This window comes from Phragmites australis, chromosome 3 (assembly GCF_958298935.1).
Source record: "Phragmites australis chromosome 3, lpPhrAust1.1, whole genome shotgun sequence".
Lineage (NCBI taxonomy): Eukaryota > Viridiplantae > Streptophyta > Magnoliopsida > Poales > Poaceae > Phragmites > Phragmites australis.
Genome location: NC_084923.1, coordinates 2,634,681 through 2,771,710, shown reverse-complemented (window position 1 = coordinate 2,771,710; position 137,030 = coordinate 2,634,681). Strand labels below are relative to the sequence as shown.

The 137,030-nt window shown below is 44.6% G+C and overlaps 15 protein-coding genes and 2 non-coding genes across 27 annotated transcripts; 8 read left to right on the top strand and 9 right to left on the bottom strand.

Annotated features, from left to right (window-relative positions):
• Positions 1-6,757: 6,757 nt before the first annotated feature.
• LOC133911556 (pentatricopeptide repeat-containing protein At2g03880, mitochondrial-like) lies at positions 6,758-9,382 on the top strand. The gene has a single exon (XM_062353848.1). The coding sequence runs from the start codon at positions 6,892-6,894 to the stop codon at positions 8,575-8,577; it is 1,686 nt and encodes a 561-aa protein (XP_062209832.1). The 5' UTR covers positions 6,758-6,891; the 3' UTR covers positions 8,578-9,382.
• Positions 9,383-16,015: 6,633 nt separating this feature from the next.
• Positions 16,016-18,991, top strand: LOC133910875 (plasmodesmata-located protein 3-like). The gene is made up of 3 exons (XM_062353114.1): positions 16,016-16,954; positions 18,016-18,123; positions 18,266-18,991. Exons 1-3 carry the CDS (start codon positions 16,201-16,203, stop codon positions 18,271-18,273), a joined length of 870 nt encoding a protein of 289 aa, XP_062209098.1. The 5' UTR covers positions 16,016-16,200; the 3' UTR covers positions 18,274-18,991.
• Positions 18,992-25,335: 6,344 nt separating this feature from the next.
• On the bottom strand, positions 25,336-27,422 carry LOC133911555 (noroxomaritidine synthase-like). The gene has a single exon (XM_062353847.1). It carries the CDS (start codon positions 27,413-27,415, stop codon positions 25,769-25,771), a length of 1,647 nt encoding a protein of 548 aa, XP_062209831.1. The 5' UTR covers positions 27,416-27,422; the 3' UTR covers positions 25,336-25,768.
• A 3,210-nt stretch (positions 27,423-30,632) lies between these two features.
• LOC133910874 (noroxomaritidine synthase 1-like) lies at positions 30,633-110,958 on the bottom strand. The gene is given in 4 exon segments (XM_062353113.1): positions 30,633-31,066; positions 31,068-31,417; positions 31,849-32,107; positions 110,508-110,958. Coding segments are annotated over 4 exon segments (1,287 nt in total). The 5' UTR covers positions 110,925-110,958; the 3' UTR covers positions 30,633-30,805.
• Positions 47,110-50,962, top strand: LOC133911553 (uncharacterized). 2 transcript variants are annotated; one of them, XM_062353845.1, is made up of 5 exons: positions 47,110-47,282; positions 49,064-49,765; positions 49,905-50,093; positions 50,178-50,300; positions 50,672-50,962. In XM_062353845.1, exons 1-5 carry the CDS (start codon positions 47,226-47,228, stop codon positions 50,780-50,782), a joined length of 1,182 nt encoding a protein of 393 aa, XP_062209829.1. In that variant the 5' UTR covers positions 47,110-47,225; the 3' UTR covers positions 50,783-50,962. The 2 variants fall into 2 exon arrangements, with proteins under 2 accessions (XP_062209829.1, XP_062209828.1); XM_062353844.1 differs by having other exon boundaries at positions 50,178-50,312.
• Positions 51,811-52,887, bottom strand: LOC133911554 (uncharacterized). Its single transcript, XM_062353846.1, has one exon. It carries the CDS (start codon positions 52,785-52,787, stop codon positions 52,020-52,022), a length of 768 nt encoding a protein of 255 aa, XP_062209830.1. The 5' UTR covers positions 52,788-52,887; the 3' UTR covers positions 51,811-52,019.
• On the top strand, positions 62,195-66,837 carry LOC133911552 (uncharacterized). Of its 3 annotated transcripts, XM_062353843.1 has the most exons (4): positions 63,268-63,690; positions 63,774-64,224; positions 64,677-66,315; positions 66,466-66,837. In XM_062353843.1, the coding sequence occupies exons 3-4, from the start codon at positions 64,732-64,734 to the stop codon at positions 66,616-66,618; spliced, it is 1,737 nt and encodes a 578-aa protein (XP_062209827.1). In that variant the 5' UTR covers positions 63,268-63,690; positions 63,774-64,224; positions 64,677-64,731; the 3' UTR covers positions 66,619-66,837. The 3 variants fall into 3 exon arrangements, with proteins under 3 accessions (XP_062209826.1, XP_062209825.1, XP_062209827.1); XM_062353842.1 differs by lacking the exons at positions 63,268-63,690; positions 63,774-64,224 and adding an exon at positions 62,195-62,559; XM_062353841.1 differs by lacking the exons at positions 63,268-63,690; positions 63,774-64,224 and adding an exon at positions 62,195-63,241.
• Positions 67,396-69,746, bottom strand: LOC133911551 (large ribosomal subunit protein uL14). Of its 2 annotated transcripts, XM_062353840.1 has the most exons (4): positions 69,617-69,745; positions 69,190-69,474; positions 67,712-67,753; positions 67,396-67,635 (listed from the first exon to the last, which is right to left on the bottom strand). In XM_062353840.1, exons 1-4 carry the CDS (start codon positions 69,627-69,629, stop codon positions 67,553-67,555), a joined length of 423 nt encoding a protein of 140 aa, XP_062209824.1. In that variant the 5' UTR covers positions 69,630-69,745; the 3' UTR covers positions 67,396-67,552. The 2 variants fall into 2 exon arrangements, with proteins under 2 accessions (XP_062209824.1, XP_062209823.1); XM_062353839.1 differs by lacking the exons at positions 67,396-67,635; positions 67,712-67,753 and adding an exon at positions 67,957-68,548 and having other exon boundaries at positions 69,617-69,746.
• Positions 74,450-74,646, top strand: LOC133913892 (U2 spliceosomal RNA). Its single transcript, XR_009909129.1, has one exon. It is a non-coding gene; the product is annotated as a U2 spliceosomal RNA (small nuclear RNA).
• LOC133911550 (uncharacterized) lies at positions 74,837-76,104 on the bottom strand. The gene has a single exon (XM_062353838.1). It carries the CDS (start codon positions 76,015-76,017, stop codon positions 75,067-75,069), a length of 951 nt encoding a protein of 316 aa, XP_062209822.1. The 5' UTR covers positions 76,018-76,104; the 3' UTR covers positions 74,837-75,066.
• Positions 76,747-76,817, bottom strand: TRNAG-GCC (transfer RNA glycine (anticodon GCC)). Its single transcript has one exon. It is a non-coding gene; the product is annotated as a tRNA-Gly (tRNA).
• LOC133911547 (protein NRT1/ PTR FAMILY 5.2-like) lies at positions 81,057-86,338 on the top strand. Its single transcript, XM_062353828.1, has 3 exons — positions 81,057-81,274; positions 81,383-81,600; positions 84,601-86,338. The coding sequence occupies exons 1-3, from the start codon at positions 81,130-81,132 to the stop codon at positions 86,041-86,043; spliced, it is 1,806 nt and encodes a 601-aa protein (XP_062209812.1). The 5' UTR covers positions 81,057-81,129; the 3' UTR covers positions 86,044-86,338.
• Positions 88,979-92,971, top strand: LOC133911546 (protein unc-13 homolog). Of its 2 annotated transcripts, XM_062353827.1 has the most exons (6): positions 88,979-89,660; positions 89,779-90,690; positions 90,782-91,243; positions 91,358-91,544; positions 91,640-92,665; positions 92,861-92,971. In XM_062353827.1, the coding sequence occupies exons 1-5, from the start codon at positions 89,076-89,078 to the stop codon at positions 92,626-92,628; spliced, it is 3,135 nt and encodes a 1,044-aa protein (XP_062209811.1). In that variant the 5' UTR covers positions 88,979-89,075; the 3' UTR covers positions 92,629-92,665; positions 92,861-92,971. The 2 variants fall into 2 exon arrangements, with proteins under 2 accessions (XP_062209811.1, XP_062209810.1); XM_062353826.1 differs by lacking the exon at positions 92,861-92,971 and having other exon boundaries at positions 91,640-92,761.
• LOC133911548 (uncharacterized) lies at positions 92,962-95,034 on the bottom strand. 2 transcript variants are annotated; one of them, XM_062353829.1, is made up of 4 exons: positions 94,613-95,034; positions 94,418-94,509; positions 93,300-94,323; positions 92,962-93,200 (listed from the first exon to the last, which is right to left on the bottom strand). In XM_062353829.1, exons 1-4 carry the CDS (start codon positions 94,706-94,708, stop codon positions 93,177-93,179), a joined length of 1,236 nt encoding a protein of 411 aa, XP_062209813.1. In that variant the 5' UTR covers positions 94,709-95,034; the 3' UTR covers positions 92,962-93,176. The 2 variants fall into 2 exon arrangements, with proteins under 2 accessions (XP_062209813.1, XP_062209814.1); XM_062353830.1 differs by having other exon boundaries at positions 92,962-93,210; positions 94,613-95,032.
• On the bottom strand, positions 95,762-100,652 carry LOC133911549 (uncharacterized). Of its 5 annotated transcripts, none has more exons than XM_062353834.1 (4): positions 100,343-100,652; positions 99,841-100,247; positions 96,235-96,288; positions 95,762-96,099 (listed from the first exon to the last, which is right to left on the bottom strand). In XM_062353834.1, the coding sequence occupies exons 2-4, from the start codon at positions 100,104-100,106 to the stop codon at positions 95,976-95,978; spliced, it is 444 nt and encodes a 147-aa protein (XP_062209818.1). In that variant the 5' UTR covers positions 100,107-100,247; positions 100,343-100,652; the 3' UTR covers positions 95,762-95,975. The 5 variants fall into 5 exon arrangements, with proteins under 5 accessions (XP_062209818.1, XP_062209815.1, XP_062209821.1 ...); XM_062353831.1 differs by having other exon boundaries at positions 100,386-100,650; XM_062353837.1 differs by having other exon boundaries at positions 95,762-96,484; positions 100,386-100,650.
• Positions 110,959-119,612: 8,654 nt separating the features above from the next.
• On the top strand, positions 119,613-129,443 carry LOC133911545 (splicing factor U2af large subunit B-like). The gene is made up of 10 exons (XM_062353825.1): positions 119,613-119,815; positions 120,641-122,297; positions 122,386-122,523; positions 126,768-126,839; positions 127,355-127,396; positions 127,521-127,610; positions 127,686-127,793; positions 127,878-127,970; positions 128,283-128,362; positions 128,442-129,443. Exons 2-10 carry the CDS (start codon positions 120,747-120,749, stop codon positions 129,136-129,138), a joined length of 2,871 nt encoding a protein of 956 aa, XP_062209809.1. The 5' UTR covers positions 119,613-119,815; positions 120,641-120,746; the 3' UTR covers positions 129,139-129,443.
• Positions 129,444-129,982: 539 nt separating this feature from the next.
• Positions 129,983-134,407, bottom strand: LOC133911544 (protein NPGR2-like). The gene is made up of 6 exons (XM_062353823.1): positions 133,979-134,407; positions 133,038-133,314; positions 132,645-132,894; positions 131,320-132,536; positions 130,858-131,008; positions 129,983-130,710 (listed from the first exon to the last, which is right to left on the bottom strand). Exons 2-6 carry the CDS (start codon positions 133,284-133,286, stop codon positions 130,394-130,396), a joined length of 2,184 nt encoding a protein of 727 aa, XP_062209807.1. The 5' UTR covers positions 133,287-133,314; positions 133,979-134,407; the 3' UTR covers positions 129,983-130,393.
• Positions 134,408-137,030: the final 2,623 nt, after the last annotated feature.

Sequence of the window (137,030 nt, the reverse complement as noted above, 5' to 3'; positions counted from 1 at the left end):
AAACTACTTATGTGTTAACTGCTCTTACAACACGTGTGTTTATGTAGTAACTGCTCTTATAATACGTGTTTTTATGTGATAACTGTTATTACATATTTTTACAGTGTGTGCTTATACGATAACTGCTCATATATAGAGCAGAGATGTAACCGTTTGAAAGTCATTTAGAAAAACTAGCTGTGAAATAAAATAGCAATTGAAATAAAGTATTAGGCAAAACTACAGTACACCACTAGGAGTATCGTATATGCCATTGTACGGTCGGTCGACGTGTTTATTATGATTGTTATAGAATGATCGTGGTACGAGTGTATGGTCCGAATAGAACTAGAAAATAAAAACACGGTGCATAAAAGATATTATGACAATAACAATATCATAGTAGTATGAAGAAAATAGCATTACACTGGTACTACCATAGTACTATAACACTAATAATAACATAAGACCATTAAACTTACAACAACCTAGTACCATATAGGTTACGTCCCCTCTTGGGGACGACCCTCTGGTCGCATCTACTCTCGGGACCTTGCGCCTCTACGCTCTCACCTGGTCAACTGAGTACGTCAGCGGGTTAGGTGACATGATAGTCTGTGTAGGCCGTCCAGTGGTGTTGGTGTAGTCGTCCTGGGAGGATTGTGTCCCTATAAGTGGCATGCCAGGTAGCTACGACACACTGAGCTCGTTACTCTCTCCAAAGATGTATGAGTACCCAGGGACCTAAGTACACTCCTTGGTGAGCAACTCCATGTAGCTACCCTACATGTCTACGCCCCGTAGATCATCGATCTCTACACATGAAACAACGAAGATAATATGTTAGCTCTAATAAAGTGTTACATACGTAACAATTGATTAGCCATGAAGCAAGTATCGTACCCGAGCCGAGGACACGAGAAATCGAAGGACCTAGGTTTGCGCCGGAAGGCTATGTGGACTTGCTGCCAGCGTAGAAGTAGTCACCGGCACCGGTGAAGGCTAGCCTGGATATTGTGACACTGTAGCGGGGGTCATCAGCCCTGGAGAAAGAATATCTAGCCTAGGCACCACTATAGTGCGAGTCAGTGGCCTCAGAGAAGGACTGCTTAGTCAAACTGCCACCGTGGTATTGCTGAGAAGTCGGCATGAAAGACAGCCTCGACGGCTCGGCGGTGAAGGTCAAACATACCGATGGGTTCAGCAGCTCGGCGAACATCGTGGATTGGCGTGCCGGGAGAGGAGCGAACTGTCGTGCTCCTGTCTCAACGTCTGAGGACGACCTGCAGTTGAGCACCGTAAACACCTTGTTCCCCTGCCAGATAATCCGACCTAACACTGCACTCACCTCATCCCTGGGGACCTTGCGGCCATTGTCGATCCGAAGCTTGGTCATCCGTGCCTCGACATTAATCTGGTGCAAAATGTCCCTTTGCAAATAAAAGTTTTATTTGATTAATCAATTTTTTAGCAACAGGTGTAGTAAATGAGGAATTTTCTTAGTATTGTACATACCTCAAGCGAACGTGTCTAGTCCCTGTGCGTCGGATACGTGTCACGAACATTGGGGATGTGCCTCGGAAGCTCGATCGATGTGTACATGACCTGGGAGTGCATCCGAGCCATTAACTAGGACAAGTACTCCGTGTATGCCTCCTCAGAGTGCAGCTGATCCTCGTCGATGATGTTCTCGACAACATAGTCCCATCTGTCAACCCACGTATGCACACGAGTTGCAAACGTGCTCGTGCTATGAACCCCCCTACGCGTCAACCTAGAAAACATAAACATATCAGTAAACGCGTTGCAGTGTGTACAATAAAAAGGTAAGTATATTGTTACACACTTGTGTATGTTCGTAGGCGCGATCCTAGTCATCGGGAGCGGGAGCGGCTAGAACTTCTTGAACTGCCGCATCACGCGATGCGGTGAGTACTCCTCAACATAGATGTCGTAGACAAGGGCACACCGCATGAGCCAGTACTCCCGGTCCCGTAAGCACAATACCGAAAGTCCAAGTGGAGTGTGTCGATCTACTTCCTCCTCCGTGTACGGCCTCCAGCGGACATCATTCACTGTGAGCTCATCGAACTGGTGAACGAAGTCAGGATACATGCGGTGTGTTTGCACACTGGACCAAGACGGTTGTGCAACTAAACTAAGTTAGACAAACAAAGAAAGTAAGTAAGTAACAAGTACGTGCAAAGTTCAGAGCTATTACCCTCCGTCTGCACCACAGCGACCCTATGGTCGGGTCGTCGACGCCATCCGCACCGAACCAGTACATGCTATGGTCCACAATGAGCTTGTCAATGGCCATGCGCTCGTGGGACCACATCTGAAGCAGCATGGGACACTCAATGAGGATCACGTTGTTGTCGGTCTTCGCGCATGCATCACACAGGCTGCAGTACATCACAGCCAGTACAATAGAACCCCATCTGTACTGCGGGACCTCTCCCTTATCAGCGTTCGCAATCTCTCTGTTATAAGGGATCATACTCCTCGAGACCATGTGTGCCATGGGTCTTGGTGAACATGATCCACCCAAACAACCACACGAGGTACGCCTCCAGGTGACGGAACATGTCCTCGTCGCCTGCCAGTGAGTGGATGGTGTCTACTTGTAAAAAAGGAATAATTACAAATATCTTCATCCGCTAGTAACATAATGCATATGATAAAATAGTACAAGACATACGTACCACAAACTGAACAGGAAAGGTATTTGTTAGGCCGTGCTTCTCGATCCATGGAAAAGCCCCGAATGAGGCTAGGTCATCCCTCTGTTGTACGACGGAGAAGCGTCCAAGCATTTCGGCGCGCTAGTAGAGGTGTTGTGGGTATAATAGGTTTGTAAAGGAAACATCATAAATGTGTTGTGGGCATAATAGGCTTGTAGATTTATATAGTTTGCTCAAGAAATAATTCTAGTTACCTCCGCATCTTTAGGCATAACTATAGTGCTCTGGGAGTAGCCCTAGTGTACATCCGCACTTATAGGTGTATGTTCAAATGGTCAGGGTTCAATTGGAAAAGGTTGACACGGGTACCCCCTTGTGTGCACTTTAGCGGGTGGCATAAGCCGAATGGTCCTCGTGTTATGTGGGTAAAGATATACCCCACCTACAAGGTGTAGGATCAACTTGAATTGTCATGATCTTGGTTATGAGCATATTTCTGTCCATTTACATCAATCATAGAGTTTTGTTATTGAGATATTGTGATAGAATGTTGGGACATAGTTGGTGCTGCTGATGAAGAGTTGATATAGTACAAGTTACAGTTAAGTTATGTTGATGATCTCAGGATACAAGAGTGTTTGGTTATGTGTTACACTTGAGTCTAAATCGTTTTTGCATATGAAGTTACTTAACCTTTGTGGTCGAATCCTTGCTAATTACCCATATGCGTTTTTCTTGTAGTCGGGCTATTTGTAAGTATCTATTATGGATTATGTCGGTGTATCAGGAACCGGGGGTCCCCGAATCTCGAGGCTGGGCCAGCCATCCGCCACATGGCACCATCCCGCAAGGTCTCTCCTGAAGGATGAGAAAAGCTCAAGTCCCGGGAGAAGGTGCTCGGGGTCATAGTCAGTGGTCCCCGGGCACCCCAGTTCCCCGATGGTCCACGGAGTCTAAGTACCGGGAAGAAAGTGCTCGGGCCGGTGCCCGGTCACCCCCGAGCACCCTAGTCCCCCGATGATCAGAAGAGCTGAGTTCCGGGAGAGAGTGCTCGGGGCTGCGAGCAGCGGCCCCCCCCCGAGCACTTGGTTCCCCAGGTTCCACACAAAGAGTGCTCGGGAGAGAGTGCTCGGGGCTGCACGTGGCGGCCCCCAAGCACTCGGTTCCCCGAGGGTTCGTGCAAGAGTGCTCGGGAGGAAAGTGCTCGGGGAGGTGAACAGTACCCCCGAGCACCCGGTACCCCGAGGATAAGGATAGGCATTCTCGGGAGAGAGTGCTCGGGGACGTGAACAGTACCCCCGAGCACTCGGTGCCCCGACGACCCAGAAAGGCCCCCGAAGGGCCCACCGATGAGGTGTCCACTAGTCAGAGGTCCGAGGCCACATTTAATGAGCGTGCGTGGCCTGACACATCCAACTGCTCCCGCCGCAGCGTCAGTTCTTGCCATGTTTTGGCAGAGAGGCGTGGGGCCATTAATTGCACGGGTCCCATCCTGCACCATCCGTCTTGCCTCAGGATAACATCGCAAGGATCAAGGCATTCCGTCTGCCGCCCTGCTGTGGCAGAGGAACAAGACAGGGTGGGCACGCCAGGTTGCTCTGCGGCTGCCCGGTGGGCCCTCTGCACGGCGTCCGTTGCCAGGGCGTTTATGGTGATAGGTGACCGGGCGTGCGACGCATTTTTCACCCCCCGTCACTTCACCCAGAAGAAATGATGGCGCCTTTCCCAGTCATGGCGTCTTGGAACTTGTGCCCCCTCCTTCCCGTTCGGGGCATGTCTCGACCGGTGGATACTTAAAATAGCCGGCAACACATGAGGCAATCGAAGAGAGAGAGCTCTGGGCTGGACGCAAAACTCACTCACAAAGAAGACCAACCCCACAACGAACCAAGCCCAAGAGGAACGAGAGACACTGTGAGCTAGGTTGAGTACAGTTCCAACCGAAGAACAAGGAGCCTCAAACTCTTAGTTAGGCCAATATTCTTGTAACCAGCAACATCCTTGAGGGACTTCTTCAGGACAGTTATTGCATCCATACAGGAGTAGGGTATTACGCCCCCGTGCGGCCCGAATCTGTCTAAATTCCGGTGCATTTACTTCTTCTTGCACTAGGTCATCACCCCACCACCGGTCGTTGCATTCATTCCCATTTATTTCTCCGACGAACTTATTCAGGATCATCCCCCCGGCCGAATCTCTAAAAAGGGGTCTCTCGGGATCCCTGCGACAGGAGTTAATCCTCCGACAGATTAAGTCTTGCAAGTACCTTCATACTCACATGCTTTATTTACTTTTTAGGTAAGGAAGACTTAGTTTTTGGCTACTTTACACCCGCCGATGTTGACGTCGGGCAGGAGTAGTGCATTTCTACTCGTGTGTTGTTATTTTAGGATGGCGCCTTAGGGAAAATGGTGCTACCCATCTTTTATCGTCATGTAACTTATTCCGCTGCATAAATACTCTAACAAATGTTCGGGTTATGTATTTCGTTGTAAAGTTTAATCTACTTAAATACTTATAATTTAATTTAAGTACTCGCTCTTTATTATATCTTGTGATGATGTGCTTGCTGTAAAGACGTTTGTTCCGATCCTGGAAGTAAACACATGTCAGGACTACCGGGATGGTATTCCAATTAATTATTGTGGGCGTGATTATAGAAAATGATCGTTCTAATGATTAGCTCGAATACCATTTAGACGGTTTCCCACACTTAGCACCCTCGATCATCTCATTTTGCATATAGTCTCAGGTTATTCGATTATCCTCATTCACTACAAGGTTATTGAAGTTATGATTGTTCCAGTCTGTGGAACCCAGAGCATCGTCCTCATCATCCGATATGTCATGCTCAGGGGATTCGTCAGCATTAAGATCATCTTGCTCTATCTGTTTAATTAGAGAAGGGATTCGTTCCTCCTCGTTTGCCTCACCGGTCGATTCAGTTGGATAATCCGATAAATGTGTAACATCTGAATCGATATCCTCATCATACTCTTCATTATCACCCTCTGCGTACCCTACCCTGCATCTCCTCAACTGCCTCCTTATTCTTCCTTTGCACAAGTAACGTAGGAGGTCAACCTTCATGCACAATATCATACAAGTACATCTTCCACAATTTATCTTTCATAAGCGGGCACACCTCCCAGTACACATAATCTCTCAGACGGTTGCCCATAATTCTAATGTTCATCTCTTGAACCTTAAGGTCTATTTTAAAACCCCGCATCAACGATGCGTACAAGTATCCGACACTTTTATGCATAGGTTTGGAGATATCATTGTCCATTGACTGAAATACGAACAATACTATCTCTTTCGGACCATACAATATTTCATTGTCCCTATAAAAAATCCTAAATTACCACTGATCCGACATACCTGATAACTATCAATAAAAATTCTAACATTATTGTAACAGAACATAAATAATTATGTAAAACTACATCTACAATGAAAAATTCATTACAAACATGACAACTATATTGCAACATAATATTAGCATATCGCTGCATCAAACACTTCCAAATCTTACATCTACTACCTCACTTATACCTATTATGTCTAAAGACTACATCTAATACCTAATATATGTCTAAATACTATATCTAATTACTAAAATATACGTACAAACATGATCTAGTTGCTAAACTATATCTAACTCTAATTTTTAATCTAGATCTACATTCTAATTCATATCTAATGATTATCCTACCAGATTTGTAAAAAATTTCTATATCTAACATTTAATCTATGTCAAAATCTAGCACCAGTGATTATCCTAACAGATTTGTAAAAAAAATATATACCTCTTTACTTCGAAACTTCATCGCATTTTTTCCCTTCCCTCCCTCTTAGCTGAGTTCGAAGCAAATGGGACTATATATATATATACACACAAACCCTGCTAAAATGCTCATATCGGCCCGGCCCTAAAACACAGTTTTTTATTTTATGTTTTTTAAATTCAAAAATTACAAATATATGTAATTTTTAAAACGAACATATATATATATATTTGTAATTTTCGAATTAAAAATATAAAAATAAAAAAGTCCCAAAACACGTCAGGGTATGTTGAGCCAGGTCCGTCCAGACCGACGCCTGAAATCCAAGCCCCGCACCTCCCCGGCTTTCCCGCCACTCCAAAAGTCTGCCCGAAACCGCCGTTCCGCCGCCCCCACCAGGCCATCACAGCCCGCCGTGGTCGCAGCACGCGTCGCCCATGCGCGCCGCGGTCGCGTCCCTCACAGCTGCGGCCTCCGCAGCGGCCACGGCGGGCGGTGAACCGGCCGCCCTCCACGCGGTTCTCATCAAGACCGCCTCCACCTCCCGCGCCGCCTACAACCTCCTTCTCTCCCGCTACCCGCCGTCGCTGTCGCTGCCCCTCCTATCCCGCCTCCCCTTCCACCCCACCGCCGCCTCGCTCACCTCCTCGCTCTCCTCCGTCTCCGCTTCCTCCCCGTCGTCCGCGCTCCCGCTCCTCCGCCGCGTCCTCGGCATGTCTCCGGCCCTCCTCGTCGACGGCCCGCTCTCCTCCCTTCTCCGCTCTATGTCGCCCTCCCTCGCGCCACACGTGCACGCCCTCGCCTTCAAGCTCGCTCTCTCCTCGTCCCCCTTCTCCGCCTCCTGCCTTATCACTCTCTACTCCCGATCCCGCTCCCCTGAGGCCGCCCGCCACCTGTTCGACGAAATCCCCGTTGCTAACCGAGACCCTGTCTGCTACTCCTCCACAATTGTTGGGCTCGCGCAGAACGAACGATACGAGGAATCTCTGTCCGTGTTCGTCGGTATGCGCTCCAATGCTGTTGATTCAACCATGTACGCACTGTCTGGTGCTCTGCGTGCGGCAGCGGGGCTTGCTGCTCTGGAACAGACTTGCGGGATTCATGCGCATGCCGTGGTGGTTGGGCTTGATGGGAATGTGGCTGTCGGAACCGCGCTGGTGGATGCTTATGGGAAAGCCGGAGTTATGGATGATGCAGCGAATGTGTTTGAGGGATTGGGTGGTGACCGGAACTTGATCACGTGGAATGCAGTGTTGTCTGCTCACGCACAGCAGGGAGATGTGCAAGCGGTTGTTGGGCTGTTTAATCAGATGTTGGAGCTAGGATTTGCACCTGATGGGCTCACGTTCCTTGCTGTGCTCACAGCATGTAGTAATGCTGGAGCAGCCACTGAGGCTGAGTTTTGGTTGGAAGCAATGCAGTCAAAGTACAATGTGAAGCCTAGCCTTGAGCATTATACTTGTGTGGTGGGTGCAATGGCACGGGTGGGGCGTCTGCAGGATGCAGAGAGGGTTGCTTGTACAATGCCATGCAAGCCAGATGCAGCGGTGTGGCGGACACTTCTAATGGGTTGTGTGGTTCACCGCAAGGTTGACATGGCAGAAGCCATGGGGAAGCAGCTATTGGAGATTGATCCCAAGGATGACTCAGCCTATGTCATGCTTGCCAATGTCTACACGGCAGCTGGGAGAAAGGATGAGGTGGCTGAGGCATGGACTGCAATGAGGGACCAGGGAGTCAGGAAGGAAGGTGGTCGGAGTTGGATTGAGGTTAGAGGGCAGGTACATGTGTTTGTCGCAAATGAAAGAAGGCACGAACAGTTACTAGAGATATACAACAAGTTGAATGAATTGATTCTAGAGGTAGCGAAGTTAGGGTACAAGGAGGCCGACGAGGGGTTCTGGCATCATAGCGAAAGGTTGGCCCTGGCATATGGGTTAATCAGTGGTGCTGTACCATCAGGAAAGGTGTTGAGAATAGTTAAGAACTTGAGGATATGTGCTTATTGTCATGAATTCTTCAAGTATGCTAGCATGGTGATCGACAGAGTAATTGTAGTAAGGGATGTCAACAGATACCACACGATCAAGAAAGGTGCTTGCAGCTGCAGAGACTACTGGTGAAATACTTAATCCTGAGGATAAACTATGATGGAAGAAATATTTGTTTTATCACCCGGACACAGCATGATAATATAATTGTGACTCTGGAAGAAATTACTGCAGCATGTTATTGGGAAAATTGCTTCTGCTGGTTACCATAGGGCTGAATCCCTTACAGTACACGATTGAGATTTTGAAGGAACTGTGGTTTTATGGTGTTGCATATACACGTCTACATCTTGTGACCCATGAAGCATGTTAGGATGCTCTTTAAGAGCAATCACTATGGGGAGCTGTTTAAGCTGTGGAAGTTTGGAGCTGGGGTCTTTCAGCTGCCCCAGTTCATTTGGGTTCAATAGTTGCTACACGTTCTTGTCTTGGGGCTGGTATTGCATAGCTCCTCAGACCCAAGCAACTCAATTGCTGAGAGGAAGTACCCTTCCTGAGTTGCTTTAGAGGATCCCATTTGATGACACTTAAAAGCAATGAACTCCACAGCAGAAGACTTGTGGCTTTGCGGGACTGAGTGTAATACAACAAATGCACTATTGAAACCTGTGTGGCAATATTCTCTCCATTTATATATTACATTGTTTGGCTTTTGTACTCTACTGAATTCCTTGACAGTAATCCTGCTGTGGAATTTGGAATATGCCTAGACAGACTAATTATCAGGGCAAACTACATATGTTTGTGCTCATCACCAGTTGATTAGGCTAAACATCTTCTAGATAGGGTCCATATTCAGCTCAACCTTGAATATTTGATGTAGTTAGTTTTCTATTTATCATTAATCACCTTAATTTGGTCTATATATTAATTGCGAAGGTAATTACCTCATGCAATGTTTTCTAATTAAATGCAATGTTCTTAATTATTCATTCAATTTCTGTCTCTTTCTATTTGTTGAAACTAGCGATTGGTTAATTCTCAGTGTGCTTGCTGTTTTCAATTCAAGCTGGTGTCCCTGCATTGTCCTCTTGAACTTGTAGAGGTGCACGGCAGTGCAAAGTTCAATGGGAGACAGAGAATTATATTTATGGTATTGTTTGTCCTATGCATTTTAAAAAAAATAAATTTCATAAAATTATAACTATTTGCACCTAACTATCATAAAACTACAATATCTGGAACAAGTTTTATAAAACTAACACAAGACTATATTTTTTGCACAAAACTATATAATTTTGTGTTACTAGGGGCATAAGTACTTGTAGTTGTGAATCTCGTTCCAAAAGTTATAGTTTTATGATAGTTATATGTAAATAGTGTAGTTTTGTGAAATTTACTCTTTTAAAAACTAAGCGCTGTCTTTCCAGGGTAGTTATTATGGTGCGTAGTTTCCATTTTATCAGGAGAAAGCACCAGTGCTCAGACTTAGATGTTGCTATTTGAGTGAGAAGTTGCATTATTCAGAGAAGTTTAATAGTTTTGGTCTTGCAAAGTAGTGTTACTGTTATCCAGTTCTGTATTATCTTTGTGACATTAGGTGTTGTTTGTTTTGGAGAAAATGCATGCCTTTTTTTTAAAAAGTTATTGCTAGCTTGATCTGCCATGCTTCAGTCTGGCTTAATGTGTTGCAACTTGCACGTGCATGTTGATTTATCATGTCTGCTGGAGTCTGAAAGCTTTGGTTCTTTACCGTACATTTGTTTTACTTCTGTCAAACTGTCACCGAGAATAGGAAGAGATGGTGGTATAGAATTTAATATTTTGCACATATGATCGTTGTCTCATTGCGAGGGACGGACAGAGATCAAGTGCAGTTCCTCCTCCATTGCGAGCGTGCTGTCGTTAGCAAAGATTCTTGTCCGCAATAAAGAATTCAAGAGAATTTCTACCGATGGTTCCTTTTCTGTGCATGTGTGGGTGAGCAGGACAAGAGGACTATTATTTAAGACCCGAAAATCGTTCCCCGATGCCAAAACTTGTGTGGTTTGATCTCAAGAACTGCACTGTAGCTGCTCTGGGTCCTGAAGTCACTATTCATTCAAGCTGCAAAGGGAAACGGTAGTTTTTTAGGACTAAAGGAAACAAGAGTTAAAGAATGAATCTACAGATAAAACATTGCCCCGAGCATGAGGGTTCCAGGTACGATCTTATCGAACTTTGTCTAGAAATGACTAGACGGTCAGGTCTTGTTTCAAATTCAAATGATAGCGGCACCAGTTACATTGGATCACAAACACTTGCATCAGAAGTTGAACAAGACAAATAGAAGGGTCCAGTTAGCATGCTAAGCTCATAATTTATAAATCAAAGTGGAGGAGCAGGGCAGACGTTGGGCAGCGTGTGCGTTTTTCATCCTCCTAGTATTATAATTTAGTAGTCTCATGCACCTGTTATGCATGTATGAAACTTAGAGATTCTTTATTTAGCAGCATTCTACTTGAAAGTTGACTGTTCTGGTCTTCTCCCCTCTTTCAGACTAGAGCACTTGTTGCAAGCTGGGGGAGGATCACTTGGGGCAACCTGGCCTGGTATTCGGCATTTGCAAACCAGTGGCTTCAGTGGGCAACAGAAGTGCAGAACGAATCTTTGATCAGATCAAGCCCCATTGCAACTGCCCTGCAAAAGCAGTCCTACACATCTGCCATGGTTGCCGTGAGCGGCGCTCCGAAGTCTGAAACTCTGAATCGCATTGAAAGGGACCAATGCACTGTTGAACGGAGAAAGGAGTGATCAGAATACGGGTCTTGTCAAAGCATCAACACACTCCCCTCTTCTTCCTCTCCAGTGGCAAACTGGCAAAGCATGGCGCGCGGATGGATCTTTTACCCGAGGAGGCTTCAATGTGCAATGCAGTAGCAGGCCAGAAGAGTAATGCTAAGCCCGCCGGCCTCTCCTCGCTTTTCACCTACTCGTTCAATGTTTCAGTGATGAGCGAATCCTGAAACCTCCCAGGCGCGCTTGTGGTGTGGGTCATGCCTGAGAGTTGCTCAACTAATCATTACTACCACCCTGCAGTTCCACTCCGCCGTTGCCCACTTTGTGGTCCATGGACTGTGAGCTGCTCGTCTCGCTCAGGTTCTCGCCGTCGATGTCCAGGTAATTTCTGCAACCTTCATGCTACAGTAGACCATAGAATGCTGCCCCTACTATCGCTATCCATCTAGGCAGCGCGACCCAGTTACTTAAACACCTTAATTTGGTCTTGCTGCAGTGTCCGGAGACACTATCTTAGTTGAAATCATTAGCACTTGTAGCTCCGATTGTTATGTTGGTTATGGTCCATGCATGTGTCTCCGACAGCCATGCACATACACATTTTCCCCCGGGGACCTGGAATTATGTGGGAGCGTTTTGTCCCATTTTGTCCCACTAGGGTGGTGGCACCATTGCACTCATCTAGGCAAAGGAGAGACCGCAAAGTACAATGATAATGGCGAGTGGGAACAAAGGTACACCTATAAATGTGCATCGCAAGTTACCACTCGGCCATGAAGTTCCATGGACAAAAGCGAGCCCCAAATGCCGTAGATGAACCAGGCACGCCAACTGACCTGCTGGTGCCCACACTTTGTATCTTAACAGTTAACACGTTAACTTGCTTGGTACTAGTAGTACCGAGTGATATAAAAAGGAAGCAGAAGCGATTAGCCAAGGAAGAAAAGATGACATGGTACATTTGGAGGTAGATCTATGTATGGGGGTGTATACTGGTCGAAAGTGAAAAGACCTTGCACCTGGTGAGAAGTAATCATGGAAAGAGGAAAGGCGATCAAAATGAGGGGAAGTTTCGTGCTTTGATGGCTGTTTTTTCACTTTACTCAAAGGATGCAAGTAGTGAAAGAAACGCAGGGATCCACTGGAAAACTGCTTTTGCGGAGTACAAATTGTGACCAAGACCGACTGAGCAAGTTATTCCGTAGGGTGAAATACTGAAAGTCACTGTGCAACTTTCAGGTATTTGCATATCTGGAGCTCAATGGAAGTTATGGACCAACTAAACAAACATTCTGGCTCCAGCAAGGTATGCTTCCGCTGGTTTGCTTCAACTATGCTCTACTTGGTACCTAACATATGAATTTCAATTGCCACAAGCATTTTATGTCAAATCTCTTGAACTGCTCTATGTGTCGATTAAGCCGTATCAGTCACTTATCACAGCCATTGTACAGACGGTGTCTCTGCAATTGTAGCAATGCTCTGCGCTCACTTGTCTAAACAGCACAGCAGACGGCAGTAATTTTACTCACCGCAACACACCAAACATCCGAGCCGTCCCTCTGCTCCAAACCTGATTCCATCTCTCTCATGGGACCTCACGGCCTCACCCGCAGCTCGTGCTGGCGCTGGTGCTCACTCTCCCTGCAAGTTAGAAGCCAACAACCGCTAAATTCTGAAGGCACATGCACCATGGCAGCGACACATACAGTCTGCATATGCAGCATGCATTTGCAAGTTGGCTGTAGAGTCAAGGCTCCTCATTAGCAGGTCAAAGAAAGAGAGAAGCAAAGGATCTTTGATGTTCTTATTCCTCCGTGCCGCAAGTAATCTACTGACGCATCCAAGCCTTAGCTCGGTTGGTAGTGACGGAGGGAGCAAGGAGCTCTCCTCCCGAGCCATCCACGTTCGAGCAACGGAGGCTGCGCGGGATGCACGCCCCGTCAAAGGCTCGAAAGAAGCCTCTGGAAAATAGACCCGACGTTAAAAAAAACCAAAAAAATAAATAAAGTAATCTAGTGACACTTGACTTGTAAAGTATAGGAGTATCTCTGGTTCGGCTCTTCACAGCGAGATCTTTGGTGGGGAAAACAAATGTTGAGGTTAAATGACACTAGTGCTTCTATATGATATACACATATGAAATCAATAATATTATGATATGAGTAAAAAAAAATATAGGAAAAAACTAGTTAAAAACAAAAAGATGAGGATGCATTGATTCTAGTTATTGGATAAAGATGTAAGAAAATAATAATATATTGATATTTTTTAATGCTGATAACGTCTATTAATTGGAAGTTTCTAAATTGATGACAGGTTTCCAAACCATTGAGAGAGTTGTAGACATGGGATAAAGAAGACCTAACCACGTATTCGAGTACTGAAATAAGCTCTATGGGTTACTCCACATTCTCTCCAAGCAACAACATATCATGGATCATCTACAGCTGACTGTAGTAATGCCAATAGATAAGTAAGTCACTGTCAACCATAAAAAAATCATACAATTTTTAATTAAAAATCAATCATCTTTCTCATGCTACATCAGTAACTATTTACGTATAACTATCCCGTTGTCGATACTAGGAGCCAAAGCAAAAGAAGTCAGGGGTATGCTTGAAGTATCATTTTTGTTTGAGGATTTTCTTAGCTTGCATACCATATTGTCGATCCGAGCGTGATATAAGATTTGTTTCGATAAAGTCGCTCTCTTATCCGAGAATGATAGAATTATTCAAATAATCTCCACTACGAACCTCTAGCCTATAAAAAAAGCTTAGAGGTCGCTTACTAGACAACAACATTTAGCATTTCTCCTTCATTTTTGCGTCATCCAAATATTTATCTGCAGACATGTTGCTTTCGAAACCATAATCCTTGTTAGCCCTTTTGGAACCAAAGCTGATGAGTGATATCAGCTGAAGACCTGAAGGGTGCAGTGCAGTGCATCTATGTGAATGCAACAATTTCCCTCCCCTGCACCCAGTCCCTCTTCACGCTAGCAATGCGTGCTTTCCCGTTTCCTTTCCCCATCAACTCCGTCATTAACACAGCTAAAAACGGGAGATTTGATCATTTGACATCTAAAATATCAGAGTGTCAGTTAAATTGACATTGAATCCACTCGTATAGATTTAGGATGGCCCATGTATCATCCTCAACGGGCAATTGTCACATGTTTTAGGTGTCAAATGATCAATTTTCTCAGTCAAAAGAAGTCTTGCAAAAAACCAAGCTGGCTGATAGACTAGTAGTGGGAACATTGGTGTTCGCTTCCACCCACATGTGTTCGATCCTCGAGATAGATCTAGTGCCCTCCAATAATAATCTTTTGGACATTCTCGAACACCCGTGGATCACAATAGGAGGGTGGTGTGCTCATCATTTGCGAAGTCTGAGATTTCGTGAATCTCTTCAGTATACGTATGCGTATGTAAGGTGTAATGTGCGTTTGGATATATGTTCAGATACTACAGTTTATACATAGTGTCAAGGCTTAAAAAAAAGCAAATTGCATAAAATCACGAACTTTGGGGCAAACGTGGCGCAAAACCACCACTTAAAAAAAATACACTTAACCACAACTATTCGACTAGTTGTTTAAAAAGCCATGACTCCATTCGTTACCTGACAGGTGGGACCTACTTGTCAATCACACTAGCAGATGGGGCCCACCTACCAACGCTTTTCTTTCTTTCTCCCCCTCCTTTCCTTTTTCTTCTTGGAGTGCAACTCACTTCTCCACCCTTCTCACCTCTTTGGCATGCCTCTCCCTCAGCCTCTGCACACCGAACGAGAGAGAGGAGCACATGCGACGGCGGAAGGAAGCCGAGGGGAGCGGGGTAGGGAGGTGTGCCGGTGACCAGCGGCGACGCAGTTGATGGGGCAAGCGGCAGGGCAACGCAACAGAGGCCTACGGCGGAGGTGGAAGAAAGGGCACGACGCGGGGGTTCGGCTCGGTGGCGTGAGCCGGCAGCACAGAGGGGCTCGAGCGGCCAGCGTCCCATGGCGGCTTCGACACGAAGGGCCCGAATCTGAGTGGTTTTGGGCCGATCTGAAGAGCAGCAGCCGCACTTGCGACACCGCAAACATGCATTGCAAAGGCACAAAGGCGGTCGTCGGTGTGAAAGAGCACGTCGCGGTCGGTGTCGGCGCTAGTGATCCGGACCTTGGGTGGAGCCAACGATGGGGTCTGTGTGGTCAACGATGTCCTATAAGAGCGATAGCCACGGCACACCATGCGCTCGGCGGAGGTGCTCGGTAAGGAAGGTAAGGGCGGTGGCGCGATGTTCCTATCAAGGTCGTAGTGGGGAGGCAGCAGAGGGGGAGAGAGGGAATAGAGAAAACAGAAATGAGGGAGAGCGAAGGAATCAGGGTGGTTGTGCTTTGACGAGATGGCACAATGGCGCTCTGGGCCTCTTCTAGAGAGCAGAGGTGGAGGGAGAGGCGGGCCAAAGAGGTGAGAGCGGCGGAGAAGAGAGGTGCACAACGAGAAGAAAAAGAAAAGAAGTATAGGGAGAAAGAAAAAATAGCTAACAAGTGAGGTCCATCTATTAATGTGACAGATAAGTGAGTCCCATGTGTTAAGTAATGTTTTTCAGATGGATTGTGGTTTTTTTAATAACTGTTTAAATAGTTATAGTTAAGTTTTTTTTTTTGAAACATAGTTATGGTTAAGTGCAAAATTTTTTTAAAAGCGGTGGTTTTACCCTGCGTTTGCCCAAAAGTCCATGAATGTGTCCAATTTGCTCTTAAAAAAAGTCTTGCAAGAAACCGAGGGAAAAAAACAAAGCATTGGACGGTGGTGGGCGGGAGCGGGGGCAACCAAGCAGGCAAGCGAAGCAATCCAGTACACTCCACGGCACCGCCACGACAAGAGGTGGGCGAAGTGAGAGTGGGGGGACGGGGACGAGGACGGGGACGAGGGCGGCGAGGCGAGGCGACGCCGAGAGATCCCAAGGACCCGGCGGAGAGATGGGCATTCGCAGAGCTCGCCGGTTTCTCCTACTCCTCGCCACGGTTGTCCTCCTCCTCCTCCACGCGCCGCCGCTGGTGTCGTGCGCCGACCTGTACGCGCTCATCTACAAGGGCTGCGCCAACCAGACCTTCCCCGGCGGGGGCCTGCCCCCCACCATCGCCGCCCTCTCCTCCGCGCTCTCCGCGAAGTCCACCTCCACTAAGTTCTACAAGACCTCCTCCTCGTCGGCGTCGGCGCCCTCCACCTCCGTCTTCGGCCTCTTCCAGTGCCGCGGGGACCTCTCAGGCTCCGACTGTGCCGCCTGCGTCTCCCGGGCCATGTCCTCCTGGCCCGACGTCTGCGGCGCCTCCGTCGCCGCACGGGTCCAGCTCGCCGGCTGCCTCGCGCTGTACGAGGTGTCCGGGTTCCCCCAGGTCCCCGGCATCCAGATGCTCTTTAAGACCTGCGGCACGGGGGGCGGCGTCGGGGGTGACTTCGAGATGCGCAGGGATACCGCTTTCGCGCAGCTCGAGGGCGGCGTCGCCGCCAGCACCGGCGGGTTCGTCGCCACCAGCTACCAGGCCGTGTACGCCATGGCGCAGTGCGAGGGCGACCTCTCCACAGGGGACTGCAGCCAGTGCGTCACACAGGCCGTGCAGCACGTCGAGGTCGAGTGCGGCGGCGCGCCCTCCGGACAGGTGTACCTCGACAAGTGCTACATTAGCTACAGCTACTACCCACACGGCGTGCCCCATGGCGGAGGCATGGGAGGTCAGTGCCCTCTCGTGGCTTAGCTAGTTACAAGTTCAATCCAACAAATTGGTGCCTTTGTTGTGCTTGCAAATTTCATTGCATATACCATTCTGATTCGACTGCTTGTTGATGCCTTGATGGATAGCGATTCAATAGAGTTGGGTCTATATGTTGATCACTTGATCGGGTTGAGGAATTGCGCTAATGCGGCATTGTTCTAGTGTAACCAGGATTCGTGTGGGTGTTCAGTTTATGGTTGTGAAAGCTTTGTCGGTGTTCCCTCGAAAAAAAGTTTTGTTGGTGGATTTGTTTGTATGTGTGTTGGTGAGATCTTGCTACAGCTGTTTGTTTAGTTGTGCTTGAGAATTGATTGATAGCGATTGTGGGGTGCCTTTTGATTGTTTCTTTGGTGGATTTTGGTCGTTTTGGGCAAATTTGTGTAGATTAGTCCCCTCTCAGGTGCACATTGTTTATATTACAACCTTAGTGTGGTCCAGAGTTATAGGTAGGTTGGATTTGTGTGGGTATCATTCATTCTTTCAAATGTTGAAGTCGAAGTTTGATTGAGATATGGCATGATCATGTTCCTAAATTGTTTTGTTAGCTTGCGAATCGACAGACATTGATGCGCTTGTTTGTCATGCTAGGTTCTCCTTCTTTTGTGGATTTTGCTTGTTTCTTATACTAATTAGTCCAGCTTAGGAGATGTGCATCACTGAAACCTCCATGAACCCCATTGCTCGCTGGCCATGCCAGGTTCTCCCTCTTTCTTTTGTGGATTCTGCTTGTTTCTTATATTAATTAGTCCAGCTTAGAAGATGTACATTACTGAAACCTCCATTGACCTTATTGTTAGCTGAGGCGTTGTATGGGTACTATATAGCAGTAGGTCAGTGCAGTTCCATTTTGCCTGGTTGTTTATGCATCTGTCTATTCATGCTTTGGAAAAGTTGGTGTTCAGTGCCGTTTGCCTTTCTTTCTGGATTTATTGGAGATATGCATCTATGATTGTTCGCATGATTAGACATGGTATCCCTAGTTTGATCTATCGATTTGCCTCTTCTCGTTGTGCTTCTCAGGGCAGCAGACAGCAAAGACTGTAGCCATCGTGCTCGGGGGAGCGGTAGGTCTGGGTTTCCTGGTCATCTGCTTGCTTTTCGCCAGGAGCTTGGTCAAGAAGAAGGACGGTGAGTTAGTGGAAACACAAGCACGAGCAGCACCATCGCTTTCTTGAGCTACCACTGAATTTGCACCTGCCACTGCTTGTTTTGCCATCTGCCCACTGTTCTTCTTACCAAACCTGTGTGCATTTCGTCCTGTGCTTTGCAGATCACTGATGGTAAAGCACTGAGCATCTGGACAAAGGCGTCGGGGCATGGTATGCATTTTGATAGGGGTGTGGATGTTTGTTTCTTCAAGGTGGTGAGTGGAATACAGAGGGGATTGTTTTTTGGCTCTTCTTCCTCTGGCTATGTGAGGGTGCCATCCCCCATGATGAGAGAGGAAAAGGGTTGGCGACCCGTTCAGGCAAGAAACTGTTCTGGGAGCTATTTTGGCTTCACGATTAATTGGTAGATGATCTCTGGGTCTGGGCTGTCACCTGTGCCTCTCCTGCTTAGGGCTCTAGGAGTACATTGATTCTCTTGTATTCTTTCCCCCAAAGGAAAATACGTGTAGATCTAGGCAGAACGCATTTAGTCTTTTTATTTTACGGTTTGCAGGAGCAGGTTGAGTGTCACTTGGTTTTGCTATGGAGAATTTTCCATGTGTTCTAGAACCAGATTTTACTCTAGGTTTGGTAATAGCTGTTGATACCACTGGTTAATTTGTCTCTAGCCTTGCAGATATGGACATTGCTGACCTTAAAACCAGTCAGCTGTGCCTTTTTGACTTACTAAAGCTTTCCGTCGTATATTTCTGAATGTTTGATTGAAAAAAGTTGCTGCCATAGAAGCGTCTAACAAGGGCATGTCAAATTTGTGATGTTGCGACATGTCGCACTGTTATTGGTAGAAAAATGTCCTGACATCAGAATGAGATAAGAGTTGAGTAGTTGACAGAGGCATAGACGCAGTGAGTCAAAGATGTGTTGATCGTATTGGCAGGAACAATGGTCTGGCCTGCAAAGGATAGTTCTGTTACTTAAATTTGTCGATGCAACTGGCGCATCTAGGTAAACCGTCAAGTATAATTCTTTGTTTACTTTGCCGCAGAGGTAAATTCCTATTATGTGTTTCCTTAAAATAGATAAATTTTACGATGTTCTCAGAGTAATTTAAACTATCTATTTTTTAAATTAGATGGTCCAGATTAGTTAGAATATTTCCTATTGTCTAGCAGTAGTATATGTAGTATATGAGAGTAGTATAGGGAGTATAAGGGTATTTTTTTTTAAAAAAAGAATGGCATGTATGAGAGTTCGTATGCCATCGGGCATGAACAGGCTATTGCATTGGGTGGCCCAAAACTAGCTACATTTCTGACGGGCCTCCAAAATAAACTTGTGTAGAGTTCCCTTTCTTTACTGGGTTTGTCGTGTATTCTTAAGAAAGAAGATTCAGATCAATTGGGTTTGCGTCTTAAGCCGACGGCACCCAGGGCCAATTATCTATTGTTCGCTGACGGTAGCTTGTTATTTTTTATGGCGCAGCCAGATGCTGCTGAAAAGATCACAAGTTTACTAACATCTTATTGCAATGCATCAGGCTAGTTTGTCAATCGTTCAAAGTCCTCAATCTTTTCCGGTAAAGGTTGCAGCGGGGAGTTGCGAGAGAATATTAAAAGGTCGTTTGGTAGAGCTCTCTAAACTTCTGATTGTGTGGTGGAAGTGATTCTGTGGTAGAAGTAGATTCTACGGTGAAAGTGATTTTGTTTGTGAAATCGTTTGGTATGTTAGTGATGGAAGTGATTTCTGAGAGAAGATTGTATTGAAATTGAGGAGAATCAGTCGGAAATCGGTGGAAGCTAGATTTTCCAGTTCCCAACTTGCAATACAAAACGTAGAAGTGATTCTTTTTTATTCTGGTGCGGAATTGATTCACCGACAGGACATTTGTTAGCGCTCCCGCCGATTCTGGAGCGAAATCAGTTCCCAGAGCGCTACCAAACGAGCCCTAAGAACATTGTCCGTGTGCCTAATGAATCTTTGTATGAGAAATACTCCAGTTGGGACTCCCTACTGATGTCGGCAGATCGAAGTCCGAAGTGTTTTAGGTATCTTATAGACCGAGTGTGGAAAAGAGTGCAAGGGTGGTTGGAACGGATCATGATCGTCTGACTTCAGCTTGGCTGAAATCATCGTGATTTCAGTTTCATCTCAGACGTGCGTGGGATCTAACGCCTGAGGAAAGGATGAACTTATCGTGGCAATTGCCCAAACAATACCGACTTACTCGATGGGGGTGTTACGAGGGCTTTGCCAACGCTTAAACTGGTTAATCAGGAAGTTCTGGTGGGGTACAAAAATGGTAAAAGACATGCTGGGTGTCTTGGGAAAATATGACACTGTCTAAGAGTATGTTTAGTTGGCATATAACTTTGTCACAATGAGATCTATTTCAAGATCTTCTTTGGAGGTAGATTCATACGACAGGGGAACTCGAACCCCTGATCGGCTCGCTCTCTCCCTAGGACTTCGCCACCGGGCTCATGCTAGGTAAAATGTGGCTGCTATAAAAATTTGTAAAACTAGGTGTGAACAGTTATAGTTGAAAAAGTTATAATTTTTTTATTTTTTAAATGGACATCTAGTTTTGTATTTTTTTTATTTTCGAAATATAAATATAAAAAAAGCTCGTCCCCTCTCAACACGGGCCCAGGATTCGCAGCGAAAAGCTGTTGGGCTGCCTCGTGGCCTCTATGTACTTGAGAGATCTGCTCGGCTCTCACTACGAAATATTCTCTCACCAAGCTTAATAGTCCTCTAAAAAAATATCTGGGATTAACATAAGCATCGCTCCAGATTTCAGATTATGTTGACAATAGTTTTTTTTTCTGATTGTAAACAGTGTGTCCCTGCTTGTTTGCTTTTTTTTAGAACGGGATCTCCCCGAATTTTATTATCAGGAAGCAACGAAATTACACATAATTTTCTCCGATGAAGCAAAACAAAGACTGAAAGCTAAAAGGAATACACAGCTGTAGAAACCTCCAACGCAGCACCAAGGACCGCCCCAAGCAAACGCCCATACAGCTGCCCAGATATGTACATAGAGGAGTCAGCGTGAACTACCAGCATCAACCATGGTGCTAGAAGCAAAAGAAAGCAAAAGCCAACAGCACGACATACAGCACAGAAACGGATCAGAAGGCCGGTTTGCAAGAAGCAGCACAACCTTGAATTCTTTCCTAGGAGACTTTGACAATGGCTGTATCGGATTCACCAGCTTCATCTTGAATCTTCGCGATCATCTCAGCCTCGTTCTTGTGTTTCTTGGAATGGAGCTGGAGGGCCGTCTCCTGAAGGATGTGTACGCCCTTCAGCAGCATATCCTGGCACTGATCAGTTTGGAGACCTGCCCAATAGCGCATAAAGGAACAAGCAAGGCAGATAAACTCAGTTGGAGAGCGCACAAACTTTTTATCAAAGATCACCCTATTTCTTAATCTCTATATTGCCCAGACAACTACAATTAATCCCATCATGTGAAATTTTTCACCACCAGGAAGATGGTGCCTGACCCAAATACTATACTGCTCGATGTTTGATGGCCGGCACTTAGCACCAATAACCCACCCGATTAGGCTCCAGCCGTATTTGGCCATGAGGCAATCAAAGAACAGATGAGAAATGGATTCATGGTCAGAGCAGAAGACACATCTAGGATCACCCGTCCAATTTCTTCTGATCAAATTACCCGTCCCTGCTTGTTTGCTACAAAGGATATATAGCTTTCAGTTGATACGATTCTACCGAGCAAATCGCTATAAGCAAAAGCTAGATCACTGATCACATTGACGTGGAGATAGTTAGCATGTTCGATCAGAAAATCTCAGGATGAAGTCCCAAACAACATACGAAAAGAAGCACGTTAAATCTGTCCTGCTAGCCCAGCTCCGAACCGCAGCCAAAGGGTGGAGAGACTCCTCCGGCCCTATCAATCTATCCACGACTCGATCACATGCACAAATGGCCGTAACAATTGTCGGTGCAGGCAGCAAGCACGGCAAGCAGACCAGACAACCTGTTCCAATGCAGAAGACCATCTCTAGCGCCCTTTTTCCCGGTGCTACAGTAATTTGCCGATCGATCTCGCGTGCAACTGGCGTCCAGCAGATACTGCATCAGTTTCTACAGGGATGCGGCACGGAGTCAGACATGGGAGAGGAACGGCAAATTTGCAGACTGAATAGAAGTTAGAATATATAATAGTTGTTAAAGATATAGAAAAAATAGATAGTACTGTAATAATATTAAAAGATACTATAATAATATTATAAGGAACGAATTTTTAGTATCTATTAGAGATGATGTAACAAACAGAGCTTAAGCTTGTTTGTTCGGTTAGACTCGAGATCGACAAATCACCAAGTCAAGCTCGAGCGAGGCTACGTGGCTGAGCTTGAAGATGGATCTGAGCTCAACTCGATTGAAGCTCAAGTTTGGCTCACGAATTTTGGTCCAGACTCGAGTTTAACTATTTTTAAGATTAAATCTAAAACTAGTCGAATTTGAGTAGTTTATGAGTTTCGAGTTTATTTTTACGGCCCTACCCACGTAGCACTGTCTCCTCACCATTTTTTGTTTGGAATTGTATGACCGAGGCGATCAAGCTCCGCTGTTTCATGCGACGACGAGACGACGCTACCCTGTCGCGGCTCCCGACCAATCAATTGACTAATGCTGCCTCGTCCCGCTGCTAAGCTTTCCCCTTCACCCCCCCCCCCCACACACACGCACTCCTCTTCCTTCAAGGTCCTCCCCGTCCGCCATGGCTTCTAGCAGCAAGAAGCCAAGAACACGGATGTGAGTTCATCATGCGTTCTTCTCAATGTCCATAGTTCATCTGGTTCCTCTTCTTATCCTTTCCTAAACGCACGTCCCCGTGGATCTCATTGCTTCGCACCCACATGCGGGGTTAGAAGATCTCAGCATGAGGCACCCAAACCGCAGTGTACTTGTGGCCTTCCTGCTCTTCAGTTAACGGCCAGAACGAGCGCAATTCAGTTAACTTGTCAATAAAAGATGCCTAAGCAGTGCCTGACAATGGATGCGAAAGGGGCCTACTCTGAATGGGTGAGGGAATGCGAAGTTTTCCCGTATGTTTTATCATAACTACTTATTTGTATCGAGACTCGTATTAAAAAGATAAATAAAAAAATTATAGAAAAAATAAAAAAATCAATATATAAATAAATATTAAATGTGATAGATAAACGATTAAGATAAACTATGAGTTCACCACTACACGGTGACTTGTATTTTCCATGGGTGAGGGCTTGAGCATAAAAACCAGGTGACCGATTTTTCACACCCCACACAAAACTGGTATAGTGTCTTCCGCATTGCTACAGTAATTCACGCGGAAGGTATAATGTCTGGGCAGTTTTCACTGTAGCATGGATACTACCGCGAAAGCAATGTATCGGGGGTACTGTAGCGCACTAAGTCGTGTTACTGTAGCATTTTGACTTTGTTGAGGATATGGGGGCGGATCGACTAGGGGCTCGGAGTCCTTTAATTTTTAGGTACGTAAAACAAAGAAAAAAAAAAGAAGAGAAGGAAAAGAGAGAAAAAAAACCCTATTTATTGGGCTGGATCCGCCAGCGACGTACACCCATCTACTCCGCCTGTTCGCGTTTCGCTTTCGATGTCATTTTCACGATCCAGAGGAACGGATCGAGCGCTGTAGTAGGAGGAAGCTGCAGAGGCCATCGGACGCGCGCTCTCCCTCACCGGCCAGCGGCCAGCTCGCTAAGCAATCGATCCTCTTGCAGATGCAGCCGTGGCCGCGCACGAGGTACACACCGGAGATCAGCACTCCATTAATGGATCGGCTGCCCATCACGCACGTTCCGCTGTGCATGCACAGCCGCCGGCCACACCGTACAAACACTGATGCCGTGATGCGCATGGTCCGGCGCCTGCCACAGCTTTACAAACTCCGCCGTGAAGTTGCTGTGTCACCTTTGTACTCCGCGCTTGGCTCGAGAGGTCCTCCATATAATTTGCTTCCTGTGCTGTTTCTGAAGTTGAGCAAACCTTTGTACTCGCTGTTTTTCTGCTGGTACCTTGTACTTGTGTTTTTGTTTGTGTTCGTTGTTTACTCTTATTCATGTTGACCGTGTAGTTGTTTTGCTGCTGTGGATGTAATTGTAGTGTTCTGTGTCCCTCCATGATTTGTTTGCGGGATTTGAGAGTTATTAGACCCTCTTTCTTTTAATATAACATAACATTTCTCTTGCCGTCGTTTTTTTTAAAGTTGCTGTGTCACCGACTCGGGGTGCAGGTGCAACCTATAACTACTGTACGTTCATTAGGAGTATCTGCGATTACAAGTTATAGGGACTGATGCGTTTGCAGGGGGGTTGCAAGGTAGTAAGCTTACTTCCCTCATCAAATGACACTTGACTCCGTGTGTATAGGTCGTTTTCGATATGAACATGGTCTGAAAAAGTTTGTGTTTAATGTATGATCACTTTCTCTCTGTTACTTTTTGCAAAATCTAATAGGTATATTAATTATTATCACAAGGAAGTACTTTCAGATATACTCCGTATCTTGTTAACCTAGACCACTCTCATACAATCTATTGCATAGTAAAATGTGATGATTGGTTCTACATGTTTGCTAAGAAAAAAAACAATAATAAGCAAGAGAATCTAAAAAACGAAACATCTAAACTTAAGTGATGCTCAATATGGATGCAAACATTGTGCCCATTTACCGACAATAAACTTAAGCAAAGTCCCGAAACACGTCGACGGACGGTCCATAGAACCCATCTACCAGCAGCCAACCCAAGTAAGGGCTCAAAAGGCAGGTCTAGCAAGATTCGTAAAGATCATTTTCTAGAGTTACAAAAATATAAACAAGCACACACTTTAATGGAGATGTAAAGAAAGTAAATACTCCCTCAAGTCATTTCTGATGCGGCGTTGAATATTTCGGTAGAACGGAAAAGCGGAACCAAAATATATCGGTAATAATTATGGTTTGGTTTTTCATTTTCCCATGGTTAAATCAGTTTCCTGTTTTCAAACACGGAAATTTTCAAACGATACAACTTAAACGTAATAACCATACTAGTATCTACAAACTTAAATGTCGGCTTATACTCCAGCAAGCAACCCAGCGTTTAACACTCCTCCAGGAAATGATATGCTTGTTAAACGAAAGATTCCTAGAAGGATAAAAGAAAGCAAGCATGCATGGGAACTCCGACAGATGTACACAGGTATAATCACGGCATAGGATGATATGATTGAAACATATATCACAAGTTCACAAGCTACGCTAAGACTCCCGCGGTATATACCAGTCAGAAGACTATACGCTCTTACTGAACTGATCCGATTCGAGTCCTAGCACCTCCATAAGATAAATCGTGGGGCTGTCTGCCCGGCCCTGCGATCTTTTATTTCTATATCGCAACCTACATATGCACATATATGCTGGTGTGCATGCATGAATGGCACTTTTTTTTTTTTTGGCTACTATAAAACACCAAATTAACAAGCGCACGTCGATGCCGTTGCCGGCCACATGCACGGATATACGTAGTGATACGGGTCACGCTATACGTGTAGCTACGTCCGGCCAGCCGTATAACAGAGTAACACGCCGTGGAGCAGTAGTGCAGTACGTTGTTCAGTCAGGAACTCAGGAGCTTGCTAGCAGTGACACGGGTTCCTTCTCCTGACCCTGACGGCGAGCCCATTCTTCATGTGAAGTATGATGGACAGCTTGGGCTCCACGACGTGCCCCGGCACGACCTCGACGGCGAAGTTCCAAAGCACGGCCGCCGCCGCGGTCTTCATCTGCACGAAGGCCATCTCCTTGCCGAGGCACGTCCGGGGCCCGGCGTTGAACGAGATGAACTTGTAAGACGGCTCGTACCGCAGCTTCCCTTCGTGGGTGACCCACCTCTCGGGCCGGAACTCCATGCAGTCCTTGCCCCACACGCCTTCCATCCTGCCCATGGAGTAGTTGAACACCAGTATCTTGTCGCCCGCCTTCATCTCCTGCCCGCTCGGCAGCACGTCGTCGGCTACCACCGCCTTGTGCTCGAACGGGACGGACGGGTACAGCCTCAAGCACTCGCACAGGGCTGCGTGCAGGTACACCAGGCTGCCGAGCTCGCTCGCATCGAACGTTACCACGCCGCTGGGTCCAGCGGCGCCGTCGACGACCTTCTTTGAGGCGATGGGCGCGAGCTCGTCCAGTAGTTTCTGCTCCACGCTTGGGTTCTTGGAGAGGAGGTAGAAGAACCACGACAGCGCCGCGCCCGTCGTGTCGCGCCCGGCGAGCAAGAGGTTCACCGTCGTGTCCCGCAAGAACACGTCATCTCTGTCACTGGTGTCTTCTTGACAGATGAAGGAAGACAGCAAGTCGGCCGAGTTACTGATGCCTTCCTTGAGTTTGCGGGCCCTGCGTTTTTCGATGGTGGCGGCGACGAAACTGTCGATCGTCCTTCGAGCAGCGGCCATCTTCTTCTCCTGCCCTACTTCCAGCCTGTTCATCAGCTTCCAGCAGGCCATCGGGGTGATGTGCCGGAGGAAAAGTGTCTCCAACGCATCGTCCATCGCACGCGCGAAGGGAACCACCGGCAAGCCGATCGCCAGACACCCAGGATCGACGCCGAAGATGAGGTTGCAGGTCAGGTCGAACATTAGCCTCAGGAACACGTCGTGCAGATCACACGGCCCTCCTTCATCAGCAGCGTGGGCGAGGAAAGGCACGAGGCTGTTCTCCACCTTGTCGAGGCTGCATCGTGCCGAGAAGGCGCGAAACTGAGGACCGGTCATGAGCATCTGGGCCTTCACCCGCTGGCGCCGCCACGACTCCCCATCGGCGTTGAAGATGCCGTCGCCAAGAACGTCGAAGATCACGGCGAACTCGTCACCTTTGGGGTAGTTGGCGAAGTTGGACGTGAAGATGTGGCGCACGTTGGAGGGGTCGCAGGTGATGAAATACCGCAGGCCAGTGCGCCCACCGCGAGCTTCGAAGTTGTAGCCCGCGCCGGTGAGGACGCCGGTGGCCCAGTCGTGGAAGTGGTGGATGTTGGCGACCAAGCCGGGGAGTTGCCCCACTACTGGCCATTCGGTCGGCTCCAAAGAACTAGTTTTCTTAGATTGCAGGTGGTAGTAGTACAGGATGAGGAAGCAGAGGACTGGGAACAGCTCTATGAACAGGAACAACGCATCCATTTTGCCTGCGGAAAGATAGATGGAAGATTGTGGCGCAACATGGCCTTTTGTAAGCGATGCTAGAGACTGCATGAGCCATGATCTGTTACAGGTAGTTGAGATGTCTGCCATCGATTTTTCTGTGAGTAATAAGTATGATGCATGCATGATTGGGCCTATTGTTTCCCTCAGATGTCTTCCATCAATTCCGCTGTGGGTAACAGTATGATGCGTGCGTGATTGGGGCTTCTCGTTTCGATGTGTAAGTCACACTTTATTAGCTTTTTAGTGCACACATCATATACTTAATTTTTTTAACTAACTTTATCACATTTATAACTAAGAGTTTTTTTAACCACATTTTTTTTAGAAACCACACTTGACTAATCTTAGATGTGATAAATTTAAATCCGAACCAAACATGTCCTAAGTAGTAGATACGGTGAGCTCCAAATACTCTTGATTCATCCTAGTGAAATCAAATGTGAACAGTGATTTATGGATGGTAAACAGTAGTATGACGGCAAATACTATAGGAATGGTGATATATCGATTTACTGTTCATGAATAAATGTAGCATCAAATCGTACTATGTTAATCAGCCGGTGGCATCCTGCACTGCAGGATGAGTAGGCGGGTACTGCCACTGCTACTAAGGTTAGCTAGGGAGAAGATGGGAAGATCTGGGCCATTGATTGGATCCTCCAACAGATCGGAGAAAAGCGAATGATTTTGTGTCAAAAAATTAGCCACGTGATAACTGATCCTCTTTTATGTTGTTTTTGTTTCTTTGAAATGTTATGGTATGACATGAACTTTTTTAGATAAAGGAATGCATGCCTTTATTCTGGACCTCTGATGATATGAACGTCTTACCACGCTAGCTTGTTGTTCTGTTATAAAAGAAAGCTATCCTAATATTACAAGTACACATATATTCTCAGGAAAAAATGGGAGAAAGAAGAGAACTCATATCTTGAATAATATGGTTCAGGGAAATTAAAAAGGGATGCTAGTTTTAGGTGTACAGATTTTTTATTCAAATCAGGCAAGAAGGAAATGTGGTTCATTATTCGTGAAGCTAACTCAAGAGAAGAAATTACGCATCAGCCGATTAAATGGCCGAAGGGCCTTGTTAAAATAAAGACCCAGTAGTGGAGGAGAATAAAATACAGCACGGAGTTAAACTAAGGCCAGCAAGACAATAGAAATATTATTTAGATGAAGCAAATAGTTGATGGAATCACTTTCCATTTCGAAAAAAAAAGACAATAGCAATATTATTTGCTAGCTTGCACCATTTAATTCACGTGTCGGCCAAATACATATTGTTCCGTGGACCCGATTTGCTAGTGACAAAATAAAGGGACCATGTATTTTATGGTGTAAACCAACCCGAGATCTGCTCACGTGGAGGCAACAAATCCATAGCTCTAACTCCAAAAAGCTTAGCGAACTGCGGATGCACGGCGTATCTATCTACAGGACGCGAAATCCAGGTCCCCTTGTGATGTTTTTGGAACCGGACTGTTGCATTGGTAGCGAGGCTGTGAGCGACAGTGACGCCGCACCGCTTGGCGAGGCCTCGTGCATGGCCGAGCCAAAAGCACGGTGTCCCGGCCGGCCGGCCGGGAGAGAAAGACCCACGCCGCCTAACTCGCCACACGCTAGAGAACAAGGAAAACGTTTGGCTCATCTCGCGAGCGAGCGATTCGCGCCGCTCGACACTAGCTGCCGTCGGCGACGCTACCGTTCGTGTGCCGACTGCCCAGCCGCGGGCGGCTGCGCGCGTCTGCTCGGCACGGGAGCGCCGTGCGATCGATCGATACGCCCCAACCGCTCACGGTTAATCCTGCGCCGCTGTGTCCGCTGGTGTTCCACCAGCTCATACGGATCTATCATTTATTTATATTAAGATTTCTATTAGAAAGATATAAAAAATTATAAATAAGTGAAAAAAATAAATAGATAGTAAGTATCAGAAAGGGATGGATGGCCGAAGTATAACTTGCGTGCGTAAGGTGATGTGTCCGTGCTGCGTGTGTGTTCAGTGAGTGCGCGACGTTACGGTTCTCGTCTCGCACGTACGAACACGTGCGACGTGCCGATCTCTTTCACGGACCTGGCTAGGCACGTAGCTGCTGTTTTCTTTATCAGTGTGTTTGCACTCGCCTTTCCTTCAGGGCCCCATGAGTCCCTGTGTAGTCTTAACATTACAACTTGCACCGCGTCGTCGTCGTTGAGGCAAAAACTTGAGGGTCCAAATCTTCTCAAAAAGTAGATTGAGATGGGAGCACGTAGACGTCGTATTTTTTTTTTTTTCAAAACGGCGACAAGAGTTCTTCCGTTGTTATTAGAGAAAAAGTAAAGGTAGCGTGCAGAAAAAAAAATACATACAAAAAAACAACCGGGTGTTATACGAAAAATTATCACGCCAAACATACTGAGCACCTCGTGTGCAATATCCGACGAGCAGCATCCAGTATGCCATGGTAGTGGCATTGCATTGTCTGACCTTCGTCGTCATCCACGTTTAGGAGGGATCCCGTCGAAGTGTAGGTGATCGGTGACTTATCTTTGATCGTCGAGATCAAGAACGAGAATCAATATAGATGGGAAAAAAGAACAAGACTACAAAAGCTAGGTAAAAAACAAAAGATATTGTAAATTGTGTTTAATCGATTGATTGATGTCCTCAATCAGCCATGATCCTCTCATATTTAAAAGGCAGCAGATCTTAGTCGTAAGAGATCAGGATTCCTAATTCAAACCGAACAAGACTTACAGATATGATTCGGCTACATCCACCTGATCTCCAAACATAGATTTTCTATTTGAACACGTAAAACTCTCATATATCTACCCAAATACGCTTTAATGTAGTTCGACCTTTTTAGATTCGGCCAACTATTCCATCTGTCCGGAGACCAATTGCAAGAACAAACCATGATCACTGGTCGCCTGGTCATTGGTCATGACTACTGATCATGTTTACTGGTCTGAAATCACTATTCACTGGTCGGAAGTTATTGTTCACTGGCCGCAGTATTGGTCATCTGATCGTAGTACTATTCATCTGGTCATGGTACTGTTTATATGGTCACGGTACTGTTTATCTGAACGCTCATTAAGCCAATCGTTACTACAATAGCCACTATAAATATCAAATCTTGTCATCGGTCTCAGCAACTTTTGATCCATGACATGGACAACTTGATCCGTATACACATCTGCTACTTGCATTTAGTCTCGATTTCGAAATTAGCGACTTCAGCAAAAAAGACCGTACCCACACTAAATTTCGATAGTTAGATTCAGAATAAGAGGTTTCCTAACGAAGGATTAGAAATAGTACAATGCAATCAGCACTCTGGCTTTTAGATAAGTGAAGAAGCAAAGATCGACCGAGCGTACACGTACGCAAACACGAGTACGTGCATGCACCTTCTAGTATACATACATGTCAGCTAACGTACCGGCTGGTCAAGCGCTAGCTACTGACCATTATACTAACACACGTGCTTAATTATTGTTCCCCTTTTCCGACAGCCATCGATCGATCATGTGAAGAATGATGGATAGCTTGGGCTCCACGACGTGCCCCGGCACCGCCTCGATCTCGAAGTTCTTCACAACGGCCGCCGCGGCGGCCTTGAGCTGCACAAACGCCATGTCCTTGCCGAGGCAGCTCCGGGGCCCGGAGTTGAAGGACATGAACTTGTACGACGGCACGTACCTCACCCTGCCGTCCTCCGCGATCCACCGCTCCGGCCTGAACTCCCTTGCAGTCCCTGCCCCACAAGTCCTCCATCCTCCCCATCGCGTACAGCGACACCAGGACCCTGTCCCCGGGCCGCACCTCGTGCCCGCTAGGCAGCACGTCGGCTGCGACCGCTTCCTTGAGCTCCTGCGGCACGGGCGGGTACAGCCTGAGGGACTCGCACAACGCGGCGTGCAGGTACGCGAGCCGGCCGAGCTCGTCCGGGTCGAAGGTCACCATGCCGTCCGGGGTGGCGGCGGTGCTTTTGACGGACTCGAGTTCCTGCAGTATCTTGGCCACCACGCGCGGGTTCCTGGTGAGGAGGTAGAAGAACCAGGACAGCGCCGAACCCGTCCTGTCGCGGCCGGCGAGCATTAGCACTACTATAAAAATTATTTTTCAAAACATCCAGTGTATTTTTACTTGACTTGTGACTTCTACAGGCGGTCCGCTTAAGAAATTTCACGATCGTGGGGGTGCATGATCGGTTAAAAAAATTGTTTTTTTCAAATAAAAAAATATCGATTCGGGGACCAATTATTACAGGCGGTCCACTTAAGGAACCGTCTGTGAAAATTGATTTCTACAGGCGGTTACAGGCGGTCCGTTTATGGAACCGTCTATAAAAATCTATTTTCACATGCGGTTTTTTAAGTCATCTACCTGTGGTAATAGATTTTCACAGACGGCTCTTTTACACATGTGCAAATCGTCCATTTTTACAGACCTTTGATTACAAGCGGATGTGCTAGATGTCTGTAAAAATGAGTTATCAATCGTCTCTAAAAATAGTTTTTTAAGTAGTGGAGGTTGATGGTAGTGTCATGCAGGAACGTGTCGAGGGTGTCTGAGTCTTCCTCATAGTCGTTGATGTAGGACGAGAGCAAGTATGTTGAGTCCTTGATGCAGCCTATCGCTTTCTGCGCACGATGCTTCGCGATCGTGTCGGCAATGAACTGGTCGATGGTGCGCCAGGCCACCACCATCTTTCGCTCGTACCCGATCCTCAGCCTCCTCGCCAGCTTCCACCATGTCTGCGGCACAACGTGGCGGAGGAGGAGCACGTTCATCGCATCGTCCATGGCGCACGCGAAGGGCACCTCAGGCAACCCGACCGCCAGGCACCCTGGATCAACACTGAACACCAGAGTCGTGGTCGTGTCAGCCTCAGGAACACGTCCTGCAAGTTGAACACCTCCCCGGTTCCAGCAAGGTGGGTGAGCAGCGGGAGCAGGGCGTTCTCAACCTTGTCGCGGCTGCATTGGGACACGAAGGCCCGGAACGAGGGGCTGGACATGAGAAGCTACGCCTCGGCGTGCCGACGGCGCCATGACTCACCGTCGGCGTTGAAGATGCCGTTACCGAAGATGTCGAAGATCTCCACGTACTCGGGGCCCTTGGGGTAGTTGGCGAAGTTGGAGGTGAAGACGTGGCAGACGTTGGCCGGGTCGTCAGAGCTGACAAAGAACTGCATGCTGGTGAAAGGGAATGTTGGAGCTAGAGTTCGTCTTACCCTAGCAAGTACGCCGAGAGTTTCTTCTAAGGAAGGGACTCAAGCTTGTAGACGAAGTTTGAGAGGGGAAACACCATAATTGTATTTATAGTAAAAATATGGACTGTGTTAGGACGGGTATCATAGGAAGGCTTTGTGATTATGCTCCTCCATGCCGTATCAAGCGGGCTCTTTCTGACCTCTCTCTTCCAGGTAACCACAACCCCTATTTATAAGGTAGTACGTAGCTTAGTATACAAGTTATCATGATGTACAAATATCTAGGATTTGGCCGAATTACTGGATTTTATCCTAAATAACTACATTTTACCTTACGTAGAAGATAAATATCTATCGTGGTAATTATTTTGGTGCATGCCCCCTGAGGCTGCGTCTTTAGGCTTCGAAAGGCCGTATGGGCACCGGAGGGGCGGCCCGAAGGGGTTCGTAACCTCCGAGGATAAGGCCTCCTGCTCAGTTTGGAGTCCGAAGACTCTGGAGGGATTTGAGTCTTCGAAGGGCCACGTACGTGCCGGAGAGGTGGCTCGAAGGGGTCCGCAGCCTCTGGGGTAAGGCCTCCTGCTGAGTCTGGAGTCCGAAGGCTCTGGAGGGACCTTTGATAGCGATCGTCAACTATTATCTTCAGGTTGGTCTATTTTCCCCCAATAGTACCCCCTCATTCTCGGACCTTGATGTTTGGAGGGGTGAGAGGATGTAGAGGAAAACCAACTCCAGCCTGTGTTTGTAACAGGAATGCCCGTAGGCCATTCCCTGTCCCTGGGGAGTATTTCGGCGAGAACTGCAGCATTGATGGTGAGGCTCACTACTGACGGTGCATTGATGATGGCGGCGCACCCTGGGGTTATGTTGTGGTCGGAGGTGCAGCTGGCGTCGAAGTCGGAGTCGAAGATCGAAGACGTACCAGCAGAGGAGGTACGTTCCGGAGCCTGTTGGAGTTGGAGTATGCGGTATCGGGACTTGAGGCCGGAGGGCCGTTGGTGTAGGTGATGCGCTCCAGGGTCCGTGCCGAGGCCGATTTAGATTCTATGGACATTTTTGGTGATGAGTCTTTTCGTAATTTGAGTTTGTCAGAGTGGGGGATTACGTGTGGAATCGAAGAATCCCCACGTTTGCCAGTTTGAGGATGGTAGGATGAGATGTGTCACTGGCATGTTTCTGACTGGATAGTGCGTGGGTTCATCTAGGGTCTTGTGCCCACGCCTCTGGCAGGCGCCGAAAGGAGTCTATGTCATTAATGTGATGGGACGTTCATGCAAGAAAATGAGGTGTTGCCGTGGGATGTCGCCATGTGTCGGTGGAATGACTGGGATATGACCACGGGCCCCCATAGATTAATGAGAGATGTCCTGGAGCGACGCTGCGTTGGTTCCGCTTATTTTCCTGCACGTACGTGGCTGCTCGGCTCGGGTATAAAGCGGGGATCATCCGGCTGGATCTATCACCGTCCCCACTAGCGAGCACTTAACTTGACTTTTAATATGGCATCATCCTCCTCCCCATCCTCTTCGGAAACATCGATGATCTCGACTGCTTCTACTGGAGCTGGGCTGTTTCGGCCACCGGTGGTGGCGCCGGTGGTCGTTCGGCTTCCGTCCCTGTGGGGTGGATAGTTGCCTGTTGCCCCTGCCCAACTCTCAGTTTTGGAGACCATGCCTGTCGAGATTATCGATATTTTCGACGATGATGCGAAGATCGATTGGGATCTCCTGCAGAGGGAGAGTGACGAGGAGGAGTGAACTTCAGCGGCGAGGGCTGGGAAGAAGCGCGAGGAGGACCCAACAGTGGCCCCTTTGGTTTCTTTTTCGTCTTCTGACAGCTCGTGGTTGGCTACTGCATCTGCTTCCATGGCGGCAGGCCGCGAATGAGGTGCATACGTCGCTCCATGCGCGGCCCCTGCCGGGATTCATAGGAGGCGAAGGTGGCCTTCAAGGGATTCGTGGGAAGAACAGGAAGGGAGAAGGGAGCAAGGAGGTTCACCGGAACGAGCGACGCGTGGGTGGCATGGCACGGCTTACTACAACCTTGGCCGGGCGGCTGGCGGTGCGTTGGCTTGAGGCATGTCGGGACGAGACACAGCCCGGCACGACGGGGTTTGGCCCAGCGGCGAGGGAGAAAGACGACACCGATGGGGAGGCTGGACTGGCCCGAGTGAGCGACGAAGAGCGCGACAGTGCTACTGACATTGGTTGCAGCAGCGCGGATGGCAGCACGCACACGGCGAGGAAGAGCAGGGACGCGGCGAGGAGCATAAGACCGGCGTCAGTGCTGCTGATGCATTTGTGATTGCTGTGCGTGTGTGCTCGTGTGTACGTATGCTTGGGTGTGGTGGCTTGCAGGTGAAGCATGGGAGAGGAGGAGGCAAAATGGCTTTTGCCATTCGGTGAAAACAGAGAGGCATGGGGAAGGGGATGGCCGGCTGTGGTGTGGGTGAGAGAGATGTGAGAGGGTGAGAGGACTTTTGGTGCCATGGTAAACACACACACACACAGAGAGAGAGAGAGAGAGAGAGAGAGAGAGTGTGTGTGTGTGTGTGCTCAGAGGGAGGGAAGAAGGGAGAAGCAATTTTGCTTGCTGCTCTGGGTGACAATATCAGAGGAGGGAGAGAGGAGAAAGCAGATGGGTGGTTGATCTTTTGGCCGGTGCAGATGAGAGAGAGAGCAGGTCATGGGAGCACGGTGTGGTGAGAAGATGGCCAGTGGTTTGGTCGGTGCTGCGTGATGACTGAGAGAGAGTGACCAGAGAGTGAGAGAGATTAGAGAGAGTAGGTTGTTGTGTGATGGCCGGTGTTGGTGTATGCCTTTGTTTGTGTGAGAGATGACAGAGCTTAGAGAGATGAGTTGTGAGATATTTGTGTAACCAATTGATGTATTTGAGTTTGTAATGATTCAATTTGAATAGGTTAAATTGAATCAAATTGGCATAATTCAAATGAGTTTGAATTAGAAATTGAAATGACTTGAATTGAATTGGATTGGCAATTCAATCTGGATTTGAATTGGAAACGGATTTATAGAAATTCAATTTGAATGATTTGAATTGAATTGATTTGTGTAAATCACTAAATGACTTGGATTCGAATTGATTTAGACGAAAGGGATTGAATTGGCGAAGTGATTGAACTGGAAATGAAATGAATATAACTCGAATGATTTGAATTGCATTCGAGTACAAATTCGATGATGATTTGATTGAATCTGGATTTGAGATATTTGGGATTAAATTCAATTAGGAGTATTTTAATTTAGTTTGATTCAAAAAGGAATATTTGAGTTGGATTGGAAGATAGACGATTGTCACCGATTGATTTGGATTGGGGAATTGCCGAGAAAACTAAAATGGATTCGAATTTGAGAGAACTTCAAATTTGAATCACCACACAAAGAACCACAAGAACAAACAAACCAAAATGCATATGCTCAATTTATTGCACGGATATTTGGAATACTTAGCCAAATAGTATATTTGAATACACACATACAAGTATATACATATTCAAATATATATTTTCTTGATTTTATACTGGTTTAATAATTAGAATTTTTTTTATTTGGAGCGAATTTTGCTATATTTTTATATGCTAAAACTCAGGGTGTTACAGCAAGGCTGTAGTCACATGCAATAAAGACCAAACGATGTAAGCGTTATAAATAAAAGCAATAAAGAAATGAGATAACCGTCTAGTATGGGCTTTTGAGAGTGTTTATGTATCCCGGACCATCATCGGTCACGTATGGCCTCAGCATCATGTATGTATAAAGAGGTGAGCTAGGTGCGCAGTACGACGCATAGCTTCGACCGAAAGCGGCAGCGTGGCCACAAGCCCACAACAAAGAGCTCCGACATCGTGCTTAACTCACTGACTCCCTCTTTGGGGCCTCGAACGTATCCTCATCGGTTGTCTCCGAAGGCAATAGGCAACGCGGCACGAAGGTGAAAACCACCCAAGCGAAAGCCACAAAAGACGAGGGTGATCACTGTGGGCCATGAAGGCTCCCGCCGCAATGGTAGTAAAGCCACATAGGCTAGGTGAGCACAGTGGGCCACGAAGGCTCTAGCCATAATGACACGTATATATATCAGGAGAGCCTCAGAGGCACAACAGAACTTAGCATAGGGCATGCAACCGCAAGCCTCACAAATCAGAAGTGGTAATAACAGCCACAACAGGAAGCCATCATCATCTCTACCATCTGCTGACAAAAGTGAAACCCTCAATAGGGACAACAGCATATCCAAATAACACACGATCAACCAGCAAGGAGCACCATCAGAGAGCCCTCAATCCTACTTAACTCATCGTCCGTAGGATATTAAATCTGCTACATGTTAGAGAAAGCAGTAGTATGTGTAATATCTGGCAATAAGCGAGCCTGTCATCATCTAGCTTTCCTTCTCTGCATCTAGTCATCCTCCATGAATAACACAACAATAATAGATATGATAGCACTAGACAGTACTCAGGATGACCACAGGGGGATAGATCATTGGCCATCAGTAGGAAAATAGTGACACATCGGCAACAAGTAACGGGATTAAAATCAGCAAGAGGGCATGGCTGACGGCAAGATCAAACTGAGCCACAACAACAACAGGATCATATGTGCGCTACCAAAGCTCAACAATAGCATGACGGCACAAATGCGGGGGATAAGCGCAAGCACAGAGAGCAATAGCATGCAGACACAAAGGCCGGGGACAAGCGCAAGCAGAACAACAGCATAGTGACATCATCACTCGCATGGCACGATGGCCGACCACCAGCACATAACATCATCATCGGACCCAGATCGGAGAGGTAGAGGGAAGGGAAGGCCATGACTATCACTCACCAGCGAGGGTGGCGACGTTGATGGAGTTGATGTTCATGGTGATGATGACTTCTTTGGCTAGCGGTGAAGATCTTGGTGCAGCAAGTACACGGAGATGACGAATTGCAGCAGAGCTTCCGCACGTTCCCCCCTCTTCCGTCCCCCCTCGAGCACCCCCTCCCTCCTCCTTACATAGGAGCGGCCCGGGGCTCCCTCGAAGGAGATAAAGTCCAACCCTAACTCCCTGAATCCGCATAAAATCCGGTCACATCATCACCCGATCGGACTTGAGATCGTTCAAACAGACTCAGGGATATAGATATGGGAGAGATTGAGATTGATTTGCTTAGACCATCCCAACCATATTCTCTTTATTTTGTTCTATTTCTGATTCTTCTTCCTGTTCTTGTTCTCTTTATTTTCTCTCATCTCCAACAGCTTCCCTTCAAATGAATTCGTGAAGAAACAATAAGAGAGAATTATGTGCTAGAGACAATGACCTTAGGAATCCCTTCGTGACGGAACCGTGAAGTGAAATTGATGGAATATTGAAGGGAACAAAAATTCCTTCACGAAAAAATTCTTATCCGCGAAAGGCCTCCCTTGAGGATGGTCTTAGAGATATAGAGGAGGGGACGCCTGGATTAGAATGGTAGAGAAGGATGGTGTCGATTTGCACAGGAGAAAGGGGATCGAGGTCATATGCGGCTGCCGGTGCCTCGGCTGGAAGGAGTAGCAGGGGACGGGACCCTAGGCCGGTTTAGCTCGGGCCGGCAAGGAAAGAAGGGCTTTGGGCTGGCTAGGAAACCAGGCTCCCTTCTTATCTTTTTATTCTCTTCTTTCTTTTTTTCTTCTCTTTATTATCTTTCAATATATATATATATATATACAAAGAAAAAATGTATGTATGTATGGAGCATATACCTACATCAAAATGCAGTCGTAAAATAAGGTTGTGACTGTGATTGAATAATGGGTTATATATAGTATTTGAGATTCTTGAACAGCGGCTTGAGCATCACCGTCTGTGGTCTGTATAATTGAGGACACATCCACGTGGGATCGAAAGTAACATTCCGAAAGGACAGCAGCAGCATGGGCCAGTGTCTCCCTCACTGCAGTAGCCTGCCTACTCTTGCGTGAGACCGTAGACTCGTGGAGGCGTGGACGTATCAGCAGAAGCAGGCCAGGGCAAATCCTCATCTGTCGACGTTGCAAGAAAAATAGCATTTCCTTCTCTAGGTAAAAATAAAAAAATAGATAACGTATAAGATCATATTTATTGAAATAAGTAATATATTAATGTATTCATAAATTTAGCATGTGTATTCGATATCTCACTTATCAAAAATGTACTTTCACTATCTCAGATACTGAATATAGTACTATGTACCGTATTCTACACACGAGCTGTCGAAAATGGATAAGTGTCAAAAACGATGCACATTACTATATTTGTTACCTCACTTACTAAATATAGCCTCCCGTGCTGTGCACCGTGCTGACGATCGAAGAAAGAAGCTTGTACGTGCACGTTTAAATGTTTTATTTAATTTTTGGTTTTATTTATGAGCACAAAAATAATCAAAAATTCTAAATATTTTTATATGCAAACTAGAGCTCACTAGTAACATGTTTTTATAAACAAAGAACAGCAAGAAGAGACTTAATATTAATTTGAGAGGTTGTCTGATATTTTCAGCTTGGTAACGGCAACATATTAAATAGAGTATATTTCAATTAATCTGAGAATCAAAGTTTTATGCATTTTTAATTTTTTATTTAAATTGAATTAAAAAGAGAATATCACAAAAAGATAAAAATGCATATAAATAGAGTATTACAACGGAACTTATTTTCTCACCAAATAATCTAAGGTTAGAAATATTTTTATAAATTAGTACATCACATCAGAAGAATATTAGTGAGTTTTTCTAGTTTTTTGAATTTATTTGAGCATTAAAAATTAATAGAATTTGTAAATGTAAGGTTATTTGAGAATTTTAATTAAATATTAGATCAGGTTTTGGATCAAACCAATTAAAACAGTTTGCTAGTGAGCTATAGTTTAGTCATAAAAACGTTTAGAATTTTTAGATTATTTTTATACTTATAAATAAAATCAAAAGTTAAATAAAAAATTTAAATGACAATCTTCTTCTAGCTTCTTTTTTCGTTGGCTAGCACGGCGCACAGCATGTGAGGTTGTATTTGTCAAGTGAGCTGTCGAATACGGTAATATAGCTATTTTTAGTATATCGTGTGTCGAATACGATGAACAATATTGTATTTAGCATATTTTTGATGAATAATGTGTCGAATATATATGCTAAATTTATAAATACGTTAATATATTATTTATTTTGATAAATACGGTTCTGTATTTTTTTTTTTTTTACAATTCCGTTCTCTTGCCGCAAGCTCAGCTGATCGAGCAACTCGGGATATTTCAGTCGAACGATGTTCGTGTGTGACGGAAAATGTTCGTCGTGAGATGCACCAGCGGCATTTACCATGGCTCGTCCATCGTCACGAACTGCTCACCAGAAAATGGAATCAGTCGACTTGGAAGGTGCACTCCACGTTAGTATTGAGCCTCTCTTCTTTGGGGTGTTATTTTGTTGCACTGGGCTAGAGGCCCTTTTTTTTTTGCGCGGCAGTCTGAAACCACCCATCTGTTGCCTGTTGGGCCAGTCATAGAATCGGCACGGGAAGTCTTGGTCCAACGAGCCCTGTTCTTCTTCCGGTACTACTGTGCATCCAAATGCAAAATGATGTACTAACAATCAATCAATAAGTTGATACAGAATGGTCTCCACAAATTAGGCAGCTTTGTTTCAGCTTTTATTTTGGATCCATAATCAAAAGCTGAAATAAATAGGTTGATTTCCAGATTTTGAAAAGTGATTCCGAGAATCAAAAGTTGGTTTTATAATTAGAATCCAAAAGCTGATTTGAAGGTGTTTTTTTTAGATTATGAGTGGTGATATTTCGAGACTGACAGCATAGTATTATATATATTATACACTTTATTCATATAAAAGCTAATTTTATAATTAATTTTTAGAGAATCAGCATTGTCAAAAACCACGGCTGAAACAAATGTATCCTTAGATATGTACCGCAGCCTCTGGCTATGAGCATGATATGGCGAGTCAAGTGCAACGTCGTTAGTTCGGTTAAAATTTGGTAGGCTAATAGGGTATCTTTCTGGTACTATTGTTAATGTTTTTAAGTGATACAAAAGCATAAGAGCATGCACAGTGCACACACATTATGAAATACAATACTCTGGCCAGCCCGTTCGGCCAAAAATCCAAAAATACATAACGGATGTTACCGTATTTATTAAAATAGATAATATATCGACATATTTACAAATCTAACATAAGTATTCGGCACCTTAAATACCGAAAAATTGATTTCGATTCATGAGATATCGAAAACTCCTGTATTCTGCACGTGAGGTACCAAATACGGTATTGTTCACCGTATTCGGTACCTTATGTGCCAAAAACTCCCTGTATCGAATACGACACCTCAGGTGCCGAGTATAAGCCGACCTTGCTCACGTTGCGTCGTGCCTGCGCTTTCAATGTGTCCGGTCACGTCGTGTCACGTCATTTCATTTTTGTCACTTTTTTAAACCCACGTGATGCCGTGTTTCGCTATAAGGAGCTGCAGCGCGACCAAAGAGCAGACGAGCAGCACTAACAAGAGAGGAGAGGAGAGGAGAGGAAAAGAGCAACGCAACGCATGGAGAGAAGAAGCGGCACGAGGTGAGGAATAGCAACAGCGCGAGGAGAATAGAATCAGCCCGAGATAAGGAGGAGGAGTAGCGTGAGTTACAGTAAATACTTAAATTAGAATACTTACAGCAATAAGAGTAATTAGAATAAGTAGATTATTTAATACGTTCAATTACATTTATATAATTATTTTCTTAGTTTGATTATATGAATTTGATTATTTGCTTAGTCAGTGTAATAGTAATTAGCGTGAATTTGTATAATAGTAATCATTTGCTTAGTCGGAGTAAGTAGATTGTATAATAGTAATCAGCGTGAATTTGATTAGTCAATGTAATTATATTATTTAATTAGTTTAATAACATGATGAGCTAGTGGTGGCGTAGGGTGGTGGCATAGTGCATGCATGCTCTCTATAGGTGTAAGTAGGGTGTCGGTGTAATGAGATAAAAGAAAAAAAAGAGGGTAAAAGATAAAAAAAAATTAAGAAAGATTAGAAAAATTTGGGTTGGACAGAAAGATTTCATAAAAATGACAGTGCACCAAAAAATTATCAAATTAATTTTTTTTATTTGAATCTATTAAAATAGTGAGGTGCACAAGAACTCATGTCCTTAGTTAAAGAAAAGAAGCATCTATGAAATCAAATAGAGCAATATTTTCAGTGTCTTCTACTCAACGTAAACTATTCCTTTTCTCTATTCAGCTCACTCAGCATAAAAGGAATCTATGAATAGATTAATAGTACATTGTAAAATATGAGCACTGAAATTTTGCTAGGAACTGTAGGCATAGCATTCACCGTAAAAAGGAGATGATCACCCGGGTTAAGAGCGACATGCTAATGCTTCTGACTTCTGCAATAGTAAATGTAGTGTAAAGAAATCTAGTAAAACTAGCTTCTAAGATAATTTTGAAGTCAATTTATAACGAGATTGAATATTTGGTCAATATAACTTTCATGTTAGTTTAATTAATATTTTAATTCAATATTCAATATTAATTATTTCATTTGAATTCAATATTGATGATTTAATTAGCATTGTTAATTACTTAAATATTTAGTATTGTTAAGTATAATACTATATAATTTGTATTGTTAATTTATTTATTATTTATCAAGAGCATAATTAGTTTTATATCGTACATACATCTAAAGTTATTTTATTAGATGTACCTTTGTTTAGTAGATACGACATGACTTTCCATATTTATTACGAAGAATGTCCTGCAGTTTTGCATGGGAGGTTCGTAACAATTCAGAACTGCCAGCACATAAAGAGTTTGGTTGAGGTAACTAATGATTTGTATGGCATGAAATCAGATGTTATGAGCCTTTTACGTGTGAACCAGCAATCTCATATTGTTGTCCTGGAGGGTGTACGACCACGGCTTATTCTAAATAGTTTGGTTGTTATCCATACATTGTTTGAGATGAGAAAGAATAATACATGTGCTTTGTACTAACGCAAGGCATTGAAGAAGAACTTTGATATATGGGTGTACGTAAACACAGTGCCATGACTAGTGCAAAGTGATGTAGTGATTATCATGGAAGGATCAGACCAGCAGGTGATGCACGAAGAGAATGGAGGGCATGTCGGGGAGGGCAGTTCCGGTAGAGAGGGAGCTAGAGTAGGCCCTTCTGAGGTAGATCCAGAATACATGGATGATGAAGCTGGTGGTAGCAGGGATGAAGAAGATGCTGACTACGATGACCCGGTGCCTGCGATCCAGTACTTTTATGGTGCTAAGCTGCTGGATTGTGCCATCGTTGAGTATAACACCTTATCTAACTGAGGATACCAGAATAGCGACATCCAGATCGGGCAACAATTTTGTAACAGGGGGAGATCATCCACTTTATTAGCAACTATACTGTAATGACAAGAAGGGAACACAATTGCGCCTGGTCTAACCCTACGGAGTATGAGGTCAGATGTATCAAGCAACCGAATTGAATATGTTGTTTGTGTCACCACTTTTCTCTGCCATCTTGAGATGATCTAGGTATTCAACATTTATACACTATGAACTATGCAAATGACATAAATGACTATTATTTTGTTTACGAACTATTTGCAAACTATTTATCTAATCAATATGATGGTAAGTTTATTATATTAACGTACTATCCAAGCACAATTCTTTCCAACATACGAAAAATATTTGTGAACTCAGGCTTTAGACACGCCAATGTATGACCAGCACCTCATATACTAACTTTAATTGTAACTCTAAAATCAACAATATGATTGTATGAGCCATTCAACCTCGGGCTATGGTTGCTTTAGGATTAATGCTTAAAACAAGCTTCAACTTTTGATTAAGATCAAAGGGACGGATGTTACTATTACACTCACTCAAAATCAACAGCTTTCACAAGGAACATTTTTATAGGATTCTATACCTCTATACAGAGGCAACAATAACTCATTGATGAAATTTTACAACTTTCACAAGGAATCATATGCTCCAGTCCCCAGCCAAGCCCATGCAACTAGTCCATGCAGCAGCTCTCAACCATCATAAATAATCCCACCCTCATCCATAGATAGACTACTCTTTCATTAACTCTCTCAACTCCAATGTCTTTCTCAACTCCACCAAGAACACCTAAGAAACATTGGGAGACCCTTATAGACTTCGCGAGTCCCAAAACATCTCCTACACCTATGATTTATGCTTCTTCATGTGTGCCAACTATCAGTACGACAAGCCTTGATATAGACCGTACGAGTACACACCGGTATAGCGATGTATACCACTAATGTGTCACTTTTTCATGCGATTTCATACATTGTCTTACTAATCTACCATCTTGTTTCATTTGTCTAGTCTCTACTACATATCTATGACTTCATGGAATAGCTAGACATGGAGCAAAATAAACACTAGAAGTGGTGGGTCGATATGAGCATGCGGTGGAGGAGTGAAACGTACGAATGCCGAGAGTATAAGCAATAGTAGGAGGAACTATGACTCAAGCATCAGGAGGAGGAGCATATGAGGAAGGCAGCTAAGGAGCGCGCCGCGGCTGAGGCACACGAAGCAGAGAGGGAAATGAAGCGGGAGAGGGCCCGTCACGCTAAAGCGGAGGGCCTCGATGCCCTCCGAAAGGTCAAATATCCTAAGTGTGCTTAGCAAAGAGCATCTATAGTAACCCGGTCTATTTTTATTCCCTAAGGTAAGTTTGGTTTAGCAGTGACACGCTGTTAACTTAGTCTTTAGGCGTACCGTATATGCCAACGTTTGTTGTTATCATCTCTTTATGGTTAGTGTCCATTCGCGCAACGACGAAAACCCCCATATCGCATATAATGTTCATCAGTGTATGTAACTTTATATCGGGTTATATGATAATCATATTTCACAACTATTATTGTTCGATAAATTAGATTTTGTATCCTCCTGACGTTGCTTCCTTAAAAAGTTAACTGCACAAATACATTAAATTAATAATAAATATCGACAAAATTACGTTAAAATAAATTTACACACACCCACTCATTTGTTTCCTTTCTTTATTTATTCGCTCGTGTCTTGATAAAACTAAATTATGCTACAAAACCAACCCGCTCGCATTTTATAACGAAACACGACAGCGCGTGGGTTAAAAAGCGACAAAAACGAAATGATGCGACCGGGCGCACCGAAAGCACCGACCCTGACGCGATGTGAGCAGGGCCAGCCTGAATACGGCACTATTCATAGTAGGTGTCGAATATAGGGAGTTTTTGGTACATATGGTGTCGAATATAGGGAGTTTTTGGTACATATGGTGTCGAATATAGGAGTTTTTGGTATTTTAGGTAATAGAATCGATTTTTCGGTGTGTGAGTTGCCAAATACATGTGTTACATTTACAAATACACCGATATATTATTTATTTTGATAAATACGATAATAACGTATTTTATAAATACAGTATTTGAGATACTAAATACAAATGTTTGTTGCTTATTTTTAGATTTTTCCCTCCCGTTCCTTCTTCCCTGTGACAGCGTATACGCAGCAGTGCCACAGTGTCAACACATGCAGCGGAGGCCCAGCAACCCAACCCCGTCCCGTCGCGCGATCGGAATATGTGCGCCGGGTCGGCACTGCGCCGATTTTGTGTCCGCTCGTGCGGCCCGGCCGGCACCGGCCTCCTCCCTGTCATTGCCCGACGTACGTCGTACCCGGCACCCCCCGGACCACGCACGGGATCCCCCACCCGTTTCCGGTCAAAACAGCGTCCGCGCGCCCGGTCGGGCCGGCCGAGCACGCGCGGCCACGCGCGCGGCGGATTCGCGGGGTCTCGCGGTGTTCCACCAAAGCGGGGACACCCGTACCGCGGCGCGGATCGCCTGGGCGCCGCTTTTGCGGTGCGCCGCCAGCTTTGGCCGCGCTACTTGCACCTTGCACCTTGCGCGGCGCAGCCTTCCCCGCCTGATTCGGCCGTAGCATGTACGCTAGCTAGGACGCGCGCGGGGATTTGGCCTAGCCCTCCTCGAGATCGAGAGAGATTCGTGCAGCGGGGCGTGAGGCGCGCGCGTGGTGCACTAAACTCTTTGAGGCTTTTCTTTATTTCTTTACGGGACTGATGGGCATTGGTTCCATTTCGGTGGGTGGGTTGGGTGCTAGCTCTTGTGCGTCAAGCTTCCGACCGACCATCGATCGCCTTTGTTCTCGCGTTACTCTGTCTGATCTACGATGAGGCCAGGAGAGGACACAGGGGGCCCCCTGGCTTGTCCCTCCCCGGCCAGGTACTGCGTGCGTACGTGCCTTTGCATGCATGAATGGTTTCTTTTTTCAGCGCGAGCGACGGCCGTTTTTATTTAGTAATTTCGGCAACCACGGTATTGTTCTTTCGGAGACTAGCTAACGACCCTGGAAAGCGCCTGTGTTTTCCTGGTGTGTGGACCGTTCCAGCACGGACACTTGGTTGCACCGTGTCGAACAGTAGCAGTGGTAATCTGTCTTTTACTGAAGGGAGCAATTAATTATTCGGTGAGGAATGAAAATGCAAAATGTTCTGGCAGGATTTAGCACTGTGCGCTAACACCTGTCGACTGATCATAGCAGGAGAACTGGAGAACCGGATACTTATTATTGCCACTAGCTAGTGGTACGGCAGAGAATATAAAGTGTCTCCAGTTCAGTACGTATATGGAGTTTGAACGTAGACGAAACGAGCCGTGTTTTCGTTTGAAATCGCCCGTCTCATCGCGAGATCGGAATCTGTCGTGCAAGTTTTCGATGCCGATATGTTTGGATCCGCTTCGCAAGCCTTCCGGGCAAACCGCAGATTAAAGGGCGACCTAGGTAGCTAAAAGGCTCATATATAGCATGTTACCACTTACCACCGTACGATCCTCTTGTTCACGGCTTCAAGTGGAGCTGTATCGTCATATCGATCAGCGGCTCATCGTGCTTGGAGATGAAGGTATGTGCAGTCCTTTGTCCAGGCACTGTGTATATAGATAGATAGATAGATAGATAGATAGATAGATAGATAGCTAACCACAGGCTGACAGACATGAAATGACCCAAAGCAGTCGACCACCCGGCCAGATTCCAATCGCATTGTCGACTTCATTACCAAGGTTGTCTTCCCAGTTCCGTTTCACGTAATCACAACAGTAATCGATCAACTGGACTAATCAACAGTCGTCTAATATACTTTATCCTTACGTGATGATCAGTCAAGCAAAACGGCAAGATTCTCTCTCTCTCGCCTAGGTTAGCCAGGGTTTATCTCCTGTCGAGCTGTTTGCTCTAACCAAGCTGTCTGTTAGTTCGTTTCATCACACCAGATGGCACCATAGATAGCAAATGATGACCATGCAGTTCCCGCGCACTGCTGTTCTCTCTCCCTATAAATAACGAGCTCGTGCATTCGCCATGGTTAGGCTCAGGCGACTCCCTTTTGACCTTTCCTTCCTTCCTATACATAGACCTCTCGCTTTCCGAGCTACCTTCGGCACCCCATCCCTGCTTCCGATCCAGGTTTATAGATTTGTACCGATACTTGGTATCTCTCTCCCATACCGTGTAACCAACACCAGCAACCCGCTTCCATCGGTTCATATATACCGGCGAGTTTCCGCGGTGCATTTACATAGAAAAGATGATGATGCTCGAGGAGGATGCAATCGGCATGGCGATACTGGACAAGTTCTGCATTGTAAATCTCTTCAACCTTGATGTATATCTATTTGATCATTTCTTTTGTTATTTAGTATAGCTCTTTGATCTGTGTGCACCCTTTCGTTATTGTTGTTTTGCTATATATGCTTACGTGCGTGCCTGTGTATCTGAATCAAGCTAGTGCGTGCATGCGTATCTGAATCAAGCTAGTTGAGTAATGAGTTCAGCGTGCTGCTAAATATGAAAAGTATGGACGCTGAATGATGCAGTGTTGGTCGGATCATCTTAGTACAATACCTCCTCAGTTGTTCGTTGTGTCCAGCAAAACCACTAGTCAAGATCTTTTTCAGATTAACACAATATGCTTTCAAGAGAAGTGGAGTGGTATATATTCGGGCATAGAGCCCTCATATTGAATGCTACAAACAAGTGTTATTCATAACAATAAGTAGGCACGGCGGTCTTATTCATATTCTGAAAACACAATTTTCTATGCGGTCAAAGGACTAAAAGAATGAGATCGCCCGTGCAAATCCATAAAGGCCAGAGGTGAATATTTTCGTAACGGATAAAGCACCCCATTTACATTGCCTTTGGTCAGATCAGGTGACATGCTTCGGCCTAAGTAGGAGGCGCGACCAAATTCCTGGAGACTTCTTTCCAGAAATAAGCACAGCCTGCGCAAAAATAGCATCCATGCATAAGACCATGCACACGCATTTAGGATAAAACATTCATGTGAGCTGACTTCTTGGTTTTTCTTTGTTTCTATTCCGGCCCGTGTCTCTCCTGAACGAAAGTATAGCACAGAAATTTCCGGATTCTACCTTCCTTGGTCGTCATCTTGAACAAAAGACATGTGCATCTGCATGGCCAAACAGGCTTATTTTCGGTCCCCTCTCTTTCCTTAACCCATCTTCCTCGCATAAGATGATTCTCCATTTTACGGCCCCATGTAGAATCGTGTTTTCTTCTCAAGAATCATTAGAATATATTGGAGGAAATTTCGTCCAAAGAGCTGCTCTGCATACCGATGTGATCAGCGTTGTTGCAGATTGAGGGTGCCCACCATGCTTCCTGACGATTGCATCACTGTAATTACTTCTCCAACACTTGTTCAATTCCTCCTGAAATTTGCGTGCGATAACGCAAATCCAACCAAGCAATTTCATTTCTTTCTAAGGATATTTTTCTGACGTCTTTCTTGCATCCTGTCCATGCATGCTTATTGGGTTGTGATTGAAATGACAATACACTGTTTCTAGGATAATTGGTACTTGCCTGCACATATAATGCAATAGGTGTTCGGCGTCTATCATACAAAAGCACAAGCAGTGTAGAAAAATCCATTTAAATCTAGATGTCATCTTTCAAATTTGGACCTGCAGCATCACCAGCGAATAAATAACATATTTTGTTTTTTGGCTTCTAGTTCTTGACAACTTTATATCCAAATTGCATAGTTGCGTTTGCTTACAGTTTTCTTTTGATGACTTCTTTTCGATAAAGACAGTAGCATTATTCAGACGATCGCACAGAGTTGCATGTCTACAGCTTTTGATCCTCTCTAACAAATTGGAATTTATTCTTTGCAACGAAACATAATGATGCACCTAACATCCACTGCTTCCTTAATGAGTTTGTAAAACAATATTTCCACTAGAACGTCCTGTAAGTTGTAATTTTGTCAGACATACGTAAAGTGCTATGGTCTTTTTTTCTTTTTCGAGAATTCACAGTTCTCGTGATTTCATTGTTAGAGGAGCACTCATTTAGCAAAAAGAAACTCACAGGTTCTGTCGCCTCTGAAATTCACAGGAGGACATTTCAAGCCCCATAGCTGCTCACATTCTTGACTTCTGTGACGACGGCCTTGGTGATGGCCACTTTGCTGCGGTGACCACTACCTCCGACCCATTTCTGGCCTCCTCTGAGGATGTTTCATCGTCGACCACTACCACCCCTCCTCTCTGCAACTACAGTGATGAAACTCCAGTTGCTGCAGCCACAGCCTTCTCCCCATTACCCTCCTTCGACTCCACTCTGACAGCCCTCCTTGAGCAAGAGCAACACCATGACCTTGACACCGAGCTCCTTCCCCCCATTGATGGCCTTTCAGAAGCAGTATACTATCCACCTGCCACCGAGGCGGCCAGCATAGAGTATACTATCCAAATGGAACTTCCAGATACCATTGCTGAACCAGTGATCCCGACGCAAATGAGCAGCAGCGCACCTGTCTTGATGCCACTCTCTTCAGGCTATGATGAGTGCTTCACGGTGGCACTGGCTGGAGGGTACATGGGCCTGGATGGAACCCTGTATCAGCAAACAAGAGCAACTCTTCCGAACTGCAATGCAGGGGCGCCACAAGGAGGATTCTTCAACAGTGCAAGTAACAGTAGCAACAGCATGTCAATGATTGGCGAGTATCAGAAGTTGATGGAAGATGGACTGACCAGAACATATAGCGATGGAGATTCCTTGCAAGGGGCATTTAATAACACTGCAGACATGCAGGTACCGTTCAGAACCTATGTGTCCACTGAGCATTATACCACATACCACAATGATGGCAAATAAAAGCAGAGGTCAAGGAATCAGCTGATTTATGCAATATCTCTTTGGCTTCTTACCTGAAATCATATTAATTATACAGGTGAGACGAAATAACCAGCACCTGATAAACGGATGCAATGGGAGCCCACCAACATTACCTCCAACAGAAATATCAAACTTGGAAGATTCCACGTTCAAGGTTGCCCGGTTATCACCTGAAGAGAGAAAGGAAAAGATCCATAGGTACATAAAGAAACGGAACAAGAGGAATTTCAGCAAAAAGATAAAGGTACTATGGGGCATTTCAATAGAAGCACTACTTATGCATGGACATCTTACCAATTCAGCTGTGCTGACACACAACAAAATGCAGTACGCTTGTAGGAAAACCTTAGCAGATAGCAGGCCCCGTGTCCACGGAAGGTTTGCAAAGAATGATGAACTTTGTGAAGCAACAAGATCAAGCTCCCAAAATCAAGAGCATTATGAACAAACTGTAAGTTTTCAGGTATACAACACTGTCTTATCAGAAACTACAGTTCAGTTTAACTCAAAAATGATAACCAACAAAATGCTCAGGGTAAAAGGAACTTGATGCACCTAGGAGACATTTCATGAAATACATAACTCGTCTGTTTCCATTGTTCCAATCTGTCATATATTAGCCGGTTAGGATGTACTGAGGGCACCCATGTGCACTAGTGATAGATCACAAGGCTGTAGCGGATAAGATCATTAGTTCACGTCTCTAATCTCCTTAAAATTGAAGATACATGATTTGACTTATGTATTCTCATTATTTTCATGATGCATACGAAAACCTGGTATATTTCTATACATAGTTAACAAGAATTTTACCTTTTTCAGGAGCATATGAAAGGAGAAGACATGCTTGACATGTCTGATACTCTTTCCCATCTAAGTGGGTTAAATTCTTACAACTACAAGTACAAATGCACCATTGAATCCTGGATATAGTTCTCAAGTCTCAACCACACAGACTAAGACCAGTGTTTTGTTTCCAGTCAGTGCGACCATTAAGCACAGTTTTCCTTTCCGGCAAAATAAGCTCACAGCATTATATGCTCTCTTGCGGGACAAGTGCTTTAGCTCAAATAATGTAGAATTGGTGTATGTGTCAATCTGTTGTCATTTGTTTGCGATCCTCACAAGTGAATGTGGTAGTTAGTCTCCAGAACAGTGACCTGTACATAGAACTATGTCCTTATCTTATAGAAATAAAGAGTTACAAGGGTTACTTGAAACATTTCTTTGTTGCGGAGTCTGGATCTGACCTGCTCAAATTATTTACAGGACAGAATGTAGCAATGGCACTTCAGAATAATCAAAAAAACATGCTGACAATGCATAATCTATGTAAACTGAATATAATGGAGTGTATCACCCAGCTACCTTTTAGACTCCTCTATGTGCAGAAGGCTCAAAAGTCGGAACCAGTGACAGACAATATGAATAAGATTCAAACTAAGTTAAGTAGAAAGGAAAAGCAGATCACACACATCTTTTATTTCCACTCATGACACTATGATGCTTGATGGTCAATGCAGTAAAATACTGAAATATGTAACTGGAGATATACAGGACATTTTAGAGCACTGCATTAGGTTAATATGTTCCAATCAGCGCACCACCCTAACCCCCAACAAACCAAAAGAATAAAACACCCACACCAAAGAAAACTCACGCGCACACAGCTGGCATAGAGTATCAAAACTCAAAAGTGCTGAACTAAGAACACAGACGCTGCATTACGCAAAAGTTAAAATATTAGTTAATCAATGCTTCCTCCTGAAGTTTAAGCACTGCCCCAGTCATTCAGGTAATCAAAGTGAAAGTGCAATACCAGATCGAAAGTGAACTATTTGAAGCTAGTAGTGCTGCCACATTGCAAATATCCATTTCAGCTGAACTACCGTTGACATCAAATTTCGAAACAGTGGCTTACTCAAACTGAGAACATATAAAACTCTGGACAAATGAGAATCTAGAAAACAACAGTCAGCATTTTCATATCAAGATTTACTCTCATGAAAAATTCCATTGATGAAGTCCATGCGGTAGGGTCGAGAAATTACTGCACAGTTTCTTCAGCCAAACATGGCTGACATACAAGAACTAAAATGCAAGTACTCGATCAGAACCATCTCTACATATGCCTGGTATAAGCAAATGTACAACAGTTGTGTGCTAAGTGCTAACTCACTAATGTTGTCACCTGGGGCACGGGCAAAGGCACCGCAAGGGAGAGCAACTCCGAGGCCCCTCGCTCCTCCAATTGGCACCCTTCTTCATCCATTTCAACAACTCCAGAATCGAAGAGTAAAACTTGGGGTTCGGATTTGATACACCCAAGTAGGACTAAACTAGTTGGCCTGGTGAAGCCGAGGAACCGGACGCAGCGACCGCGCCGACCGCCCCAGCATCGCCCGCCGACCCAGACGGCGACCTCGGAGGTGATCACTGCGACCTTGACGACCACCCCAAGCGCGTCGATCCCATTTCTGAATCCCTTGTGCACCTGGAGCCCGAGGAAGCCCTCAATGATCTTGGAAGTATTCTTCGATAGCTTGTAACCGGCCTTGAGGACCGCGAGCACCGCGACGCCGGCAGGCGAGGCGGCGGGGATCGGCGCGGCGGTGGCCAGGCGGAGGAGCGACGCGGCGGCGAAGGCGGCCTTGAGGTGCTTGGAGGAGGGGAGAGAGGGGAGTCCCGCGGCGGGTTGGAGCGTGCGCGCGGCCTTGTAGGACTTGGACGCGGCCTTGGACGCTGCGAGGAGCGCGGCGACAGGGGAAGAGGCGGAGGCGAGGACCCGCGGCGCCTTTAGCGCGGCGGCGGCGGCGGATGTGGCGGCGGCGAGCGGCTTGAGCGCGCTGGAGCGGGAGAGGACGACGAGAAGCCGCACCCCGAGCGCTACGCCGAGCGCGGAGGTCGCGGCGGCCACGAGCTCGTGCGTGGGAGGCATGGCGGTGGCGGCCCTCGCTGGGAGGCGCAGGCCATAGGAGGCGAAACGGGGTTCGGGCGTGCGCGAAAGGCCGTGGAAAGATAGGGAGGCGAGGAGTAAAAAAAAAGGGCACGGGTTAGCCGAGTGGAGACGAGGGGGATGGACAGAGAGGCGTGACGTGGATGCGGCCACGATCCCGCGTTACTGGGCTGTATAGAAAGATTTTTATAAAATTTTATTTATATTATTTATCTTATGATTAATAATTGGATTAAAGAGGAAAAAAGTTGATAAACATATATTATTATAGGAGAGAGGATTTTTTAAAATATATGATTCTGTAGAATTTGCTTTTGCCGTGAGTGGAACGTGGCAGATTTTTTTTTGCCTGACAAGGCGGGAGCCCGCGCGTGTGGGATATGCCAAGGTGGAGGTGCCGATTCCGCGCGTGTGGGATATGCCAGACACGGGTCCGCACCGTCGCCGGCTCGCTCGGCGGCGGACGGACGAAGAACCGTGGAAGTGGCTGGCGCGGGGCACGCACGGGGAGAGGGAGACCGAACCGAGCTCGGCAGAAACCAGCAGCCCAGCGAAATTTCACCGTGAGAGGCAGCGCCATCGGGCCGATCCTCTCCACCGTGAAAGGCCGTAAAATGTGAGATCTTGTTTGGCCGTCGGTGGACCGGCGGTTACAGGGATAGCTGCTCCGGAACCCTCTAGACATGGTCCCCAGACCCACGCTTGGCATGTTGCCATGGGCTTCATTGCTCTGTTGCTGTTGGGCTCTTGGGCTTCTACTACTAAGTATTCGATTTTTTCACAGACCAAACGTGGAAGGCGTGTGGCATCCGAGCGTCGGCTCGGTTAGCAAGGACGGCGCGTGCGCCCGTTAACGCTCGACGCGAGTTTGCACTGGGTTTTTTTCGTTTAGTTTATAGGTCTGCCTCTTATGCGTGGAGCTAAAAAGGATCGTGACGCACCTACGAAACCAGTTGTTTTCATCGATTCCTAGAAGGATGTTTTGTTTTTATAAATGTAGATCTGTGTGTATATATTAGGTGTGTAGGGTGATGTGTGTTATTATGTGTATGCATGTACGAACAGATACTACATTTGTATCCAGTCAAGAGGTGTCAAAAAAAAACGTGGAAGGCGTGTGTGTTGTAGGTCTTGAGGTGGATATGTATGTGCGTGTCTTAGCGTAATGTGAGTTTATATATTATAACTGATATTTAGTGTTGAGGTTGAAAAAAACGTGAAGGTATGCAAGTACGTGATTTTAGACCACTTTAATACCCTTAGATAAAATCTGCTCATAAAAATATTAGTGATTTTTTTTCTAATTTTTAGAACTTATTTGAGGCATTAAAAATTGCTAGAAGTTATAAAAATATATTTTTTCGTAGAATTTTAATTAAATATTGACTTAGATTTTTTTTATCAAACTAATTAAAATAGATTGCTAATAAGCTCTAATCTGCTCATAAAAATATTTAAAAAAAATTAGACCACCCTAATTCGTTTAGATAAAATTAAAAGTTAAATAAAAAAAAATACACACTTATCTGCTCTGTACGAGCACGAACCAACCACTCAACGGGGGATAACCGTATTTTTTATTTTTAATCTTCTGATTGGTGGGTACTATGATCGGATGAGATTTTGATCTCGCTGATAAACAAATGACAACAGTCTATTCTTATAATTTATTAAAACATCCATGTAATTTTGTACATATTAAAAAATAAAATATATGAATAAAAAAATTCAAGTACGCAAAGACAAAAGCAAGAAACTGACGGAAATGGCAAACGAGTTGTTCACTCGACCCAGAGAGAGACGTTGAGGAAAACGCTCTTCTAACTGCAGGCGCCACGAGCGGCCAGTCCACGTGTATGAACACGACTGATTGCTCAGTGCTCACAAGCATATATACCGCTAGCAGATCAAATGATTTAGGTTAGAAGAAACCCATCGCTACTGGACATACAGCATTCAGTACGACAAACTAGCTCTCTGCTACATTTGAACGTCCATGTAGTTGAAAGGAGCAATGAGGTTGCAGCGAAGTTGTATTCCCTCGGTTCCTGTCCAAGTCACGAAACCTTCTCAGTTCGTCAGGGTCGATTTTGGCACCGTTGCTGCTTGCTTCATGACTGATAAAATGAAGTGCATTACAGGTCACCGTGAACACGGTTGCGTAAGGCGGCCGGACAAGCCATTCTCCCGGAAGGGTCGGCAGATGCAACATTTCTTTCCCAATGCCTAACGATCATCGCACGATACATAACACTGACACATTTGGCTGCAGAAAACCGCTTGCACTAGCAGGCCAGTTGCAGGCTTGCAGCATGGCATACCTTGCAGACCACTTGGCTGCAGCCTGCAGAGCCGGACATGCAAGCACAGAGTGTTTTTATTTTTATATTTTTTTACATTAATATTTAAATAAATAGATTTCTGATAACAATATTTACACAAATACATGTCTACCGTCCTTAAAAAAATTGCATCACTTTCAGAGAGTGGTAAGGATGACAACGTGGCAGCGGAGCTATTTACCACCCTCTCGGGTATGCTCCACTCTTAGCTCGGCGGTTAGTCTTTACCGCCCTCTCACAGGGCGGTTAGTCCTTACCGCCCTCTGCCCTCTCACAGGGCGGTTAGTCCTTACCGCCCTCTGAGAGGGTAGGTAGGCCCCACCCTCAGCTCGTCGGTCGTATGCTATAATTACAGAATAATGATGTATGTTATAATTATAGATAATTAGAAACTTTATTAAGTGGATGGATGGTAAATTAGTGGGGTTGTTTAGTTTGCTTAGGAGCGATATTGATTGTAGTGAACTAAACGTACTGTTATGTGATCATTGGTTCCGGTAATTTTATCCGAGTTTTGATAATTAGAAGTATAGTTTTTTTATTAATCTTGGACATATTTTAGGATGTTTTCGAGGATGTACGATAAGCTATATTTTAGATATATTATGGTCAATTCAGATTGATTATGGTCCTAACGATGTAGATCTCTCTGAATTTCGGCATGTCATCAAGTGACTTAGTAGAGCCAATGAGAGGACTATAGTAGACGTGTGTAAGTGACTGATGTGCTATTTTCAATTGGATCCCAGGCAACATGAGCTTAAGCTGAGAACTGTGCTAAGTCGTGCTACTCAGGGGTACTTCGGAGAGCTCGTCCAGATTAATGTGATATCTACTTGGGGGCAGTACATAGATATAACATATGAACGTGGTCTCACTCTTGTGCTGCTAGCTAAGGCATACTGAAAGGATCCAACAGAGATAAACGTTGGGGAAGTAGTAGCATGAACAAGTTAGACAGTGGTGGATGAAACAGATCCAATAATTGTGGGGGATAAGCAAGACGTTGGAGATGTGTAGGAGATGCAACCGAGAGTGTAGCCGATGAGGGGGAGCAAATCCCTAGCATAATTACAGAGATGGAGAGAGAGGATCAGGAACTGGAGGAAGCCATTGCTGATGAGGATTCATCGGACGAGGAGGGAAATACTTATGTTCCTACAGAGTGGATGAATCGGGAATTTTTAAAATTGGTGGTCAGTGAGGGTCATCGAACACCTTAAAAATATCATGAGAATGAGGTATCTTAAGGAGTTAGGTACAGTAGTAAGGACTATTTGTGAATTATTTATGAACTTTATATCTAATCAATGTTATGGTGAATTTATTATATTAACATGCTATCCCATCATAATTCTTTATGATATATGAAAAACATTACTTAGAGATCAGACTATAGACATGAAGTGACCATACAACGGAGTTTTAATTATAAATTAAATGACAACATGTCTATCCTCACACAGGGAATCTATACCTAGCATCAATGCCATAACTTTTTTAGTTTTCACAAAGAATCTTAAGCTCCAACCCTTAGACAAGCCCATACACTCAGTCCGTGCATAAGTCCCCAGTCACCATAAATAACCTCACCATCTTTCATAGATAGATCACTCATTTCTCAGCTTTCTCAACTGCAATGTCTTCGTTAGCTCTACCAAACCCACCCAATAAATATTGGGGGATTTTCATCCCCAGAGGGTCGAACCGCCGATGTGCTTCTTCTGTGATGACTCTTGTAGGCTTCGCGGGTCTCAAGACATCTTCTACACCTATAGCCTAAGCTTTTTCATATGTGATAACTACCAATACGATAACCCTCGATATGGACTATATGAGTACCCACCAGTATAGCAATATAGGTCACTCATGTGACACTTTCTATACAATTTCATGCATTATCTTACTATTATGCCATCTTGTTTCATTTGTCCGATTTCCACCACCTATCTGTGACTTCATAAAATAGCTCTATATAGAGTAAAATGAGGACCGTAAGCGGTGGGTCGATATGAAATAAGCATGAGCAGTAGCAGGAGGAACCACGACTGTAGCAACAAGAGGAGGAGCGCATGAGGAAGGCAGCGCCAGAGCTCGCCGCGACTCAAGCACAAAAAGCAGAGAGGGACAGGAAGCGAGAGAGAGCCTATCGCGCTAAGGCGGATGGTTCCGATACCCTGAGAAAGGGTAAATATACTAGGTGCACTTAGTAGAGAGTATCTATTATAACCCGATATATTTTTAATCCCTAAGGCATGTTAGTATTAGCAGCGGCATGCTATTAGATTAGTCTTTAGACATACCGTATATGTCAACGTTTGTTGTCGTTATGTCTTTATGGTTAGGATCCATTCGTGCACCACCGATAAACCTTATGTCACATGTAATGCTTGTCAGCGTATGTAATCTCTGTGCTGAGTTTTATGCTAATAGTGTTTTACAACTATAGTTGTTCAAAAAATTAGTTTTTTAATACTTCCAAAATTACTTTACTAAAAAATTACTTGTATAATTTTACATCAAATAAATAAACAAATATCAATAAATTTATATCGAACCAAAATTTTCAAAACATAATTACTCTGTGATGCCATTTTGACAACTATTTATATAACTAATATTTTTCACCGAATGAATGTGCACTATTTTTCAAATTGATATATACAAAAGTTAAATTAAAAAATAAAATTTCAAGCGGGGGAGAGGGGTTAACCGCTCCTGAGAGGGTGGCAATGGCGCTAGCCGCTAGTCGCCCTCTCAGAGAGCGGTAAGGGGTGGTACGCAGTGGGCTCTTGGGGGGTGAGGACTAACCGTCCTCTGATCACTCTTTCAAAAGGTGGTAAGGGGATCCGCTGCCACGTCACTATTTTTACCGTCCTCTGAAAGAGTTACAATTTTTAAGAAGCAGTAAATGTCTATCTGTGTATATATTATTATAAATGATCTATTTTATTTAAATATTAATATTATAGAGTATAAAAAAACTCTACAAGCACATGTATGTGAGCGACGAATGATTAGTCTTCTTTGGTGGCGGAGCTTGAGTCCAATTCCAGTAACGGTGAACACAGCGAGTTGGATCAGAGAGAGGGGGCCGAATTATACGAACAGTGCTACATTTAGTCTAAAACCGATTTGTTTCAAGGCTAATTTCAACAATTTTTTTAGGCAGAGGAGCCATGATCTCTATCTTGGTCTCCACTATGCTCTGCCCGATCTTCTTGAGCGTATATGTGCACGTGCCGGGCATGATTGACCCAATAAAGGGACTCAGAATCATAGCTCGTACGGTTAGCTGCGGTGGTTATCTGATCTTATTGTTGCTGGCACGTAATGAGCACCTCGGTTCATGGATTTATGTTTGAAAGGGAGGGGTCATAGGGTCTGTGCGAGAGACAACGTCCCCCTGATCCGTTCCTGCTTGACATTTTCTTGTGCTGGGAATTATGGAACCATGATGAGCGTTGTAAATTCTGACAGAAATGGTAGACGCCGAAGAGCTTTCCCGGTTGTTTGGTTTACTCCATTCTGTTTCACCAGATGGGGACTCTGCAGATCATCAAGCAAAATGCTTCAAGCAAGAGTCAGGTAACGATGGAACAATTTGTCGTCGAAATTTGACAGTCATGTCATGGTCACTTCTCATTTTGGTTGGTTGCTTACTAAGGTTTGAAATGGTGTGCAGCATGACTACTGTCAGATGCATGCGTTGCTCCAACAGCAATGAAGAAAACGGAAGGAACAAGAAAGAAATGCGAGAAGGAAATGGCATAAGTCATGACAACATGTGGATTAGGACTACCTAACACGAAGCGAAGTGCTGTGATGCCATCGAGTACCGAGAATTTGGCCTCTAGTGTGCAAATTAGGCCACCTGCTGAAAGTTCGTTCAGAAGAGAGCTCGAAGCAGAATAGAAAAGGGAGCATATGTGTACTGCACACTAGAACTGACACGAACGTAGTGTATTTTTTAAAATCTTGCGAAGAAAAAGGGATCTTGGTGTGAATTAATCTTTTTTTACATGATGTATATTAATCTTATCAAGCTAAAACCTAGTAGAAGTGAATTGGACTGACGATCACCGCTGTCTTTGTGGGTGAATCGATCCTTCGTCGGCACGTCGGTAATGCATGTCACCTTCGTCGCTTTGATGGATCCACTTGAAGATCGAGATCTTCCACTTACCTCAACAACAGAGATCGTGGCAGGCGTGGTGATCGTGGCTGTCAAAAACAGAGATCTTTGTAGTCAAATTGGAGCAAGCTTGCTGCATGCCAGTGCCTGTACACACCAAACGACGAACTATCTTCGTCATGCCTTGTAGGAAACGTGGGCCATCCAACTCCCGCTAAGATTATTGGACGTTACAATCAGCCTGGAGCGTGTATCTTTGAAATTTCGATTCCATTTTGGTCAAGATTGCGTTAGAGTCCCTGTTTAAAAAGATAGATGCACTAAGTAGGGATGATAATGGATCGAGTTGGGGCTAGATGGAGTAAAATCACGTCCGATCCAAAACTCGTCAGTTTCAATCTGACCTGAGCCCAAAATAGCAAATAGGTGAAAACTAAGATCTAAACCTGCACCCGTTAGGTGCTCATCGAATTTCAGATGCCCATTGAGTTTTGAAGCTTGCTGACCAGAGAGGCTGGGTGGGGCGGCCATGTGTCGAGGAGGCTAGGAGGTGTGGCTTGGCGTCAAGGAGGCCAGGCGGGGCAGCGGCAGGATGATCAGGCAACGCGACCGGGCATTGGAGAGGTCAGGAGGCTGGTTGTGTGAGTTTGGTTGAGATTTTAGGCGACCTGTGAGCATTCATGGGTGAAATTAAAAATCTAAATCTGACCTGATTCATTTCAAGTAACTAACCTAAAGACCTATGAATAAAAATCTAGATCCAAATATAGAACTATCGAATATAGAATCCATGAGTATCCAAACGCAAAGATCCAATTATCATTCCTAGCACTACGAAGGAAAAGAGCAACGAGAAAAGGTTGAACACGCTTTGTGCGTTACCTCACATCACAGTCCGTTCACCTCACCCCATTCCGGGTCAGTGGAAGCACGTCCTGTCGTTTTCCATTTTCTCTTCAGAAAAAAGAACTATTTTAGGGGATTAAAAGAATCATATTCCAACCTTATCTTCCATACCAAATTCTCTTTTTTGTGAAAAAACGAAAACCATTTTTGCACAGGTATCCATTCCACAATGCTCTGCACAAATGAAAGATTGCTCCTGGTCTTGCTAGTACTGAACACCGCTCGCAGCAACACTCTGAACAACCAACCCAGGTACCATCGACGCGGACGACTGGACTGGGTCAAAGTTCCTCTGAAAAGTTCAAATCCTTCTTCAGGTTTACCAGGACTTACACGTCTCGTTCCCCTTCAGTTTTACCGAAGAATCCCATTTGCTACCGTCTTGCCGATCACAAGGAGCGCTGGAGCAGCATGGCCTGGGGAGTGGAGACAGATGCACTGGGACAAGCCAATGCACGAGCTGCTGCTCTGAATCCTCCTCCACGGGCGTGTCATCCTCCTCACATGGACATGGTACAGCAAGGCAACAAAGCCTGAACCTGAACGCACAGGGCGTGCTGGTTGGGTAACAGCTGCCGCCGGTCCCGGGAAGTGGCCGTTAGCTGCGGGCGCCTCGAGGCCGCCGGGGCCGAGAAATGGACGGGAGCTGAATGACTAGACGTACCCGTCTGCCCTCTTCTCATCAAAGATTCTTTCCTGCATCGACTGATTGACCGGTTGACCCTATAGTTGGGAAGAAAAACTGTGCTCGAGTTACTTCAATCAGAAACCAAGGATATCCTATGGAATAACTGTCTACTTCTTAATATATTATCTATTATGGGTATGATATATGAGATCTGAACTTATATGTTATTGATATAACAATGATATATATAAGGAACACCAAAAAAATATGACAAATATTGGAATCTTCCTTACTTCAATTGTCCAAAGGACTGACCAGTCAGTAACGTCCATACTGCAATGTTGTTGTGCAACACATGCAAACAGTCTCATATTTCACGTTGTTTTTCCTGAGCACGCAAATAATACAGATTGGGGACCGAATGCAAGTGCAGGCAGTAATGAAGTGCAAATTAAAAGCAAGTAGGACTAGCTCCGTGGCAAAAGGGCTAATTTTAGCTAGCAGCATTTGCAAGGGACCAACACGCAAAACAAGTCCTCACACTACCCGTTGCCGTGACCCCAACGCCTTGTCCCCGTCTACCTGCCCCGTCCACGGCGCCGAGCGCCCAAGTCCAAGCAGCAACGTTCGGCCACGGGAACGATGCAGAGAACGTCAGCCGAGCGCTATCTAATTCCATTCCAACAGTAACAGCTCTGCTCCGCTCCGCTCCGACCCCAAGTGGGGAATAAATTCCCGCACAAACCTTTACAACTTCTATAGAATTTAGGCATGTTTAGTTCATGTACTAACCTGTCATTATTTGTTATAAATTTTTTTCGCACGGTTGAAGACAAGTCAATTAAAATTTTCACCACCTTTTAACAAGATCAACAGAATCTTGTCATACGTTTTTGAGTCACTAACGTGCGAGACCATAATAGTAGAAAGAAAATTTTACCATAATTATAACTATAAAACAAATATATACCTAAACTGGTTAAACCTAACTAATCTTAAACGTGACGAGCGGTGACCAATTTTAACCTGCTACTAACCAATCAGACTCTTAGGCTAGTTCCAGCGGATGCTGTATCCACCTCTATATTTGCGTTGCTACAGTGATATGATCACTTGTCACCGCAAAGCAGCTGCAACAGAGGCCGTTTCGTGTGGTACGGTAATACGTGCAAAGCAAATTTACCGAAGCTTAAGAGGTGCGGTAATACTATTTGCTGTATATGACTGTAGATCTAAATAGATGAAAAATAATGAAAGTTAGTAATTAAGATAGCCAGTGAAGTTGAAAAATAAAAGATATTATAATAATATTAAAACATATTTTAATTATCTCTGGCGATGCCTTATAAGCAATCTAGGATACACGCACCACATCCAAACACGCGTTTCAAGAACTGAACCCAAAGAAATCAGAGCAAAAGGCAGATTTTTTTAGTGCCTCAAAGCCACTTCTTGGCCGCCGCTGTGGTGTTCTCCACGACCAGCTGCATAGTTTAGTCCTCTCCCTTTCACATGGTCCGCCCTTAGCATCCCGTCTCTCCCACGGTAATCCCGGGCGAATCTGCCCTTCCAATCGCAGTTCTTTGGCAGATTTCCAGACTCTTGCAGCTCACCTCTGCAGTTCTCTTCTGCCTTGCTGACGGTCTGCTTCCCTTGGCCATAATTCCTTGCCGTTCTCGACCCTCCTTCAATGGCGAGGAGTTATGCGACGCATTAAAGCTTGCTCTGAACCCGTCTGATCCGGTAGGCCTTTCGATCCCTTTCCGCGGCCGGTTTTTTCTTAGCTTGCATGCATAGGCAGGAGCAGGCAGGCATGGAAGGAAACTGTAGCCCCACGCGTTACCGGGAGAGTCCAACTCCAAAGCCATACATGGCGTCGTGTGTTAATGAAAAGAGCCGAGGGTGAGGAGGAGTAAAGGCGGCAGCTTTTCCCTTGACGCCTCGCCTGTGTGCCCCCCTTCCATTCCTCTCGTCTCCGTCCTCGTCTTCCCTGGAGCGCTTCCGGGTTCCGTTTGCCTCTCCCTCTCCAGCTCTCCTTGCTTGTTTTGGGATGCTGTTAGTGCAGAAAAGCTGAGCGCTTTTGCCTCTTCCTCTCCATTCTAGTAAGCGGCAGTCTTGTGGTAGCCTTTGATGCTCTCTCTTGGTCCCGTTGATAGCAACTTGGTTTAGGTCCTGGGTCCTCTTCACCTAATTTTGTTTGTAGTTTCGGTTGGTAAGTCATCGGTTATTTGCTTGTTGGCTGGCCCAGTTCTTCTTGTATATAATCTTCCGGCCGTCTTGTTCTGTTCCTGAGCACTTCACATTAGCCCCATCTCCATACACCATCCAATGCTTCTCTTTTTGTTGGATCGAGAAGAGGAGCTCTCATCTGTGCTGGGAGGTTGGGAGGCAGTGCTTGCTTGGATGCTGCGTGGTGATCTCTGAGGTGAGGAATCTGATGCGTCCTCCACTTCTCTTCTCCTCCTTTGTGACTAGAAAACGATGGTTCTTTAGCTTGTTTTATTCATCTTCAGTTACTGTTGTAAAGGATGCGTAATTTGTTCTTGCTTGTTGCTTGACAAAAGATGGCTTCAGCTTTCTCGTTCCTTTTGTGCTGTTACGCGTAGGCTTCCCTTTGCTGTCGTGTTAAAGGCAAGGTGCAACAAAGTGATTTTCCGGTGAACCCGTTCTTTAAGCCGGTGATGAATGTATTTAAGGTCATCTTTTTCGGTTGGGATATAGCTACTCTTTTGCTGCGTGGGCGCCGCTGCAACTTTTGTTTTTATTGCCGCTCTTCTTTTCTGTGGTTGACTTGACACACATCAAGAGTAACTTGAAGACTCTCACTGGTCTCTTTTTTCCTAGTCCCAGTTCTTGAAATTGAGAGGATCAGAGGTCAGTAATTTGTGGTTTCTCAAGCATAATTCCTGTACTTGGTTGGCTCAGTATCTTTTTCTGTTCATCTCCTCATGCTACAGGCCTACAGCCTACAGTACAGGGCAGAGAATGAGGTTATGTCTGATCAGCCTGTGCTTCCTTGTTCAGAATGTTTGCAAGCACTAGTGTCTGGTTTCCATTATCCAGTGCTCTTATAGGAGACGGCAGTAAATGATTTATCAGCCTTGCCTTTTTAACCAACCAAGTACAGTTAGTACTGGCCTTGCATTTTAAGTACAGTTAGTACTGGCCTGTTCCGTTTTGTTGTTACGGACAAGGAAAGCCTTGGATGTGTTATTGGTGGGTGGAGTGTACGCGATGATCATACGGAGCAATTCTTGATGTGTGGTGTAATTGCCATTTACATGGTACCTGGTACTGGGTCTGGGCTCCAGTAATTGATGTGCTGAAGACACCGGTTAGTTGGTTCCATTAGGAAGAAGAAAGTTTCCCCTTGTGGTTTCTACTTACTACAGATGTCAAGCATTTTGTGTGAGCACTCCTGCACCACTTCATGGCAAAACCTTTCATTATTAGCCTGATTTTCAGCACTGAAACGGGAAATCAAAGACATCACATGGGCACTTCTCTGCCAGCTGTTAATTATTTGCATTTTTTCCAATTTAATTGTGTTACATGTTCCTTACTTGCTTACATGATCGTATTGTGTGCTCCTTACCTCCTCATATGATCGACGAGGCAAATTTTGATCCCTGGTGCAAAGGTTCTTTTTTTTTTTGCGCTATATATTCAGTTGCAATTTAGGGAAAGGTCTTGCGTCTATTTTCAGTTCCTTCTGATGTAGCGCTAAAATTCAGAAACGGCTGTCCCTGTCATCAGAGACAACCAACAAGGTTTCTGTAATTTTAAAGCATATGTTTGTCTATCACATTTGGTTTTTCTGTGGGCTGAATAATTATTTTCTTTATGCTATTGCTGTGCAGGTGATCAAAGACTTGTTTTACTGCATCCTCTGTAACTTTTAGTTCTTGAACAAATATGGAACTTGTCTACTTGGAAAGGAGAAATGGATTACATGACGAGAGTGCAATTCCAGAGGTCAGTGGAAGTGCAGAAGAAGATCAAGACCCGTCCATTGCTGCATCTGAAGTTCAGTCTGATTTGCGTCAAATAAACTGCAAGAAGCCACTGCCGTCAGATGAGAAGAAAAGCAAGAGCTGCCAGTCATGCCACAAGTCACCGTGTTCGTGCGGTGGTGATGCACCTCATTCAGATTTGCACCCTGCAATTCCTGCCAAGATGATGATCTTGGAGTATCTCCTCAGAAGTCTGAGACACCCTACAAGAACCCACAATGTGAGCGATCTTGATGACTTGATCACCGATGGGGTCAGCCAAGGAAGTGTAAATCTTGGTCCTTCCGAGAAAATGGTGTTGGACTCTCTACATGCTCTTGTGAATGCGAAGACAAGGCCAAAAAGCCCGTTGCTTTTCCTGCCAGGATCTAAGCTGAGAAAAACTCGGTCGAAATCCCACATCATAACACACTCAGAGATATTGAAGCTCATGTATCCTGAGACATGGGAAACCTCCTCCCCTGGGGCATCTCCATTGAAGAAAAGCACAGCTGAACTCAGCCTGCATGAGAAGATGTCGCCCTCTTGCTCTCATACGGCATCTATGAGCTCAAATCAGCCTGTTCTGTCCCACTGCCCATCATCTCTTAGTGCTGGTCTTCTACAATGCATATGGAAGGATGGGCTCTCTCACTTTGAATTGTCACTGGACAATCCTATTGCAGTGTACACTGCGAAACCAATCAAGGTGCAGGACAATGACAAGGCCCTCGACTACGTCTACATGCTCCACTCAGGAGAGCAAGGAAGAAAAGATTGGATGGGTCACTCAAGCAATGTGTCAAAACTTGTTGGCAAGATGAAGGTGTCAAGTTCCTTAGTGCTAAATGCAGACAAGTCAAGTCTTATGGAAACTGAGTTTGTCCTGTATGGTTCTCCTGATGACTATCTGAGGCAAATGCATAGTTCTTATAGTGTTACAAAAGGAAAGGGGCTAGTCAAGAGAGTTTCGGAAATTATGAGAACAGGGAATGTTTCCTCTAGTCCAAAACATTCCTGGAAGTTCGGCAAATCCTGCTCTTTTCAGTTCGACAACTTGACTGAAATACTTGAAGGTGAAAGTATCAGTGCTAGAGAATCAACCTTGATTGACACCGATGATCTGCCGACCAACCAAGAGTTAGCAGCAATTGTGGTGAGGGAACAACGGCATGAACAGAAGGAACCTCCTATTGGTGGCTGGGGCCTGAAGTTCCTTGAGAAAGCAGGATCAAGTCATACAGAGGGCACCGAAGATACTGATGTTCAGAACAGAAGTGGTGCTGCAAAATATATAACTGCTGTTGTTCCCAGAGGTTACCATGGCGGCACGGTTTCAAAGAACAGCGGACCCTCAGGTCTCATCCAGAGATGGAGATCCGGAGGCCGCTGTGATTGCGGTGGATGGGATCTTGGTTGCTCCATTAGAGTACTGGACAATGATAGTTGTCTCCCCTTGCCTCAAGCAGAGTCACAGGACAGCAGATCAGTAGAGCTAAAAATCAAGGTAACGCTAAGCTTCTTTGCAGTAGAATTTTATGATTCATATCAGATAACAAATTGCTGCTAGTTCATTATATTTTTATAATTCAGGATGTAATGCCCTAGACATCTAGAGTGGCTTCCAGTTCTTATCTTTTCTTTCATCATTTTTCAGGGCGCAAAGGACGAGACAATGTTAAGGCTTGTGAGTATCACGGAGGACCTGTATATCCTCTACTTCGACTCGAGTCTTTCACCATTGCAGTGCTTCTCAGCAGGGATAGCGATTGTGCACAGCCAGGCACCACAGCTTTGCCCAAGATTGTGAATTGCAAACTCGATATAGCGCTATGTAGATAGCAGAAATATTTCTTCTTGTAATTTTTCTTATTTTTGAGAGAGAAAAGCAGGCAAGCTGTTTTCCTCCTGTTAATTTATCAGTCGGTTCGACCGATTGATGGTAAGCTCTGGTAACAGTTGCAGAATTGAACATCATTACAATTCCTATATGGTAATTTACAAATCTCTGAATATTCATCTACGAAAATGACTTCGGTTTGCAAATAAAAAAACTCAATCGACAGCTGAATGGGGAGCATTTCGTCCTATTGTAGATTTACTTATATTTGGGAGAAAAATAAGCACGCCTGCTGCTGTTAATTAATCGGTTGTTTTGGCCAAAACACCTAACACGCGATGAAGCAATGCACGTAATGCGCAAAGCCAATTATGTTAAATCTATAAATTTTTAAACTTCAGTGGACATGCATCAACCAAGTTCACTGATTCACAAAACTACATATCGGCATGTTCTGTGCAAACCGTTCCAAAAGGCATTCAAACATGTCCGGTTATAAGTTAATCTCAGGCTGCCACTAAAGATAAACTTGGACTACATTATCAGTTCAACACAAATTCAGAAACCAGTATCAGAACAAATTCAGACATTCAGCAGCAGCACAGCAACAAATCTGGTTTACGAACACTTCATCCAATACCAGCAAACTTGTTTAACTACCAAAGCAATAGGCATGTTTAGGAGAAAAATCCCACCACCAGCTACACCAAACCAAGAACATAATAGACAAGTCTCACGAATATGAGATAGTTGATAACACTGTTATATAGATCCCCATGGGTAGACAGATTTCTGTTCACTACAAAACTTCAACGAAACAAAAAGGAGCAATACATAGTTCCATAATTCTCCTAGCAACACAGCAGCAACTGGTACTGAGATCATACAGCAGCCTTAAACACATTCAAACAATGGCATTTGCTGCACTAGCGATCCTAGGCCAAAGGTCCGCGCACTCCTTACCAATGGGTCCAGTGATAGCAGAACCTGCAAAACGTGCTAACATGTTACATTGCTGTCTTATATTTTCAACCAAATTGGAAGGCTATGGCTCTAATCTTACCTTTCATCTCACCCTTCGGATTCACAATCACTCCAGCATTGTCTGCAAATGAAATTTAATAAAGACCACAATCAGTTAAACAGATAAGATTAAGTAGCTAATGACTGACAAACAGAACACATCTACAAACCTACTGCAAGGCACTATATGTAGAAGAACAGATTAGCGCACTCCCATTCCACAAAATAAACACAGCAAAACAAGAACATAATACATAAGGTGGGCAGAAGATATAAAAATGGAAGAAAATATATGTCTCATGGCCAGTCCCAAAGTTTCACTGCAGCGACGCTGCTACCCAAGGCAATGGAATATGAGACCATTTTCAAATGGAAGTAAACCATCAAAGAAAAAACATCCTCAAAGGTTAACCTCAACACCCAAAAACTTATTTTCTGACGTTTGCTTAGGAATATGCAAACATGTAATGTTTGCTCCAGAAAAGCTGAAGGGCCTCGGAGCCCTTCCGTCATTAAACTTGAGAACCACTTACAAAAGTGTTCATAAAAATTAAAACATTTGTGTCAATGTTATAAATTTCTTAAAGAATAAATGTTTGGCTATAACATGACTAAATAATTATTACAGTTCAAAAGCACAAAGAACTCACTGGTATAAGAATGACTATCGCAAGCTACAAAAATCAAATACCAATGCAATGACTACACATCTAGTATTAGTGTTTGTCTCATGGCCAGTCCCAAAGTTTCATTGCAGCAACGCCTCTACCAAGGGCGATGGAATATGAGACAACATTCCGATGGATAAATTCCTCGGCAAAACCTCTAGTCCTCAACATACAAAGGCTTGATTTATGACGTTTGCTCCATAAGAAAGCTGAAGGGCATGGAAGGTCCAACCATCAAATATGAATAAAAAAGGAGTTGCCTAACATCATTCTTGAAGATTACATACGAGAATATAATTTTAACACAAAATTATGTGCAACGAGAAGCATCCATTTTCAAATTGACAATGGATCAGAATATGCAACCAAACTTGCAGCAGAAACAGTGAGGCATTAAACTGCATCTACTACAAAACAATGGGCTGCACCCGAATTGTATACGATCAAAATAAATACAGAAACAAAACACTAAATGGGGAACATAGCATTGTTCGATTAATAAACAAGTTAGAATATGCGCCTCATGGCCAGTCCCAAATTTTCAAGGCAGCAACGCCGCTACACAAGGCGATGGAATATGAGGCCACCTTCGGACGGAGGATCTCCATGAAAGAATGATCTTTCAATGAAAATCATCAACATTAGAAGGCTTAATCTATGACGTTTGCTTTAGAATATGCAGACACTATGATTTCTGCTCCAGCAAAAGCTAGAGAGCCTCACGGCCCTCCCGTCAAACATAAGCTAATTCTAGCTCTAAACTACATACACGCAAGGGCATCTACAACCACTGCAATTCACAAGATGAAATCAGTATGAAGGGCGATCAGGATGTGATCCGGTATGCTACCTTCGAAGTACATGTAGACCCCGTCCTTGCGGCGCCAGGGCTTGCGCTGGCGGACGATGACGGCGGGCATGACCTTCTTACGGAGGTCGGGCTTCCCCTTCTTGACGGTGGCCATGACCATGTCGCCTACGCAGGCGGACGGGAGGCGGTTGAGGCGCCCCTTGATGCCCTTCACGGAGATGATGTAGAGGTTCTTGGCGCCCGTGTTGTCCGCGCAGTTCACCGTCGCCGCCACTGGCAGACCCAGCGACATGCGGAACTTGTTCCCCGCCGAGCCTCCCCTCCCTGCATCACACCACGACACATCAAGCCACGCAGAGAACGAGATTACAACGCGAGATCGCAACGCGTTGGCTAACCAATCGAGGAATACATGGGCGGGGGGGGGTGGTTCGAGTGGGTGAAGGACTAAGAGGGGCGGGCTTACCTCGCTTCGACATGGCGGCGGCTGGTGCTGGACCCGATCGCTAGGGTTTCGCTTGGCTCGCCACTTATATAGATCTTCCGGGCTAGGGCTTTGGATGCACTTAAAGACGATACTGCCCTTGTCGCCGTTAGGGCACTGGTTTGCAATGCGAGGGTCGCGAGGTCTTTACGTGCGAGGGTTTTTGACGGCGGCGGCCGTGGGTTTCTAACGGGGCAGGCTGGGCTAAAAGAGGGGTCTGGGCTGCTAACCGCTAAGGCCCATATGTAGGCTCTAGGGAAAGCCAGCCTCCTCCTCTTGCAGTCGTGGAAAGAATTTTTATTTTATATATCAAAAAATTCAAAATAGACGTATGCATTTATAATTTTTTATTTAAAAATATAAAAATAAAAAAGTTCTGAAATATTGCAGATCTACTGTCGCCCATTCTAAAAGATATGAGTTGTTTTTTCATAAACACACATATTTACAATTTGTGATTTAAAATATAAAAATAAAAAAGTTCATCGCGGAAATGGACGAAGACTCGCATTTTGCGACTTGTGACTCAAAGGAAATGAAACTGGGTCCGGGAGAATTCGAACTCTAACTATCAAAAAGTTAAACGTACTAGTCGTCTCTGTCCTCCAAAATCGAAGAGAAATTGAAATCTAAACGTACCAGCTATTTGGTTGTGCCTGCATGGTTTAATGGAAGTTAGAGATGCCAAATAGATCACTCAGTCCGGTCTGGCACAAGTCCGACTCGGTACGGTCCGGTTACAGCACAATTCGAATGAATCAGCTACTGTAACAGGTCATATCGTATCGATTCACGTGCCTCCACCTCAGCTCATGACACGACCCGTCGGTCATCGTGCCGTGCTGGTCCGGTCCGAATACGATTGCGGTCCGACGGCACGATCGGCCAGCCGGGCACGACGCCACAGGAGGCCCAACAGCACACGCCCCTGGATAAGCTTTTGCGGCCGGGTGGTCTTCTTAATAGAAGGGACATTTGGCGATAAGCTTGTGCCTGTTTGGAGAGATCATCATGAATTATTAAAGTATGCCGTTCGCGGTACATAAAATACTCAGTCAGGGCTGCTCCCGTATAAGGAGTGAGGTATTGTAATGTAGCGGGTGAATCCGCCATTTTAGCTACTACAATAGTGTATTCCATGGCCCCCTCTTCGTGGAAAGTAGTTACTTCGAATCCCTTATGATATGCAGCTGAAACAAGTTCTTGCTAATGGGAAAAATGGAGGGTTGAATGTGGGTGCTGTTCTTATTTTGCCCGAGGGATTCGAATTAGCGTCGTCCGACCGTATTTCTCCTGAGTTGAAAGAAAAGATAGGAAACCTCTCTTTTCAGAGTTATCGTCCCAATAAAAAAAATATTCTTGTGATAGGTCATGTTCCCGGTAAGAAATATAATGAAATTGTCTTTCCCATTCTTTCCCCCGATCCCGCTACGAAAAAAGACGTTAATTTCTTAAAATATCCCATATATGTAGGGGGAAACCGAGGAAGAGGACAGATCTATCCTGATGGTAGCAAGAGTAACAATACGGTCTATAATGTTACGTCAACAGGTATAGTAAAAAAAACACTACGTAAAGAAAAAGAGGGATATGAAATATCCATAGTCGATGCGTCGGATGGACGCCAAGTGATTGATATTATACCTCCCGGGCCAGAACTTCTTGTTTCAGAGGGGGAATCCATCAAGCTTAGTTATTACCTTTGCAATTGCGGTTCGAATCTATCAGATCTTTATCTTTTTGCTCGAAGAACGAATAAAACCCCTTGTCGAAGCCCTTTATGATAAGCTTTCGTGTATTCGCCCTCGGAAACGCTCCGATGTAATTGATTTTTCATAAGGGCAGTGAACGACACAGCCGACCCGATAAAATAAAAAAATATATATATAAAATATATATATATAATAGATAAAAAATAGCTATAAAATTAAAAAATATGTAGAAAATAGAAAATAGTCGAACCAATGTGTGCCGAGTCGGATCGTGCCTTGTTGTGTCGTGCCCACACCGATCCGACTCAGTCGGACCGTGCCGTGCCGCGTGCTCGACCCGTGCCGTAACTGAATTGTACCTACAGTATTATACCTCAGGTCAACTTAACTTATTAGACACGACTCATTTAAATATCTTTAATGGAAATAAAGTCTCCTCCAAGAAGATCAAAGAGAAATTCAAGGCGTTCATCCATTCCTTAGTGGTGATCTCGCTATGGGTTGAGCCATGCCACAAAAGGAACGATCGTTTTATGGGCGCACCTTGCTAAGACGAGCAATAGGCACTCTGATTGCCGTTGGATCTTAGTGGAAAGAGCTGACACCCGTCCAATCCAATGCTTACCTTCTCTGACCTCTGGTAAAAGAGCCAGGTCACTTTGTGTCCTTTCTTCTTCTGCGCCTCCTTCATCCAAGTTAGAAGTTACTACCCCTCCGACTCTACCAACACAATCAAGCTGTGTTGTATTTGTAAGGCTATTATATGCGTGCGTTAGGTGTGTGTGGAGTAGGTGCGTGTGTGTGGAGTGAGTGCGCGCGTTCATATTCAAATATTACAGCTGTATTCAGTGGTGAAGAGTAAAAAACACACACAATTATATATAATTAGCAGGGACAAAGCATATGCTATCATGGTGCACATGCACCACGATAGAAGTAAAAAAATAATTTTTTTTAACAGGTGTTGTACCTTCAACGGAGGTTGAATTCGGGTCGCGAGCTTGACGCCATTGCGCCTTGACCATTATGATTAAAAAAATAGAATTAATTGACTTATATTTACCGTAGGTTACTTTAAAAAATATGTATGTTGCTTGATGTACTATTAAAAGGTACACCCCTATCATTTTAGCGCTAGCTTCATCGCTGCTAATCGGTTTGTGTGCTTCCTTGCACCACCACCACCCGTCCTCCACACTACATGCAAGTAGTGCTGCTAGATCCTATCATTCAACACGGAGCACAATCATCCACCGGTCCCTAGCTGCACTCACTAGTTGAATGCCAGGTGTCTCTGAAACTATCAATTGGAAGTTTCTTTGAGGAGGTTAAATTGGCGATCAAAAGTTCATTTTATTAGTACAACCATCGTTTGAGGAGTGTTAAACTAAAATTTGGTCGTTTCAAAATGAGTCTAATCTTACGAGGGCGAAGGAAGCTTGGTGTGAAACAGGGGTATTTTACTGAGAACGCTACTGCTTACTAGAAAAGTTTCCTGTAGGCAATCATAAGTTAGATGCCTATTTGAATTATCTCACATAAGAAAACTACTATAGCACGCGAATAAGATATGTCATTGACTAGAAAGAAAACTACCAGCAAATGGTTAATTAAAAAAGGTTTATCACTCAAGGTCCATAGCTTCTTGCTATGGTAGAGTTCAAGCACATTTAAAATCAGTTCAGGTCCAACTAAAATTACATTTTATTCATGTGTTCTCCGTATTTAAATTATGTTACCTGGAATTATTCACGGTCACTAAGTTAATGAACACTACCCATGTCTCTGATAGTGAGAAAGCCATCCTAATGTGGTGGTCTATGTGCATCTTGGTAACTACGGGTGTATTTTTTTAGAAGATCAACTTGACAAACAACCATGGCTATGAAATGTGAACTTAATATGACGAAAGCTCGAGTTTGGATCGAGTTAACGATGACCATGTTAACTAATCTTAACATGGATTATGTGTTTTGCAACTACTTAATCAGTACAACTATCGCTTGGCTCAATAGGTTGGGCTAAATTTAATAGCAATTGAGAGAGCAGCATGCAACGGTGGATCCAGAGCTACAAAGTATATGGCTCTCCATTTTCTTTTTCTCTCTCTTCCTCTTCTCTTTTTCTTCATCTTTCATGCCAAAAAAATTGAAGGGAGGCTTGGGGGCTCCCAGATGTGCCCCGAGGGTAAGGAGGCTTGAGCCCGTGCCCCTCGGTGGCAGCATGTTAGTTTAACCTGGCGTAAGGTAAACTTATTTCTGAATCTACGTGAAAGGTTTGAATTAGGTTAAGTTTGGCCGTCCGAGCTCATAGTTGTTTAAGCATGCCAAACAACCTCGAACCAAATATTCCTACACCCTTAATCTTTCTAGCTGTTGAATAACTCAACACACCAAAAAGGGTAGAACAAGCTAATGTAGTACTTTTCTAACTGTTTATTGCTATTCTGGTCGACCCTTCTAACTTGGTATCAAGGCAACTATACTAAGGTAGTTGCCAAATACAAAATTCAAGCTAAACCCATCGAATTTGGCTAGAGTTTGTCAACATGGAGCCTTGATCCGGGCGCCACCTAACCATATAGTTCATTTTGGTACTTACAGGGAATTTGGCGTGTCTTTGCTCTTTATCTTCTTAGAGATTTTATATTCTCCTCCACCATGCAATATATTGGAGTTCATGGTTGGCACGCTAAGTTCGTGACTCCACATATTACTCTGCACTTCGTTTTGTTACGATTTTTGTTTTTGTAGAAATCGATTTGGAATTTCCTATAAATTGATTTGATTTTTTTTAAAAAGGAATCGATTTGGAATTAACAAATAAGTAAACAAAAGGGACAGAGGCCAGAATAATAAAAAATTCTCTCGTCTAAAAAAGATAAGACAATATACATCCATGATGCGTTGGGCTTGGCTTGTCTAAATGGGCCTTGAATGGGAAGGGAGCCCACGAACTTTGGGCTTGAGCTATTAGCCGCTTCCCGTCCCAGGTAGCCTGGACTGGACGAGTGCACCGTGCGTTTTAGTACCACATCGCGCAGCCAGACGAGAGGGGAAGGGAGGCGAGCTACATAAGGCGGCCCGGGGGCACGGTACAAATCATACCTTTCTCGGCCTTTTGGCTAAGATCAAGTGTAGTATCTGTTCTTATCAGTTTAATATCTGATATGTGGGCCATGTGTTCACTTCGATATTAAATTTATTTTTTGTGGGGGAGGGCCCGCCACGGTGGCTTGCTACCGGGGCCCTCGCGCGTCGCCCAGCCGTTGCACTATTGGCAGGGCCTGGCGCACCCCAACCAAAACTAATCAAATCGTTTCGAGGCTAGCATGTAGCAGAGCTTGCCTTGTAAATTTTCTCTTGAAGGAAATAGGATAAATTTTAGTGCTCAATAAGTGAAATAAATTGTCAAGCACAAACTACATGGCCTGGAAGACATTGCCTTGTAAATTATCTCTTAAAGGAAATAGGATAATTATCTCAATAAATGAAATAAATCGTCAAGCACAAACGACATGGCCTGGAAGACATTTTGATTAAGACGTGCTTATCATAATTAACAAGTGCTAAGATGCGTTAGTACAGATCGATAAACTCGCCACGGAATACGCATTATCCAGAGAAAGATCATTTTAGTCATTACCCTGATCCTCTGCAAAGCAAAAATGCTACAGAATTTTCATGTAGCACTCGTCCTACTCCCCTGGGATCGCTTAGCTTAGCTATCGTCACCTTTGAGCTTCCTGACCTTGTCGAGGAACGCTTGCCGGCCGGGGAACGGGTTCCCGCCCTGGCCGCCTTTCCCCACTGCCCTCATCTTTTCATCGAGCACCTCGCCGCCGCGGCTGCTCCGACCCAATCCCAAAATTTCCTTCTTGGCCGTCCTAATCCGGGCCTTCCTCGGCGTCCCCAGAACGCCGTCGTTCGCCACGCCGGCATTCACCCCGAGCAGCCCCATCTTGGCCGTCCTCACCTGCTCCTCCCTCCTCATCCTCACCCGCTCCCTCCTCTCGTCCCGCTTCCCCCTTTCGCCGTCCGGTTCAGCCCCGACGTGGAACAAGGAGCCCTTGGCGCCGCCGGGGGAGTTGCTTCTGCTTCTGCTGCTCTGCCTCCGGGAGCCCTTTCTTGGGATTCGGCCGCCGTAGGAGGTGCCGAGGAGACGGAAGTCGAGGCGGCCCCAGCCCTCCTCGTCGGAGAGGTCCCACCCGAAGCGCTCGGCCATCTCCTGGAGCGGCCCGTCGCAGCCGTTGCCGTCGTCGTAGACGTAGTCGTAGTTGGCGTCGCCGCGGAGGAAGCGATGCGCGTGCTCCCACTCGACGCGGTCGACGTAGACGGGGTCGTCGAGGACGTCGCGCGCGAGGCGTGCCCAGGGCGCGGTGTCCCCGTAGTCGAGCTCGGCGACCACCCAGCGGAGGTACGACGGCGGGAGCGTGCCCAGCATCTGTCCCTTATACTTGCCGAACTCGATCACGCGGTCCCTCGCCGGGCGCGAGGACGGCGCGGGCGGCGGCGTGGGGGCCGCTCTGAGCGGCCGTAGAAGTCTGATGCGGTTGGGGCGGTGCTGTGAGATGCCAGGAGGGAGGCTGACGAGGTGACGCACCGTATCGGACGTGGGTCTCGGCGGGGCCGGAGAGGAAATGCAGGCTCTCGCGGCGGTGAGGAGGAGCATCGTCGTGTGCGGCGGCCGGCGAGCGAGGATTCTCTGGTGGAGAGGTGCCGCTGCATTGCTGGCCCGCGGCGGGTGAAATTATCCACTCGTCACGGCCACCAGTTGTAAATCGCCACGCAACTGGGCCGCATGTTCTTGCTGGAGCCCATGTTCCAAGGCCACTTATATCCTCGTCGAGAGGCCCATACGGCCCATCGCATAGTAAGGCCATCGAGTTTCCAAGGTCTTTTTCCGTTTAAAATTGCCCGCGAGAAACAAGCCGACGACGGGTAGCCCCGTCGCGGATTCCGCTTGATCCGTGTGGAAAACACGAGACCGATGGCAACAAAAGCGTTGGTAGCGCCGCCGGAGTGCTCACTTCGATGCTCCCGGTGGCTCATTTCGGCAGCTGCCGGGGACCGAAGAAACAAGGGGAGGTCAGCCTCAGGGAGACACGCAGCAGGCAGGACCGTTCGGTCAGTCGGAGCTCGTGATTCTTGGAGAAGGCAGCGGCCGGACGGCCGCACGACACCGCCTGACCATCAAGTATTGGATTGGCCTCCTGGACTGTGACCTCCTCTCTTGCTTGCGTGGAAACCCGAGCGCAAGAAAAGAGGTACGCATCTCAGATCTCACCATGTGCGCAAATTTACCTAGTGTGTGTGTGTGTGTGTTCATTTGAACTTTTGAAGGATTTTTTGTGGTAGAAGTTCGAGTAAACGTTTTAGCCAAAATTCAAAAAAGTAAAAGTGCACCAGCCGGGAATCGAACCCGGGTCTGTACCGTGGCAGGGTACTATTCTACCACTAGACCACTGGTGCTGTTGTGGGTGAGCGATTTGAATATTTCAATTAAATTAGTAGTAGAAGAGTAAATTGATTAGCTCTGAAATAGTAGATGAACTACGAGGAAAAAGGGACGGCATAACTGGTCCGTTCCTTTGGTAGCTCAGCTTGATCCGGATGCCCAGGTCCAAACGTGTGGTCGCACTTTGCCGCGCCTGCTACCTTCGTCCTCCCCATAGGGATGCAAACCTGAGCGCAGGGGTTGCGAGTTTTACGGTCCACTTAACCACAATTATAATTATATTTTTTTATCCATTTTTATATTAATGGGGGGAAATAAAGTATCATATGTTTTTTTATAGTTTGGTGAACTTGTTACAGGGTATACCCTATGTCACTCGTGAGACTCCCCTTCTTTTATATAGCATGAAAAAAAATAATACATAGAAAAAAGTTGTGCCAAACTCTGCGGTAGATTTATTCTTAACGAAGCCAACTAATCTAGCCTATCATAGCGTCTATAGGCATGTCCGTTCTTCTCTGATCATCCTACGCGTCCTATCATATCACCGAATGTTGTCACGCTCACCGAAGAGGCCACCCTGTAACACTAAATGCTACGAGACAGGTCACTGCACCACGTCTGCCCACGACCTCGCTCGTCGAAAGGGAGTACATGGGGAAGAAAAATACTTAAGTGGATGACATTAAATACGTCCTGACAAGTTATAACAATACATGCCCTACGACCAGCAACGATTGGTCACAGGGTTTTCTTCTGCAACCAGGGGCTGGTCGCACAAGCTACATCCTAATCGCATGATGAGTCATGTGGTCTTAAAAATATTTACTATCGGCTGGTATTTGACAATGTAAGATCTGGCTTGTGAAAGTCCTCTTATCTATTACACTAACAATGTTTATTTATTTCAACAAGCATAATAGAGAGTTTAACAAGATTGTTTAGCCCTTTAATAGGTTGTCCACTGAGTTGAACAATCAGCAATGCAATTCTTAACAATATGATTCATTCTTTCTTTACCAAAAGTATTCGGTCTACGTTGTCAACGATTAGCCTAAATCTAGTTTTTAAGATCCTCACGACAAGATCGTCAATTGTTAGTCAGCTTAAAAGGTACAATATATCAATTGGTGATCAAATTGGCCTATTTGACTAGTCATGACGAACATGGCAGTCAATTGGCCATATGGGTTATCGACAAGTCGATCTCGAGAAATCTTAGTGGCTAGTCACGTCCATCTCAACTCATATGATTACCCAAATTCCATGCAATCAAAAAAGCTAGTCCAAGAACACCTTGGCTTGAATAGTGACATTCATCACCAAATTCAGCATTCTGAGCTATCCAAATGTTCTACTAGCTCAATTATATGAACAATGACATTAGAAAGGAAACACTACATGACCCAAAAATATGAAGGTCAATAGATTATTCTCATCAACGTATCCATGATTCTTTAGAGACCAGAGTGTTGGCCCCTCACTAAAAAAGAAAAAGAATGGAAAAAAGTAGCAAAGTATGCACCCTCGATGCGCCCATCTTTTCTTTGTCCTGTTCATTGTCGACCACTTGATCCTCAAATATTTGAGGAACACTGCGTGCCTCGATGCTCTCGCCACCTGCCGTGCGTCTGTGTAGCCTTGTGCGCGCCCGCCATCGCCGCCAGAGGGAAAGGGACGACAAATGAGGGTTTGAGAAGGCTGTGGACTTTTTTTTTCCTTCTCGTTTATTTTCTTCTCATTTGTAATTGGCTTAGGTCTTAGACTACATAGTTAGAATTTTTGAGTCAAAATCCAGAGTAGTCATAAGTCTACCCAAACTATCTTTGGTATTACTATAGAACATTACATATGTAGCGCTTCATCAGTGCTGATTACTAAAGACGTATTAGTGCCGGTTTTTATACTTTCGCGCGCGAACAACAGTTGAGGAGATAAGAACTGTCACTGCACTATCAGGGTCGGTTCTTGGCTGGAACCGGTACTGATACATCAATATCGATTCCAGTCACAAAGTAGCACGGATAGTGATTGTATAAGTGCCAATTCTAGATATGAACTGGTACTGATAATCAGGATCAATACCGTTTCTAGCCACAAGCCGGCACTGATACTGATTATCAGTGCCGGTTCTAGCTACGAACTGACACTGATGATTGCTACTGTCATAATTCATCTTAAAAAATCATAATTTTTTCACATGAAGTCGAATGGGGAAAAACTTTATATGAAAATTTTATTAATTTTTTATCATATTGTATATTAAAATAAAATTCAATCATATACAATATGATAATTATATTAATTTTTTTATCATATTGTATATGATTGAATTTTGTTTGAATTCAAATTGAATATATGAAATGATAAAAATATATATAAATAGAGCATTACAAAGTAACTCACTTTTTCACTATATAATCTAAGGTTAAAAATAATTTTAGAAATTATTACATCACATAATAAAAATATTAATGATTGTTTCTGAATTTTTGAAAATTATTTGAGACCCTACAATTGTTAGAAGTTATAAAAACAGCATTTTTAAGAATTTTAGTTTAAATTCTACATAAGTTTTTTTATAAATCCAATTAAAATAGTTTGCACATGGATTATAAAACATATATAAAAAATTATATAATTTTTAAAGCATCAGAAAACTACTATTTAATAGAGAAGATGAGAGTAAAATTAAGACAAACAATACTCCTATCAAGTACTGTTCATAAGGGGGCTTACCACCATGGAAGAGGCGGTAAGCGTCTAGCAGTTCAATCAGAGAGCAGTAAGGGCTATCACATATGGGTGGGAGCTTACTGTCTTCTTAGAATGTGGTAAAAGACTAACCGTCTTATGAGACGACGGTAAACATCTATTTTTATAAAAATTTTACTCAAATTCTTATCTATTTAATTATTTATATTAAAAAAATAAAAAAAGCTTACTATAAGACCATGTCTTATGCAGGTAGCAGCTGAGCCATGGCGTACGTCCGCACGGGCCAGAGCCCAGCTTTGTAGCTCTCGGGCTTCCGGCGTTGGCTCGATCCCTGGATTTCGTTGGCATATTGGCGACGCCGACGAGGTTGATTCTGCGGCGAGAACCACGAGCCAATCACTAGCCGTGTTCAAGCACGACTGTGCTGCGCGCTCGTGCCGTCGTGCGTATACGATAAATACAACTCCGCATCACTTATCCATCAACAGTCTATCTCGATCATCTATATTCCTCATTTAATATTTATCTACTAATTATCTTATTTACTTTATATTTTTTTATCTATTTTTCGATAGGAATCTCAACCAAATAAACAACGTGCCAGCGTACGCTTACGTGTGCATACGTGTGTTCCGGAGGGGGTGTTGCGGTGCGATGCGTGTTGTTTTCAGCGAAATGGTTGGCGCGCTCGTGCACCGGCGGTCCCTGCCACGTATGGCCGATTCCCTCGCTCTCAACGGCGAAAGCCAGAAAGCCACATCCATGGCTCGCCCCGATCCGGCTAAGATGGCTTCGATCGTGGCCTGTAACAGAAGCGTGGCTCCAGCATCCAATATCCATCAACGTACCACTACAGTACTCCGACTGTTCCTTTTTTTTCTTACCTACAACGATACACTGTAGTACTAAGTACTATGCCTTCTAGCACCTATCTTAATCATATGGCGCTTTTGGCGAGACCAGATCGAGAGGTACTGGAGATTTTAGCGTTGCCGTACCGATTGTCGTTGAACCATCGATGCACACATGCAGTAACAAGCAGTAACAGACATTGACGCTGGCCAACTCCAACTAACAGTTGCATTGCGCAAGCAGTGCAGTGCTACGTTTTCCCCTCCACTCGTACCACAGGTCCACAAGCTGCAAGCTGATGAGACCGTGCCGGTGTCCCGTGAAACTTGTCGAGGGCATACTAGTAAAGGACCGCGTGGGGACGACGATAGGCCAAACTAGCTAGCGACGTGCATACGTCAGTAAGAACATTTTTAATCATATTCTCTTCATTTTATTTTTTTTATTTTTCTCCTTTTTTATTTTTTTATTTTCTATTATCTACATCAGTTTTCTTTCGAAAGAATTTGTAAAGGCAAAGAAGAGAATCTCATCTAAAAATAATGATCTTAGAAATCACTTCGTGACAAAAATTATGAATAGAAACTATTAAAACACTAGAGATAATGAAAATCTCTTTATAAAGTGAATTTGACCCTTGACAGGGATCCTTGATCTAATAGGCGTCTATAAATTAATGCAGGTCCCGGGAGCAGCTACCTCGCGCCAACGACTTTAAGGCCATAGCCTAGTGAGAGAGTGACCACGCAGCTAGCAATGGTTGCTGAGGCTGGGAGCTTCGCCATGGAGAACGGCGAGCCGCAGGGAGCGGAGTACGCGCAGGACGGGTCGGTGGATCTGCGCGGCAACCCCGTGCTCCGGTCCAAGCGGGGCGGCTGGACTGCCTGCTCCTTCATCGTCGGTGAGCGCGGCGTGCAGTTCATGCATGCATGCTTGTGAGTGCTTCTTTCGGTGCCCCAATCGATCGTCTGAGACTGAGCAGAGCAGCGGCTTGCGAATTGTGCTGCAGTGTACGAGCTGTTCGAGAGGATGGCGTACTACGGGATCGCGTCGAACCTGGTGATCTACCTGACGGACAAGCTCCACCAGGGCACGGTGGAGGCGTCCAACAACGTCACCAACTGGTCCGGCACCGTCTTCCTCACGCCGCTGCTCGGCGCCTACGTCGCCGATGCATACCTCGGCCGGTACTGGACCTTCGTCGTCGGCTCCGCCATATACTTCATGGTAAGCATATATATCATCATCCTGTCACTCTTAATTGAATTCCTTGCACAGGGAAGAATTGTTGGTCGTGTACAGAGGTAATGTTTTGATGCAGCGTTATAACTGAAAGATATCTCGCTAGAATCATGGTCATATGTAGCGCTCATAGTTATAGATATGTGGGTTCTTACCTTCCTCAAAAAAGAATACATGATAGGAGCTTAAGACGGACTTCGCATGAACTACGACGGTCGTCTGATTTTTGAACAAGTAGTCATTTTTAGTCATTTTATACTCCAAAATGGAAGATCTTTTCTAAACGAAATTGGATGGAGTGCTCAGGACCTCAGGCGGCCTGCTTGTCGTGTGCAACAATACCAAACAAACAAAATAGATGATCGTATCTTTTGTTTCCTCATCCAACGGCTGCGTAGAAACACGCAGAAATGTAGCGCCGTAGATTTTGACCAGTGGTGCGCAAGATCCGTTCTTGTTGCTTGGCTAGTTGGCTGGCCGAACCAGTTACGGACAAATCTGAACTTCTTTTTTTGTCTCGTCGTGGGTGCAGATCAGTATTGAGCGTACTAGTCATCAATGATCAACCGAGCACGCTGCACGGGTTATAAATATTTTAAAAATATATAGATAATAGAACTTCATAAAATATCTATAATTTAGGTTTTAGACGTGACTGATGTGCGTATATAGATAATATTTTCTTAGTATATTCTTCTACTTAATTAGAGTCTTGCGTATTATTATTATTATTATTATTTCTCTCTCTCACATTTATGATATTCGTTAATATGTATATGACCATCCCTGCTATAATATTTTTTCTTTTTTAGTTTGTCACTGGACTCTAGAGAGATCTAAATTAATATTTAGGTGAAAAACATATGAAACTTGCAAGACAAAAACATTTTAGGCTAATTTTGTTATAATGGTATATGTGGGTAATTTAGAAGCATGTATTGGGTTTTTTTGGTTAGTTTTCTCCTAATTGCAGAGGTGGATAATTTATAATTATGTATTGGGGTAATTTGGATTATTTTTATAATGACAGATGTGGTTAATTTAGAAGCATATATTTTAGGTTAATTTTTTTATAATGACATATGTGGGTAATAGTAAGATGGTAAGATGATAGATTCAATGGCTATTGTTGTTGATGATGATAAGAGTTCACCAAATTGATGGTCTAAAATAAGTCTCTAATTAGTAATAGTAAGATAAGATGGTCACTATGTGGTAATGTGGACTTCCAGTTGCCGAGCAAATTTAGCTGGTGCATTTTCTTACTAATTTTGACTCTTCCATGATTTCACGGACCTAGTGTGCTATCCTAAAGTGCAAATACATGCGCGGACTAGGCACAGTATCAGCTAGCCTTTTGACTGGTGATAATCCTCCAATCATTCCGTGATGAGTTCAGTGACCTGCATGCACATCGGAATAAACCACAGACCACAGAATAACACTACAAGCTACTTCAGAATGTGTGGTACGTAGAAAATATCTATGAAGTTCGTGTTCTACTTCTAGCTACGGCGAAGCTGCAACACGGTTGCAAATATCATTGGTAACATCTCGTTTATCGTGGTTACCGGATGATTCGATCCGTACTATTTTTATAAACCGAGTGGTTACCGATCAAACTTAAATTTAAAATTCCAAAAAAAAATAATAAAATTTAACCGAATTACTGTACAGTTACTGCTAGGACGGGTAACTGTTTATAACTAAAACCCTTAATGCAAACGGGGCTTGCTTTTCGCTAATAGGGCGTTGGACTTAAACTAGTGTTAGTACGATGGAGCTATCGTACCACTTTTGTGAGTGTGAAATGTTAGATTGTTCTGGTCCATACAGTCAATGCACGAGCGACTGAGGGCCTAACTTATCGTCGTCGCATCCTAAATTCACTTTCTGAATTATAGTATTAGCATCAGTGACCAACACATGCGTTGGAAATTATATGTGCACCTAGATCAGTCTGCCAGAGTGAGTACGTACATGAGAAGACAATAAACTTGTAGTGTAGTGATGAGGGAGGTTCAGAAATAGCTATCAGCTACATGTCCAAGCTAGATTCCTTTGAGCTGAATCATTGGGTACAAATGAATAGATGATAAGGACTGCATTTCCCTAAAATCTGGTTAGGAGTTAGGACCGTCTGGTGGGGCCGTGGGGGATTAAAATTTCAGGAATTTCGGAATTGAATGAAATATTTAATTTTAAATTTTTTTATTAACATATGAGATTCACGTAGTAGATGACGAAAAAATGACAAAAAATGACCAAAATTTTATGAATTTTAGTCTTTTCACAGGTAAAATAATAATAATTATAAACAGGAATTGAAATCCATCTCTATCTATGACCATTTTGAATACGCAAATCACGGCGGAATTAGAATTTTTCACGTGCTTTATAACAAAACTACAAAATAACATGAGCTCATCGTCCACATATTTTCTTTTCGATATGAAATCATCACCCACAAATTAGTGTTACTGATGCCAGCGTGAGTGTGTAACAAATAGGACCCGTTTGGTTGCACGTATGACTCAGCTTGCCCCATATCTAGTGAGACAAGTTGAGCTGAGCTAGGTTAATGAGATGCAATAAGATTTGTTTGGTTGATTGTATATGCTCAGGTTGACTGAGAAAATATTATATTTGGTTGTTTGCATGAGTATATGTTACATTACAAAACAACTTATTTTTTCATCAAATAACCTAGGTTAAAAATATTTTTATAAATTAGTACATTACATAATAAGAATATTAGTAATTTTTTTATTTTTTAGAATTTATTTGAGACATAAAAAATTACTAGAAGTTACAAAAGTAGATTTCATTGCATAATTTTAATTAAATATTAGATTAAGTTTTATAAATCAAACTAATTCAAATAAGTCACTAGTGAGCTCTAATTTACTCATAAAAATGTATAAAAATGTAAAAGATCGGCCAGCCAATCAAACGCGCCCTTACTAACTGAGCTGAACAATGCAGGGAATGGTGCTGTTAACGCTGTCCGTCTCCCTGCCGGGGCTGAAACCGCCGCCATGCGACGGCAAAGTCTGCCCGCCGACCACGGCGCTGCAGCTCGGCGTCTACTTCGGCGGGCTGTACATCGTGGCCTTCGGTAACGGCGGCACCAAGCCCAATATCTCGACCATCGGCGCGGACCAGTTCGACGAGTTCGACCCGCGGGAGAAGATGCACAAGCTCTCCTTCTTCAACTGGTGGATGTTCACCATCTTCGTCGGCATTCTCTTCTCCTCCACCGTCCTCGTCTACCTACAGGACAACGTCAGCTGGTCCGTCGGCTACGGCATCCCCACGCTGGGCCTCATGGTCTCCATCTCCATCTTCCTCGCCGGCACCAGGCTGTACCGCCACAAGGTGCCTCAGGGCAGCCCGTTCACGCGCATGGGCAAGGTGGTCGCCGCCGCGGTCTGCAAGTGGCGACTCCCCGTCCCGGCCGACGCCAAGGAGCTGCACGAGCTGGAGCTCGAGGTGTACACCAGGAAGCGTAAATTCCGGATGGACTCCACCAGCGCCATGAAGTTTCTGAACAAGGCTGCCGTGAAGGACCACGACGCCGGCGGCGACTCGCCGGCGAAGTGGAGCCTGTGCACGGTGACACAAGTGGAGGAGACGAAGCAGATGGCCAAGCTGGTCCCCATACTCGTGACAATGTTCGTGCCGTGCACGCTCATCGCGCAGACGAACACCCTCTTCGTGAAGCAGGGCACAACCATGAATCGGCACATGGGGCCGCACTTCCAGATCCCTCCGGCGAGCCTCGGCGCGTTCGTTACGCTAACCATGCTCGTCGCCGTCGTGGTCTACGACCGGATCTTCGTCAAGGCCATCCGGCGTTACACCAAGAACCCCCGGGGGATCACCATCCTGACGCGGATGGGCATCGGCCTGCTCCTGCAGATCGTGACGATGGCGACCGCGTCGGTGATCGAGAGCCGGAGGCTGGCCTACGCCCGGAGCCACGGCCTGGACAAGACCGGCGGGCAGCTGCCGCTCACCATCTTCGTGCTGCTGCCGCAGTTCGTGCTGATGGGCCTTGCCGACGCGTTCCTGGTGGTGGGCAAGATCGAGTTCTTCTACGACCAGGCGCCGGAGAGCATGAAGAGCCTGGGCACGGCCATGTCCCTGACGGCGTACGGCGTCGGCAACATCCTCAGCAGCTTCCTCCTCTCCATGGTGACGCGCATCACGCGTGAGCGCGGGAACGCGTGGGTGACCAACAACCTCAACGCCTCCAACCTCGACTACTACTACGCGTTCCTCACCGTGCTCGGTGCCATCAACTTCCTGGCCTTCATCGCGCTCAGCGGCAGGTACAGGTGCAAGGCTGAATCCACCGAGACGATCGACATTGTCATGGGTTTGCAGGCCGAGAAAGCCAAGTTGCAGGCGGAGCCAATAGCTTGATAAGACTCTGTAAGGAGGTGGGCAGCCATGATGCGAATCGTAGTGTTCATGTATCGTACTGCAAAGCATAGAACTTTGCAGGTTCACTATAAAACTAATGTAAAAAAACACAGAATTTCCACAACTAGTGTTTGTATGATGCATTAGATTGCTCTGAAACTCTGAAGCCCACCTCGCAAGAAAATATGAGCATAACGAACACAAGAAAGTTCTATGACTTCACCGCTGTGAAGTCAGAGATGTATATTAATTTGTGTCTTGATAAACAGTAATTTACAGTTAATCTTTGATCCAATAGCTCAGGCTTGCTTGAAGTCGTTCATCTTTGATTCAATGGTTTAGACTCAGCGCAATGTTTATCAAATAATATAGCATCTGAATCGTTCATCTTTAATCCAATAGTTAAGTCCGCTTAAAATCGTGACTTCTCAAATAAGTGAAGTTAGAAGATCTCGATTCTCTCACAAAGAGGAGTTACACAGGTACGATCAAAGTAGTACACAGCTGTACTACTGAACATACAAGGCAAAGCAAAATTTGCAAATTTGATCCTCTTCCAAGCATCAACAGTCCAATATGCGATTTTTTTTGGGTGCAATAGAGAGTAGTCTCACAAGGTTTTATCCTTCACACAGTACAGATCTGATCTGTGGCTTTCTGAATTGGTTGATTTGTGACATGACGGTTTCGTCATATAGTGATAGTTATTTATCAGTGTGGCGCATAAATCATCGATCCGAACCTTCAAAGTCACCGGCAGCTGTTTTCTACAGCGAAGTGACACGATCGACAGGCATACATTTTTTCTGTAGACGGCAGCACTACGCATCAATCGGCGAAGTGACCAGGCCAGTGGTCAAATGGATAGGTACGTACCATTAGCTCAGTGAAGACTGTAGATAAGTACAGGCTCTCCAAGTAGGTCTAATCGTCTGCAGAGACTTTTGGGGAGCCTGAGAAACAAGTGTGTGTAGCAGAGACTTTTGCAGATATTTTTGGAAATCTTGACAAGAATACATCAGCAAAATCATGGATGTTACTGGCATTAGCAGATGACTTCTGCGTCCACATTCCAAATCACCGAGCATATCATCCCTATTTTCTTTCGCAAAAATCTATCTTCTGTGACCCATTTAGGAAAAATCTATCGGCAGAGGGTTGCCACACGCTCGAAACATCCGAATGCCACCAGGATAATGTTTGGCATTTGTTTTCAGTTCGTCAACAAAAGATATTCCTTTTTTTGTAAGATACATCAGCAAGATCTCCAACTTTGGCGGCACCATACTGTTCCTTAGAAAATTCCGTGCTGTTTGTTCAAACAAAAAATCTACATCATGGCACCCTATCATAGTGAAGCAAACAATGAGAAAGTCGATTTCGCTGCAACGATCAATCGACGAAAGGTGCTTTTGAAAGCTCAAGTGGAGGACAATAATGCATGAACCAAAGAAATGGTCAATACGAGAATCCTGGCGCGTGTGATAAGTACAATTGCATCGAGTTACAATTGTTAGGCTGGGAAAGAAAAGGTTCTCACTGTCAGTATCCCTGAAAATATTACATGTGTAGCATGACAATTGAAGAACACCGGGATCATTGGGCCGGCCACAAGATAGATGTTCAGTTCAGCATGCTTAGAATAAGAAAATGGGTCGATCAAACATGATTAGTATGCTGACAGTTTCGTACTGATCCTTCTTTGACCCTGACAGTTCATGCCGTTAACAGTGCTTTGGACTGAAACGACTTGGATGGCTGGGAAAGCTTAGCGAGTTAGCTATGGTATGGAGTTGAAGCTTACGGGCCTCGTTCAATGCAGCCGTCAGACTGATTATTGGCTAGTATACTGATCACTGACCACAGGGGAATGTTGCATCTGCGATTGACTCTAAAGCATCCCTTTCAGCTTTGAATCGATGGGAATGGTAGAAGATCATGTACAAAGGCAATTTGCCATGTACATCTTATGCGCCAAGAACCCAAGACTTTTCAAGTGACAGACGTTTAGAGACAAGTGTAAGGGCTAATGGTAAACTGGCTGTCTTTGCTTGGTTCGCCGTAAATCAACTCGGCTGTTTGACATAGAAAGTTGGAGCTGCAATCATGGAACAAAACTTAGGGTGGTTTGATTCTACGGCAAAAACTGTCCATGTATTTCTTAACAAGGGTAGCTATTTGGTAACGCTACAAAAATCTAGCTTCTGGAGGCGAGCTAGCTTGCGGCGGCAAGGAACGAGTTTTTTCAACCGGCAAGCTGCAGAGAACTGGCCTTACCCCTACGAACCAAACACGACTACTCGCTTATTAAGGTATTGCCGGTATGAGCTAGGAATAGCTAACCTGACTAGGCAAGATTTATTAGAGATCCAAACCCGCAATGAGAAGCTATAGTGATCTGCATTAGGATTACTTTTCAACCGTCGGATAAAAAACAAACGACACAGATCATATACTACAGTATTGGTGCGGTACACAGTAGTAACATTAGCACAGTAAAACGGAACAATGTTGCTACAGGACCATGCTACAGAATTACTGCAAAACCCCTGTTCACCGACTCATAAAACACTGCAGCATCGCTACAGTGAACTGCGTTAACTCATTCGGCACAGTGCCACCGCAGAGGATTGCGCTTAGATGCTCTCGAAGAAAGAAAAAAAAAGGGAGATGAATGGGCCTTACGATGGCGGGTTGGGTTTCGTAACACGCATTTCAGTCCGGATTATGGCCTGCGTCTACCGTCCTTGACTACTTGGGCTGCCATTCTTGATGGGCTATTGCTGGCGAAGCCCACAAGAAAACTCGAAACAGGTCGAGAATAACCGACGGAACCCAAGATCCGCGCGCGCACAGATGTCGCTCTCGCCTGGAACGGCGGCGCGGCAAGCGGCCACGGCCATATGCCAGCCGCCCGCGGGATCGGGACCCCCTCCCCCGCGCGCGGTCTCTGCCCCTCCCCTTTCTGGCGCCCCCCGCCTCTCCCTGAGGCCGAAAGAGCCAGCAGCCGCTGCTCGATCGGCCGGGACGGGATGGGGCGCCTCCAGCATCACCACCGCTCGCGGTCCGCCTCCTCCTTCGCGCGCTCCTCGGAGGCCACCGCCGCAGATATCGACGCGCGCAGCGTTGGTTGCGCCGCCGCCGATGCCGTCGAGTGCCCGTTCGGACGCGTCGATGGCCTCGCGCGCGCCGAGATCCGGGAGGCCGCGTACGAGGTGTTCTTCATGTCGTGCCGCGCGGCCGGGGGAAGGGGAGGAGGGCTGAACTATTATCCGGCCGGCGGGGAGAGCGGAGGGGACGGGTCGCCGACGATCGGAGCCGGGCCGAGGGGCGGCACTGGGATGAACGTCGTCAGCAGCAGGGCCAAGCGGGCGCTGGGGCTCAAGGCGCGGAGGTCGTCGCAGCCCACCACCGTGCGGAGCAGCATGAACGCGTCGTCCGCGCCGGGATCGCCGGGCAGGATGCGGGCGGTGAGGGACCAGCAGTCGGCGCCCGGGTCGCCCGGGAGACCGAGGCGGCCGATGACCTCGGCCGAGATCATGCGGCAGCAGATGCGGGTCACGGAGCAGAGCGACGCACGCCTGCGCAAGACGCTCATGCGGACCCTCGTCGGACAGGTCCGTCCACGCATGCAGGGCACGCCATTGATGCGCACGCCGCTTTTCTTGCATTCGCGTCTGTTCAAACGATTTGGTTCTTTTGAATGGATGAAGGGATAAGTGATTAAGGTTGCAGGTGGGAAGGAAAGCGGAGACGATCATCCTGCCGCTGGAGCTGCTCCGGCAGCTGAAGCTCACCGACTTCGCCGACAGCGGCGAGCACCACCAGTGGCAACGACGGCAGCTCAAGCTCCTCGAGGCGGGCCTCATCATCCACTCGTCACTCCCCTTCGACCGTCTCAACGCCCCCGTAATCCGGTTCCGAGAGATCATGCAGGCCGCCGACTCCCGGGCCATCGACACCGGCAAGGCCTCGGACTCCATGCGCGCCCTCTGCGATGCCGTTCTCGCCCTCGCCTGGCGCTCCGCTCCCGGCACCGGCCCCCACGGCGAGGCTGCCTGCCACTGGGCAGACGGATACCCTCTCAACGTGCTCCTCTACGTCTCGTTGCTCCAGGCCATCTTTGACCTCAAGGAGGAGACCGTTGTGCTCGATGAAGTGGATGAGCTCCTGGAGCTCATGAAGCGGACATGGACGACGCTAGGCATGAACAAGATGCTGCACAACGTGTGTTTCGCTTGGGTCCTCTTCCAGCAGTACGTGGCCACCGGACAGGTGGAGCCAGACCTCGCCGGTGCAGCGCTGGCAATGCTCACAGAGGTGGCCGCCGACGCCAAGCAGGAGAACCATGACCCGGTGTACGCGCGGGTGCTTTCAAGCGCTCTCGGTGCGATACATGACTGGTCGGAGAAGCGGCTGCTTGACTACCATGAGAGGTACGGTAAGGGCATGGCCAGCACCGGCACCGGGGCCATGGAGAGTGCTCTGTCATTGGCACTTTCCACAGGCAAGATCGTAGCAGAGAATGTGCCTGGTATGGGCATCACTTCGGCGGACATCGAGCGCGAAGGCAGCGGCGTAGGGAGCTTCGACGGCAATCGTGTTGATTACTATGTGAGGTGCTCCATGAGAAGTGCATTCACCAAGGTTAGCAACATAATATACTGCCACATCTTGAATGCTGTTTAGCAGTTAATTGCCAAACCCTGAGAATCGCTCTGATCCGTGACAATGGCAGATACTAGAGAACGAGCTCGGGCAAGGAAACAGCGAGATTATCGACCGCGAAGGCGAGCCCAGCGAGATCTTGGCACGGCTTGCCAAGGACACCGAACAGCTCGCGTTGTCCGAGCGCGACAAGTTCAGCCCGGTGCTGAAACGGTGGCACCCATTCCCGGGTGCGGCCGCCGAGGTCACCCTCCACAGTTGCTACGGCGTCGTGCTAAAGCAGTACCTGGGCAAGGCCACCTGCCTGACCAACGAGCTCGTGCGCGTGCTGCACGCGGCGGGCAGGCTCGAGAAGGCCCTGGTGCAGATGATGGCCGAGGACGTGGCGGACAGTGACGACGGCGGCAAGTCGGTGGTGAGGGAGGTGGTCCCCTACGACGTGGAATCCATTGTGGCGCGCCTCCTCAAGACCTGGATCGAGGAGAGGCTTAGGATTGCCAAGGAATGCCTCCTGCGAGCAAAAGATACCGAGGTCTGCCTATTTCTCCTTGCCCATCAAACATGCCTCTGCTCTATTTACTGCATTGATCGTCCAATGGAATATGTCTGATACGATAGTTGTCATGCTATGTTGAATGTTGTGTAGAGTTGGATACCGAAGTCCAAAAGCGAGCCATATGCGCGATCTGCGGTGGACCTGATGAAACTGGCCAAGACGACCATCGACGAGTTCTTTGGGATCCCGGTGAGCGCGAGGGATGACATGGTTCAGGACCTCGCCGACAGTCTGGGGGAGATCTTCCAGGAGTACATCAACTTCCTCGCGTCCTGCGGTATGCAGATGGACCTTCACCGAGTCCCGCACTGTCACTAGCTTTTTCCACGGCAAGATTTACATCTCGTTCCTTGTGTGTGGTTCAACAAACAGGCACCAAGCAGAGCTATCTCCCGTCGCTGCCACCCCTGACGAGGTGCAACCAAGACTCCAGGATCATCAGGCTCTGGAGGAGGGCGGCGACGCCGTGCCGAGTCCCCGCGGTGAGCCCGCGAGGCGGCGTGTACCACGGCCAGAGCTTGTCGTCCTCCGGCGGCCACAACCCACGCCCCTCCACCAGCCGCGGCACGCGGCGCCTCTACGTCCGGCTCAACACCCTCCACTACCTGCTCAGCCACATCCACGCGCTCGACAAGTCGCTCTCCTTCTTCTCACACGGCAGATGCACCTCACCAACGTCCTGTGCCGCCAATCGTCGCCTCGCGCCGTCCTCTCATTTCGACCATGCCCGCGCCGCGGCTCAGTCCACTATCGGAAGCGTCGCCGAGGTCGCCGCGTACCGCCTCATCTTCTTAGACTCGCACCACTCGTTCTACGGCGGTCTCTACGTCGGCGGCGTCACCGACGCCCGCATCCGCCCCGCGCTCCGCACGCTGAAGCAGAACCTGTCGTTGCTTGTCTCCGTCCTCGTCGACCGTGCGCAGCCGGTGGCCGTGCGGGAGGTGATGAAGGCTTCGTTCCAGGCGTTCTTGATCGTCTTGCTCGCCGGCGGCAGCGACAGGAGCTTCACAACGGAGGACCACGCCATGATCGAAGAGGACTTCCGGAGCCTGAAGCGCGCCTTCTGCACTCGTGGCGAGGGCCTGGTGGCCGAGGAGGTGGTCGAGGCCGAAGCCCAGGCGGTGGAAGGCGTCGTCGCACTCATGGGGCAGACGGCGGAGCAACTGGTGGAGGAGTTCGGCATTGCAACGTGCGAGTCGAGCGGGGCGGGCTCCACCGGACAGAGGTTGCCGATGCCGCCGACGACCAGGCGGTGGAGCCGCACAGACCCAAGCACCATCCTCCGCGTGCTATGCCACCGCGACGAGGACGTCGCCAGCCACTTCTTGAAGCGCGCATTTCAGCTTCCCAAGAGGCGGTGACTGCTGAGTGCAGGATCTTTTTATTCTTGCGGCCAGGGTATGTGTATTGCAGACTTCAATTTTAATATTAATATGGGGGTGTGTTGCGTGTTTTTAAAACAAATAATCTCTTTAAATCATTTGCAAATTTGTAGTTGTCACTGCAGGAATGCAGAGGGGTGGGGGGGGGGGGGATAATTTACCTGAATTATGGGCTTGTACAGGTTATATCAGATTTGCTTGCATTTTACAGGTTATTGTAACTCTACATGAACAAGAAGGGAGAGAACCATATATCAATAGTGTTATTAGTTTGCCCAAACAAAGACAATTCAGAAAGGGAAAAGCTATTGATGTTTACAACAAAAGCAATTCATGCTAGAATATGGATGACAATTGTAATGTTTACAACAAATGAAAGAATAGACAGATCACATCTTTGAAGAAGAAATGCCACTGGTTTTACAATCTCACAGACTCTGTATCTCCACATTAACGTATGCCATTTGCATCTCCCCGACATAGCCACCAGCAGGGAGGTCAGCGCTTTCTAGCCTCCAGCAGGGAGGTCAGTAGTAATTCGCCATTTCATCCTGCAAAGTTCTACAGATGTTTACCATCAGCCATCAGAAGACTAAACATGGAGCAAGCGTGAAATACATCAACAGTCAGATTGCTGAGACTAAGCTCACCTGGCCAAATCTGGTTCTAGTCCTCATAAACCCCCCTCTTGTCACCGGATCACCCCCCTTGGCACTGCAGTTCCAGTAAGCCCCCACCGTCCCAAGGATCGGCATGTCATCTGGGCTCGGGCTCGGGGACCTCGACCTCCTCGGCGAAGAGTTGGCCGAGGATATCTTGATGTCGTCGACTGTCAGAGCCCCAAGGATCGGCCGGTCCTCTCGGCTGATCGGCGAGTAGGACCGGACGGAGTTGCTCTCCGGCGTCCCGGAAGAACCGAGCCACGTCGAGAGACTGGCGTCCACGGAGGCTTCCTCCTGCTTGCTCGGCGTGCTGGGGCAGTAGTCCGATCCCGCTGACTTCTCCTTCTTGGCTACGATGGCCGGCTCGGCTAGCAAGTCCGTCCTGTTCACCTGCCCCAGCATAACGTTCTCCTTGTCCGAAGCCTTCGGCGCGGCGGCGGTGCGGGTCTTGCCTTCCTTCCACTGGGTGAGGTTCTCCACTGAGTTGAGCACGGGGTTGGCGTGCTGGCTGCGGTCACGCGTCGGGCAAGACGTGGGCGCCTCCAGCGCAGTGACACCGCCGCCCGCCGCTTCCTGGCCGCCGCTCTCCTTGGACGTCGTCTTGCTCATCGGAAGCAGGAAGAGCGACTCGCACGCTTCGTCCTCGCCGCGTGCAATGCCGAGAAGACCGTGCTCATTTTCTTCGTCATCGATCGCGCACTCATCAAGACCGTCTTCTTCTTCCTCGCCCTCATATTCGAATTCGTCGTATTCCTCCTCCTCGGCGTCCTCGTACTCGCTGTCGTTGTCACCGTCGACGCAGTTGCTGTACCTGTGGTTCAGAGGGAAGGCCTCCGACTTGGCGCACTCAGGCGCCAGCATCCACTCCTTCTCCTTGCTCGCCTCATCTGTCTCCGGATTTGCTCCCTCGCCGTCGTCCTCCGGGATCGCCACCGCCTCGTAGGTGGTGACGTTCGGATCAAACGTCACCTTCTTCTTGACGACGGCCAAGCACATGTCGTCAGTGGAGTCCCTGAGCAAACAAACACGCACCACCACCACCAAAAATAAGAACACCACACGAGAACAACTTGTCTCGCCGATCGATCTAGCCATCCACCACATACCTCAACTCGAGGAGCGTCGCAAGGAGCGGTGCGGCGGCGGAGACGGCTTCCCCATCCAAATCAATCCTCTTGGGAGAAGTCCGCAACGTCGCCTGATACCCATGCCACACAGAATCAGTCAGAGGATCCGATCCAACCCTAAAATTCAAACGAACAACCCGAGAAATAAAATGGGAAACGGATCTAGTCACTCACCCGCGCGGGGCCTTTGGGGGACTGTGCCGGCGACCGCTTGCGGCGGCGGCGGCGGCGCTCCTTGGCACCCCCGAAGCAGCCAAGGAAGCAGCCCATCGGGTTTCTCGGCGACGGCAAGAGGCGGCAGCGGAGGAGTGGGAGAGGAGCGGAGCACTGATAGCTAGTGATGAGGAGGCGGCATTTCAGGGGAGCGGGAAGGGGAGGAAATTGAGGGGGAAAGGAGAGCGCCGCGAGTGGTAACGGTCTAGTTGACCCTGCTGGCAAGTGACCGTTGGATGGATGGAACCGATGGTGATTGGCGGGGGAGAGCCTTGTGGGGGCCGTACCAGGAGGGCGTTTGGATTTTTTAGCCTAACACTAAGGTACATTACAGAGCTTACACCACATTCTACATACTTACACTCATATATATATATATATATATATATATATATATATATATTCTAAATCTACAAACTATAGACATAGTTACAAACGATAGATGTGTCATGTTTCCCTGTGATCCACGTGCGGTTGAGGCTGATCGGAAAAAATCCAATAACCTAGGTTAAACCCAGGTGTCAGTGCGAGGTCGAGAGCTCGCACCAACGAGCGAACCACCGTACTATCAGCTCGTTCACGAGGGCGTTTGGAGTGGGATGTTGCACTTGCTTGTCAGACGCAAGATGGGCTGATAAAGAAGTGCGCTGCATTGTAATGGGTCAGGCCTTTGGGGCGGTTGGCTGGATCAACAATTCATGGCAGGGATTAAGGGGAGTTTTTAAATTAACCTTCAGAGTAAAATCAGTGGTAACTGCATAGCTCCTAAAGTGATTCCGTGAAGGTGATTTTCTAAAATGAATTAAATACTAAGAGCTGAAAAAACCAACTAAAAAATTTAGATCAGAAAAACTCTACCAAGCTTGATTTGCTTTGCTTATAGCTGGGACCATATCAAGTTTTTTCTATTTCTTTTTTGCTAGGAACCACATCAAGACTTGTTAAAAGTGTATGTGTATAAAAGGCACACATCAGATGCAGATAAGTATTATCGAGAGAAAAAATTGAAATTGCGAAGTCATTTTTTTAAACTCATTCTGTTAAGAGTCAACTGTTCAGCTGTTTGGACATCAGTTCCTGCAAGAAGAATGTAGTTGATAATGACAGATATATCAAAAGGGAACATCACCGGTTAACATATCAAATACTAGTGACAAAATCGATCATAATGGTGGCCGTGCAATATAAATACTAGTGGTCGATTCTAACAGCATTTTCCTTATCAGGGAGCATTACTCGGCGAAAAGACAAGGATGCTGTGCAACCCAAAAACAAACCAGGGCTTCTTTTATCCTTTGTAACTACTCTATCCAGTGGTAATATCTTAGGGTTCTGATGCAACTCCCAGTGAAGACCAATTGCAGATCCGACAGATCCGATGCTTCCCAGTTCTCACCCATTTGTCCATTGCAGATTGCGCTTCCTCCCGTACAAGATGACGCAGGAGTCTGTTGAAGTGAACTTACGTATAAACGACTGTTAGGGTCAAGCTGAAGACATCAAAACTGAGGTACAGCTCTTTGTACACACGATAAACTCCAATTGTGCAAGATGCGCCAGAGATTTAGTTTCGTGGTATTTACATGATTGAGCATATGCAAGTATCCAAATACTCGTCATCTGAGTCGCTTGAGTCACTGCAAAAAAGATGTACCTTAGAGGAAAATCAACTGACCGTATTAAAGTAGTGAAGTCCAGCAGGGCTTTCTTGAATTGGCAGTTGGAACAAAATCAGTACAGCAGTTCAATTATAGCATGCCAATTTTTGGACCCAGGAGCTATGAAGAAAATTAACCTCAAGGCCTTAATAACATCACGTCCCCATCCCCCTGCCTAAAAAGGAGAACAATTTTTTCACTAAAATTATAGTCATCGTTGAAAGACGACTGCAGGTAATAAAGAGTTCTTGCAAAGGTAACTATACTAACTTTACTATCCTTCATTAGAAAAATACAGTGATGGACAAAAAGTTAGTGCAGCTAGCCCCAATAGAGATCATTGTTCATAGCACTACAGCATAACTAATAATAACAAAGAACTCATTATATATCAATTTAGAAAGCCAATAAAAGGCTCTGCTAGCATAACAAAATTTAGAGCTGTTATCTGGTTTGCAAGAACTAAAAAATGCAACAAATGGGATGTTGCAAACATGTGAAGCAAATATCTTGAGACAAAAGTCACATCCTGAAAAAAGTTAACTCGGTCAAAGTGAAACAACTTTGTCACAATAGGACCTGAGGCAATGCTGCTCCCAGCCTCCCCTCATTATTGCCCTAGAAAATTTTAACTGCATAGACTAAGTGAAACTGCCACAAAGATGTGGGCTCAGTTACTCATGCATAAGACGAAGTGAAAATGTTTGCTTGATACTGTCAGTAGAAGTACGAATGTTCATAGAACCACAGCTTTGGACTTGAGCCAGCCAACATACATCTCTAATCCACAAGTACCATGACATCTTAGTTGAAAATTGATGTGTTCATACGTGGATCAAATAGGAACATCAAAATGGAGGTTATATTGATTGTAATGTGAAGTGCAGCTTTATGTCAACTGTCACTCATGAGGAGTTGCTGGTCTAAGTCCATCAAAATGGAGGTTATATTGACTGTAATGTGAAGTGCAGCTTTATGTCAACTATCTCTCATGAGGAGTTGCTAATCTAAGTCTAAAAAGTTAGATGGGCCAGAATCCCAGGTAAATAAACCTAATTAGACAATCAGGCACTAGTCCTTGTGAAGATGGTCTCCACAGAAGTTCTTTCAGGTTAGTGGAAATGAAATTCGGGTACCAGTATACAGTATACTACTGTTCAAAAGGCTTTTGATTATAGTATGGCCAAACTCAATTAAAAAATTTCCCATGGAATCAGATTCCTTATTCCACTAGGTCGCTAAACAGATTGGGGATTGGAATTTGGAAGGCCATATGATCGTATTCTTGTCCCCCTTGGCTGCCACGCACACTAGGATAGAATTCCGCCCACCGATTCTTCAGTGCAAACTAAAGCTTCAGGTTCCATGAAGAGTTTTAGACATGGATATAACAAGCATTAAATGTTTCCAATTCCAATGCACGAGCAGCAACAATCTTCTTAGGGCATAGCAAAAGTTATGTAACGGACATACATGTATAGGTATGGAAATTTAACTTAGTCCAGTGCCCGGTTGATTGTATAGGTATGCAAATCATGCAAATCAGGTATTGAGCCTTAGCTGTCTTAGTTTTTTTTTTTTAGGCATCATTATTTTAACTCTTAAGCACTTCTGGAACTTCATTTATTAGTTGACAAGAAAGGGAATCTGATTTTCAACAATCTACTGCTAAGTTACATGTGCAGCTCCACATGCATAATAATTAATTAATGTTTGGGAGAATCACAAGGTTCAATTCATCAAGACTTGCCTAATTAAATGAAGTGATTAGAATCATTCTACTCCAGTGCACCTGGCCAGACTGGAAATCCGGAAATAGCACAGGATTCAGATCATAACACTTACAGTTACTTATTACCGATGATGCTAATTTTACAAAATGATTACCAACGGACAAAAGTGTCTAAACTGAACTTCACAGTAACACCAGCAGATACCTTTTTTAGGATTATATTGCAGAAGGAAGATCCAAAGAGATTTTAAGGATGAAGTATATCTGCAACTTCATAGATTCAAGTTTCAGCTACATAGTTCAGTTTCCAATTGGCTTAATCAGCACGTGTACTTTTCTTGTTTTCCTTTCCTGCTGTTTCTCCTATGCATAGCTGTTTCCCCTCAAAAAGGAAGATCCAAAGTAACATTGCACAGTTTTTCTTAGCAAGCAAATGAGAAATATTACTGTCACAGATGCATTAGAATGTGCAGCAGATCACAACTTAAAATCAATGACATTTCCTTCCCTTATCTGTTATCTCCCTTTGGAAGGTTGTTTCATTTGCATTTATCAATACATCAACAAAAAGACCAATCTTAATGACGATGCTTATATGCGTGTGCTACCAGTTATGGGTCAATTTTCTGAGGCTCTTTGCGATAATTTTATATTTGCTTGCATCAAGTAACAACAGATACAATGCCTTTAGTTTACCTATTTTACTTACACTTCCTTACACAACAAATCCACGATAAGAGCGTTTTTGTACCCTGATCACGACAAACTTTAGCTCATTCAGGGCTCCATGTTACTACAGAAAAGGTAACCACAGGCATTGAACCAACTTAATTGAATTAGATGATTGTGTTGGGAGATGATCTCTCGTACCCCTTCGGATAGCGAGTTGAAGTCTGCCGGTAGCTGAGCACTGATGAATGTTGCAGTTGTGTTTCAGGGAGTGCAGGCGAAGGCTCTGGCGGGCCTTCGGTCGGAGGCCGAAGGTCGATCCGCGACTTCACCTGCCAGCGTAGGCGAAGGCTTTGGCGTGCCTTCGGTCGGAGGCCGAAGGTTGACCTGCGACGCCAGGGGTCAGGATAGGCGAAGATCCTAGCGAACCTTCGGGTGGAAACTGAAGGCTGACCCCGCAGTGCAGTGCCGAGACTGGCCAAAGGCGCCTGGTGGACGTCGAAGCCCGCATAGTCGCTCAGGGTATAGTTGTAATTATGCAGATGTACTTGATGGTACCATAATGCCCCCGAATATGCCGGGAATGTGGCAGTTGATGGGGTGAAATTGTAAATCTTAGCGTGTAGTGGTTGAGTACGGGCTATAAATAGGGTAATACACTCTAAACACGTGTCACACTCTAAAGCCTTCGGCTTCTCCTCTGGGCGAATGCCTTCTTTGTCTGGGGACTTAGGTTCCAACAGATTGAAAGCTCTGAAGCCCAATACTTCAGTTAACCTTTCTCGGAATGGCAGATTGTGACATTCCTAACAGATCAAATGCTTATCATTCGATAACTGAAACCTCTTCCCGCTAAGTTGTAGCTACAGACAAGTAACAGGGCCATCACCCCCCCCCCCCCCCCTTTTCCCGCTATAGACAAGACTCCTAACAAATGTTCCCGCAGGACACTTACACCTATCTGGATTCCAAGGAAGCAAAAATTACACAGAATTCGTCTATTTCAATACTCAATGCAATTGCAGGATCAAAGGAATTTATTGTGGTATCCGATACAGATATGCAATTGTGCCAACACAAATAGTCAACGGACGCATGAAATATAAGGGAAATGATACTCTGTAACGTACCTAGGCTGGAATTCCAAGACCTCTGTGAGCTTCTTGCCATGTCTGTCCTTCCACTGAACGCGCCGCTTTGGCCCCTTATGGCTCTTCCGCGCCATGCCGCCGGACGGCTGCCGCGGCAGCAGGGCCTTGCGCTCACCTGCAGCGGTGTCGTCCTTGGAGCCCGCGGCCGCGGCCGCGGCCGTCCGGGACCCCGCCACGGGGGAGGAAGGGGGAAGGTTCTTACCGCAGCCGTTGAAAGACGCGCTCCTGAGGATGCGGCGATCCATCGCCGGGTGGCATCAACTCCGCGTTGCGCAAGCTTGATTCATTCGATTCGATTTCCGTGGCTCGGGTTCAAGGCTTGAGGAATTGGCAACGCGGATGCGAATAACGCAGGGTAAAATCTGAGCCGGATCTTGAAGGGGAGACTGCTCGTGAATTTCGACCCGATTCAGAAAAAAATGATTAATAATCAATCAAAAACTAAAGAAAAATCCAGAATCGAAGGTGCAAACCAACATACAATAACATAATTGGCGAACGAATAGCTGTGGGAGTAAACCAACCGAATTTGGCGCAGAATCGAAGTGGGGAAGGGTATTTCCGGATCGGATGAGACGGGTTTGGGACGGAAGCGACGCAGTATTGCGAGGTAATTTGGAGATAGGGCGAGTGGATTTGGGGCAGCGTTTGGTTGGATTGGATGGGCCGGAGAATTAGTGGGGAGGAATCGCGTGAGAGGGTATAGGCAGAGGCAGACACAGCAGGCAAGGCACGCAGGGTGGTAACGGCAAACCCGCGCGCGTCGATCTTCTCGGCATCACTGGTGTTTATATGTTGTTTAAGGTCTCAATAGGCGAGATTTGTCCATGCGCTAGCGTGTCGTAACAAAATATAAATATTAGATATAATAATATCAAATATAAATTTAAAGTAGAAATATGTGAATATGTTATAGGAGCGTCGCTGAATGAATATGTCGGAGTAATATTGTAATTTAATTTTAAATGAGATCTTAAAGATAAGAAAAAATTATTTGTTAATTTCCCTCGTATACAGGAACACGTGTCTTATATCTATAGCCAGTAATATACGAAGAGGCTAGAAGACGAGGATTGATGATAAAAGTGAGTAATTATTTGAATTTTATGAATTTTTATTAGATAGGTGAAGAGTAAAAGAAAATGTGATATGAGAATCGATTTATGTTTTATATAGTAGAGAATAGATTCATATAGCTACATATTGATGATAGTTGATAGGTAGGGAAGAAGACAAGAGAGAAAAATTAATATAGAAATAATATTTTATTATTTGATATTTGACCAAAAGCTAAATACTAGTACCTTTAAGATTCCCTCTTGTAAGGCCATCTTCACCATACATTTTAAAATTTTATCTCTATAATACTGTTACATCATCTTCTAGTATTATTATAATATTATCTAATTTTCATCTCTAGAACTACCATATTTTTTTATCTTATATTACTCTCATTCTTCTTTCAAGCCTATAATCATTCTATATGAATAATGATAAGGATAGGAGAGAGTCTATAATTTAGAGTACACGTTTCTCTCTTAACAATATTGTAGCATTGGAAACCGTCTCCGCTAGAGCGCATTTGCGCGCTACGTGGAGTTCATATTCACATTGTACTCCACTGAAGTTGGTCTAATATAGAAGGCTATTTGTTAAGACTGCATGTCATCAGCCAGCCAGGCCAACCCAGCTACCAACAGGTCGTACCCTAGTGGGTTGTCCAAGCTTCCATAACCCGTAACACCAGTCGGCCTGATCTAAGGCCCCGTTTGGTTGCAAGAAACATTTCAGATTCTCTGGTGAATCTCTAGAATCCCTGCCAAAAGCACCAAAACGTGAAACGTTTCACCTTGAATCACCTGAAACGTTTCTCATTTTTAACACTACGAGGAGAATCACCCAAAATGGTGTTTCACCCGTTTCGAGAATCACTTAGGTCATTTTTCTGCCAAACATTTTTCTGCCAAAGAATCCGAATCCAGAATCCCTGCCAAACATTTTCAGAAAATTGAGGGTAATTCACCAGAGAAACGTTTCCAGGGAGAATCTAAAACCGAAACGTTTCTGGGAGAATCTAGAGCCCTGCCAAACGAGCCCAGTGGTCTATCTATTGTGCAGCCCAATATCGTACAGTCTAAACCCAGCCTAGCCCAATTCAAACCCATTTTAGCCTAACCCGAGTTACTGTACCATGGACCTAGGTTACTGTTAAAGGGTCCCACCCGTGGGCCCACCTATGAATAGCATCATTTCATATTTTCTTGATTTATTTTTAGATAAATCTTATGATAGTCGTAACTTCTCCGTTCTAGCTTCGATTTTGATGATTCTTTGTCTAAATTCATCTAAATTTGAGATCTACCTTTCTATCATGGTCTAACACCCATTAGGGCTTATTTGGTTTTCCAGTTGGTGTTAATTGATTCTTCTCTAGTACAGTTCGTTATTGATCGTAGTCGTGTTTGCAAAATTAGAAAACTTCACGGAGAACCTGGGGGACCTTGTCTATGACCAAAGTTTAGAGGAAGACTTTAGAGAAGGCAAATCCTTGATCATGTTGAACCAAGGTTTTGCAATAATCTACATGATCAACTTAAAACTAGATTTATTATTGCATGTGCAATTTATTGCGCTATTTAAATTGTTTGCAGTAGTTAAATCCTATCAAACAATTGTGATACTTTAAATTTTCATCATTCAAAATACATATCACCCTATGATTACCTATCATTATCTATATTAACGTCAGACGACGCCTTGATATCTATCATGCTTAGAATTGAATACGTCTCTTTGTAGATGTCGCTTTGAACTATATCTCTTTGGAGATGTCACTTCACTGTTTATCAATTTAACTCATATGCCATGAATTCTTGATGGTTGTGAATTCTGTGATGGTTGTGAAGTCCTCGATGTCGTGTGGGGTATGGAGGGTGAGGTGAAAAAATGGGTGAAAACTAATCTGGCGGGGGCATGTGGAGTAGTCCCCCAGTCGAGGATGCTCTTTTGGGGTGCTTGAATCACCTTGGTGGTGATTCATTGCTAAAAGTAGATATCTGCCGTAGCCATATAAGTATCGAGTCATTACGCGGTCATGCTAAATCATCCCAGTGCAACCATGCATCCTGTTATGGGCAGGATTTGACTTTTCTTTCTCCCGATCGAGCTGGGTATCCTACTAATGGGGGCTGAGGGGCAACGTTGATCCAAGCGTTTTCAGGTTATCGTGAAGGAGTTTCCGCCCCAGCTGATCTTAGGGGTCTGCCCTCTATACAAGACCTGAAGCACTCGATGTATCACGTGGTAGTGTCAAGAAAGGAAAGGCGATTGGAGTGTCTTGGTATGATTCGCTTCTCCGCTTGTAACGGTTGAAAGCTGAACATATCATGTGGGTACAATGTACGCCATCTATAGAATGTAAATCTATTCGAGTAGCCTATCCACGGTCATGGATATGCGAAGCATTGGTCACGCTTTGATTAGACTCAGGATGTGTGCGTCTTGATGAGTGGGTGTGTGGATTAGATATCCGTGAGGTGAAGTTGCTGGCTCAATCTGCCAGGAGCTGTGTGGTACTAGAGAAACACCAGATATGATTATAGGGAGTGCAGAGCGAGGTGTTGCCCCTTGTAGGATTGGAAAACCCCAAATATACCTTGCTACATGATTTTTCCTGTTCAAAATATTTTAAATGTTAACAATAGATAACCTAATTGAATACCTGTATAAATCGCTTTACACTTAAAACTAAACCGTAAAGCCTTGTCCTTGATTCGATCCCTTACACATATATCAAACATCTTAAAGTAGTACATGACTTGTTGAGTACCTTTCGTACTCACTCTTGCTATCATTCAGATGAGGAGGCCGATGTCAGCTACGTCGAATATGGAGGCGCGAATGAAGAGTAGAGTTAGAAGTCACTTTTGCACCCTAGTTACTTGTGGCTTTAGGTAGATATTTTTTGCTGTGCTTTTGTTGACCGTTAGGCCATGTTTGTAATATACGGTATGATTTGTAAACCTTTTGTACTATAAAACCTTAATATTTTATGTATGAAGTTTAATTGTGATGCTACAACTGCTATACTATGTGTATCAGCTACTTAATCTAAGAACTGATACAAGAGGTATAGGAGATCTTGGGTTTGGGATCTTACAGAGAGCCCACTTGATCCTTAAATTTGTTTCTTATACAATTAGCTTTATGTTAATGCATAGTAAGTTGTGATTGAACGAGGTCAAGAGAAAAATAGCCGCTATGTAAAGATTTTTTTCTACATGTAAAGAATTGTTGAGGACATGAGGTTGTGTACAAGGTTCTTATCTTCCTGAGTCTTTGAGAATGTCACGTACCCTTTAACAAATAATGCAAGTGTTCGCATAATATGGTGAGTTTTTTTTATCTTTCTCATCTAACATACTTAGCAAAGTATTATATCCAATACAAGACCAATTTAACTTGCGGTTTTAAACATGTTGTATTGTTCATTCGAGTCCTGTAGCAACGCATGGGCATTTGGCTACATAATACTAAAATGACCATGGGCACAAGAGTATCTAAAACAAATCAAATATTATTGTGAAAGAAATAAAAGGATATAGGGAGAAGAAACCTGCACAGGGATAGATGGAGCTCTAGGGATATATTTTTCGTATAAAACATATGAATTAGAGCAAGTAATTATGCTATTAATAAATGTTCTGGTTGCGAGAAATATGATAATAGCCATCTTGAACTATCCCTCCTCAATAGAGATTCATGAGTCTCCAAGTGCTTGTGAAATGTGACAATTTATGTGCAGTGCCTATAAAAGGTCGATATTTGCGAATTCAGAGCCATACTTGAGTTTATTTACTCAAATAACATTGTCATCAGCTAGAGTGGTTCACTTTGTGTTTCATATGTTTGTTGCCATTGCCACATCAATTTACCATTCATCCTCCCCTTTTCGTTCGCAAGCTCAACTACTATGAACAATTGTTGTGGTGAAGTAAAAGAAAGAATTGCTAAAGCGCTACGGCAGAGACCTTTGGCCCTAAGTATGTTGTTTTATCATGTAACTAGTAAGGAGGTCTATGCAAATAGCGTCGCTTTATCATGTAACTAGCAAGGAGGTCCACGCAAATAGCGTCACTTTATCATGTAAGGTCCATGCAAATAGTTTGTTCGACAGAATGTCGAGCAAGAACCACACTTCCCGGAATGCCCTGATGCTGGTTGTCTCAGACGGTGGACTGTGTGGCGAGGCGTGGAGTTGTTCTAGGAGGCATATGCCTGATGAAGCGACGTTGGTGTCGGTGCTCGCGATGTGCGTTGCGCTCGGTTGGCTGGAGACGGGCAGGGTGGTGCACAACTTCGTGGTTGCATCCTCTTTTCTTTCAGGTTAGATTTTAGTTTGTGGGACATAAATCTTTTGCTTTGTATTGCTGCTAGTTGGTTTCCTTTTTTGGGTGTCTGATATGAAATATCACAGGAGGTGCAGCAATTAGACGAGATAGATAGAATCTTAGGACATCCAGGCTTCACGATGCCGTGGAAGGTGGTCGTCGCCTTCCTTGTGTGCGTCGCCCTATACCTCGCTTACTCCTCCCATCGACAGGTATGGTTTTCTGCTCTCTGGTTTTTTCTGATATGTTTTAGTTGTTAACATGTTTGTAATGTCTGCAATTAGGATGTCTGTTGAACACACTATATGTATATTTTCATAAGGTAGCTATTTCAGCATAAGTAAAACAAGACAAAGTTTTATTCAGAAATAAAAATCGAGTTACCTCGCTGTGATAGTTTTGAACTACTCTAGTGTAGTTCATGTGAATTTTCATCTAACAGGTAGGAAATTGATAATGTTCATGCTGTAATATACAGCACTTGTAATGGTAATACAGTTCAACTCGAGATCTTGCTACTGCATCCAAATAAAAATAATGTTTTTCTGCTTGTCCACCGGCAATACTGAGAATTGTATCATGTCCAAGTTAGAGATAAAAGTTCAGTATTCCGTAATGTTCAGGCTGTAGTCATCATAGGTTGGTTAAGTCTGGTAAAACAAAGTATAAATGATTAGTAGTATTACTAAGGTACATTGTGCATCTTGTACAGTGAGCCAATCCTTTTCAGCATTTTTTATGTGGTTACAGTTTAGTTATGGCTGTAATTATGTCCAAACCTTTCGCTTTCAAGTACATTACTGATGGACATTATGTATTTTATTTCTAACCGAGAGTTATGAACTTCTGAGATTGATACATTTTTTGTTTGTGGATCATTGATGATGCTTCTTGCGAATCCTTGATGAAAATTAATTAGAATATCTCTTTGTACACAATGTTTTTGGTTGTATTTTCACCTGGATATTATGAGTCATCGATTAGCGCCTTCAGTCCTTTTCTATTAGTGACCCTAGATAATGCCACATATAGTTGTCCATGGTAGAATACATGTTTAGGTAAATATAGTCTGATCTTGTTAAGCGACTGACCTTGGCTCTTATTGATGGTCATTGCGAGGCAGACGGATACATGATATTGCCTTCTTTTCAGCATGAAAGGCCACTTATAATCGCTCGGTGACATGATGATTCGAGGTACGAATACTCGCCCACATGTGTTCATGTAATTATTTGCAATATTTCTGCCATTTCCCCCTATTTCAATGATGTGGAAGTTGTTGAATAGTTGCAGTATTCCATTTAACAGGGAGTGTGTATGGTCCAATACTACCAATTTTTTTTCTTAGGTTTGGTGCTTTCTTGGTGTGAATCCATGGTAGGCTTGGATAAATAGTTCAGGTGAAGAAGGGCATGACACTACTACACAATCTGATGTTAGGTAGTGCCAGATCAATGCGCCCTGACGTGATTTGCCAAGTTGACATTATACCATTCCAAAAAAAATAGTAATAAAAAGAAGAGGCATGGTGGTGCTAGAGCTAGACGTTGATGTAGCCAGACTGAACTGATCCTGCTAACATGGAAAAGATGATAATAGTTAGTGGAGTAAAGAGGATATTGGAAGTCAGGTAAAGTGGTCCTATGTGCTCTTAAGTCTGGAAGGTGGTCAATAACGTTTGACGTGATGAAAGTGGCAAGAAAATTGAGGTCCTTACAGAACAATGGGAAAATAGAGAAGTGCAAACTTTTAATGACAACAGATCGGAGAATAATGTTCAGTTTGGGTCTAGGAAACAAAACTCTTTTGAATAAAATGGCAAGTTCAAATCATTTTTCCCTAGAATTTTGTAACATTTCAATTTTTCATGAACTAATGGATCTCATGCCTCGGAAATTCTTGCTGACATTCTAATGTTGGTGTGTGGAGATTTTAATTCAACCCCTGGAAGGTTTGTTAGATATTAGCGACACTTCTTTTTGTTTATGTTATAGTTGTTATCTTTAAATGTGAAGTTTCTACTAAATGGTAAATGCTCATGTTCTTCATGTAATACTTCACATGGGCTTCTTGCAATGGGCAAAGTTGATCAACTGCATCCAAATCTGGCGGTAGATCTGACTGTGCTGGTGTCATTGAGAGGGTTATTTCCAGGGTTGTTTCAGAACCTTTGCATCACACAGGAAGGATGCTTCAAGAGATGACAGACAATTCTAGAAAATATTTGAGGGAGACCATGCTTTGGCACTGATCTTCCTTGCTATCCGAGATTCTACGGGCCTAATCTTGGTAAGTAATCCAATTCCATATCTAAATTTGAAGACTTCACTATTTTAGAGTAATTCAGAAAATAATAATTCAAGACGTATCTATGGTAGCAAACTCCAATGTTGTACTACTGAAGAATATTGTATGGGTCTTTCACCTCCTTTGCCTTTGTATTGTACATTAGCTAGTTCCATTGGACGGAATTTGATGGATCTTTGAACCTTAAAATTGATTAATGCATAGATAGAACTCTAATTGATCTTTTGTCTCTAACCATCTATCAGATTCTTCCAGCTAGTAGTATGAATTGTTTGGCCTGGTTGAAACAAAGATGAATTCAGTCATTATTAATAATTGTGTGCAACAAATTATTGTTAACAATAATATCAATTCGTCACTTTGTTTCATAAAGGAAATATTTATCGGAAATATTGAAAACAACTTATTTATGCATGTAAACTATTGTTGCAAACAATGAGCATGACGTGATATCTAACAACATGAACATATTTATCTGTCGTGAATACTCGTGGTAGTCGTAAAAAGGTTTTCGACTTTTTCATACTTCGGCAAGCATTGAGCATGGCATAACATTATAGTTAAATAATGCACATGCTACTATATCAGGTGGAAGTTGGGCATACTGGAAGTTAACTGAAAGATGATAATGAGAGGCTTGCAGGAAGCAATATGCAGACATGGTCCACTAATTTTTTGCGACAAAACAATCTTGGATATCAGCAGATAGCATATTTTGATTTTTCTTCAGATCAACAGGCATCTGCTGATTCCCAATTCCGGTGAGAAAGCATTATTGAGACCGGCAAGTATCGTCAGCTGATTCCAGCGAGGAAGCAATCATCGGATGGATGGTTGAGAAAACAATCTACAGGCCAGGGAGAAAGCGAACTTGGCGTGTTGTTGATTTCAGCCAAAAAGTAGTCTTCTGATCATCAAGCAATCGTTTAATCATCAGATGAATCGGCCAAAAAACAATATGCAGAGGGAATAATCATTTGCCCCGTGTGCTATGATTCCGGCGAGAAGGTTGTCTTTAGATGAATCGCTGAGAAAACAACTAGCGGGCCGAGGCAAGGAAGTGGTTTGTAGTGTGGTTTTGGAAACAAGAAACATGCTAATTTTATCGGTACGTATATTGTGTCACATATCAGAACAAAATAATTTATTATTTGATGGTGTCATGAGTTATTGTAGTATTATTGATTCCTTGTTTAAGTTACAATAATTAAAGATCAGAGAGATATAATGCGATATAATATCTAAAGTGCTAATCATACTTGCTTAGATCTTTCTCTTTTTCCTATTCAATGTTGACTTTTTTAGTTTAATTTATACCGTTAGATGTTTATAACAATGAGTGATCGAGGGAAGGAATATTTCTGCAACGGTGGTTTGTCGCGTGGTTTTGGCGAAAACCAATTTAAAATATGGCTGACGTTCAGGAGTTGGAGATATATATTACTCATGAGCATTAACATATTTGAACAGGAAATATGTTAATTCTATCGGTATGTATATTATGTCAGATGTCAGAACATGGTAGAACAAAATAATTTACTATTTGATAGTGTTATGAGTTATTGTAGCATCATTGGATTCCTTGTTTAAGTCACAACAGTTAAAGACCAGAGAGATATAAAATAATATAATATTTAGAGTCCTAATCGTACTTTCTTCTTAGATATTTCTTTTTTCTATTTAATATGTATTCTTTAATTTAATCTAGACTGTTAGATGTTCATAATAATGATCGATTAACATGCTAATTTTGCCAACTTGAGAGCGAATGTGAAGACTCAATTTGCACCTCAAATAGTAAGATAATAGATAGAAGATGGTGTAATTTTAATATCATTTTCTACGAGACCAGGTGGGCTAAGATATATACTATGGAGCAATATTGTAAGAACTACCTTTTGCTTTCTTTTTTTAAAAAAGGTACTACTTTATGCTTTTGAGCTTGGTCATGCTCTATACTTCTTGCAAAGACCAGATATGCATATTGTTTATCGCAAACATGCGGTTTACACGACACGCTAATCACCTTTTACTATCCATGGCCTGGAGCAACATTAATTCTACTCGCCGACGACGAGGTCTCTCTTCTTGGCCTTCACCATGAGCCCGTTCTTCATCTGCAACACGATGGACAGCTTCGGCTCCACGGCGCGCGTGCCCTTCCAGCACCTCGAAATCGAAGTTCCACACCACAGCGGCAACGAGAACTTCACCTGCGTCACCGATATGTCCTTGCCCAAGCACGACCTCGGCCCGGCGTTGAACGGCAGGAACTTGTGCGCCGGCACGTCCCGCAGCGCGCCGTCCTCCGTGAGAACCCACCTCTCCGGCCGGTACTCCGCGCAGTCCTTTCCCCACACGCCCTCCATCCTGCCCATGCCGTACAGCGCGATCAAGATGTTGTCGCCGGCGCGCACCGCGTGGCCGCTCGGCAGGACGTCGTCGGCAGAACATATAGTTGATGAGCGTCGCGTACAGGAAGTATCTGGGTTTCGCGCCGTTGTCGACGTACTCCGGGTCGTTGATGTAGTTGGACGCTATGTCCACAGTCGCTTCGCCTTGTCCGCCACTGCCTTTCCTTTTGTCGATCATCTCCGCGACGAACCGGCGTAGCACCAGCTGCGCCGCGGCGAGCTTCCTCTCCAGGCCTATCTGCAGTCACTTCATCAACCTCCAACAGGACACCGGCACGGTGTGCCGGAAGAATCCCACCTCCATGACGGCGTCCATGGCGTCGGGGACGTGCATGGGTGGCAGGCATGTCAACAGACAGACGGCCCGGGTCCACGCCGAAGACCGGCGTGCCGGTCATGTCGAACGCGAACCTCGTGAACACGTCTTGCAGGTCGAACGGGGCCGCGGTGTCCGCCATGTGCGTCAGCAGCGGGAGGAGGCCCGTCTCGACCTTTTCGCGGCAGCACCGCGCCATGAGAGCGAGCCGCTCGTGATGTGCTGCACCCAGGCGCGCTGGCAGCGCCACGACTCGCCGTCGGCGTTGAAGAAGCTGTCGCCCATGACGTCGAAGAAGGACGCGAATTCCTCGCCCTTGCGGTAGTTGGCGAAGCTTGACACGAAGATGTGCCGCACGTTCGCCGGGTCGCACGTGCAGAAGAACCGCAGGCCGGAGACTGGTGGGCCGCGCGCCTCGAAGCTGCCGTCCGTGGCGGCGAGGATGGCGGCCGCGTAGTCGTCGAAGCGGTGGTGGTTGGCAACGAGGGAAGGGAGCATGCCAACCACTGGCCAGTCCGTGGGAAGTCGTGGGTTGCTACTTGTCTTCGAGCTCCTAAAAAATACGAGGTAGTAGTACAGGGGCAGAAGTAGCACGATGAACGGGACGAAGAGGTCCTGCAAGGATGAGAACGCCATTGCTTTCGTACGTCCAAGCTGCCGATTTGCTAGTGATATGCTTGTTGTGGACATGGAAATTAGCAGAGCTTAGAGGTTCGATTTATAGAGAAGCTCGTGCTCATCAATCATGGAGGTGTACGCATAAATCAATTATAATTGGGAGTTGGGACTATAGTCGCTTTTCCCTAAATGGATCAGTCGTGGGCATGCATTTCTCAGTGAGAAGTTAGGTATGTTTGGTTGTTTTGCTCATCCTTGCAAGAGGATAAGTAAGCATATTTGATTTTTTTTATTGGTTTGAATTTGAGTAAGGTGGATAAGGATTTCTTTATTTTTGAGTGAGAGCTAAATTGGCTCACCTCTTTAAGCAACTGTGGGTAAACAAATCAAACATACTCTAGGGAGATGTTATATAACATGTGCTTGTTTTTTTTAATTGTTTTCAGTCGACGAACCATGACCATCAGATATCTATTTGAAGGCTTGAGTCGTTTCTTCAATCTTCCGACAGACAAAGCAAGTCCAATGAACCCTCGATGAAGTCAACCTCGCGCTCCCTTGCCTCATTTGCCTGCCTCCTTGATTGTAGCAATTCTTCTTCGCTCTCGCCGCCAGTTTCGGCCTCTTCTGATGCGCCACTTCTGCCTCCTCAAGTAGAGCAAGCTTCTACAGACGCACTCAAGGGAAGCTTGGAGCCTACTACAACCATAACCTTTGGACCAATCGCTGATCCTTGGGTAGTGATAGAGGCTCACATAGCAGCTGCCAAGGCTTAATATATGGCGATCGACTATGCTGTTCATCAAAGAGCCCTCGAAGAGAAGGATAAAGAGCTAGCCATTCATCATGAGAGGATTAAAGGTTAGTTTTACCCGCAAATCACTAGTATGTGACTCAAGCATCGGGCAACTAATGATAATTTCCTTTGTTTACTTCCTCAGAACTCGAAGCTAACCAGAAGATCCAACTCCAAACTGTTGCTGAGTCAATAAAGGTCCACAGGAAGGATGCTGATCAGCAAGAAGAACTCATGGGTGTCTTGAAGAGAGCAGAAGCTAAGCGGGATGCAAAGGCCGATGCTCTTAAGAAGGTAGAAATTGATCGAGATGTCATGGCTACCAATCAGGACATTGCGGTTACAACGCTTCAAAAGCTGAGAGAACATACCATCGACCGCATGAACCAGTCGGCCTCCATAAGCGTTGGGACAATGCTTTGTATCCTCAAGTCCTACAACCCCAACCTTGACACATCAGTAGTGACAGAGGGGTTCAGGTGCTCAGCAGAGAAAGCAACAGACATTATTCAAAGTATCGAGTCTCAAACCCTTGCCTTCGTCGAGTCTTTAGCACTTAACCTGCCTGACAACGAGAGCGAGGGTAGCCCTTCTAACTGACTTGACTCGAAATATTTGAAACTTGTTCTGTGACTTGGGGATGCCTGTAAACATTACCGATATTTTGCCTGTCTAATATGCTATTGCCTGCTATTTTCTTATCGATGAAATAGAGTTAGCACAAGTAGATGTAAATATTGATTAGTAAATATTGTGACCATCATCGAGTTTAGTTGATCAAATATCTGTTAACATCTAAAAGCTAAACTAAACATATTGTTAAATGTATGGTTCTCGAGTAATCACTCAAGATTACCACAAGAAAATAAAGAAAGACTAGTACAAAACTAGAAAAGGAAAATAACTTGATGATTTTTGCAAACTTTTACCAACTTGGGTATTTAACCAACATAAGAATATGGACTCGATAGAGAGCGCATATACGATCGACTAGAACTTTAGAACCTTGTGGGCCGTTAGGCATGAGATGTCTGATAATCTTTTGTGTTGTTATGTCTTATGAGGTGTAGTTGTCCGTCATCGAGCCAACACACGTCTCTGTTGGTCTTATCCAATGTGGTCGAAGCATAGCCTGACAATTTTTTGCAAAAAATATCTATATGTAAGAAATATGGTATTGTTATGTAGCCTTCGAATCTCTGGTCGAGGAGAAGATTTCTTTATTGGAGAGTAAGAAAGAACATACTTGTTCCATCGAAAATGAGCAATGTAGCCCCCGGACTTTCTGCTCGATGATTGAACCAAATGGAGAATAAATCTGTAGCATCAAAAGTATATGATATAGCCTCTGACTCTCTATTTGATGTGATAATCAAGACAGAGATTTAAGCTGTAGCATCAGAGATATACTCGATGTGGCCCCAGACCCATTGCTCAATGATTGAATCGAGTGGAAAGTGAAGCATAAGCGCTCATATTATGAAATGTAGCCTTCGGCTCTTGGATTGACGTGATAATCAAAATAGAGAGTGAAGCAGAAGCATCAAAAATATATAATGTAGCCCTCGACTCTCTCTTTGATGCGATAATCAAAACAAAGAGTAGAGCATAAGAATCAACACATTACTTTTGACTATATGCTCGAAGGAGCCAGCCCTCGGTTACATAGCTGTAATTATGTCATAGTCATCGAGTGAATTTGAACTATTGGGTAGGTGAACATTAAAAATCCACTCTCGTTCATGCTCATTTTCACCGCAACTCCTGATTTGACATTTCATAATGACGCAGCCTCCCTCTGCGCCATAATGTTTCGACGATGTCTCAACTTTCACCCAACTCGTCAGCCTGTGAATGCCATGCGACCAAGGCATCCTAAAAAATGCTATCGGGTATTGACGGTCCTATTTCTATAGTATGACCTGTTCCCACGACTATAAATAGGGGGAATGCGAAGCTGTTTGTTCTTCATCCCCATCTCCTTCCATTTGTTCATGTGCATTGCTTGGTAGAGCTCATAGATCCTAATACCATGGCCTACATTCCACCATCGTCTCTCGAACAAAGCCAAGAAATCAAAGAAGAAATACCTTTCTCTCTAGAGCCTCTCGCCGCAGTTCCTCTGGGAACCATCATCATCTCCTCCGACAAGGAAAAGTCAAGTGAAGAGTCTGAGGGAGAAAGGGATGAAGATGGGTTTGAAGATTGTGGTGATCTTGACGAGATAATCAACCAGGTCACCGATGAGGTCTTCGGTGATGGAGCCCACGAGCCTTTGGTGGTGAAGAAAACACAGTCGCCATCTCCATCGACAATCGCCAGATCGCCTCTGCGTCTTGCGGAGGGTCCTTCGACATTGCCGGCGCCAATCAGCAGCTCCAGCGGGGACAGGGTCTTCACCTTTGCCACTCTCCCTGGTCCTTACATTGGTCAGCGGTCTGTCCCTGGGGCAATGAGTTGCTACCCCAAGGAGGAATAAAAGAGGTTCCTCGACTCATTCAACGGAAAATAGGTCAGTCCCTGTTTGCAAGAGCTAGACAGATCCATTCTGTCAACTTTGCACTAGCCATGCAGGTCAGAAGGAAAAGAAAAAAAATTGAAATCGAGTAGTTAATCGACTCAAATGCAATCGACCTACCTACCTTGATATGGTATGAGTTCTTGAGTACCTCGCTGTTTGGAGTAGATAGCCGTATTGATCCAGGTCGAGTGACTTCGACTACTATGTAGGGTTTTTTTCACTTAGGTGATAACTTATAGTGCTGAGGCTATTTCTGCACCTTTGAAAGGACAACGATGTCGCCTAGAGGAGGGGTGAATTGGTGTATCCTGAAAAATTTTACAAACTAAATGCAGCGGATTAGCAATATGCGGACAGTCTGCAGATTTTTTCGGAGTCTCCGCAAATGTGCAGACACTCTGGAGATTTCAAAAAAACTCAAGAGATGCCGATGCAATACAACATGGATGAAATCCATGAATTGCCCAGTACCAATGGATATATTCCAACCTATTTCACCAAGTACTTGTAGCTCAAAGTTCACAAGAAAGTAGATCGAGCAATACACACAAATATTGATCAAGAACTCAAAAACAAAGAAATAAGAGAGACGCGCAATTTGTTTCCAGAAGTTCAGACACCTTCTCTAGAGGTTCCTACGTCTGCATTGAGGGGCTCGATCACACTTGAACCAGGTCTCTCTCAACCCTTTTTCTCTCCAAGCTCGGTCACACTTAAGCTTGGCTTCCACTCTTGATTTCTTCCCTTGCGGAGGTGAATCGAAGCCTTCACAAACTTCCCGCAGCACACCACAACTTTGTGTGCTCTCCAGCGATGCCTAGCCACCTAGAGGATTGAATCCTCAAAAGTAACAAACACTCCGCGAATTTTTTGTCGATGAACTCGAGTGCTCAAGATGGGAGTTATGCTCACTTGCTCTCAATCTTCCTATCTCTCAACTCAACTCACATTTCTTCTCAAATCACTCACTAAATTGGAGCGAGAAAGAGTTATTTTGGCTCTAAAATGATTTTCTTTCGTGCCCCCAGCAGCAACAACAAAGGATGAGAGTGAGGAGGGTATAAATACCTAACCCCCAAAACTAGCTATGACAGCTGTGAAAATACAGACTCTCCATAAAAATACGGAGTTTCCACAAAAAATTACGGACCCTCCAGATTTTAACACAACAAGCCATAGTTTTTTTTTAAAAAAACTAGCCGTTAGACGTGGAATTTGTGGACCCTCCACAGAAATGCGGACTCTCCGCAAAAAGAAGTGTGGAGTCTCCATAGTTTAACAAAATAGCCTAGGTCACGGAAGAGAAAACGCCATAACTTTTGATCCCGAAGTCCGATTTCGACGATTTCGAACTCTATAAAAAGCTTATTAAGAGGACTACACATCCCAACTAAATTTATGATATTAAACCCATAGGATCAAACTAGGAACTATTCGAAATCTAATTCGAATACTTCCACACTTTCCGCACCGGGTTCCTAAAGCAAACTCTCACTTTGAGTTTGGTTAGAAACTCTTAAGCACTGAGACATAACAATTAGCTCTATGTTGCATCCTCTTAATAGTGTGGCATACCTATACTCAAATTCAAAGATAAAACTCATTAAATTCACATTTGAGCATTCAAATACATTCGAGTACCGCTTCCTTTTTTCAAACTTTGAGGGTTGCCAACTTTCATATAATCTTTACTCCATCTCTTCTTGATTCTTCATATGATTGATGCGAATCATTCATAGCTTCTCATGGCCCCACACGGTCTATTGGTACAAAGCCTTCATTCGCTCTTCACCACTGCTTTGGTCCTTCGGCGCTAAGCCATTTGCTTTCCCTTCACCACCGGATTGTCCATCGCAACCGAGTTTTGCTTGTCATTCACCGTCCTGCCATAGAAAACTATTTTATATCCGACATATTCAATAAATTGTAACACCCTAAATTTTTATTTTTTGCAATAGTTTCAAATTTTACTAGAATTAAATAGGAGTGTAATTTTGTTTATATAGAAAGAAATTAATTTCTAAATTTAAATTTGTCATAGGTTATATTTAAGTTTGATGTATTCATGATGCGGTAGTTGCAATGGGATTTATGCGTGAAAAATATTTGTAAAAGTTCGCTAGAAGGCGCTCGTTTAAAACTCTTTTGAAAATGGTTCGAAATATAAATAGAAAAGCCATTTTAATTTTGCAAAACCGACCCGATCTGTCTTCTCTCTCTCTAATCCGGCCCAAATCCCTTTTGCCCTCCCCTTATTTTCTTTTTGGGCCGCCTTCTCTCTCACCCAGTTGGGCCACGGCCCATTGTCCTTCCCCTCCCTTCTCTCAGGCCGAGCCTACCCCACTGAGCCGGCTCCCCCGCGCCCAAGCCACCCCCTCCTGCCCCTCTTTCTGCCAGCGGGCCCGCCTAGAGCCACCCGAGCCGCTCGCCCAACTCTCCTTCTTCCTCCTCTCACCCCATCAATCCCACCCCCAATTCCCACCGGCCATTCAAATCCAGCGCCTCCCTGAGCCGTTTCTTGCCGATTCAATGTTGTGCCCGCGATCCCCTCCCCTCCTTTACGCACTGCATGGAAACCGCTTGGGCCCTCTCCCCTTCTTTTCCCTTTCTTTACTCCGATTTTATGGAAGGTGAACGCCGGTTCAGAAATGGCTCTGGCCGTGTCGATCTCCCTCCCTGAGCCCCCTCCTCCCTATTTAAGCCCATCCCGAGCATTGTGCGCCCATTCTCCACCCCGTTCGGCCGCTATTGCCCTCTCTCCCTCGCTCTTGTGCCATCGTCGTGCCTTTCTTCACCGACGCCGGTAAAGAGCTCCGTTGCCGCTCATTTTTGCATCACAGGGTCGCCGGAGAGACTTTCGATCGCTTCTCGACATCGCCCAAGCCCGAGCTCCGCCGGTCGCACCTCTCCATCTCCCAGCCGTCTCGACTCCTCTCCGACGCCATTTTTGCTCGGGGTGAGATCACTATCACCTCCCCTCCATTTTTCGCCGCTCATCAGCGAATTCCGACCACCGATGCGTCATTCTGACCGCTTCTCTGGCTACCCACCACCGTGCCGAGCTTGTCGGTGCTTCTGGTCCATCATGGACCGGTGGACCGAGAGCTTTTCCCTTGGGTTCATATCCCGTAGACTTGGTCCACGTGTTTTCCAATAACAAAATAATTTCTTTCTTGCTTTATGACATCATAATCAAGATTTTCAGTATAAAATTTATTCAGTTTATTCTCTAAAATTAAGTAAAACTTGTAGAAAATCTCATATAACTTCAAAAGCTCATAACTTTTTGCTCACAGCTCCGATTTGAGCGATTTTTATGCTCAAATTCTCGTAGCGGCATGTAGAATATTTTTATTGGGTTTTTACCTAGTTTAAGTATTGTTTGGTATACTATTTTAGTAGTTTCCCTTGTATGCTTTTCCAGTATATCGATTAGGAGGTGATCAGTTTGTGAACTTGCAAGATCAAGTCTTTGAAGACTTCGAGCAACCCTTAGCTGAAGGTAAGTATCCTTGAATATCTTGCTCCTATTTTAGGGTATTTATTTAGTTGTTTATTTTTCATTGCATGCTTATCTAAATTGAAATCCCATATTAGTGTTTACTAGATTCTGTATGATTATCCTTGTCGTCGTTGATGAGTTTTGGGTTATGAATGGTAGATATGCTAGTCGTTGTCATGGTTAAAGTAAATATTAAACTTGACTAATATTTATGCAACAAGAACCGGGTATGTTAATATTTTGTAGCAATATGGTATAGGGATCCTGATAGGATGTTTGTGTAATGATGGTGCAGGAATGCACGTGTGCGAGTAATACACAGTTGGATTATGGTTGTTCCTGTGTGGGATCCTAAGGACCGGTTTTTGAATATATAACCAAGTTAAACCGCACAACCACGATGCTTATATGGGTATAACCTGGCAAAATATATAGTCACTCCTTCGGTTCTGTGGGCACCAATGGACGATCAAGTGGCATAAGAGGGGTTTTCTGCAGCGATGGAATCGTCTATTAGCTATGAAACCTCAGTGGGTGCCTACGGATCGGCGGGAGCTTTGTAAAGGCCTTGTAGTGAGACCCCGATTCTACACCTCGGAAGCGTGAAACAACATGGGAATCACGACTCATGGGGAAAGCTGTGCAAACTCTGCAGAGTATTAAACTGATCGATCAGCCGTTCTCATGGTCAAGAGCGGGTTTGGACTTCTTCTTGATTAGTTGGGATAAGGGTTTTGGTATGATTAGTCGGGTAGTCAGGTAATTCCTTCTTGATTAGTTGGGATAAGGGTTTTGGACTTCTGCTTGAATTACATGGTGAGTCTTGTTAGTGTTATCCTTCTTATTATAGTTGTGTTTTCACACTCAATAAATATGATACCTGTTGTTGGAGTTATAGGTTAAGGTTGCTTAGTGCAGTTGATCAGTGTCTAACATTTCATCGTCTTTAGCCTCATATCATGCTTTTCTACACTTGCGGGATACATTATGTACCCACACCCGTTGCTCCCTCTCTTGCATTCTTCTGTTGTTCAGAAGCCGTCAATGAAGCTACATCCTTTGATGAAAACAACTTCGACCTGGAGCTCTTGTTCTAGGATGGTGTGCCCCCGGTTGAGGCATGTGGATGATGGAAGACCCTCTAGCGCTGGAGTTTTCTTTTCCGCTGTGTTTTCTTTTAAGACCCTCGGATCTTTTTTAATAAGTTAATAATATTATTGTAATAATGGCACTGTGATGATATATTGATGATATAATACATAATAAAGAATATCCGAAGGTGATGATACACCGATGATGTAATGCATGATCAAAGAATGCAAGCTCATCCTTCACCATTCTTTGATCATCCTTCACACCTCTTTTATTCTATACGAAATTTTGTTACAAACTAGTCCACGTGGGATATATGATCAAAGAATGCTCAACTTCAGACATATTATTAAAGATTGATCAACTTTACGACATATAATCAATTTCCCCCTTGCACTTCACCTACATTATCAATTTTCTCTAGAGGGTATACCGTCGCCTCCACCATCGTCTTCTACAAAAATTGTCTCTATCGTGCTATCTTTACACAAGACACTATACGAGCATTGTTTTCATCCACTCATAAAATCGGTCACCATTCCGATCCTCCTTATAACACTGCTACAGACGGCTAAAACTCTGGACAATACAGTCCCCTCGTTCTTCCTAAAATTATATGATCATATTGTGAATTTCGTGTCTATAAATATTTTTTATGTTATATTTTGTGTATACAAATCTTTTTTATACTATATTTTTACTTCTTTATATTACTCTATGCTAAATTGATTTTACGAACTTGAAATACGTCTGCAGTTGCTAGGGGTACAAATCGGTGGTCTTTCCTGTCGATTTTTGCCCAGTCCTTGTTCTCCCTGCCCTGGACGACTAGCGGTACAAACTGCGAGATTGTGCAGACTCGAGGGTTCCCTATCCTCCCCACCCCCACCCCCCACCGCCGCAACATTTTATCGCATCTAATCGTCGGCGACCTCGCCGCCGCCGGCGGGACACATCAGACCAGGCCTTCTTCCATTCGAAGTCTTCTCTCGCGAAAGGTCCTCCCTCTTCCTTTACCTTTCCGCCCATTTACTGGTACTGGACCAGCGTGGAGTGGAATTCATCTGGCTTGGACGGATTGTTCTAAAAAGTTGATTTTGTTCTCAATTAAATCTAAAAAAAAATCTTTGTTCTTTCTCTCCGATCAGTTAATTGTAGCTTCTTGTGCTGTGTGGTGCCCTATTTGCGCCCCCCCCCCCCCCTCGAAACGAAGAGTGTGGTGCCCTACGCCCCAACTAATTCAATCCATCCATAGTTCGATTAGGTTCTTCTTCGGCACCAAGATGAATCTAGCCAAGTTGCGGGCACAGTTTATTTTCCAGAAAGTTTGGGCGGCCCCTGTTAACCGTGGGTTGCTGATTTTGAGATGAGCCTGTGCTTAGTTAGAGCAGAACATTGGAGAAGGTCTTTTGAATGCTATCTTACTTGATTCCAGCGCCATCTACTAAAATAAACTCGTCTTATCTTCAGCATTTCTCAGTCCAATACTAGAAAGGATTGGGCAGGAACACTGAGAACGTTGTTCTCCATGACTTCTTGGGCTCTGGAGGCAAACAATTAGCCAGGTTTCTCACACTTGATTAAAAAATGTATATCGCATTGCTTGGAACTAGCTGTTAATGGTTTTTATCAGGATTTTAATTTTAGGCATCCTCAAAGATGCACGCCTTTTTGTTATTTTTATTGACTGATGAAATTACATTTGCGTTAGCCAGTCTGAATTGACTCTCTGATGGAGTTACATTTGCCATTTGCTGTGACGCCTCCGATACGGTGAAAAGTATATTGCAACATTTTCACACCTCTGCTTGTATTCTTTGCAGGAAGCCACATGGTGTCGAATGCTATTATTACCAGTTGGACTCTGTGATGCTTGGTTAGATAACTTAGGATCTCATTGTTCTTGACGAAACTGCTGGCTCAAGGAGAATGATGAGTAGAAAAATACATGGTGAAAATGACTCTGAGAGAATCACTAGTGATGGGACAGCTGCCCGCACAAGACCTCTGAGCATTCAGGACATTATTTTGCAGCGTGAAAAGAAGGCTGTATCAGAAGCTAAGAAAACCAGGGAAGGGCTCCAAGACAATGATAAGGGTGCATCTAATCACTTGGAACAAGAAAGAGGATACAAAAGCAGAAAGGATCCCAAAGATATGCCTGTGGAGGCTTCCAAAAAGGAGAAGAGTAGAGATACAGCAAGGGAGGGCTCCAAGAAAGAAAAACCAAGACATATACCAAGGGAAAGTCCCAAAAAGGAGGACATGAGATATACACTAAAGGAGGTATCCAAGAAGGACAAGTCTAAAGATAGGCCAAAAGGTGGTTCCAAGATGGATGACCTGAAAGATACACCAAATGTTCCAGAGAAGGAAAACCTGAGAGATGCACCAAAGATCTCCAGGAAAGAGAGGCCCTCCATAAGAGATTTTGACCATTTAGTTGGCAAAGACAAAGGCATTCGCAATTCTCAGAAAGTTAGCTCAAGCATGAGTAGCAGGGCTGATGAAAGCAAAGATAGAAACCTTGCTGAGATCGGAGCAAGAAATGGTGATGCAGCGAGATCCAAACATCAAAAGGGACCTGTGAAAAAATGGAATGATGAAACTGCTGATAATGATAGAATCAAGGATGGAAGTGAGAAGCTTCGAAATGAGACTAAGAGAAAAGGCCGTAGCTTTGATAGTGAGAAGAGTTTAGAGGTTGGTCGCCCAATGTTGAAGAAGCATGATTCTGCACAGTTCCAAGATTCCAGATATTCTGATAGAAATGATGGAAGGAATGAATATGCAAAACCATACCGTGGAGAGCCAAGATTGAAAAGGAGAAGGTCTAGAAGCAGGGATCATGATCGAGAAAGACACGGCAGGTCTATCTCACCACCACCAAGGGAACAAAGGCATAGCTACCGTGGACATGGTTTTGTTAATTATCCTCCATACTACTCAATGGAGAAATCAAGGAGGAAGTATCCTGAAACTGACAAGCAAAGAACATCTGGGAGTGGTGGATACAGTAGTGGGTCTCACCAGAGACATGAAAGTTGGCTTGGTGGATACTCGCCAAGGAAAAGGAAAACAGCACTGCAAGCTGAGCAGGCAACTACAAAGACTCCTGACCCGGTCATTCAGTCCCCAGAAAAGAAATCAGCCACATGGGATCAACCTCCTGTCAAAGAAGACCAACCTAATTTCCTTACCACTTTGCAGCCAACTGTTGGCCAAATGGCTCCTTCTACTCCATTCAATTTTACTACATTAAAGAAGGACCCTGCAACTAAAGTCGAGACTATATTGGCAGGGAATAATCTGGTTGCAGATTCTATCCAGCTAACACAAGCAACCCGCCCACTCAGGAGGCTGCACATTGAAAATTTACCTGTTGCAGCAACAGAGGATAGGTTGATTGGCTATTTGAATGACTTGTTGTCTTCTGGCATTAAACATACCCAGCGGTCTAAACCATGCCTCAGTTGTACGGTGAGCGAACTACCACATCACCTCTTGTTCCTGCTTTGTCACATTTTCTTCCTAACATGTATTGATATCCTATTCTGCTTCGATGCAGATAAACAAGGACAAACGTCAGGCATTTGTTGAATTTCTTACACCAGAGGATGCTACAGCAGCTCTTTCTTTTGATGGAAGGTCTCTCAATGGATCTGCTTTGAAAATTCGACGCCCCAAAGACTATGTTGAAATGGCAGTAAGATTTCCATCCCTTTCCCATCACTGTTATTGCAGTTATATAGTATTTTGCTTGTTGTTTTCATCTGGATGACCCTCAATTAAATTTTGCTATTTGGTTCTTGCTGAAACAACCTCGCAGAATTTTCTCATTCTGTTTTGTGAACCTGACAATAACTCCACTTTATGGCAACTTGTTGAGACATATATGACAACTGTGGAGATTGGACTTGTATTGATTAGTCTTTTTTTTCTTTGAAAGAATACTTTCTAGTGAGCTGAATAAAATATTAGTGTAATCTTGATTATCAGTATGTTAGCATGCTGAATACCCCACTGTACCAATGCTGAATGCTCTAATTACGCTACCATCTGTAAGTGGCAATGTACTGTCTTATCATCTTTACCTCATTTTCAGGATACAAAAGAACCATTGTTGTTCGTCTCTGTAAAAATCTTTTAATTAAAATATTGAAACAGAACTGCCACCTAATTTAGATTGTGTAATTATTTTCTATGTATTGGATGACCTAGTCAGTTTGGAATTTATATTTTGATTTAGCTTTGAAGTAAGTCTTCCTGTGACTGATTATGTGTTACTTGACCTTGTTGGTATCAATTCTGTCTCGTTTTGTTTTTCGTTGCTGTATGGAAGTCTAACTGCTTGACTTAGGTTGTCATCAAGTTGCTAGATATCTCAAATTAATGTTAATTACTTTCTGGATATCTAATTGACCTCTACCTGTAGTACTTCAATATTTGATTTTTTTATATTTTGTTATGTGATGCTAAATGTTCCAATGATTGTAATATTAGTTATGTGTATTGAAGACGGTAACTAGGGATAATTAGATCGCCCCGCCTTGCGGTCTCTGATCTTTACTTTGTTTTTTTCGTGCTTGATCCTAATACACAACTATTGTCAACTATATATAGCCGGCCAACTAAAGAGTTCCAATCCTAATCCAACTAACTATTAAACTGAATCCAACTCTATATCCTGGCCGATTCTATCCTAAATTACCAAACTTATCAATCCTAAAATCTAACTATTCCAAAACCTAAAAGGAAACTAATTATTTTGAAACCTAAAAGGAAACTAATTCTTTTGAAACCTAAAAGGAAACTAATTCTTTCCTTCCCTAAGTACTTCTCTGCACCCATATAATTTCCCTCCTTGCCATCAAACAGCTCGTCCTCGAGCTATGGTGGTGGCCATGGTTGCACCCTATTGGAGCCCCATGCTGATGAAAGTCTGATGTTTTTGGAAGGTACTTTGTAGTTTTTTAACACGCTCACATTGTGAAGGATGGAGGCGATATCATCCTTGTTTCTCAGCATAGGCACCGTTGTAGCAACTAAGGGCAACTGAATTGAGAGAGTGAGACATTTGCCACCGGCAATGCAATTGACACTGAAGCAGAAGTAACATGTGGTTGTTTGATGATCAATGACGCCACAGATGGGAGCAGTGTTGCCTCCTGCTTTGCCTCTACCTCTATGCATGTGACGGCAGGAATTGGTAGCACTATGGTAGGTTTTGGATGTGTGGCCATGAGAGCAGATGGTAGTCCTTCAGCTGGCACTGGCGGAGGCAAAACGACTTGTGCTAATGTGATCGTTGGGGCAGGTGGTGGCAGCATGTCCACTGTATTGGTGCTGAAATTTTTGCCCATCTAAGTTGACGAGCCTTGATTGCTTCAACCTTCGTCAAAACTTTTTCCATCATCTTGCTGAGAAGCTCTATGGTGTAGGCGTTGTCACCCATGATGAGGGGTGCAACCGGCTGTTGATGATACAACAACGGCTAGCGAGTAGGTGGCGCCGACGGCTGTGGCGGCAACTGTGGCTTGGCAGGTCAGCAGGGGGGTGCGACACTGGACAATGGTGGCGGCGGTGGCTGGTGTGGTAGGACAGCAGCGGTGGGTGCACAGGATCGGTGGCGGCGTGGAACAAGGAAGCAACGACGTGGAAAACAGTGGCGGCGGCGAGGTGTTGACGCAGGAACAAGCGTAGAAACCTGGCTGGTGGAGCGGCAAGGGCTGTTGGGCTGGAGCGGCAGCAAGGGCTGAAAACAGAGCAGCGGCGGCGACAGGCACAGGAATAGGGTGGCGTGGAGATGCGGGATCGATGTCTCTAGATACCAAATATTGAAGGCGGTAACCGGGGATAACTGGATCGCCCCGCCTTACGGGCTATAATATTTACTTTGTTTATTTCTTGATTGATCCTAATACACAGCTATTGTCAACTATATATAGCTAGCCAACTAAAGAGTCACAATCCTAATCCAATTAACTATTAAACCGAATCCAACTCTATGTCCTAGCTGATTCTATCCTAAATTACCAAACCTATCAATCCTGAATCTAACTATTCCAAAACCTAAAAGGAAACTAATATTTTGAAACTTAAAAGGAAACTGATTCTTTCCTTCCCTAATTACTTCTCTGCGCCCATATCATGTGCCTCTGGTTTATACTTGGTTGAAAAGTGTGTATGGGATTTTTAAGCCTTTCAAACGTTTGATGTATATATGGAACTTATTTTGCAGCAAAAGAAACGTTCCTCTTTCGAAGTGAATATTTCCTCAGCAATAAAGATTGGCGGTAGTATTAGTTACCAGACCTTTCCTTAACTTTCCATGTTTTATAACTTCATGCTTTGTTGATGATCTTTAACGGCTGTGTGCCTGTGTGCTAACATTTCAAGCACCACCCTTGTAAAAAATGGCAAGATTTCTCCACTGATTCATTTTATCACTTGACATGTTTAGCCTCCTAATGGCCCAACGATGAAATCATAGCAAAATAACTTTATGAACTTTACTTTTACAAATTTATGTTCATTTAGTGATCATGTGTGCACTTTGAAATTTGCATATCTGGATAGAACACTACGCTCAACTATGCCATGTTTTGCTCATAACCTGATGCTCTAATCAGTTATTGCAAGTGAGAATCATGGAATTGGTTGGTTAGCAACTGGTATCTTCATTTCGGTTTTGCATGACGAACCTTGAAATATGCATACTCGGTTGTATCTTTGATGAGTGAAAAGTATTTTAGAGTAGTTGCATTCAGATTTATTCATGGTTCAAAAAGTGTTCTAGAGTTGCTGTTTTGGATTTATTCATGGCATATATTTGTATCATTCGACAAGTTCTTGTCTGACGGTCATATTGAAATCTCTCAAATAGGGTATTTTAATTGGGTGTGTCATAATTCACGTTCATCATGATGAAGCAAAGGAATTGTAAAGCAGGCTTCCTGGTGTAGGCCGATATTATGTGACTACTGCTACTTCCAGAATTCATTGGCTGATTACACTGCTGGCAGACAAGCAGAGTCCTTATGGTGCTCAGTTCATGGAAACATTAGGAAGACAGCTTGTACAGCATGGTTCAAGTAAATGTAATATTAGCAAAGATTTGACTATGATGATTGCTAAGCTCAATTATCCAGCCTTTGTTCCAAATATCTACAGCTGAGCGCGATTTGGCAGCAAGAGCTGTCAATTAAACTGTCAACTTCGAAGTTATTATGCATTTAGTTTACCAGATTTTGGCTTTACTGTTTCTCTTGTTTGTATTGCATTGCTAACATTTTCCTGTTCAGCTTATTTCATGGATATTGCCTTACATTTTAGTCCTTCTATTTTATCTCTGGGCACAAATTTGGTCTCCTTACTTTCAAACAGACAAGTTCCTTTACATATATAAGTAGATATGGTTAGTCGTTTCGCCCATAGCTGATAACGGAAGATACCTCACAAAGAAATACCATCGAGATGGAAGTAGTTAGGTGACTCTCCCACCTCAGGTCTAAGGAGGGGATCACTCTGGTGCAGCTTGGGCTGCATGGCTAGATGGCCTTGTTTGGGGATGTGGTTTGGGGTAAAGATGGTAATGAGCAAATGTGCTGTATCACTATACTAACATGACTACAACTGAACAATAGGAACATGCAAATGTACCACATCAGGTCTCCCTGTTAGGATTATGGGTTGAAGTCCATCTGTAGGACCAGGCTTCCATCTACACCTAATAGTAGTTCACAATGATTGTTTTTTATCAGCATTAACTGTCCATAGTATCTAGGATACCATTGTCCATTGTATCTAGAAACAGGGTTGATTTTTCTATATTATATTTTTAATTTAGGACATTGATTTTTTTAAGGATTTATATTTTAAATGTGAAGACATTAAATTTTTTGGATATTGTATTTTGAATGTTAAGACATACTTTTTTGTTCCATGCAGAATGTAGCTCATAAGAAGCCTGCTGAAGAGATTATTGTAATATCAGACGTTGTTGCAGATTCACCACACAAGGTAGCATGCAGAATTGTTTTCAGCTAGCTAGAATCCGAGCATTTATAGTTCAAGAAAGTGTCTTGGAAATTTTTTAATGTTCCTGACTTCCTGCCTGTAGTAGTTTGTCTTGGATAACATAGAATCAGCTCCCTTATGTATGGTTGTTCTGCGAGTTTAACTCAATTTAGGTAGAATTGGTTGTTGACATCTATGAAGTTACTCCATAGTCGTGCTTGAATTTCATTCAAACACTATTTTCATTTATGACAAGTAAGTCTTGTACATTCTGTCAAGCCATCTCTCTTTGTATCAACTGAGTTTTTTCTTATCCCGTTCGCTTAAATTATGTTATTTAATCACGTAACCAATATAAGGTTACTACAAGTGTAGTTCTTGTTAGGAGCAACACACACTTGGCACTTGTATCTAATATTTGCATGAGATATTTTCAGAATAGTTAAGCACAAGATTTGACTATTGGTTTTTTTTTGTTATAATGTTTATGTTTTCTGTTTCTCCTTTGAATTTTACAGATTTTCATAGCTGGGATTGCTGGAGTGATCTCATCTGAGATGGTAATATGGGAGGCCATCTGTATCTGTGTTTTATATATTGAGTATTGACTGTTGTTGATCTTGTTCTGCATGAGGCCATTAAAGCTTATGTTGCTGACAGTTACTGCATTTCCCTCTCTTTCAGCTAATGGAGATTGTTAGTGCATTTGGCCCATTGGCTGCGTACCGATTTCATTTTAACGAGGAGCTTGGTGGGCCCTGTGCATTTCTTGAGGTATGGAAGTGCTGTTGTGCCTAGGCTAGAGCATATGATCATCATAATTGCTTCTGATCAATTTGATATGGACAGTATGTTGATCACTCCATTACATCAAAGGCATGTGCTGGCCTCAATGGGATGAAGCTTGGTGGATGCGTACTAACTGTTGTCCATGTGTTTCCTAATCCTCCTGCAGAGGTACAACGATTTCCAGCCATTCATTTACCACCTGTACTTATTCGATTATTTTGAAATCATATGGTGTTCCAATTGAATTTTCAGGTTGACAACAAGGCTTCCCCGTTTTATGGCATTCCTGACAATGCCAAATCGCTTCTTGAAGAACCAACTAAGGTCCTGCAGCTAAAAGATGTGGTATGCTTTAGTTTTATCTCTTTTCACTTTGAGTTACTGGCTAAATTAACAACGCTCCCCAAATCAAAACAATTTATGGCCTAATTTTTTCCTCAGCATTGTGGGTTGTTTTTATAGCTCATGGGTTCAAATAAAATAATAATATATTCAATCCCACGGTTATTGTATGATCATGTTATTGGCAAAATGATACAGCAATCTTGAATCCTGACAATAATGTATGCCATTGTTTTAGTCATTGTACAAAAATATCAACCCAGTACTTGATTTTCACATTTCAAAGTTTGTAAAAAACCTGTGTAACATATGTAGTTTGACCGAGAAGAGTATATGCTACTTTCAAAATCTGAGCTGGAAGAAACATTGGAAGATGTACGCATGGAATGTGCAAGGTGCGTGTGGTTCTTTTACATTCCTTTCGTTTTACTGATTTTGGTGGATATCGGCTTACACTATGGACAAGATTCACAGGTTTGGAGGAGTCAAGTCCGTTAATGCAGTTGAGTATCCTATTGGTAATGACAACACTGGAGAGGGTAACATTGTTGAGCCTGAAGGCAGGTCAGACAAGATTGAGCCCACTGAATATGGTGACAATCAAAACAATACAGTGGTACCAAACCAGAGCCAGGATCAGAAGGACACACACCTTCCATCAAATGCAGCACAGTCTGAGAATCAAGCACCTGTAGAAGATTTGCACACAGACCTAGATGACACTCAGCCTAGAGCTGCTCTTCCCACATTGCAACATGCAGAATCTAATCAGATGGTTTCGGAAGCAACCACGGATGAGGATAACCATATGGAGGCAGCAGCAGCCACTACCATGATGGATGATGATGCAGTAGAAAACAGACATCCAGACCCAAGAACCTTAGAGACCTGTAGTCCTGCAAAGCCCGGAGATCAGACAGAGAAATCTGGAAAGGAGAGCGAGCAACAACGTGCTGATGATGTGAGTCAAGATCCTGTGGAAAAAGCACTCACTGTTGAGACAAGAGAGGACATTTTTGTCTTCGAACCAGGTTCTGTGCTTGTGGAGTTCATGCGTAAGGAGGCTGCATGTGTGGCCGCACATTCATTACATGGACGGCGTTTTGGCAACAGAACTGTCTCTGCTGGATATGCTCCACGTGATCTCTACTTGCAGAAATACCCAAGGTGATTCTGTGCTGAGACTCTGCTGTTCTGATGATAGTTCAGCCTTGCAATGTGCCTATAGTTACAGGATCTTTAGTTTTGAGCCTTTGGATGTATCGTTCGGTCAGGATAGTGTACTTTTAGCAGGAGATATAGTGAGATCTATTCCACAGTAGTTCCTTGAGCTGAAAACAATAGGATACGGGTGATCATTAACCATTCTTCTTAATTTGCCTGCTGTAGTCAAGGGGGGAAAGAATCGGAACCTTCCCTTGCAAATGTTGTTCACTTGACTATATACTTCCAAGTTCTGAGCTTTCACCTTCCTCAGTCGGAAAGGGGATATTCTTTTGCTGTATATGTTTTCTAATAAGTTATCTCTCCTGAACCTTGTTGTCCTGCAAGTTGGTTCTAGCGCCGTGATTTTGTTGGTTCTGAAACCCATGCACGAGCTACTCGGCCGGTTGGCTTCGTGCGCGTCTGGGCAGCTGCAGGCTGCAGCGTGCGGTGCCGTGCCCGCGGGCTGCCGTGCGCTCCTGCTAGACGCGAGCAGACACCATTCAGCCGTGCGTCGCGCCCGCGCCCGTGCCCGGTTGCAACCCTTGCAGTGAGTCTCCAAGGAAGGGAAGCGTAGCATGCATTTTTATCTTTTAGGGCTAGATATTCCCGCTACAATGAGCTTCTTTAGTGTCAAAATTTTCTTTCCTGGGACGCAGGAGTTTGCAAGCTATTACCTCCATGACATTGACACATACCGGCCATCATCTTCAATGCAGGTGTTTGCGATTGTTTTGCCCATTTGATCAAATTCAAACCAAAATGCAGTTAAAATGACAGAACAACATGACAAGTGTTAGAAACCAAAAAAATGTCCGCCCCTCGAAAATGTACTAATATTTCATCGATAGTTTTACAACATTGCTTTGAGCTCTCTCGAGATCAGAATTAACAAGGCTAATCCAGTACAGGGGTAAAATCAAAGAAGCAATTCTATGGTACATGTATCTGGAAAAGTATGGTATGTTATTTTACAGGTATAGCTCTATAAATAAAACAGATAGGCTATGGTACATGTATTTCTATTCTACACATTTTACATACCTACTTTCACCATCCACTAATCCTAGAAGTGGGAGTTGGGGAAGTAGGAAAAAATGTTGCAGGAGGAAAAAATCGAGAAACTTTCTGTGTTAATAGTTGGTTATACCATAGCCATATCCACGAAATATTTGATTGATTCATGGTTGATTTCGGTTTTGTGCCCTTCAAAAATATTGATGTCATTTGAAAGGTTCTGCTGGAGCAGTTTCTTCAAGAAGAGCAGCAGCCTGAAAACATTCAGCAGCTTCCACTGCTGAACTGCCACCTTCATCTTCGTAGAGTAAGCCAAGGTTGAACCATGCATCATGATTTGTTCTGTCTAGTCGTAGTGCATCAGTTAGGAAGCATCTTACAGCAGGTAAGGGCTTCTCACAAAGCTGTCGAAGAACAATAGCAGTTGATATCAAACTCGGTACATGTTTAGGTTCAAGGTCTAACGCCGTTGAGTATGCTCGTAGAGCTTCCTTCAGAAAACCTTTCACTTCATGTAGCTTTCCTGCATGTTAAACTTCTTCTTAATATTAAGAATGACGAGTTTTTGGGTAAACAAATATTATTTCCTCGTTAATGATAGAAGAAACTTTGCTAATAATGCAATGCTGATATTCGAGAATGGGATCCTCATAATAAATCGAACAAGCACCTGTAGCATGACAAGCCAATGGGGAATATAGACTGATAACCTTTATCTTTGATATGCAAAGTTCAGCATCCTTCCATTGCGACAATCTTAGGTACAGAAGGGCAAGATCATACCATGTCTTTACTTCCAAAGTTCTATCAGTCTTGGTGGCCTGAAAATTTGTGTCACAAGGCTATCAGAGGTTTTTACTTTTTCAAATAACTAACGAAATCATATTCTTCCTTGCTTTCAGAAACTATACGCTCAGCATGCATACTGAAATTCAATACGTAAAATGAATGCACATTATTCCAGCTGTCATGAGTCAGGATATGGTAAAAATATGTTTTCCAAATTTAGATTACAATATGCAAGCCAATTTGGTATACGGAATAAAAGAAAAAAATATTAAGCACATCAGGTATTTTCTGTTTTCGTACAGAAAAAATTTCCAAAAGTCGATTGATAAGAAAAGGTGTCAACCTGTAACACAGAAATCCCAGCACCGAAACTTTTCATCCTGAGATGGATCACAGCAAGAAGCTGGGTATATGTCTCAACTGCTTTCTTATATTGCCCCTGTGCAACCTGAATTTTGGCTTTGGTCTGTAATAGATCTCCTTGACACCAATTCCCAGCCTGATCTAATGCAGCATTCACAATACATTCAGCATCCTCAAACCGTTTTTGGGCGCTCATTATTCGAGCTATGAGGAGCCATGTCTTCAATTCTGATCCAGCCTCTAATTTCAACAGCTTCTTCGCATATAGAGCTGCTGTATATAATTTCCTCTGCTCAGCATATTCGAGGCTGAGATTGTACGTTATCCTAAAATCTCTGCCATGCGTCTTCTTTCTAGCATTAGCAAGCACCCCCAATGCTTCATGCTGCTGAGAAGCTCTCTCTGTATCAGTCGTAGCACATCTAGCTTGATTGGAGAGGGAAATGCCAAGCAAAAGGTTCGCGACAGCTTCCATTTGGTCGCAACCTCCATGTAGATTGGCAAGGGCTCTGCGAGCATACAAAGCACCTTCTTCAGCATGCACACTGTTCTCACCACAGATTTTTGAAGCCAGGAGAAGTTCTTTGAGACTATTTGAATCCTCTCCAGACTTCAATACCCTTCTAAGCAGATTCAGTGCAGTTAAATCATCTTCTGATGCTAGGTAGCACAATGCAGCATTGTACAACCACTCTCTATTGTCTAGAACACCAGGTGATAGTGCTTCAAACTGACAAGCTAGAGGTTTCAACTGCCCTGACACGGACAGTGCAAAACTTAGGTGATGCATCACAGTTGGGTCTCTCTCAATCCTCTTAAGATTGAACTTCATCAACAGAATCAATAAAAGAAGAATAGCTTCTTCCAAATTGTTCTGAGGTACAAATAAACCATCCAATTGACATCGAAGTTTAGGAGGGCAGGCTTCACTTCCACTGTGCAGGAGAAAAATAGCAAATTCCTTCTGTATTTTAGCAATGGTCATTGCATCAAGGTTCCAATTACTAACAAGAGCCCTCCTATATGAAGAGATAGCTTCAACAGGAAAGCCTCCTAATTTCCAAAGCTCAGGAAGCAACTCAACTGCTCTGCATATTGTTTCATTCAAGTTGCAGTCATTTCCAAAGTTAGACGGCAAACCTTGAGGCAATGCAGATTCCACAATGTCCAATAATGTACTGCACTCATGTGCAGCTTCTGCAAAACCAAATTGAGTTGAAGTTATGTTTGAAGTAGTCTTGCACAAATGAGCAAAAATTTGCATAATTGGCATCCATACAAAGTACAGAGAATTTGGGGCTCTACCTTTGAACTTTCCAAGATCACGAAGTGCTATAGCTTTGAGATACATAGTCTCCATTAGTATAGTAACAGCATGAAAGGGCATTACCGGAGAGCTGGAATGTGAACAGGGCTTTTTCTGCCCCACTTTTCTACCGATAGATATTTTCATCTCAGGAATTAGTGTAGATATCATGATCCCATCAAACACTCGAAGCGCTTCTTCAATATGCCCTCTTTGGTATTCTACCCTTCCAAGCAATGCCTTTGCTTCCTGAAATTTTTTCATCATCACACACTATGAACTTGAGAGAAAATCAGGCATGGAACATTCAACTTTTGATGGCTATCAAGCTTACAGTCGCGTCCAGTATGCTTCGTCATGATAAAATGTATGCAATAGAATGAAGCACCAACCTCATAGTTAAGGGAACCACTCCCCTGGAGGGACAATTCAGCGTCCTCAATATCAGCACTGTTGACATGCTGCTCAACCACAAAATTTGGAGATGAGTACCTGCTGTTCGGGCCATCCTTAATGATTTTTTTCTCTGATGAATGGACCACATCATCCATCCTGTTCAACTGATCCCCAGAGCAAAGGCATTGCATTGACATTCCACTGAAAATTTTACTAAATCTCTCCCTCTTTTTCCTACCCTCCATCCTGCCGCGTCATGTTCATACGTCTTTCCTGTTGCAGTTACCGAATATTGAATAATGTATCCAAATATGAGATATCTTATGATTTAACGACGACATCACATAGCTTGGTGCTATTTGAGCAATTATCCTACAGAAAGTACAGATATATACCCGATGCAATTAACTAAACACAGTTGGATAGCATGCTTCGAAGTATTAACCATGAGATCTACTAGCACAGCAACATATTGAAAGCAGTGACAATGAAGGATTCGGGGGACTTCATGATTGCATAAAGTCCTATACATCAGTAGCAAAAATAAGTGAAATTTTTTACAAAAGAAATGAAGAAATTTCGCTGGCGCCATATCAATTGAAGAAATTTGAATAAAATTTCTATAAGTTCGAGCGAATTAGGTAAAAGAATATTATTTGAGGAACTTGGAAAAAGAATATGAAAGTTATCCATTGAAAATTCCATCTAAACTCCAATAGTAATGAATGGAACGGCTCCTGTTCATGGTTTACAAGAGAAAAAGGCGAAAAGAATTTCCACCTCTAGCGCTAATTCTGCTGACCTAAATCCCCAAGAGAATGCATATTCGGGCGCTGCGGGGCTATCAATGTGGTAAAGAACAAAATTGAAAGCAAAGCCTTCACCACAGAGGTTAAAGGCTAAAGTTATCGATTGATTAATTAATGAACTCGCTCACCTTCACCGCAGAAGGAAGAACTCGATTTCCCACTGATTGACTCCCCCCAATTAACTGAATAGCTAATCAAAATCCAATCTTGCCCCCGCTTTGATCGCTCTGGGCACCAATCCGGCCCAAATTCGAATCAAACTGGTCGAATCGGGGGGCCAAAAGGATAGCTAGGATCATGGGGTTTCCGAGGAAGAGGCTGAAAGGGCGATTGGATTGAGGTGGGAGTTAGAAGGGGACAAGCGATCCCCGATCACTTCAAATTCCGGAGCCAAATCCAAGAAACGCGATGGAACAATCCGTACCAGCCACCCGCCAGAAACTGTTTATCTATTGGTTGAAGAATCGGGGGTGATCTTAATTTAAACAACTCCGAGGGGGGGGGGGGCGACGCGAAGAACGATAGTACTTTTTTTTTCATAACCAAATCAAAATCATTCCTTTAGACTGTGAAAGGTCCGGTGGCTTCCGTTAACCTTTAAAAAATCGGAGGGCTAACTGAGAAAACATACTGCTACTTTCTGCATCTCCAAGCATTTCGTACGTGGGTCCCAAGAGATCACGCCTGATTTTTATCTTTGATCAACGAAGGAGAAATTAAAAATTCAGAGAGCTTTGTTAACCGGACATCTGTGTTCAATATTTTTTGCCAAATCAGATATTCACGTATCCGTGTCGGATTTCGATATTCGTATCGAATTTCAAGTGGTATTTGACGTATTCTAATTTTTTTTACCGAATCGGACATCTTGACACGAGTCGGACTTCGACATCCACACCCATGTCACGGGCCGTTCCAGCACTGACCCACATGTCACAGAGTGTAGATCACTTCACAGCCCACTAAGGGCATGCATGTAGAGTGGTCTAGACGGCTATTGCCCATAAAATTTATCCATATCATTTATACAAGATATTGATAATAACTCATATAATATATTATCAATAAAAATAAGAATTATATGTAAGGCTCATATGTGCCCTCTTCGTCTCAAAATATAAAGCGTATTAGGATTTAGAAAAATCTTTTTAAAGTGTCTTTGATCATTAATTTATTTTACAATATATTATCAATTGCTACAATATATAAGGATCTATGAAATACGAATTTATTGATATAAATGTTGTATATTAAAATATGTGTATAATTTTACTAATTATTGATCAAAATTTACAAAGTTTGACTTTTAAATCCTAATACGCCCTATATTTAGGGACGGAGGGAGTAATGCAATAGACACTGGTAATTATTTATACAATATATTAGGATCTATGAAATATGAATATATTGATATAACTTTTGTATATTAAAACATACGTACAATTTTACTAATTGTTACTTAAAATTTACAAAGTTTGACTTTTTCAAATCCTAATATACCCTATATTTAGGGATAGAGGGAGTAATACAATAGGCACTAATAATCATTTATATTATAGTTTAGACGGCATCATGATGTCTAATAGTTTGTTAAATATTATTAGATAGCGATTACAGTGCTTGAGGCGAGAGACTTTCCCCACGCTAACGTGTAGAGAGGCGAATAATCAGGCGATCATCTATTCCAAGCCAGATCGGACCTCTCTCCTTCTATCTCTGGCTTACTGGCAACGTGGATTAGGATGAGGATCCCCTTCTATTCAATAGTAAGTAGGTTTTCATTCTCTTTGTTGCTTTGGAGCTTCTTCTCTGGATCTCGCCGTTTATCACTGGTATTCAACAATTGTTTCGTTCTTCGACTCCGGTATGAATTTGCTCCTCCAGTGATCCTTTGTGGTTGTAGGTGGTTTTACTTTTGCTTTCCCCTCCGGTTTCCTCCCCGGTGGGTGTACCCCTCCTCCTCCTACTCTGATTCTAACACAATCGAAAATTAGTGAAAGCTATTTTTTTTCTCTCAGCTCGTAGTACAATAAGTGAGAATAATTTCCTTTAATTCTAACACAAAATTCATTCACTAGCAGTACGTTTACTAACACTTCCGTTGATTCTAGCGGGGAGGAGTGGATGCTCGTATTGCATGGGGTCCAATCTAACTAAACTTAGCGTGGCTCACTAAATATGAGTCAGAGTACCGCAAGTATGACTACACTAGGAGTGGATGCTGATGCTGCATGGGTGCTAGTACTGCCCTTTCTGCACCATCACTGTCCTTTTCTCTTTTCGTGGAGCTCAGCTGCCTCGGCCGTTGATACGATTGATGGGACAGGCTATAGATTGCCACATGGTTCTTGCAGTATCTCCTCACGATCCGTCCGAGTAATTTCACGCATTGATAGCTTGATGCTGCAATGCAGGGCCAACGGCGATGTGACAACTCCAGACGGCGGCGGGGTCGGTGATCCTGAAACTTGGGACCGCCCCTGAGGACGATGGCGTGGTGGTCGAGCACCGGGGGGCACGATGAGGGTGCAGTTGAGAAGCGCTTCAGCCACCGCGGCGTAACCGCCCGCCGCCGGAGGCGGAGGAGAAGGGGAGGAGGGCGCGGAGGAGCACAGACGAGGAGGCGAGGGAGAGGAGGAGCACGAGGGCGGCCAGTACGAGTGGCAGATGCGACCATGCGCGCACTCCGCGTGAGCCACCGGCCGCAGCTTGCCGGCAAGGTCCATGGCGCCGGCGGCGGACGGCGAAGGGAGCCCTGAGCCATGGGAGCTTGCAAAACGTTGGATCCGGAATAGGGGGTTTATGAAAATAATTGGATCACGATTAATAGTCGCAATCCATTTTAGGGGGTTTTACGCAAATATTCGGATCACGGTTAATTGTTGCGATTCAATATATGGGGTTCGCTGTAAAACATTAGATCGTCCAGGGAGTTGTCTACAAATAATACGATCGCGGGGAATAATTGCGATCCAAATGAGGGGCTAATATGCAAAACTATTGTCGACCGCGGTCTAACCTAAGGCAGGATATACAAGCCGTTGGATCTACAGTGTGCGGCCCCGATTGCATGATAGCCCAAATGACGCCGTTGTTTCCCTCCCCCGCTCCGCTCCGGTCGCCGGCAGACGACGGCCCGGCGTCCATGGCGAGCCCGCGGCAGCCGCGTGGGCCTCCACC

Coding starts and splice junctions, on each gene's coding strand:
- LOC133911556 (XM_062353848.1), top strand. CDS start 6,892: ATGCGCGCCGCGGTCGCGTCCCTCACAGCTGCGGCCTCCGCAGCGGCC.
- LOC133910875 (XM_062353114.1), top strand. CDS start 16,201: ATGGGCATTCGCAGAGCTCGCCGGTTTCTCCTACTCCTCGCCACGGTT. Junction 16,955..18,015: donor CCATGGCGGAGGCATGGGAG/GTCAGTGCCCTC, acceptor TGTGCTTCTCAG/GGCAGCAGACAGCAAAGACT.
- LOC133911555 (XM_062353847.1), bottom strand. CDS start 27,415: ATGGCAGACATCTCAACTACCTGTAACAGATCATGGCTCATGCAGTCT.
- LOC133911553 (XM_062353844.1), top strand. CDS start 47,226: ATGATGATGCTCGAGGAGGATGCAATCGGCATGGCGATACTGGACAAG. Junction 50,094..50,177: donor ATTTCAGCAAAAAGATAAAG/GTACTATGGGGC, acceptor AACAAAATGCAG/TACGCTTGTAGGAAAACCTT. Junction 50,313..50,671: donor AACAAACTGTAAGTTTTCAG/GTATACAACACT, acceptor TACCTTTTTCAG/GAGCATATGAAAGGAGAAGA.
- LOC133911554 (XM_062353846.1), bottom strand. CDS start 52,787: ATGCCTCCCACGCACGAGCTCGTGGCCGCCGCGACCTCCGCGCTCGGC.
- LOC133911552 (XM_062353842.1), top strand. CDS start 64,732: ATGGAACTTGTCTACTTGGAAAGGAGAAATGGATTACATGACGAGAGT. Junction 66,316..66,465: donor CAGTAGAGCTAAAAATCAAG/GTAACGCTAAGC, acceptor ATCATTTTTCAG/GGCGCAAAGGACGAGACAAT.
- LOC133911551 (XM_062353839.1), bottom strand. Junction 68,549..69,189: donor GGTCTACATGTACTTCGAAG/GTAGCATACCGG, acceptor CATGCCCTTCAG/CTTTCTTATGGAGCAAACGT.
- LOC133911550 (XM_062353838.1), bottom strand. CDS start 76,017: ATGCTCCTCCTCACCGCCGCGAGAGCCTGCATTTCCTCTCCGGCCCCG.
- LOC133911547 (XM_062353828.1), top strand. CDS start 81,130: ATGGTTGCTGAGGCTGGGAGCTTCGCCATGGAGAACGGCGAGCCGCAG. Junction 81,275..81,382: donor TGCCTGCTCCTTCATCGTCG/GTGAGCGCGGCG, acceptor ATTGTGCTGCAG/TGTACGAGCTGTTCGAGAGG. Junction 81,601..84,600: donor GCTCCGCCATATACTTCATG/GTAAGCATATAT, acceptor TGAACAATGCAG/GGAATGGTGCTGTTAACGCT.
- LOC133911546 (XM_062353827.1), top strand. CDS start 89,076: ATGGGGCGCCTCCAGCATCACCACCGCTCGCGGTCCGCCTCCTCCTTC. Junction 91,244..91,357: donor TGCGAGCAAAAGATACCGAG/GTCTGCCTATTT, acceptor AATGTTGTGTAG/AGTTGGATACCGAAGTCCAA. Junction 91,545..91,639: donor CAACTTCCTCGCGTCCTGCG/GTATGCAGATGG, acceptor TTCAACAAACAG/GCACCAAGCAGAGCTATCTC.
- LOC133911548 (XM_062353829.1), bottom strand. CDS start 94,708: ATGGGCTGCTTCCTTGGCTGCTTCGGGGGTGCCAAGGAGCGCCGCCGC. Junction 94,510..94,612: donor CCCCCAAAGGCCCCGCGCGG/GTGAGTGACTAG, acceptor CATGGGTATCAG/GCGACGTTGCGGACTTCTCC. Junction 93,201..93,299: donor CTAGAACCAGATTTGGCCAG/GTGAGCTTAGTC, acceptor AGAACTTTGCAG/GATGAAATGGCGAATTACTA.
- LOC133911549 (XM_062353834.1), bottom strand. CDS start 100,106: ATGGATCGCCGCATCCTCAGGAGCGCGTCTTTCAACGGCTGCGGTAAG. Junction 96,289..99,840: donor GTCTTGGAATTCCAGCCTAG/GTACGTTACAGA, acceptor TCTTTTTTGCAG/TGACTCAAGCGACTCAGATG. Junction 96,100..96,234: donor ACTTGCATATGCTCAATCAT/GTAAATACCACG, acceptor TCACTTCAACAG/ACTCCTGCGTCATCTTGTAC.
- LOC133911545 (XM_062353825.1), top strand. CDS start 120,747: ATGATGAGTAGAAAAATACATGGTGAAAATGACTCTGAGAGAATCACT. Junction 127,397..127,520: donor GAGTGATCTCATCTGAGATG/GTAATATGGGAG, acceptor CCTCTCTTTCAG/CTAATGGAGATTGTTAGTGC. Junction 127,971..128,282: donor TCCTGCAGCTAAAAGATGTG/GTATGCTTTAGT, acceptor TAACATATGTAG/TTTGACCGAGAAGAGTATAT.
- LOC133911544 (XM_062353823.1), bottom strand. CDS start 133,286: ATGGAGGGTAGGAAAAAGAGGGAGAGATTTAGTAAAATTTTCAGTGGA. Junction 131,009..131,319: donor CTGGGATTTCTGTGTTACAG/GTTGACACCTTT, acceptor ACAAATTTTCAG/GCCACCAAGACTGATAGAAC. Junction 130,711..130,857: donor ATTGGCTTGTCATGCTACAG/GTGCTTGTTCGA, acceptor TTTAACATGCAG/GAAAGCTACATGAAGTGAAA.